Here is a 144,179-nt window from a genome sequence, read left to right on the forward strand (position 1 = left end):
CTTTGAGAAGTTGAAACTGTAGCTTCAGAGAAATGAGCAAGAGGGTAGGAAAAAACTCTATGTGATTCTTCTTGGCCTTCATCCCAAATTGTAATTCACAAGATTCTTTGAAACAAGCTAGAAAAGTCCACCTAGCATCCACCTAGCATGTCTTTCTCCAATAATCAAAGAGCCATGAAGCGTGTTTTTTTTTTTACATCTTCCTTCCAACTCTGCCAAACTGCTGCTTACTCTAAGAAGCTCATCATGTCACCCCTCGTCCTTCTCTTCATTAAACTAGACATACCCAATTCCAGCGTAGTCTATGTGCACCCTGGACCAGGGTGAGTGTGTTTCCTCCCACTTATGGACTGGTGCGTGTGGTTGTTCTGGCCGTGTCCTCTGGCATGTGTAGCAGCCCGCTACCTGTGCTTCTATTTCCTTGTCCAACCCTGGCCACCACAGGTAACTCCTTGCTAAAGCCTTCATTCTTACTATCCCTGGGTGTCCTTCATGTAGTGATTGGAGAACTCTTTCCCTGAGCCTTGTGGGAATTATGACTCTATTTCCCCACAAAAGGCACCCTTTGTGTGTGGACAGTAATATTCTTCAATAATAAAAAGACAATTCTTTGCAGCATAAAATGCTAATCTCTGTGGTTACTAATACTGTATCTCTCCTTCTAAAGGAAGAGGAAAAATGAATAATACATCATTTTTATTTATTTATTTATTTATTTTAATTCCATTTATATCCCGCCCTTCTCCGAAGACTCAGGGCGGCTTACAAGCTTAGCAGTAGCCTTCATTCTATGTATATGCCTGCTTATTAGGGCTTTCACACACACCCCAAGCGGCATTATTACAAAGTCAGCTTAATTGTCCCCAACAATCTGGGTCCTCATTTTACCTACCTCGGAAGGATGGACGGCTGAGTCAACCTTGAGCCTGGTGGGATGCGAACCTGCACTAATTGCAGGCAGCTGGTGTTACTTAAGGAGGCATTAGCCCACTGCTCCACCAATACCACTAGTAATAATTTCTAAGACACATCAGGAATCCATCTGAATTTGAAATGAGGTTAATCTTAAACCCTGTCCCCAATCTAAAGGGTTGCCAAAAATTTGTATGATGAATGTTAAAGTTAGATCTAGCTAATCCATTCATAGACCTTTGTATTCAGGGTATAAAAATCTACATATAAGCCAAAATGCCTAAATACAGTCACTGATTAATAAAATCTGAAGATGTGTATCTTCCTGAAATGCTGAAGGAAGTATGAAAGAACTTAAGTTTTAATTTTATGGACACTAGACTGGCAGTAACTCTGACTGAATTCTATATATTTCAGTATACTGTAACTACAATCTGGATAAACAAAAACAAAATTCTGCTATTAATAAATAAAATCTGTCCATTATTAGAAAGAAAACCCTATTTTATTGTATTGCATTCATTCTGTATGAGAGTAATGTACAAATTTCCAAATAATCTAAGAAAAATCAAATAAGCATATACTTACAAACATTGCCCATTGATCAATCAACTCTTTTAAAATTAACTTTGGTTCAGGGATTTTTCTTAACTTCAGTTCACTCACTGAACTACAACTTTCAGTGGTCCCAGCTAGCATGGCCAATCATGATGTACCCAAGCATTTATACTTTTATAAAATCTGGTAGGCAGCTGTTTCCTGTTAAAACAATTAAAGGAACTTTGGTCCATGTTATTCAAATCTGAATCTAGAATCTAGATTTTCAGAGTTGTTGGGAAGAAAGGTAGAATCAATTCTATTTTTAAATGGTCATCAATCCTTAAAAAGACATTTGAGAGCCTGCAATGCATTGATTTTATTTATTTATTATTTATTTATTATTTGGATTTATATACCGCCCCTCTCCCGAAGGACTCGGGGCGGTGTACAGGGCAATTAAAATTTTAATGGAAAAGTCAGCTAAATAATTAGATACTAGAAGTCAAAATTTTGTGATACCACCATAGTAAGGGGAACACTGGAAGTTTTTAAGAAGAGACTGGCCAGCCATTTGTCTGAAATGGTATAGGGTTTCCTGCCTGAGCAGGGGGTTGGACTAGATGACCTCCAAGGTCCCTTCCAACTTCTTATTATTATTATTATTATTATTATTATTATTATTATTATTATTATTATTATTATTATTATTATTGCCAAGACTTTTTCTAACTCCCTTCTGGTGACATCACAGATATATCCAGGCAGGATTTTTTGCAACAATAAGAAAGCTGCCTCTCATATTCTACCTCTGAGATTATTTAAGTCCCCAGTCTACTTAACATATCTTGCTTTTTCTGCTGGCCTCCTATCCAAATATTAAGCGGATCCATCCTTTTTGATGTTTTTCAAGCTCAGACAAGGACACACAGATGCTGCCACTGCCATAGGATAAAAATAGGAAAAAGAGAAAAGCATCCTTAAAGATTTCACAGGTGATTTTAAAATTAGAAAATTACCAGGAATATTTTTTTGGCATTCTTAAAGATTTGCTTAGTTAAGTGAGGGGGGGGCGGGATCCTTAAGTAAAATTCAGGGGGGAAAAAAGGGAAAATGTGATGTTGTACTGAAATAAATGTTTTATCACTGAGAACACGGGTTTCTTTTAGTCAGTGCTTTTTTTGTAAGAAAAAAGGTGCCAGAACTCACATCTTGTTAATCTTTTATTTAAAAAAATTATATATTCAGTTCTTAGCAGGACTGGTGGTTGAGAAGCAATTAGTAATTTTCTTTTTTATTTTTAAATTTGGGGTCACACTTTTACACTAAAAATTAAAAAAAAGATTTTCAGTTCACCGATTTTTTAAAATAAAGAAATTATTTACCTTTCACACAGTCAATCACTGTACACGCACCCACATGTCAGCTGTGTAACAAATCATAATGGTCGCTGCCCGCAGTAAGCACTCAGCGTGTGACCACACAACCAATCACAAGCCAAGCAGTGCCACAAGCTGAGCAGCGCCATCACAACCAGCACGAAGTACGCATGCATCGGACTTGACACACAAACTGACACACAATGATTTTGCCGCCGACCTGCTATACTTGACAGGGCGATTCAAGTCCATGTGAACCAAACATCAAATTTTCAAAAGTTACTTTTAAAACTTGGAAAAATCTGTTGAAAAAAGGTGCCGGAACTCCGTTCCAGTACGTTCTATGACAAAAAAAAGCACTGCTTTTAGTGCATGAATTTGAAATGCATAAAGGATTTGCTATACCTGGAAACTGGGATATCACTGAACTATCCAACTAAATGTGTTTGTTTTATTTTTTTAATCTGTGTTGCTTAACTTCTGTTACATCTCCATTACTTAGAGGAGTAGCTTTGAAATAACTACAAAAACTTAAAAACAGCATACAAAACCTAAACACTGCTTCAGAAAGTAATTTCCCCCCTCATGGAAGGTAGGATAATGAATTGTATGATTGGGAATCTCACTGTATTCTTTGCATATGATGCCACTGTTTGACAACAGAGCAAGTACTTTTATGAAGACAATTCCAAACTCATTCTTACACCTCACATTTTCTTAGGTGGTAGGTTTAAAGGAATCACTAGTGGTAAGATGTGTGTATAATTTTATTGTGAGTATTATGATAATGATGATTATATTAAAATTCATAGTCACCAAATAATGAGGTTCCTGGGGCAGCTGACAACAATTACCAATAACAAATGCAAAATAATGTTCCAAAATAATATTCCAAAATTAACTACAAAAATCAGAAATCAGAAGGAATTATACACACACACACACACACACACATATTGCATCTTATTCCCCCTCCCCAAAATGCATATTGCCTCATTAAATCAAAATTACCTAAAGATAAATTAAAAGATGGAGCAATATCTACTTTGTTGCTGATCTCGCAAAGAGGATAGATAAAGACGTGGCACATTTCAAGATGAGACAATAGCTTGGGTCGAAGCACCAGAAAACTGTGTTGAATGCCAGAGAAACCAGCAAAGAGAGGTGACAGGAGAAGCCAATGACAGGTACTGCTTCAGTATTAACACATGCAAAACAATGCACAATGGAAGGAATAAATATATTTAAATTCTCAGGTGCTTTAAGCTGTCATCCAAAGAAATTTCAGAAGCTGTATGAAGTCCAGAATGAATCTCATACATTTTGCATAAAAGGCTAAGTTAAAACAGTTTGGCTCTGGTTAAAAGAATCTTACCATATATTTCAAGAACTGTATTGTTCTCTTAGGATAAAGTCTATCTCAACTTACCTTTTGGCTGCATATTACCATTCCCTACTCCACTCTCAACCTCTTCTTCCCACTGTTGGTTGATGCTGGATAGATGGATCATTTGCAGAAACCATAACATAATTATATCAGATTGTGGATTGAATTAAACAATATTCTGCAGAAGAAGGAAAAACCTAATACTTAACAGATTTCAGAAATAATCCCTATTCTTTGTGAAGTTTACTTCCATCTTTCTATCCATTATCAAAATTTAAGAAAGGAAATATAGTATTGCACTGGATTCATAAGTAGTTATGCAAAATTTACACTTCCTTCTAAATATTTATATTGTCCACCATTTAATTCTGGATTGATAAACTCTATTTCTAGTCAATACTCCAAACTACAAAAACCTGAAGAAGGCCATTTTTTTTCACTGAAAAGCCACAGACATCGCGGATTGCCTGTTTCTGGCCTCATTCCAGCATATTCTGGTCTATAAAATTTCATTACCCATCTGCATTTTTAAACACCTCTCCAGATATTACACGTGTATTCAAATAAAGCAAACATTTATTTTTGATATGTTTGAACTGCCAAGAAGCAAGCTGTAACATTTAGAAATGTTCTCATCCATGTATCAGGACAGGAGGCATGTATTCCACTATTTCATACTGGAGGTGATACTACTGTACTGTTCAGAATTATGAAACAGGAAATAGTATCCCTCTGAGTTTTTACCCATTTGCATCTGTTTATGCAATCCACAGCTAATTGGCTGAGAATTGAGATAATGATTGTCACAAACCAAACGGATGGATAATTTGCTGCATGAAAATAATACCAAGCATAACAAAATCCACATGCTACATATCTCTCAAGATGATGCACTTTAGATCCTCATTCTTCCATTCTATATTATTTTCAGTGGAGTGTATGGAGTATCAGGGAGGGATAGCACATCTGGCAAAGGAACACATTGTGTCCTTTCCAGGTAATTTGCCCACCTTTGTCCCCTACCTGGCACTCAGCTCTCACCAATAGCTCCCCAGACAACAGCTTTGACAAGTCAGCTAAAACAGGGTAGCCAATGAGTCTTAAACCAGCAATGTGAAGACAGATTCTGGAAGATTGAGCAGATAAGACCATTGGGAGGCCCATGAAGTCAGCATCTGGAAGCATAATGTAACACAAAAAGCATGACAAGATTTCAGAAGACGTCCTGTTTATCCACTGTACCTAGTCCCATCTCTAATGCCGTACCACTGGACTCCAATGGGAATTGAGAAGAAAGAGTGAAGCTGCTGATGTGTAACTCTCTCTCTCAGTTAAATCCAATTTATATGCCAGTCTCAACACCACCATTATCATCAGTCTTTAAAAAAAAGTCCTGTGGTGATGGACAAGTGACAAAACGGTGGATATAGATATGCTGGGAGCTACAGTCATGGACCTGCATGCAGGCAGCTTAAGTCTAATAGTCATTTTTCACTGGAAGAAGTAGCAGTTGGTCCCTTCCAACTCTGTTATTCTATTCGTCTGTTAAACTTGGTGTCCACTTGGGTGACTTAGCAGCCCTCCTTAGGAATGCTCTGCTCATCTCCGTAGCATGAGGAAAGAGCTAGAAAAGTCCTAAACATTGTCTGCTTCACTACACGCTGGCCAGTTTACCATGGCTAGAGGGGTTCCCATCTTGGCACTTGAACAAACACACACAAAAAAAATGCAGGGAGATACTGTCACCAATGGCACTTGAAATATGCACCCACATATCCTACAACAGAAAAACCAGAGAGGAAAAATAGCTGTAATTGCCAAAAAAAACTTACAAGTTACAATATTGATATTGCAGCCCTGAGTAAGACTTGCCTTACTATTGAAAGTCAGCTGACCGAAATTGAAGTTGGATACATTTTTTGGGGGGAGCAGTCATGACAAGGATGAGAGTCATGATGCTGGAGTTGGATTTGTTGTTAGGAGTCACCCCGTTTGAAAACTTGTTAGTCTCTTCAAGGGTGTGAACAACCAGCTCACGACATTGCAAACTTCTTCTACAAAACAAAAGTAAAGCAACCCTAATCAGCACCTATGCCCCCACAATGACCCACCTTGACAAGATGAAAGACAGGTTTGATGAAGAACTTGGTGCCCTACCATCAGCACTGGGCAGCACTGACAAGTTGATCTTGCTGAGAGACTTTAGTGCAAGAGTAGGGTGCAATTCTGCATCCAACCAGGGAACTGATTGGAGACATGGAGTGGGCAAATGTAATATTAATGGCCTACTCTCACTGAAATGAAATGAAGCACATGACTTCCTTATCACCAATACAACTTTCTGCCTCCCTACCTGTAACCTGGATGCAACTCACCCACCCCACCCACTCTAAGCACTGGCATCTTATAGGCAGATCACATGCTCATTGTCTCCAAAACGAAGCTCCACATCAGATCAAAGAGGTGACCACAAGGAAGCAAGGTCATGAAATAATAATAATAATAATAATAATAATAATAATAATAATAATAATAATAATAATAATGATGATGATGATGATGATGATGATGTGGCCAAACTGAAGAGCCTCAGCACAGCTTCAGCACAGGCTGAAGATTGAGTAACTAGGTTTGCTTGCCTACATCTTGCTGGCAGTGCTGAGGATGACTGGGAATTCATTAGGGATGTTGTCCATTCATCTGCACCTGAAGATGACAGTGCCCACTACTCAGAACCAGCATGGCTGGTTTAATGAGAATGATGAGGAGATGTAGAGATTGAAGATTACTTCTTGAAAAACATTGTCTTCATCATATCCATCCGATATGACACATTCGCCATGTGGGCCAGTGCGGTGTCCTACTTCATGCTGGCTTCTTTTTCACCTCATTAAAGACTGCTGCAATTGAGATCCACATAAAGTTAACAAGCTCCTATCCACACCAAAGTATTCAGATGATGAATTGAAAGTTAAAAAAAATGGCTGAAAACACTTCAGTATAATATTAAGGTGATGTACATTGTGTATTAGCAGAATCTGTAACTTGGAATTTGTTTTTAATTATAAAAGCAAGTTTAATCCTTTATTGAGAATATAAATAGGGATCATTGTGGCAGCTCAGCAAAATGTTAATGCAATGTAAAGCAGTTGTGGAAGAGGCAGATTCTGTGTTCAGGTTCTTTGGGAAAAAGATTGAAAATAAAATTGCCAACGTTTATAATGTCTTTGTTGCATTAGAGCTCTCTTGAGGCATCTCAACAGAAATTTTGTGGAGCTGAGAAAGCAGAAAAGAACAACCTAATGATCAAGAAAGGAACGCGGTGGCTCAGTGGGTTAGGACGCTGAGCTTGTCGAAAAGATGGTCGGCAGTTTGGTAGGTCAAATCCTGAGTGCCGTATAACAGCACCTGTTACTCGTCCCAGCTTCTGCCAACCTAGCAGTTCGAAAGCACGTAAAAATGCAAGTAGAAAAATAGGGACCACTACGGTGGGAAGATAACAGTATTCCATGCGCCTTTGGCATCTAGTCATGCCGGCCACATGACCACGGAGACGTCCGCGGACAAGCGCTGGCTCTTCGGCTTTGAAATGGAGATGAGCACCGGCCCCTAGAGTTGGAAACGACTAGCACACATGTGCGGAGGAACCTTTACCATTACCTTTAATGATCAAGAAAATGGAGCACCTTCCATACAAGTAAAAGCTTCCATGATGTTTATTTTTAGGTTTAAAAGGGAACACAATGAAGGACTGGAGAACAACACGTTAAGGCAGCCCTTGGAGAAAGAATTTTTGGTGAGGAGACCTTTGGTGCTTTCTGAACTTGGTTGTGCTGATGATGTTACCTAATTTGGGTAATGAAATTTCTGCAAGACAACAACCACGTTCAAACAGCATCAAGGAACTTCATTTCAGCCCTGAGCTACAAATATTCTTCTTTATTAGAACTTTTGGTATAATGATTAAGGTACTAGACAACAAACCAGGAGAACTCTTATTAATGATTAATGTTATCAAGAACAGAAAGCAGAAAAGCAAGGTAGAAAGCATTTACTATTTATTATTTGGTGGCCTTCAGGTGCAGCATAAATGATTCTTTTACATCTGCTGAATCCCAAAGAACGGAGGAACACGAATGGGTAAAGATGACTTAGGTTGAGTCTGCTGATTCAGCCAGAAAGCCATCCTACATTTGCACGAGGCCACTGCAACATATCAGGAATATCTTATGACTTGACTTGACAGAGGTTTGACTGAACTCTTCTATTAAAAATATAAATCATTTCTTTTAGTCAGAGTGTACCTGCAGGTTTTAGGCTGATAGTTAAACACATAAAGAAAAAGTAAAGAAATATATCACAAGTTTCTTTCATGTTAAATCTGAAATCTCATTTGTTAGTATGGGAAGATTAGCTTCTATCCACCAAAGTTCATCTAGAGCAGGGGTGTCAAACTCAATTTCATTGAGGGCCGCATCAGCACTGCAGTTGTCCTCAGGGGGCCGGGTGGGTGTGGCCAGGGTGGGCACAGCCTACTGGGTGGGCGTGGCTAGAGTGCGTACGGCCTACTGGGTGGGTGTGGCCAGCTCTACATCGTTCGCATCAAGGGGGCCTATGGGGGCCTGGGCAGGAGTGGGACAGATCTGAGGGTCTCTGGCAGAAGGAGATGGGACCGGGGCAAGTGCCAAGGCAGCGGGGGCCGTTCCCTCACTGTCTCCAGGATGGCTTTGCGGGCCGCATGAAACCACTTCGCGGGCCGGATACGGCCCCCGGGCCTTGTGTTTGACATGTCTGATCTAGAGTCACCCTGCCAGACATTTGTTAGCTGAACCTCTTCCTGCACCCCATTCGTCAATATCCATTTGAATATTTGGTGAATATTTTCTTGTTTAAAACTGTTATTTGGGGGCAGTGACCCAAAAGGAAATTGCACCTTTTACCACAAATGTAACAGCTGGTAGTACAACTGATGGCCTTTCCGATACATATACACGGACAAACTTTAAGGCTATCCTATCATTCAGAAGAATTCAGAAATAGACACATGGAACATTTAACCAATAACATATCTAGCAATGACTCTAAAATGTCTTGTTTTCTGTTTTGTATTAGAAAATCTATTATTTATGTCATGTTCCTTGGTGTCTACACCCACATCATTCTTTAAATTCAGGACTTCTGATTTGTAACAGCAGTTGCTTGATCTAAATTTTAGTACCCCCATCAATTTCAGATTTTGTTTTCTAATTTGGACCATTTGGATAATCTATAAGGTAATAGGTAAATGGACCATATTATTAGTTCTCCTGCGTTAAGCAATAGCTGTTTATGAGTGGTTATACTGGAGATCCTACAGCAGAGAAAGAATGCATTTTTTTCACTATTCCATTGTCTTCCTTAAATAGCAAGCAACTCCAGAGTTAAATTAACTCCTGCTCCTCCTGAGATTCCTGATATAATGTCTAATTACATGTTGCTTGTAACATTAAAAGCCCTGGCTCATGATTCAAAGTATTATACAACAGGGTTTCAACAATTAAAAACTACCTCAGAAGTTGAAGGACTTGCTTCTTTGATAAGAACATAGTGGAGCTCAAACAAATAGTTACTCTGTGGCATGAGAAAATAATAAATCAGCTTCAAACCACAGATAAGCAGCACATTAAGGAAATAATGCTACAAGACTATTTATAGGAATTTAATTTGGTAAATATATGGCAGATCTCTGAAGTCAAAGCCAATATTCTTTTTTTCCCAATAGATTTTTTTCTGACTAGATTCATTTTTAAATTCTCACATTTTAATTGGTCAGGTATATTATTACAATTTATTGTCTGAAATTTCTGATTAGGTCCAGCTAAAACATAATTACTTTAAAGAAGAAGTATTCTATATTTAAAAACGCTATTTTAAAAAACTACTTATTTAAAAATCATGCTTTTTAAAGGAAATGGAACAGAAATTTGATTATTTTTAATATAAAAAGATATTCTGCAAATTTAGGGGTCTGGATTACTGCTTATGCTCCATGGGAAAAAAAGCAATTAGAGTTAGAACATTAAAACTGGGAAAGAAGATTAATATTTTTAACAATTTGCAAGGCAACTTTCACTGAAACTACAATACTATTAAAATGAAACTCAGTCATTTTTATCCCCTCAACACTGAGTATTTTTTAAAAATTATATAAAATTAGATTATTGGAAGTAAGCAAAAAAACTATCACCTTTTGCATTAAAACAACGCCAGCAACAACTATTCCTATAGAACAGAAATATTTTTTTTTCATTTTTACCCTCAGCTTAGGATATACTAATTAAATATTTTAATGGAATAAATCTTCCATAGATTATTCAAGAAGAATTTAGCTGCATCATTATCACCATAAAAAATAAAGAATACTATTAAATTGATGGAATTAAATAAAATGCCTACTCCTGATGGCTCTCCTGTAGATTGCTATATGACATCCTCTGACTTTATATATTAATTGACTTTCCCCATAGTAACCACCCAGCCAACTTGATTCTAGAGGATTGGTGGGCTCCAGGTTCCAAACAATGTCATCTATCAGGACCCCAGATGCATGGCTTCTCTGTGGCAGCACTTGACCTATGGCAGGGGTAGGCAACCTTGGCTCTTTTATGACTTGTGGACTTCAACTCCCAGAATTCCTGAGCCAGCTATGCCAGCTATGATGGCTCAGGAATTCTGGGAATTGAAGTTCACAAGTCATAAAAGAGCCAAGGTTGCCTACCCCTGCCCTATGGGGTGAGGTTTCCCTCAAGATCTGGATGCCAATGAAACAACTGTAATGCACCCACAAATGCCAGGCAATCTGGTGATATAACCCTGACTTCTATCATTTAACTATACCATATTCATCTAGATATGAAGATATTGTTTTTTATTAATACTTTTATTGATTTTCTTAGAATATACCGATTAAATAAAACACAAATAGAAAAACGTATCTTATGAATATCAAACAATTTGAACTAAACTACATATTCTGAAAAAAAATGAATAATACAATTTAACATTAAAATAAAATTTAAAAGAACAAGAAATAACACATAAAACATAAAAAGTACAATGTTTCTATTTTTATAATACAAAAGTACTAGCTAGGTCTTTATGCACAATATTAAAACTACGGTATGTTTTTTAAAAAATAATTGAACCTTAGAACTGTATTTTTCAAATCCCTTATTATTGCTAAGAGCAGACAAATTTCATTAAGCCAAACTTTAAAATCAGATATATAAAGGTCTTTTCAGGAGTACATAATGAGCTTTTTTTGCGAATCCAAAGTTTGAAATATGCAAGTTAACAATATGTTAACTTCTTTACATTTTAACTTCCTTCTACCGTAGTGCTCTTGCCTAATCCAAAAGGAACCACTAAACAGCACATCTAATCATAAGTACTCAAACACCTTCAGTTTTAATGCATCTCCAATAAAAAGATAATAGCCAGCGTTTTGTGAAGTTTCGTTGAGGAAAATAATAAATTGGGGGAAAAATCAAATTGACCCCTATTTTTCAGAACATAAGAAAAATACTTAGCTAACATTTATTAGGTTCCAGACCATTGTTCGAGTAATATAAGATATTCCATTTCCAATGTCTTGTGTAATTGCAATTATTTTGGGTGAAGTTATAAAAATATTAATTTACTGATATGTTGATTTAACTTCTGGAACAATCCTTTTTTTTATCCCATTTATATCCCGCCCTTTTCCGAAGACTCAGGGCGGCTTACAATCTAAGAAGCACAAATCAATGTGCTTAGCAATAGCCTTCATTCTATATATAGGCCTGCTTATTAGGGCTTCCCCCCCCCCAAGCAGCATTATTACAAAGTCAGCTTATTGCCCCCAACAATCTGGGTCCTCATTTTACCTACCTCGGAAGGATGGGAGGCTGAGTCAACCTTGAGCCTGGTGGGACTCGAACCTGCACTAATTGCAGGCAGCTGCTGTTACTTAAGGAGGCATTAGCCCACTGATCCACCAAGGCTCTTCCCAGATACACTCAAAGCTTCCAGGGTTTCAGAGGCCTCCCAAGCATCCAATGTGTTGGTGAAGATCAAGGATGTCCCGTCTACAACTCAACCTGCTGTAAAAAATTGACTCCTTCCACTCTTCTTTGAAAGGTAACAACCCTTGCTGCAGCAAAATTGCTCATCCTTCTCAGCAAAAGAAAAAGGAAATGCCTTGGGCAACAAAGAAGAGTCTTCCTTGCAGCTCTTGTTCTGCTGGAAACTGGAACGATGCCAGCATGGCCACTACTGCAGAGAAAAGAGACCACCTTTCTCCTCCAGGCACAAGACTAACCATATGGCAACAACTCCCACACAGTCACTGTAACAGAAGCCTAGACCTTGAGGAAAACAGAATGAACAGGAAACGAAGGCAGTGGCTTACACATGTAACTGATTCTTGCCAGCTTTGAACAAGGATGGAGGGGAAAGTTGTTGCAACTCACTTGGGATTTGCTTTGCTTTTATGCATTCATACCGCCGAGCAACCTTGCCTCTTAGCACAGCCTTTCCCAACATGCCACCTTCCCAGCTTGCTACCCTATACTTTCTACATGTAACTTTAAAATAGGCTCTTTCTCTCTCATTCTTTCCTCCTTCTCCCTTGGGATACTTTTGTTTTATTGCAGCATATTGTCATTTTTATTATTATTATTTATGTTATAGCTCGAGATCTTAAAAGCTAGATGCTTCTTTGGCCTTTCAGAAACTCTGAGAGAGGCTGAAACATTTGCAGCAGGGATCCTGCAGTGAGAGATGACTTACAAAAAAATAGAATGTGCCCCTCTTGGTGTTGGAGAGCTTCTGTGTTGTCCCCAAAGAATAAGTCAAGGCTTATTCCAGCAGTGGATACCCATCTTCAAGTAAGTAAGAAGACCCCTTCTTTATAGACTAAGCTCTCTATCCAATGCTGCTTTCCAAAGAAGCCAGTCAAAGGCCCCTGAAAACACCCCCCTTAGTGGGGCATGACAGCCCACCCACCCACCCACCATATAAACAAAAGTGTAACTTGCTCCGAGAAGACCAGTTCTAATCCCACCTTAGGCACAAAACCAGCTGGCTGACCTTTGGTCAATCGGTTTCACTCAGTCCTAGGAAGGAGGCAGGGACACGTCACTTCCCCCCACCCCCACCCCCTCCAGAAAAACCTTGCCCAGAAAACTGAAAGGACTGATCCGGGCAATCGCCATGAGTCGACACTGTCTTGAAGGTATTAAAAAAAAACTTAACAAAAACACAAATTAATGTATTTATTTACCTACTTACATGGCTTCCATGCTGCTCCAATCAGCCAGACACTGAGCAGCTTATAACTCCTACATGTAGTAACAAGGTTAAAAGAACAACAAGGGAAGGCGAAGAGATGTACTGAGGTGGTTCAAGAATATATATATATATATATATATATATATATATATATATATATATATATATATATATATATATATATATATATATATATACATACATTGGTGAAATCTGAGAATAGAGCCATCAAATGTAGGTCTCTTCACACCACTTTTATGTTTCCCTGGTTCCTTCCATCATGTATCAATAAAAAAAATTCATCATACTCATTTTTGACTGAAGGGCGGCTTTAATTAGAACTTCTTATGCAGGTTTCAACAGCTTTTTTTATTATCTATAAAAAGGTGCACGCACACACATATTCTTTCCTAGGAAATAAGAGCAACTCTGTCTCTCCAGCTCGAAAAGGGGAAAAATGAAAAGACTGTTAAAAATATAAGTAATTTTAACTGATTCGTTGATCTGAATAATTTTTTTTTTTACTGTAGGTATTTCTATAACACTTTGAAGTTCAGCTCAGTGCTCAGTTACATCCCGCAGGGTTCCTTTACAGCCATTAAGAGCATGTACCTTTTATCCAGTGCCTTCAATTAATTGAATTTCAGAAATATTTCAAGATTCTTTTCTCTTTTTTTTTCCTTAAAAAAAATCATTGCACTCCTGGAGGACATTCCTCTGTGATTTATTGTTACAGTAATTAAAAACACTCAGTATTACAGTGGTCACTGCTGACGCTTTTGTCTGCTCCTGGCTATATTTTGGTTTAACTTAAAAGAATATAGTAACGTGGAATAGTTGCCAAGCCAAGCAAAAACTGTCTTGCCTCTCCACTTCTTGTTCCTCCAAAGTCTGGCACAGTTTTGGGCTGAAGCACCATCATATTTACATGACCTTGATATAACCAAATAATTAGACCAGATATGTATATAAAAAATCTGAATAACAATGTTTTGTTATTGTAAATGGTGTTTCATCCATCTCCTCTCTCCTCAGTGATTTAGATATATATTTCCCCCCCCCCTTCCGTTTGGGGGGAGAACTTACATCCTCTTCTTCTTCAGCAATGATAGTTGTGAAAAGCCTTTTTAAAATGCTAATTAGACTCATTAGAAGACAGTTTTGTTCAAGCAGCTAGTAACAGGAAAATATAAAAGCTGTATTAATTGCAATATTATGCTTTGTTAACTTCCATTTGCTATTAATCCCAGTTATTATTAATTTAAATATGATAAGCATTATTCCTTTCAAAGCAAACATTCTTATGGGGAGTTGACTTTTTAATGCAAGGTTTTAGAGCCACTGGCACATGTTTACAATTGTCACAGCATCCCATGGTCACATAATCACCTGTTCCAACGTTCACAGTCAGCTTCCAATAGGCAAAGTCAATGGGAAAGCTGATAGGAAATCACAGGGTCTGGTCACCTGGCATCATTAAATTGACAACCACAGTTAGAATTGGCATCATAAATCTGTGCAGTACATGATGTTTCATTTCGCAGTCATGTTGCTTAGGAATAGTGTTGCTGGTCCCAATTGCAGTTGGTGAGGACTAGCTATATACTCATCAGGACTAGCTATATACTCATCAGGACCCAGATTGTTGGGGGCAATTAAGCTGACTTTGTAATAATGCCGCTTGGGGGGGTGAAAGCCCTAACAAGCAGGCATATACATAGAATGAAGGCTACTGCTAAGCTTGTAAGCCGCCCTGAGTCTTCGGAGAAGGGCGGGATATAAATGGAATTAAAATAAAAATAAATCAGAGAACTGTGATTGGCTGCAGCTACCTGTTTCTACTCACTCATACAAAGAAAGAAGTTATATAGTCTTGTATGAACATGAGAGGAAATATTCCAAAATCCTTAACAGGATAATACTTCCTCACTTTCCTTGACCATGTCACATATCTGCCCCCGCCTTTTTTTTTTGTCAAGTCCTCATCTCATACCCAGCCATAGTTGAAACAGCTTAAAGTAGGTCTTAACTGCTTCAATTTTAAAGTCAGGGTTGTTGTTTTTTCCTCTTCTACACTGACACAGGTATGATCTGGCAAGTATTGATACCCATGGCCAGAGTTAGGATCTGTCCAACTCCAATTGGCTATTTTCAGTGGTGGGATTCAAACATGTGAACAACCGGTTCTCTGTGTGGATGCCGCTTCTGGAAGTCCATTCTGGGCCCTGGCAACAAAAAAATTAGCTACCGGTTCTGCCGAAGTGGTGCAAACTGGCTGAACCCCACCACCAGCTATTTTATACTGCTTCAGGCACACCCATCCTCTTTGGCATGGTCCTCCCTGCCCATTTTGGTTTGAGCTGTGGAAGACACCAGACCTCTGGCTTCTGCAGAAACATCTGCCCATGTGCCTGAGCTGCCCTCATCAGCTCTCCACATAAGCATGAGTTTAGTGCTACTTTGAAAGAGCTCTAAAGCTGTTTTCTAAACATGGCATTAGCAGACTTTTGAATGGGCCCTAATCCTATGCTGCCCAGAAGGTTGATGTAAACTGGGTCCAGTTTCATCCAGGGCCACTTGCATGCCTGCCACCTATGCATCAAGCAAGTTGAGAAAGGCACCCCTCTCTGTCCATCCAAGAGTGATCCAGCCACACAGTGATTAATCATTGAATCTTTCCCCGATAAATGATACATGGTGTGAGAAGAAGGGAAGCCAAGGAAACCCACCAATTCGTTCTTGACCTCATCACTGTGGTAGAGATTAGAAATGGGGCTAATAATTTAGGGGTGACATACTTTTCTGCCAGCTCAGGTAGACTGCACTTTAACTTGGTCATCTGGAAGAGCCCTTTATTAAAACTAATTAAAAATAGTTTTTTGGACTAGGCAGTCACAATCAGGAGGGAGAGAGGGGGAGAGAAGGAGAGAGATGCTGGCTTTCTTTCAGGAGCTTAGTGAACTTAGCACTTTCTCTTCCAATTTTCCCAACAGGAGGATTGAAAATGAGTAACTAATCCAAAGTCACCAATGGATTTCCATGTGTCTGAGGGTGAACTCCAGCATGAATTTTCCCATCTCTGCCCAATTCATCCACTATCATCGTATGTGGGAAAGACTTGGGAGACTGCGCCAAGAGACACAGAAAAGGCAACAAACAGCAAGATAAGAAATAGCAAAGGCTACTACTGGATAGTGGTGAAGCAAACGGCTCAGAAGAGTCCGTGAATAATTTTTCAGGCTGTAAAGGTGATGGGGAAGTGATGTATATTCAGATTTTCAAGATTGATGCTGACCTCATGAAGTAAAACAGGTAAAAATCATGACTAGATGTACCAGTCTTACTTTATTATAAAGCTACATTAACAGAATCTTGCAAGTCTGAAAATACATTTCTCCCCATGTTAGAGCAATATGGTCCAGATGCTTTAGCGGCTTCAAAGTAACCTAAATATGGGGATTTTTATTTGAAGTAAAGTCACTAATTCAGTTCTATATACTTACCAACCACAATTGGGATTTGCAATTGTCACATGACCATACCTGACTTATGATGTCAGTTCCAGCTGTGGTCATTAAGTGAATGACCACAGCTTCTTAAGCCAACAAGTTTGACCACAGCTTGCAACTTCCAGTAAGCTTTCTTATTAACTTTGCTGTTGGAAACCAGCTATGAAGGTTGCAAGTGGTGATAGAAGGTCTCAAGTGGCTGTGGAACAATGCAACCATCCTAAATATGCGCCAGTTGCTAAGTGCCCAAATTGTAATTACATTGGGGATGTTGCAAAGGCCACAACCTTTAAGGACTGGCTGTGTGTCTGCTTTTTCAGCACCTTCATAACTTCAAATAATCACTGAACAAGTGTGTTCTGTACCAGCCTGCTACCGGCCCTGCAGAAAAGGCAGGGACAACCCCTTTACAAACGGCAAGAGGCTGGAATTACGCCTGCCAAATTTATAGCTACAAAAACAAACAAGACACGAACCAAGAAACAGGAGCTTTAAGAAACACGAACTATCCAAGCGGTTGCCTTCAGCAAACCAGCCCTCCCCACACATTCCCCTTATATAGAGTTCAGGGCGTGGCTTCTCTCTGCCTCCTTCCGAGAAGCCCCATTGCCTTCCTCTGTTTACTCCTAATTGACTGCCTCCTGCGTCGGGCGTCCTTGAACAGGGCCAGCTGTGGGTCATCTTCATCCACGCTGTCAGGCTCACACAGCTGGGTCTCCGTGGTGACCAAGTGGGAGGGGCCTGGCTGAGGGCTCTCATCAGCAAGATCTTCAACCCCCTCAGCAAGGTCTTCAACACCCCCCTCCTCCTCCTCTGAGTCGTCCGACCCAACTGCCGAACCCACAGGCTGACCCTGAATCACAACAAAGTGGTCAATAAACAAGGACTACCTGTAAACGTAAAGGGTACAATGAAGATTACTATTGGGGGAGGGGGGAATCAATGGATCTAAGCTTTAAGATATGTTAAGTATACTTCTTATGACCTAGAGATAAAGTTCATTCATTAGAAAATCTTGTTTTATGTTTACTCCAAAGGATTTTTTTTAAGATATAGATAACTTTTTTTTGTATTGGCATTGTAAGAGCTTTGATAAAAGATTTGTTCACATTTCTTTTTGGCTACTTTTTGGTTTCAAACATTTCATATGTTAATTCAACTTTGAGGGGAAATATCATGTAAATGAAATACTGAATTACACCCCCAAAATACAAAGTTTGACATTTCATGAAGAACTTCAGTTCTATTGACTCTAAACTTTGGCTGAAAGAATCATCCTAAGGTGGAAAGAAAACAACACTCCAGATGTCAAAAGATGTATTCAAGAGATTAGCTCTTTTTAAACATATTGCATCTATATTGTAGAAATAAGAAGATTAAGCATCATGTTTCTATATTGTATAGATCTAATAAAGTGCTAAAGAACTTGGCCAGTTGTATATTAACACTACTTGGATCTTTTTCCTTTTTTAACTTTTAGTTTACTTTAGTTTATTCATTATTATATATACTTTCTTTGTATCATAAATGTATTAAAATTCACTATTTTTTCTAAACACTTCCAAAGTAGTGCAATTTTAACTTTTTAAAACAAATTATTTCTTCAACAGTGGCTCAATTAGTTGACTGTCCAATATATTGACCACTAGATGGAAGCGAAGAGTTAGATATTTGTGCATCTGCTCAAATTCCAGTCTCTCTCATAGCCAAAAGAAAACTAAGGGATGGGACAACAGGAGCCACAAGTTTGTTTATTTGCAACTCGTGATTTCCAAATGCTTCCCCTATGTGCATCAACATGCCTTACATTGTCCACATGTAGCATCTAGAGGCAGGATAAGAAAGAAAACATCACTTCTAGAATAAAGACCTTAAAACCATCGTTGGTTTGCCTCAGCTTCTGGTAGGCAAAAGATGCAGGTGTTTGCAAGTGGACATGTCTTCTGGATGGTTAATAAGCAGAAACCAAGGCAACAAGGTTATGTACATCTGCCCTTAGAATATGTAATATTCTGCTAAGCTTGTAAGCCGTCTTCGGAGAAGGGCGGGATATAAATGGAATTTTAAAAAAATTATTTTGAATTGAAATAGTGAAAATCTTTAGAATCCTTGATAAAGCCAAAGGGGCTCAAGTTGGAAATATGCAAGGTCTCCAACCCCCAAGGAACCATGCATAATAAACATGGCAGCTTAGATCCCTGAGCCTGACAAATTGAACAGGAAGACTAGAGTGCAACATTGCTAGTAAAGACAAATGAATACAGATAAATCTCTTGTCCTAGTAATATTGTCACCGACTCAGGTAAAGGTCTGCAATTCTGCTGAAATGAATGAGTGAACAACTCCCCTGCTGCAGCTGTTGCCATTTAGTTCACCAAACTCACATATATTAGCAGATGGGACCAACCAGCACGGCTCGAATCCATGTAAAGCCATCAGGCAATAAAAAAACACACAAAGAAACTTGCAGTCCAGCATCAACTCACTGAGTGGCTAGTTTGTCTGAAGATCTCAACATATACAACACATAGTGTTTTCTGCTCACTGTATGTTATATGAATTCATTCTCCAATGGCCTGTCCTGCTCTGGCTTCAGAGTTCTCTTACAATATACTTTACAATGTTTAGTAGACTGAAAACATGAGTCCAGTTGCTTCCATACAGTTGCTTCCCTTTCGATACCATGGCACTCTTCATCCTAGTTGATCTAATTTTCCTAAGCAGCAAATATACTTCTAAACAAAATAGTAGACTGCACTCTTGTGTCAACCTTCTTTTCTAAAAATATATAATGTATATAATGTATTGGGACCGGAAGTTAAATTTGCTTTATACGTGTGAGCTCCCTGCACACATACATTTTAAAGATTGTAAGTAATGTTTTAAAAAATAAATTGGTTGGGCAGAAAGCTCGATGACGCCAAAGAAAGTTTCCATACCATATTGATAACCATAAAGATCACACAAGTTAAATATAATAGAACCTTAATTAGCATAAGACAGTTCCATAGAGTCCTATTCTTCTTGATAATAAAATATGAAAATGGTTAAATCAAAGCTTTTGCACTAACATTTTACATCCAAGAGACAACGCATATTGTAATTCCATATCAGCAGAGAATCCAACTTCCTGCAGACTTGTACATATTTCCTCCATCCTCCATTCACCCATAGTTTCTAACCTATAACTGTGTCACACTATGCTTAAAAGTATACTGGTGAAATCAAATAAAATATCTGAACTGTGTTAGCATCTTGATTTTCCCACAGTCAGGGAAAACTGAATAAATAATGCAAAATAGTAAGAAATGCACAATGCAGTCTTCAAAAAGAACCGTACTAACTTATTTCATCTTGTGGAAGCAAAAGTTGCTTAATTTGTTGGCATCAAATAAGAATAAGTTTGAACAGAGATTATCGTGTCATTGTTCTGTACCAAATATCTGAATTTAGAACAGGGGGGCACAGCAAAACATGAATGAGAACACACGTATGATGACATAATCCTGAAAATGCCATAATTGCTTACCTACCTCCAGACTGTCTGATGCAAATAAAAAATTTGCATTTGCATGACTGCCTCATCCTGCAGCACATGTCATCACTTTCCAAAGCCCATGAATCTTGATCCGAAGAGTTCTAATGTTTTCATTCTTAGCATTTTAGGCTTACTGCGGGAATGCATTTTGGGGCACTGAAGAAGAGAGAAAATTATGCTCCTTCATAATCTATTACTTTATTGCATTGTTTTTAGATATGGAAGTAAAAACATAATTTATAGGCTATCAGAATGTATAGTTTTCTAATTAAGATTAACTGTATCTGAAAGGAAACATATGAAATAAATAACACTACAAGACTCAGCTGAGAAAAGGAATTACAAAACTTTGTTACAAATCAGGAGGGGAGATTATATAAACACATATTGGCAGACACCTCCCAAAGGCTCCCTAGGGGAAAAAAATATTATACTAGGCTGCGAGCAATCAGGCTGAATCTTAGTCTGTCCAAAGAATTCTTCCTTCACCTCACTTTTAGGCAGGGGGGGGGGGAAAGCAGGAACTTGGATCTTTGGATTTTTTTTATCCAAAGTTCAGAAATACAGAACTGTTGTAGTACCCATGAAACACAAAAAGCAGTTGTATAACTCTGCAGACCTCCATGAGAAGGAGAGGAAGGAGAGGACTTATTTTATTACACCAATCAACTGAAATGTGTAGATGTGAAAAGGAATGTATGACAGAAAAGGGAATACAGGAAAAAAATGTATTCCATAGTTTGATTTCATGTAAGACTATTTAAATAATAAGAATCAGTTCTCTATTATTGTTCTGTCACTACACACACACACACACACAGAGAGTATATATAATATTATAATATATATATTATACTCTTCAGTTCTTATGCTAATGGGATTGAATAAATGCAGGTCAATACCAGGTAAATCATTAATTTTTAAATATACATTCTGCCATCATAGTTCAAATTAATAATGTTCCTTTCACTCTGAAAGCCCTAAAGGGCTTCCTAATATATTTCAGTCCTTTGAACATCACATCATGGTGTGAAAAGAAAAAAAATGTTCCACTTTGTGGATCCTTGTACACTACAACCAGTAATGCTCTCTGGGCATCTCCCAAACTGAGCAACAGGGCCCCAAGGCAGAAGCAGATTCAAAGCATTACAACAGCTAAGACCAGATCTCTCATCCATTCAGTCTTCCTGAAATATTTACTGTATAAAATAGCTTGCTGGTTTTGCAAAATCCACCCAATTTTAATCTAAATTCAAACAAAATTAGGCAAACTACTAATTTTACACTTAGGATGGCTTTTTTAAGATTCCAGTTTGGTATTTACAATGTGCTATTTCCAGATTTCAGAGTGAACTTCCTGGGTTGTATTCAACGCAGCTTTTGAGATTGGCTTCAGACAAAGCAAAAAGTTCATCATTGTTATTTATACAAGACTCAGTGAAAATTCAATTTTTCAAATGGACATTTGAAAGGGAAAGAAAACCTCATCCCTCATGCCAAATCACAATACAGGAATAATCCTGTCTTTCCTTCCTTGCTTGCAAAGTTGTGACATAGAGGTCATAACTGTGAAGCTCTTTGAACATTTGCTAAATAAATGCATTATAGTTGTTATATTAATAGTGAGTGTTATGGCCCATTCCATCCATAATTTTCATGCTTATGTTTTCATATATTACACCCATGAAAGCATAACATGTATTTCTTATTTAAATGTTCTAGCCTACTTATTAACCTAATATGTAAAATAGACAATATAGGTAATACAAGCTAGCAGTATGTTTTGAAGAAATAAGTTCAGAGGTCCAGAATGTGTTGCTCCCAGGAAGGTATATACAACAGCAATTTGAATATCTGTACATCACTTATCAGATGAACCTTCATCCTTCTTTCTTTTTTAATAAACTTCCATATTTGAAAATACCCATAGCAAGGAAACATCCCAGCCTTTGAACTAAATGATGTTGAAGGACATAGAAGTTAGTTTCAAGGAAACATCTTTAGGACTAGTATGTAATTTCTTTTTAAAGGTCAATGCAACATTACGTACAGTATGTCTAAGCTAAGCTAGCAGGCTTCAAGGATAAGAGACAGGAATGCTCTAATTTCAAATATTAGCTAGCATTCTAAAATGTCTTTCTTCGAAAAACATCCCAATTAGAACAAGGTTCGTCTTCCAGGTAAATATGTGCAAGATTTGGGGGGGGGGCTTTAATTCACTCATGGTCATGTATATGATTTGCATGGTTTTCCACTGAATCCATTCCAATTAAGGATTTTGGTGATCAAAACATAAAGATATGAAACCCTGTTTAAATCAGTGTGTTTTATTTTGTTTTGCTTTGTTTTGCTAATAAAGGCATACAAGCTTCCATGTACGTACTCAGGTGGGTACATGATTAAAAAGTTCTCCGGACTATGCAACATTAGGGTACAAGTACAGAGTAAAGGTTAACAAAATTTACAGTACATAGAAAGCTATCACCTAATGACCTTTTGTATGTGGCATCCCGTTCTGAAATGTGGATGGACAGGGTTGGGTTTTTTTTAATTCTTGCTTTTCAAATCTTTCCTTGGGCAGAAAATTCAAACATGCAGTTTTTCTCTACATGCAGCCTGTTGCCTGTTCATTGCAGTCATAAATCGATAAAATTCTACGTACCCATGAAGTGATCCAGTTCAGGAAAAAAAAAATTAATTTGATCCACTTGAATGTTTCTAGTCTAACAAACATTTCAAATTGAGGCAAGATTTCAGTTATCTGAATAGAGAAAGCAGGGGGAGGGGGAGGGAGAGAGGGGGAGGGGAAAGGGGAGGGAAAGGGAGAGGGAGAGAAAGGCAGAAGGAGGGAGAGATTTAAAGGAAGTTTGAATCCATTTAGCATGAACTGAGATGTTCCAGATCAAGATGTAAATGTTACATCTAAATTGAGTGAGATTCCCTCCTGCCTACTTGGACATGCTTTTAAGCTTGCCTCAAGTCTCTGGGTGCTGGAAAGAAGTTTTTCCTGTACTTGGTGGGCCTTCAGCTGGCTGCTTTTGAAAATGAAGGACTTTTAGTAAAAGTTAGCTCTTTTACTATTTAAACTGCCTCCGGAGACAGGAAAAAGTGTGCTCTACATCCAGCTAGTAAGAGAGTGTGTTGTAACAATAAATTTTAGCCAAGTTGTTAAGTGGGATGGATTGTGTTTATGGATTCCTAAAAGCTTATTCTGAATAGGAGAAGAGGCCAATCAGACCAAGGCCACCATAGGTACTGAAGGCATCTCAGAAATAAGCCTGGCTAAAGATCACAATCTACCTCAGAGGATTCTGTACAAAGCAACGGAAAAAGATTCTATATCCAGGATTCTGTCTAAAGGGTAAAACTCCACAGCCTAGGCAAACAGGCCTAGGCCTGTGCTGCAAGCCCTTGGGCTTTACTTAGGAACAACTTCTACTGAACTGGGAGAAGTGTGTGTGTGTGGGGGGGGTGTTTCTCCTTTCAAAAAAAAAAAAAAAAGTTCAGAAAGCCCCTTGGAGGCTCTTAATGGTGGGCAGGCCTTCTGCTCCGTTTTAGCCTCTTGAGGGGGCACGAGGGAGCGTTGTTAAGCATCTTTCACCACCCAGGCTCCCGTGGCATCCATCCATCACGGGCACGGGGGGGGAGGAGGGAGCACGGAGGGGTGTGTGTGTGACAAATGGCTTTGGACCTCGAAAGGGCCCGCAGCCCTTAGGGCCGAGTCGCTGAGAGTCCCGGGGGCCAAGGCAGGCTCTTTTTTTTCCAGCAGAGAAACTCCTTCGAGTTTTCGGGACGAGCTTGCTGGGGCTAAGAGCCAGCCGGCCAGCAAACCTCGAGAGTTCCTGAGGTGAAGACCTACTGCCCCCACCCCCACCCCATCCCGGAGCAATGGACGCGTTTGTCCCTCCTGAGCACCGTGCGGGGGGGGGGGTCTGGGGAGGGTGGTGTGTGTGTGTGGGGGGGGGTTGCCTCGGCTTTTTTTTAGCCAACGCCCGTTTCGAACCCGCGCTGGCAACAGCCGCCAAGCAAAGTTAGGAGCGGCGGCGGCAGCAAAAGCAGCAGAGCCGCCAGCGAGGGAAAGTGTTAATCAGGCGGTGCGGAGGTGGGGAGAGGCGCGCGGCGAGCGCAGCTCTTCACTCGAACGTCACTCCGGTGCAGGGGTTTAGTGAAGTGAGAGAGGCGCGCCTGGGGACTGGAGGCACTCACGAGCCGGGCTGACTCCAGCCAGGTATACGCCGCATACCCTGAGCGATGTCTCCATTAGCGCGCGGCTGCCCCTGCCGCTCCCTCCTCCGAAGCGAACCGCAGCGGCTGAGGCGGCAAGAGGCGGCCCCCCTTTGCCATGGACAAGAAGCCCTCGCCCGCCGAGCCTAGGCGCAGCCCGGCGTGAATCCGCAACTCCGAGGAAGGCAACCCGGCTCCTTTTGCCCGATTTCTTCCAGTTCGGCCTTTTCGCCCTTTCGACTCCCGACACCACCACCACCACCACACTCCGCCAAACACCCCCACACACCCCCACCCACACACACGTCCTTTATTTAGCCCGTCTTTCGGCAGCAAAAAGCCGCCTGGAATATAAGGAGCCGCGAGCTGGAGGTGAGAGCGACGGCCGGCGATCAATCATTCCAGCGTCGGCACCGCTGTTTACAGTGGGGGGAAAGGGACGCGTGGGGCGGGAGCTGGCGTTGGGGTGGGGGGGATGGGGGTAGCGAAAGAAGCCGACTGGTTCGTAGAGTATAACTTTCGTGGGTATCTGCGGAAAGTGGGGTGGGTTGGTTGGTTGGTTGGTTGGTTGGGGTGGGGGGTGTACGAGACGGCGACCCGCGTTTGCTGATCTTTGTTATGAAAGTTTGACGGATTCGGAGAAGTCCTAGCTTGTGTTCAGTGTGCGCGATTGTGGGAGGGGAGGGAAGTGTTGGTGTAAGGGCTTGTGCGCCGGGGAGAGTTTTCCAACTGCAACCCTTTCCTTGTCTACCGAGGAGTAAGTGGATTCAATACAGGTTACTCCCCGCTGTGTGAATGTAGGGTGGCGAGCCCATTTTGTGCTGTAGTTTTTTTTCTAAAGAACGAGGTACGCCTGGTTGAAATCGAATCCACGACTTTTACTTTTGGTCGGTGGTGGTGGTGGTGCGGCGCTCTGTACATGCTCGGGAGACCCTTTAATTATGTGATTTGCAGCTCTGGGCTAGGTCTGCCTAGAGAGCGGGGCTGAGAGAGGGATGACAGCTGGCCTTCGCTTTAAGGAAGCTCTCTGGGCTGAAGTTATTCAGGGACTGCCCTGCCGAAGAGGAGCGTGGTATGGCTGATGAGTTTGCCGCAATGTAAGCCGCGAAAGAAAGGTAACGGGGATCCCGGTTGTTACCCTCAAGGATAACTAACCTGGTTTTGAGCTAACAGGAATTTTGTTTTGCTGGCAGCTGCTCTCTGACATTGCTGCCCATTACACCGCCCTTATAGAGCGCAGGCAAAAGGCGAACGCCTCGAAACTTCCGCGTGGAGCTGAAGCCGGGGCGGCAAGGGAGGGAGGGAGGGAGGGGGGGGCGAGGGCTCCCAAGAGTCTCCTGGCCGGGCAGATCTTTAAAAGCAATCGGTGCAATGGCGACGGTTTTGTCCGAGACACCACCGGCTACTTTACTTTCAGCATCATCCCAAGCGAAGGGTACCTCTTCGTTTTTGCACGGGGCACTTAGCCGGGCGGGCTTCAGAAGCCCCGTCAGCCCTGAAATAAATAAATAGCGGGGAAAGAAGGCAGCTTCTCCAACGTGGCAGATTTCTTAGTCCTCTTACTCAGCAGGACACCCGAGTGACTTCGCTTGGAGTTATTCACCGCGTCAATAAATGCAGGACCGCAACTCTCCTTCTTCCTTCCCCCCCCCCCCGCGTCATCTGGAGGCCCGAAATGAGAAATGGATAGGAATACCCCCACTTCGTAATTTAATGCCGGAGGACGAATTGCGGAGTGCAATCCGGGCTGAAACCTTTTACATTCGGAACTCGAGGTAGTAATTTCTGGGCATTGAAGACGAATGACGGCTGGAAAACTCTGGTGCACCTGGCCAGCTAAGACAGGCGTTTCTCTTACTATTCTGCATCTGCCAGCCAGATCGCCTCCCTCTGACATCTTGCAGAGCATCTGTCTAAACCTCTGGGCCTGTTCCCGCACTGCCTCCAGGTTTCAACTATTTCTGTGGAGGGGAGGGGAGGGGAAGGGAGGGGAGAGGGAGGGAGACACTTAGAGACATCTGATTTTATTTCTTTAGAGGAGAAAGGCGCAGATAGACACATGCGCGCGCAGCGAGATCCTGCAGACATACCCATGTTTCCCCGCCTGCTCCTAAAGGTAGAGTTGGTTGGATATTGGATTGTTTCCCCTTTCCTTAGTATGACTTATTCCTTTTGGGATTTGATTTTCTTGTTGTCGCACCGCAGATAGGCGAACTCTCGTGCTGGTGTAGGGTGTTCATTGGTTTCTCTAGAACTCTTCTGCCTTACATTACCTGGGATTTGCCATTTAGTGAATGCTATCAGCGAAAGCGCGCCTCCATACTTTCCCCAGGATATCCGGGTGGGTAAGAGATTTTTTTTTCTGGAGCTCTGTCCTGCCTCCTATAAAAGTTGGGGTGAAGGCGGTATGGGCTACGACTCTGGGTAAGAAACCTAATAGCTGGGAAAGTGATCTTTTTTTAAAATGGAAGCCGACTGGAGTGGCGGAGAAAGTAAGGAAGCGCTTCAAATGCATCAAACCACAGTGCCCATAGTCCCCAGCGGCACTGTTGAGTATAATGATGAGGCTCGAAGTCCCCATATCTGAAAGACTAGACTGGAGAAGGTGACAAATTTGGAGGGAAACGCTTCACAGGGATTGGCATTCTTTACCGCACACGGTAGGACTCGTTTCTGAATTCTTAGCGCAGACCACCATTCTTTTTAACTTTCTCTGGATAAGATGAGGCTAACTCCCCAGCGGTAGACATTGGGGATATGTCCCTGCCCCGTCCTCTAGTCTAAAACGTCAAAAATCGGCCTCCAAGTCAACCTGGTTTCAGAAGAAAGTGTTGCGCTGGACGCAGAAGCGGGATCCATTTTGAAGACAACCCCAGCGCCAATGGAACCGCCAGCGTTCAAGCGACAGGGACAGAAGAAAGTCGCCTTCGGCCAAGACTTCGGAGGGGGACTCTCTCCTTCCAAAATCGGCGGCAAAAATTCTCCTGCCAGACTCTGGAGCAGCGCCTAAAAGAAGGAAGCCTTTCTGGTTGGGCAGAGAGTCCTCCCTTTAGTAGGCAAACTGGGATAAGCAGCAAATTCCCAGGACAGGGAGGCGGTGGGACGGGACGAGTACGTAAATCGGGGGTTGAAAATCCTCGCGAAGCTCTCCCCCACCCCCCACCACCCCCTCCAAGGTCTCTTGCCCGCCCTTGCTTCCTTCCTCCCTCCCTCCCTCCTTCCTCCAAGTGCGGCGTCAAAGGTTGGGCTACTTTGGCGATCAGAGAAGCTGAACATCCAAGGTGGCCCCTACGGTTGCAGTCCACCAACCCAGCTAAGTCTGGGCTTGGTTTAAGAATCCTTTCGCGTTCCAGGGGGTTTCTTCCTCGTCGTAACTGGCCTTAGGTTCGTGGATTCGAAGCAGCCTCCACTTCGAGCGACCTCTCCGGAGGCTTAACATTCTTCGGAGTTAAACTGGTTGGAAGGATTGCTTCAGGCGCCTCGCGGGGGCCTCCCCTGCTGTTTTCCAGGGTAGCTTAATTGGCGGTTCCCGCGAACTCCAGTTTCCTTCAATCGTTTTCATAGGGGAGGAGGGAAGAAAAAAAAAACCCGGGACGATCGCGCTTCGCCTTTCGCTTTAAGGAAAGTTGCCATCCGTTTCGTGCGCTCGTGGGTGTTCGGTTGCTTCGGGGAAGCGGGAGCCTTTGAGCACCTGGGAAAAGGGAATAAAGCCCTTCTGTTTTCATCTAGGTGCCCTTACTTACTGAAAAGCAAGCCTCCGGCGATCCTTAACCCCCAAATCAAACAATGCACTGCTCGCTTGAAAGGTGGGATGATCTGATACAACCGACCGGGATTGAGCTGCTGCGCGCCAGGAGCCCAGCCAACCGCTTGAAATGATTCAGGAGTCGCCAATGCCGGCTCCGCGGTGCCTAAAAAAGTGAAAGTTACCCCTAGAGGAAACGGGACTTGCCTCCTTCTCCCAGAGGAATGCCTCTCTGTGTCAGCGCCAGCGCCAACCGATTTAACCCTAGCTCTCTATGGATCAGCCCGTGCTTTGGGTTCCCGCCCCTCCTGCGCCCTCCCCCCCCCCTTCCCTCGAGTTTCTTGTCCGACACAATCTGGAAAGTTGCCCTTGTGCCTTGCAAAGGACGCAGACTCCAGGAGACGGCCTTCCTTTTCCTACAGCAGTGTTTGGAAAGGCCTCCACTTTTGCTACGGCGTAAGATGTGGAAATAAAATACATCAAGGCCGGGAGGAACTAAGACCTTCCAGGGACCGAAACCTTATTCTTAAGGTCCTAAGGTCCCCTCACCCCCGTTACGCATTCTGGAGAAATCCGTTCAGCTTACTCCATGAGATGCATTTATTCTCGTAAAAACAGCCGGGGAAGAAACGGGGAGGGGTAGACAGAAGAAGTGGCTCCAATACAGCTTCGTTTCCCCTCCGTTTGAAACTCACCTCCGGTTGTCCTTTGCCTCCCCTTCCCCGCGAATGAAGTGGGACTTTGGAATAACGCGGAGAACGTGGTGGCTGCTTGGAAGTCGGCCTTTTCAGTGGCTCCCTAAATTACGGAGATTTCAATGAAATCAACTGGCTTACGGACGAAATTAAGAGTGCCGGCTGTTCTCCAGGTAAAAGTTACTGCCGACAAACGGGATCCTGCGAGGATCTCTTTTCCAGAGGCGTGTTTGGGATCGGGGCCGCTATTGCGAAAACTCGACCTTGCTAGAGCCAAGCTTTTTGCCTCGGTAAATTACAGCAATTACGCAGCCGATAGGATTATATGAGGTGTACTGCGGTCTCCAGATAGTCATCCATCACCCTCAATCGAGCTGTCAGAGCGGGCAGATTCGTCCCTGGGAGGCACCAAGTCTTCCATCTGGGGAGAAGAAGGGAACATCGCCATTAATTAGAGTGTGACCCTGGGGCTATTCACGTGTCTGAACCCAGGCAAGCTCTCTGAGCAAGTCTGCACTTCTGCCCTCCCCTCCCTCCACCCCAGCTGCCCTTCCCACTACATATGGAGGCTTGCGAAAGTCCTGAGGAGCTGGTTAGTTGCCCTTTGCAAAGGAGTCCTCCCAGCCCATGACCCCTCTTTTCAAAGAATTATTTCTCCTGCCTCCCTCTCCCAAAGCACACACACCATACCTGGAGGAGAGCTGGGGTGCCCTGATCTTAGCGAGGAGACCTAAGCAAAAGGGAGAACAGTGGACGGGTAAAGGAGATGGAGTAGGCTTTGAATACCTTCCCTCCTTGCAAGAATTTCTCATTCTAACCCCTTAAACTAAAACCAGCTCTACCAGTAGGCAGAATGGAGCAGTTGACCTTGAGCTTCAAGAAAAGGCGATGACAAAATTTACTGGGGTTGGGTTGTTGTTTTTCCCCCATTTCTGTCAAAAAGAAGGAAACATATTTGTGGGATAACTGAAAGTCCCTTTTTTGTAGCAATCACCTAGGTTTGGGATGAGGAAGGTATCTGGTACCAAAGTATCTTAAACTGGGCCTTGCCTAAGTAGGTCCTTTTGGATTTAGAGCCTATGTGCCACTCTTAAATGACTTTAGGCTCAATAAAAGTGGTATTTAACCCTGCTAAGGTCCCTTAGCAGGCTTCCTGAATGGATTGTTTTATGTTCAGCCCTTAAGTTACATTCATCCAAGTGTAAGGAACTGGTGATGATTTAAGGGCATCTTTGTTCATCTGCTCACTTGGAAATAAATGGCCATTTAAATAAAGGATTACTTTAGGATTAATAATAAACAGGATGGGAATAAATGTTGAGGAAGGGGAGGGCAAGCAGTGTCTTGCATTTGTATACATATATACTGCTGCTCACCTCCAACCTAGAAAACGTGTGGGTTTCCCCAGCTTTTCCCAGTTCTTTAGCCAGATTTCACCAAAATATGCTGTTCTACAAAGAGCGTTTGCTCTTTGAATCCCGTTACTGAAATGCCATTTTTTTTTCTCCACTTTTATCTTGAACACTCTTCCCAAACTTCATGGGTTGAACCAATATGAGTCTCAAACTATCTTTTTTTTTATCTGAGATGTAAATCCAGCCAAGCATGAGTTCCTAAGCATGCATGCTCAGTAATACAAACATAATCTCCAAATGTTCATTGTGTAGGGTTCCAGTCTAAGAATCCCCAAATGCTTTAGAGATCTAGGGATGGTCTTTTGAACTCCTGCCCCCTGGATTCTCCTACTGAAGTATTCAGCAGTACAGAAATTCCAGCTCTATTAAAATTAATTTGGCATGTGGCTGTTGACATCACTAAAACATTTCTATAGCAGTGGTGTTAGTGATTTAACCTAATAGGGAAATCCAGAGGGCTTGAGCAATTATTCTCATTAAATGTGAAAATACTGTACAATGATTAAACATGAAAATGTATTTAATATTCAGATTAAAAAAAAGGCCTAGCAAGAGACTTAAGAACAATTGCCAGTGTTGAATTTTGGTAAATATTTAGCATTCAAACCAACTAAACCTGGACACAAATTACACACATTAGACATGTTTTAAGCTTATAGTAGGGTGGCTTTTAACTTTTAGTATTCTGTGTGTGGCTGTAACATCTGGTCTAATGCTTCCACCTTTGCCTGCTTCTCACTTTCCACTTTGGCTATGTTACAGTCTTAGCCAGGTCAGACAGAAGCACAGCAGATGCCTCTCTGCAGCATAAGTTCGATAAAATTGGGTTCAGTTCACCACTGCTATCATGGATTAAATATCTGGTTGGTTCTAATAACAGCATTGACAAATTGCTGATTTGGAAGGCTCCATCCCATCCTAGGGCTCTGTGTTTGAAGAGTTTTTTCATTCTTACCAATATAAAATTTTAAAAACTTAAATCATCAGACTTTGTTTGGAAGGGAAAATAATGCTACTTTGCTTCTTGTTAGCAAATTTTGTTTTTTAGAATGGTCAAGTGGAATTCTGGAACTGTGATGAATGTCATCTAGATTTAGATGGGACAGAACGGAACTCTGCAAAACAGAATCAAAGTTTGCTAGTCACAGAGGGTGAACTTTCATTCTGTCAGAGAGACAGAGAAAAACATCCTTACTCATTTTTTTTAATTGCTTCTCAGCAACATTTCGAGCATCATGTCAAGTATGTGGAAGGTTATAGAGAGAGATGAAGAACAAGAGTAATAAAGCAATTTCCAGCCACCCATCAGATTCCAGCTGATAATTTATACTCGTGATAAATAAATCAAGGGCTTGAAAAGCAATATAAAGAGCAGGCACAATAGCCTAGAAAACTAGGCCTAAAAGACCCACACGCAGGCCTTGGATATACCCTCTTGCAATAAGAAATGAAAACTTACCAGTGGCAGTATTTCATCAGAGCCTTATTTACACATAGACCAGCACTGTGTACAGATACTGGTCAGAACAAGTCAGAGCGAGTAACACTGAAGGGATCAAGGTATCAACTCCCAAATCTCTTTCTCCATCTTGCATCTACCAACAAACATTGCCTTTTTCGCCTACACAAGGTCGGGATGATTACACTCTCCTACTTTGCAGGATCAATGCCTGCATAACAAACGCCAGCAGTATTTCGAGGCGTTTGCTAAAAACTGTGGATCGGTATGTCAGACCTAATCAAAGGTGGCAAACCATTTCGCTCCTCCATAACGGGACACCAGATATGCCTGATGCCTTTAAGATAATTCCACCCACCCACCACCCCGAACCTCCACCTGCAAAAGCGCCTTTTTAAACAACTCCCGGCCTCCCAAAACAGCGAGAAGAGAGAAATGCCTACTCTGAACGGGAGCGAGAGCTGTGGCTAATGGGTTCATAGGATCGGAGGCGAGTGCGGGCCAGGAGAGCAGTGTGTGTGTGTGGGGGGGTGTCTCCTCTCGGTGCGCTTGTCTGTCAACGTCGGAGCTGCTTTCAACTGTTGATTTAAAAGCGTGGCTGGCGCGCGTCCCTTGTCGGCCTCGTTTGTAAGCGGACTGATGACTGCAGGGCGGGGGGGGGGGGAGAGAGAGAGAGAGAGAGAGAAGCGGCAGGCAGCTGCTCATTAATTAATTTCTAATTAAAAGTGCTTACCACCCTTCAGTGATTCCGCGCACGCGCGCCGAGAAACGCGTGGACTGGGGTTGTGGGGAGAGAGAGAGAGAGAGAGAGACAAGAGTCGGAGCGTAACTCGGATGCCTTCTGCTCCGAAGTCTATTTTTTCGGGGCCTCTCCAAGGAGCTTCTTCGCCCTGGCGTGGCTCTCCCGGTCCCGTTTGCGCTACTAATCAGTGGCGTAGTGTGGGGGGTGTAGGGGGGGCCGGCCACACCGGGCGCAACATCTGGGGGGGCGCATTAGATGCATTTTACTTTAATTACATCAGTATTTTCATAACAAACAATACATGTGCTTAGGGGGGTAAGGGTTTCTTTAATCTAGTGGAAGAGACTCGAGTGCTAAAATCCACGGGTTAGGGGGCGCAAATTACTTGCCTTGCCCCGGGTGCTGACAACCCACGCTGCGCCACTGCTACTAATCCACGGGCGAGAGAGTCGCCTCCCGCGAGAAAGCAAACTCGGAGCTCTTTCTGCGCTGCTTTGGGCGCTGCTTCAATCGCAGCCGCTCCAAAGGGAACATACAACCCCCAACAGAAGAGGTGAACCCGGGGCAGGTCCCGTGGGGGTCTTTCCTGGCTGTTCCTGGCCTGGATTGGCGGATGGAGAGACAGGTCATTATTATTATTTTTCCGCTCCCCGCCTTCCGCCGTCTGTGGATGGGGCAAAATATGTTGTAGTGTGGGTGGGTGAGACAGGCGCCACTCGCCCAACTCCTGAGGCAGTTTTTCCTTAAAACTTGTTATTTGCATTTGTGTGCCGGGCCGGAGGGGAGGGAGAAATACATCCACGCTACTTTTTTTTAAAAAAAAAAATGATACTAATATTCAATGTATTTCTTTATTTGTTTTGGTATTTGGAACTCTTAAGGCCCCTGGAAGCCCGAGTTATTCACTCCTCTGGACCAGTAAGGCTGCCTCCCAAGCTCCCAAGCCCAACACTTCTGCTGCTGCATCCTGGACTTTGAGAGCACTCCAGTTGCCATGTCCTACCCCCAGTTTGGATACCCTTATTCATCTGCACCTCAGGTAAGACCAGCCGTAACAGAGATCATGCCAAATATTGCACTGGATTTCCCCTTCCCCCACCAAAAGTCCCCACTAAGGATAAATGTGGAAAAGTGTTTTTTTTTTATCTTTCTAGAGGGCAATACTGATATCATTGGAATCAAAAACACTTAAATCCAGGACTGCAAGACAGAAATGTGGAAGCTGGGAAATCATTTTCACCTGGATAGTTATGCTTTATGAATGGAATGTCTTTGCAGTCAGGGGTTTTTACTTCGCAGTAGGATCGCCAGTCGATCCGAAATAAAGTTCAGTTGGAATCAGTCTATGGGTAGAAAAAGGACTGTGAAAAGCAAGAGAGACGACAATTTTGGGAGGGAAGCTGCAGTGTTAAGGGCCCAATCCCATTTATTTTATTTTATTTATTTTATTTTAATTCCATTTATATCCCGCCCTTCTCCGAAGACTCAGGGCGGCTTACAAGCTTAGCAGTAGCCTTCATTCTATGTATATGCCTGCTTGTTAGGGCTTTCACACACACCCCAAGCGACATTATTACAAAGTCAGCTTAATTGCCCCCAACAATCTGGGTCCTCATTTTACCTACCTCGGAAGGATGGAAGGCTGAGTCAACCTTGAGCCTGGTGGGACGCGAACCTGCACTAATTGCAGGCAGCTGGTGTTACTTAAGGAGGCATTAGCCCACTGCTCCACCAAGGCTCCTACTCAGCCTACTCAGACTAAGTCCCACAGAATCTTCAGTGAACCCTCAACCTAACTAAGCAAATATGTAAGCTGTCTTTGATTCACACCAACAGGAAACCAAATCAGTTGGGCTTCTGGCTGAATTCCATTCAGTTCTGCTCCCAGATGGGCAGAAAAGAAGGCTAGGTCAATTCGTATGACTGAGCGCCTGGGAAAGAAAGGGCCGGGTGGGTTAGTAGACCCACAAAAACCCATCATGCAGGCAATTCCACTTAAGGTCCACCAAAATCAATCTCCGATGGAATGGCTGCATCTTTAGATTAAGTAATCTATTGCTCAAGGCAGGTAGGTGGATTAAATATTCCCCAGGATTGTACATATATATGTGCCCAAATGGAGGGCAGGAAAGGGAGAAGGTTTATTCCAGATGTATTAACTTTGAGAAACTGCAAATAATTTGCCTTGAAATCAGCGGCAAGGTTTGCCCCAGAACAAAGTTCTGTGGTTTGGCATCCAAATGTACCTTACATAATTGATTGCTGGGTTGGCTAACTAGCCTGATTGACTCCCAGGTCTCTCCTCTTTTCACCATCCTGTCCTTTCTTCTTCTAGTTCCTGATGACCACCAACTCCTTGTCAACTTGCTGTGAGACCAGTGGTAGGTCCTTGGCGGACTCAGGAGCGGCACCCTCCACTCAGACCCCTGTCTACTGTCCAGTATATGAGAGCAGGCTGCTGGCCACAGCCAGGCACGAACTCAATTCAGCAGCTGCTCTGGGAGTCTATGGGAATCCCTACACAAACACTCAAGGCTATGGCAATTATGTCACTTATGGGACAGAGGCATCAGCTTTCTATTCCTTGGTAAGTCTCTGCCACTGCTGTGCCCAGAATTTTCTCAAGGAAAGTAAGGAAGCCTACCCACTGTTTCTTAAGAGACTTAGTAAACTACTTCAGAAAACCTGGCTTGGTCACCAATTGGGCTTGCCTAGATCTTAAGATCGGGATGGAAGCTCAGTCTTAGAAAGTAAACATTCAGCTCAAAAATGAACTGAATTAGGATGAAAAATGTAGGAATTTGGGGTAAGAATACCGTTTAGCCCCTCTAGAACCAATGGTTCTTTTTTTCCCCTAGACCTAGAAAACTCTACATGCTTTGGAGAAAATTGGTGTTTACCACACACTTGGAGCATACCTGATGGGGAAGTTTAACAGGTGTTGGGCAATCTTCTCCAACCCAATTACATGCAGGTCTGGATGAAAACCCACATAGTCAGCTGCACACGTTCTAATATAACCAATGGTTGATAACCAAAGATGAATGCATGTAAAAACATACTATCCTCATTACACTACACACTACACACACACATCTTTATACAGCAATTTTTATCCTGCATTCCTGATGCATATTCATCCTAATCTTCTATAAAATATCACATACTGAACTGAGTTGGTAAAAGATCTGGTCTGCTGAAAAATTTAAATATAACATAAACTTTGGTGTAAAATATTTGCTTCAAGCAAGACCACCATTAGTATGGTGAGTGGGTTCCTCACTGGAAGAAGGTGGAGTCTGATCCTCCACAGCTGTGAAATTTCATTTGTTTAACTTCTAGCTTCAACCTGGAATTTAGAATTTCAGGTTCCAAAGGACAGTAAATCTGGGAATTCGTGACTTAGTAGAGAACTAGCGTTTCCTGAAAAAACTGGATTTTTTTGTTAATCTCTTAATCAGCGTGGATAATACTGTGCTCAATAAAGGGTGTGTGTGTGTGTGTGAGAGAGAGAGAGAGGGGAGAGAGAGAGAGAGAGAGAGAGAGAGATTCTTATCCATACCCAAACAAATACACTTAGAAAGATCCCACTTGTTAGGTAGATTTCTAAGGTGGTCTGCCGTGATGTTTTCAATTTTAAGATCATTTGCCTATGCTTAATGACTTACCACATTGATATTAATCTGTTTTGAACCCCTGAATGAAGAATGCATACAATTAAATCTTAGTCAAGTACAAGGGTGTGGCCTTGATTTTGAAAAAAAATACCCATTACGGACCTGTTTTTGAATAAACAGGCATGAGTTTGGGCTAGTAATCAGTCCGGAATTTTCTTGCTAGGGGGAAAATACTTTATCTTTGATTGCGTGGAGTACTTTGCTGTCTTGTTCCCATCTATGTTTCCTTGTGAGGAAGAAGATATTGCTCCCTGCTTTGCTTTGCTTTGCTTTCCCATTACTGGCAAGGAAAGGGGTGAGCTGAAAGAGGCCATCCTTGGTTTTCCTGTTCTAGAATAGCTTTGATTCGAAGGATGGGAGTGGATCTGCGCATGCGGGCATTACCCAGGCGACCGCTTACTATCCCTACGATCACACGCTCAGTCAGTATCAATATGACAGGTAAGAAACAAACAGCTATTAATTGCGAGGCAGGACAAGGGAGGGGCAGGGGGAGGACACTGGCTGTTGGCTTCCCCATTGGGAACCCGATTTAAAGATAACTGCAACTGAATGTGTCTTGGGGGTGGGTGGGTGGATATCAGCACTTATAAAGGCGCAGCAGTTTTGCTGAATGTCTGACTGCTTGCATGTTGACCTGGATGAATAATCCTGAGTAGCAGCAGATGTTAAGCTAAAATACAAATTATTATTCTGTTTTAATCAGTGTGAGGAAAACATCTCATTGACTTCCCTTGAAGTTTTCTCAGGTCTTCTTGTCTTCTAGCTTATAGCTGAGAGATTATTTGTGCAAATGGATTACGCAAATCTTTCTCACCTCCCTTGGATTAGGTGTTACGTATGAATGCATTTCCCACCCTGTGAAAAGCCCATGCTTTCAGCTATGGGAATGTTCGCTCTAGCGGTGATGGAGAGTAATGGCTGAAAAATGAATTAGGGAGTCATTTGATCACATTTCCCCCCCCCACACACACACACACGCACTGTGGAGGCTTAGAAAAACCATTATCTTAACTGCACGGTATCCCCATCTACAACTATAGGAGTCATTATGGACCTTCCTTAAAGGGTTTGATAAGGGTTTGAAATGCTGTAATGAAGTCAGGGGAGCCCTAGTGACAATTGAAAGGGACAGTATCCTATCGCCCAGCATAGGGTATACAAATTATTATCTATGCATTGATGTTCCCAAGGAATGTTTCTTGCATATGTGAACTAGCTTTTAAACTGAACTCATCCTATTTACTTAAAAAGAAAATCTCAGTCCTACATACACCAGATGAAAAGATCTAGAGAGGGTTCAAGTCAGTTTATCCCCATATCACTGGCGATAGGATTATCATCTGCAAAAAGTCCCACTGCATTTATTCACTGTAATTCTTCACACACTTCCCTGGGGACTGAGCTTTATGTCTGAGCATGCATGCATGGATTTTTGCTATAAGCAGTCCAAGAAGGAAGACACAAATCCTTAATTGAACTACTTGTAGAATTCCAGGAGTTTACTCATGCACCTGCCCAGTCTTCATTTCCATACAGACTTTTTTTTATTGTCTCCAGTCACAAACCCATACCTTTCTTCTAATCTTTTTTATCACTTTGGCCTTACAGCTCTATTTTCAAATTCCTATTTGCATTTCTCGGGATGAATACCTAAGTGATCACCCAGAGATCAGTCTCTCACTGATCAAGAGCTAGATCTGCCTTGGGTACTAGGTAATGGCTGTATGGAGTCTATGACCATGGAAGATTTAGGAATCTGCCTAGGTAGGTGCTATGAAATAACAGCTTCTGCAAGGTTTCTCTGAGTCCAGCAGAAACTAACGTTTCAAAAGTTCAAGCCTGAAAGTTTTAGAGCACCTGAGCAATCCATAGATTAGACAGTGAACCTCTAAACATTACAGTCACCCAATGAGAACAGAAGTAAGCTTTGATTTTGGAAGAAAGCCTGAAGTGAAAAGATTGGGGGGGGGTTCCCCTAGTGATTGAATCCTTGTCTAGTTGTTCTCCCCTTCAATATTTTGCACCCTTTTTAACACCTATGAACAAAGGAAGGTTTTAAAGAGATTGTAAGGTCAGTGGCAGCATTAGCTTTAAATCTAGATATTTCCCTCATTTCAGTCAATCAGCATTGATTTAATCATAGCTTTCTCTTCGTTTATGATTCTTTTCTTCCCTTGGCTGCTTCACATATGCATAAATCACATTTTTGCACAGAGCATTTCACACTTCACAACTGGCATACGGATGTGTGAAGTTGCTCTAAGAATCAATGACTAACTCATCCCTATGCGTACTTTTCTTTCAGAGACAGATTTCCAAATATTTCCCATGAATTCAGATAGCTTAAAGTTGACACACACCCCCTTTTAACATCATGTTAAACAAACCTTTTTTTATCTTTGATCTCGTTATTGCTTGTTTTCTAAAAGAACATGCGCCAAGAATCCCCACTTCCACTATTTCAACCTTTTAAGCCCAGTGGGTGCAGGTGACCTTTTCTTAGATGATGTATATTAAATATTCAGGCACAGTTTCAATGTCTCTCTCCGTGTGTGTATATGAGAGTGAGAACGAGAGAGTATTTTGCCGCTAATAAAAGGAAATATTTTTATTACCATCTCATGGAGAGGTTACTCGGAGGTCTTTACTGGAGAGAAGTAGCACCCAAAAAAGGATATTTTTCTGACACATTCCTTTTATATTAACTGTATACTAATTCCTCCCAAAGGCCACATTTCTTTGGCAAACCGTCTGCTGTAATCTGATCCATCCTTCCCTGAGGAATCTCTACTGAATAGAGTGATACTTTCAAATAACCCTGCCCTTCATCCCCAGCAGACTGCAGAGTCCATCCACATACTTCTACATAGTCAGATTGTTTATTGGATAAATGTTGAGTACTTACAGGTCTTATCCCCTAAATGAAAGATTTGTGAGCTAGAAGAATCTCTGTTCCATGGATAGCAGTGAGACATTCTCCTCAGTTAGAATAAAGGTAGGTCTGTTAAGTACCCGTCCTCTTTTTCTCACACTCTTTGTAACCACAGATATAGCACCATGGATGGAGGGACAAGGAGGAAAAACGCCACTCGGGAAACAACCAGCACGCTGAAAGCCTGGCTGCAGGAGCACCGCAAGAACCCTTACCCAACTAAAGGCGAGAAAATCATGCTGGCCATCATCACCAAAATGACCCTGACACAGGTTTCCACCTGGTTTGCCAATGCCCGGAGGAGGCTCAAGAAGGAGAACAAGATGACATGGCCCCCAAGGAATAAGTGTGCTGATGAAAAAAGACCCTACGAGGAAGACGAGGATGGAGAAGGTCAAGGGGAGAATCTAAAGAATGAGAAAGTCGAGGGTATCGCCTAACAGTTCCTTAAAATACTGCAAGCTTATACTTTTTCTCCCTAGATTAGCTTTGCCCACCCAGGGACTTTTAGACCTACTGGACTATAATTGCATGTTGACCTAGGGTGATGGCAACTCTAGTCCAATACATTTGGAGGCATCAGGTTGGGAAAGGCTTCCTTATATCTTCTGCGCATCAGAGCAAATTGGAATATGCAGTCATCATCTATTGGGGAATACTTGGACATGGTATCCTAGTTCTCAGTTTATGGAGAAATTATCTGTGAGGGGACACTCTAGATTATATTTGATAATACAAGGATAAATTTCACTCTTAGCAGGCAATAGCCTTGCAGTGGGCATTGTGCAAACCAATATCCTTAACAACTCAATGCTGCATTCACATGACATGCTTTAACTTGATTTCCAAGTTAATCCATGTTCCCATAGCCCCACGAATTAACCTGATGTGTTGAGGCACAACACCAAACACCTCAAAAAAAAAATCTAACCTAGATTAACACTAAACAAATTGTACATGTTATGGTAATAGAGCCACTAAATCTTTTGTGATTAAAGAAGTGATTAAGGAATAAGCAAATACACTTTCTTAGAGCAGCACAGTACTCTTGAATTTGAAAATTTTATTTTAGAAGGCATGATTTATAGCCAGTTCTGTATATCGGGTTTTTTTGGGGAAACTGGTAATTCTCAGGTGTGCAATGATGGGAATGTATTTATCTGGAGATGAGAAAGTTGCTGCATTCAGCTGTGTGCCAAGCTTAATCTGGCAGGGTGAGAGATGGGTATCAAATGATTGTTCCGACCGTGGTTACTTCTCCAAGGCTCAAACCTAACTTGGAGAAGTAAAATTTACATGCAAGAAGAAAAGAGTGATAGATATAAATATTTAGTTGAGGTAAAAAAAATGTGTCCAACTGGAGCGAATATCTTATTTCAGGCAGCATCTGTATCCATTTGAAAGTTTTTGACAAGTGACTACCAGTTTGTTTCCTAATAACCAGTTCAAAATAGCGGCTGACCATTCCACCAGTTAAGACTTGAGGGAAAGCAAGGCATTATTTCTCCGAAAAAGGAGAAGGGGGATTCTTGTGAATGATTTGTGGCAGACTTGAGGAAGAGAGATTTCATTGGCAAATGCTAGATAAGACGAGAATGAATTAAACAGTGTTTCCCCCTTCTTCTATTCCCAGAATCCTCCGGGAAGGAGGACAAAGAGCTGGGCCTAAGCGACCTGGACGACTACGACCCACTAGAGTCGGAAAGCTCGGAGAGCGAGCTGAAGCCGCCAGCCTTCGGCCACGTGGAGAGCAGCGGCGCGTGCGCCAACGAGCCAAGCAAAGAGCCCGCTCTGGGCGCGGGCGGGGCGGCCTCGCTGGAAAACACCCTGGACAGACCCAAGAGCTGCCTCAAGGAGTCCGCGTCGGGGCCGGAAGGCTGCGAGGCGACGGAGCTGCTGAGGCAAAGAAGCTGCGAGGCCAAGCCGTGTTACCAGCCGCAGCAGCAGCAGCCGCCGCCGCCGCCTTCGCCGCTCCTCGAGGGCAGCGGGAAGCCGAGGATCTGGTCGCTGGCGCACACGGCCACCTCGCTCAACCAGGCGGAGTACCCCTCGTGCATGCTGAAGCGCCAGCAGGGGGCGTCGAGCGGCGGGGCGGCGCAGGCGTCCGGCGTCCTGGAGAGGCCCGCGAAGGATTCCCCCGTTACCAACCTCAGGAACTGGGTGGACGGCGTGTTCCACGACCCCCTCTTCAGACACAGCACGCTGAACCAGGCCTTGAACAGCACCACAGTGTCTTGGGCGGCCACCAAGGGCTCCATCTTGGAGACGGGAGCCTTGGGGCGCTCGCTGGGGGGCGGAGCCGCCGTGCTCAAGGGGCAGCTGGCCGGCCTGGCTGGGCCTCAGGACTCCGGCAAAGACTTCCTGGCTTTTCCCAAAGCGGGCGGCAAAATGTTCTGCTCTTAACGACCGAGCCCCGTCCGCGTCCGCCTTCCCTGGGTCAGGGGAGGGGGAAGGCAAGGCCGGGGGGGCGGTTAAAGACTCGGACCTGGCGAGCCGCTGAGGCCGGGGTGGGCCCTGGTGACTTGGCGGGGAACTCGAAAGACTTGGAGAGTTGAGATTTGGGCGGGAAACGTTTTACAGGAGCGGAACAGAACGGGGAGGGGTTTTAAAAAACGCGGCTGGACATTTCAGGCGGGAGAAAAGAGCCCCATTCTCTGCTTTTGGGAAGTGTGTGTGTGGGGGGGGGAAAGAGTTTTGATCACTTCCAGCAATCGAAGTCTTCATCACGGATCTTGCGCACGCGCCACTCGCGCCGCCTTTGGAATCTCCCGGGGCGAGTTTACAGGGCGCGAGATTCAAATTCAGCTTCTTCGAGGAGGGAAGGGGAGGGGACCGTTTGTCTCGTTCTTTTATTTCCTTTTAATTTGTGGCATGCCGATCTTAGTTACCAAAAAAAAAAGGACTTTCTCGGACTTTCCCCCTCACCCCTCCTCTTTTCATTGTTAGCATCTCATACACACATACACAGGCACACAAAAAAATCGCACTTCTTTTCACCGAGTTAAAACCCCATTGCGCTCCCGTACACGAACACAGAATTTTTGACCTTGACAAATAGGTTATGTCGAAAGGGTATGTTCACCCCAAATAAATGGTCTGTCTCTCAAGAGTTATCCTATGATTTGTGATCTCTTTGCCTTGCTTGTGAAAGAAACTCCCCCCCCAGTGGGTTTTTGGAAAGGGGGACAAAAGTAAGTTTACCGGTACTTTTCGCCAGTTTCAGAAGAATGTCTATTTCGAAGTAGCTCCATGAAAATGAATATCACTTCCAAGTTAAAACAGGTATCGAGCTTTTTGGAAGTCAGATAGTATAAATATGAATATTTTCGTCCAGACTGGAGTCCAATGCTGTACTTTGTAGAGCCACTTGACAAGGCCTTCAACGATAAAGGTCAAAAGACAAGGCAAGCCAAAGGGAGTTGTGGCACAACTTTTAAATCAACAGAGAATCTGTTGCAGCGCGAATTTTTTTTTATTAAACGACTTTTAAGATCTACCAAGGGTTCGGTAGTTCCAGATGAAGCAGCGACGCTGGAGCAGCGGGTAGTAGTGGCTGCTTAAAAGAAGAATATTTCAATTATTTCTTACCGGGGTCCCAAGCAAAATCATTTACACCTTTCTTTCCTTTTCTCTAAAACTCATTATAAAAACTCAAAAGGCGATTTGTGAAAGGGAGTTAATACAACCCATCACTTTGGGAGGAGGGTGCTTATGGAGTTTGGCGATGGGTAGGGTAATCTGGAGAAAGCAAGGGCCAAGTGCTGGTTTTAGAGTGTTTTTAAAAAATAAGAACGTTTATAATTTAAGCTCTTCTGTTGGAATATTTATAATTGCACCCGCGGACAAAGTGGGACACACCTTTTTCTATTTCTCTGTAACAAGTTATAAACGGGCAAAGAAAAATTCGGATATGATCTGAAATTTGGAGGACAGAAAAAGGTTATCTATTAAGAGAAGTCGTATTTTTAAAGGGACCCAGTTCAGCTTCTCAAGCCAATCAGGAGAAGGGCAATATCGTGACCAACTGAGGCTTGCTTCCCTTCCGTCTCCTGACCAAAAGTGCGATCTTAGACAAGTTTGAGTGAAAGGAAGCCTGGAAGAGGAAATTGTTTCTTAGAAAATTTCCACAGAATCGAGTTGCATAAAGAAATTTTAATTCGGTTCCCCAGGTAGAATTGATTATATAGACGCTCGGCATTAAAAGCTCGGTGAGCTGCTCACTTAATTCGGGTTGAGAGGGAAGGATTCCCCCCCCTCCCGCCCCCGAAAAGGAAAAAGGCGAGCAGGGGAAAATTTAGAGAAATGAAATTGTTGGGAATGTAAAGTCGCCAAGGAAGTCCTGATATTGTACTGCAGAAGCTGCCGGCACCTCTCGCCCTCCCTCCCTCCCTCCCCCCCATCCCCGCCCCGTTAATGTGAGCGAAGCAATTGATTCACATGGAAGATTTGATGTTTTAAAGCGCCGTTTTAACTTGAAGCTTCTCCCCTGGTATGGAGAGCGAATCGTTGGATTCTCTATGAATATTTCAGCACTTCAGGATGGATGCTTTACCGTTTTGACATTAAATAGAAGCGCAGCCAAGAGGAAGGAGGAGTGCTCCCCCCCCTCCACCCCACGGCGCGGGACTTTCTCGAGAAACGTCGGGCAATTTGCCACTTAGCCTGCAGAAGACAGCGCCGTCAAGATCCCCTCTCGCGGCCGCCTGGGGATGGAGGCGGGGAGCTGTCTGCGGGTTGCCGGGAAAGCCGGGGTTGCCTTCGGAGTCCGCCCTCAGATTGAAACGCTTTAAAAGACACCCTTTCATCATTTATTGCCCTGTACACCGCCCTGAGTCCTTCGGGAGAAAGGCGGTATAAAAATTTAATAAATAATAATAATTCCGACCGGCAAAATAAATTAATAAAGGAACTTTGTAAATTCCATAGAAGTAATTTTGAAAGGAATATTAAAAGCCATAAAACTAAAAGCTGTCCGGTTAAATTCACGGGTGTGTGTGTGTGTGTGTCAGGGTGGGGATTTAAATCTCTGGGGCGCTTCCTTTAGAGCAGACATGTCAAACACAAGGCCCGGGGGCCAGATCTGGCCCGTGAAGTGGTTTCATGTGGCCCGCGAAGCCATCCTGGAAACAGTGAGGGAACGGCCCCCACTGCCTTGGCCCTGGTCCAGAGACCCTCCTTCTGCCAGAGACCCTCAGATCTGTCCCACTCCTGCCCAGGCCCCCATAGGCACCCTTGATGCGAACGATGTAGAGCTGGCCACGCCCACCCAATAGGCCATACGCACTCTAGCCATGCCCACCCAGTAGACCACGCCCACCCAGTAGACCACGCCCACCCAGCCCCCTGAGGGCAACCACAATGCTGATGTGGCCCTCAATGAAATTGAGTTTGACACCCCTGCTTTAGAGCGAGTGGATTTCCCGGCCAGGGGCTGGTTCTGCTTTCTCCGTGGATGGGGTCACGCAAGAGGCCTCTTCCTGGAAAGGCCCTCTGCCTCCCCCGTCCCTTCCCCCCCCCAGCCCGCCTCCAAAAGCCAGTATCTGTTTGGCCTTGCTGTTATTCTGAACCACCATAGGCTCAGGGTTAAATTGCTAACACAAAAAACATACAGCGCTGTTAAGTTCTGAGAAAAAGCTTGCGTGTGCGGTAGCTGCATTTGTCGTCGGTCAACACGAACTCCTAAAATAGACTTGAGTGCGAGATATTGCCACTGAAAAAACGCCACCCACTGAGTAACGTTCATCCGATTAATTCTGAACGGAATTTGTGACTGTGCGTAAAGTTTGCGCCCCCACACGCCTCTTCAGGGCACCAATTCAACCCGCCAGCCTCTAATCCTCGGCCTGACTCATATATATTTTCTCAAGAACTTTATTTGGTGGACTGCAACGCGGAGCACTGGAAAGCAGAACCGTAGTAACAATCACCTACGGTCCCAAGTCAGAAAGGGAGCGAAGAATTGGATCCGCAACTCCAGCGACTCCCTTTTGTCCAACAGCAACTTTAGACCAGCCAGGCGTCCAATTTCAGTGACCGCCGACGGACTGGAGCTGCTAGGCAGCCGAGAGGCGCTCTGGAGCCCGCGCAGCCTTTCCTCCGCTCTCCTCACAAGAGGCTCTAATTGGACTCCGAACTTCCCTCCCCCTCCCTCCCTCCTCCTCCTCCTCCTCCTCCACCACCACCCTGTCATTATATTGACTTTCGCTCTCTTGGATGATATTATCGGAACCTCTCTGCTGATGGGGGCTGTCAAAAGGCGGAGACGGGAGGCTCCCGGCCTGGGGAAAAGGAGGAGGAGGGGAGGGGTGGAGAAAGAGGAGAAGGGGGGGGGACCCGTTGCATCAGCCAAGATAATTTGAAGTGAAATTTTCATTTTGACAGGAAAAGAGGGAAGGGGGTGGGGAAAGAGAATAACCAACCTCTTCAATTTCTAAAAGGCTCTGCATCCAGAGATCTCGGTGGCAGAGAGCGAGGGGGGAAGCGGAGGGGGGAGGGGGAGGGGGAAGGAAAAGAGTGGAGGGAAGGAAAGGAGGGCAGACCTCGCAGAAAGCCACGTCTTAAGAGCTGAAAAGGGCAAAAGACCTCGAATGAGTTGTAATAGATAAAAAGGGCAAAAATAAAGAGTCAAGGGTACTTGACAGTAAGAGCGAAAAGTGGGAGTCTCCGGGGAGACGGGTTTGCAAGCGAGAGGCTGGACCAAGAAGAATGTTAATGCCGTCTGGACAAGCGGGTGGCTGCCGAGAAAGGCGCTGGCGAAGAGAGAGAGAGACAAAGCAAATCCTTTTGGCAGCTCAAAGAAGGGCGGGAGGCCGCGGGAGAGGGAGGGAGGGCGGGAGGAGGAGTGACTGGACTGGGGGAAGGTCTACCCTCCGGCGAAGGCAACTGGAAATAAGCCCCCAAATTCATGGGGAGGGAGAAAGTGTCTTCCAGGAAAGCTCTCGCTCCGTCCTCTCTCGGTGGACCCTCGTGACTCTGTAAATAAAAACACCCTGGGAGAATCACTTGCTTTTGTCCAAAGATTTGTCTTTCGCGCGTTGCGGTCCCCCTCCCTCCCCCCCCCCACACACACTATTAAGTCTCCACATTTTCCTAAGGCTCCAGGGGTCTTCAAACTTGGCCCTTTTAGGACTTGTGGACTTCAACTCCCAGAATTCCTCAGCCAGGCATGCCTGGCTGAGGAATTCTGGGAGTTGAAGTCCACAAGTCCTAAAAGGGCCAAGTTTGAAGATCCCTGTGACCTAAGCCAATCAAATATTTACTTTGGCACCACCCAGCCAAGAAAAGGAGTTGCCAAACGTCAAAAAGACACAAGGCAGCCCCCCCACCCCACCCCGGAAGCCAACGAATTCCTCAGAAAATGCCAGGCCGCTGTTGCGTCGCTATCTCACACTCCCTCTCCCAGCCCCTCGGATACTGATAATCCAGGGAAGAGAACCCCCTCTTCTTGGCCGGCTTTGGTTCGGTTGGAGCGGAAGGCAAACGCGCGGGAGAAAAATCTCTTAAGATCCCTTTCACTCCAAGCGAGACGGGAAGGCACGAATTAAGGCAAGGGTCTTCAAACTTGGCCCTTTTATGACTTGTGGACTTCAACTCCCAGAATTCCTGGGGTTGCGATGGAGAGAAAGGCTAGGCTTTTCCTCTCTGGGTTATTCTTATAGATCAGGGGCCTTCAAACTTGGCCCTTTTATGACTTGTGGACTTCAACTCCCAGAATTCCTCAGCCAGCAAAGCTGGCTGAGGAATTCTGGGAGTTGAAGTCCACAAGTCATAAAAGGGCCAAGTTTGAAGACCCCTGAATTAAGGTTCTCGCCTGGAAGCAAACACCACTTAAAAGCGCCTTAAGGTACGCCAATTGAGGAACGAGCCTCTTTTGGCAAGCGGAGTTAAACCGCCCTTGGAGTGGCGCCTAAACGTGGGGAAGACCGTGCCCAATATGGGGAAATACCGTAGTTTCTATAGGTTCCTTTAAAAAATAATAATAATTTAAAAAAAAAACGGGATCTGCATGCTGGGATCTAGGCTGAGGATCGCACCGCAGAGTAGCAAAAAGCGGGAAGGTTTCTGGAAATTAGAAAATAATATCAACAGCAGGGGGGGGGGGGAGATAGGCGCAAACCTTGGTGGAGCAGTGGGCTAATGCCTCCTTAAGTAACACCAGCTGCCTGCAATTAGTGCAGGTTCGAGTCCCACCAGGCTCAAGGTTGACTCAGCCTTCCATCCTTCCGAGGTAGGTAAAATGAGGACCCAGATTGTTGGGGGCAATTAAGCTGACTTTGTAATAATGCCGCTTGGGGTGTGTGTGTGTGTGTGTGTGTGTGTGTGTGTGTGAAAGCCCTAATAAGCAGGCATATACATAGAATGAAGGCTACTGCTAAGCTTGTAAGCCGCCCTGAGTCTTCGGAGAAGGGCGGGATATAAATGGAATTAAAATAAAAAATAAAATAAAAAAATAAACCTGGGAATGGCTCTCCAGCAGCGACGCTTCGGAGCGGCGAAACAAGTCGCTCTCCGAAGCCTCAGTTCTCGGGAGATTTCCCCCCCCCAAACAGTTTGTTGTTGTTTTTTTCCCCCTCAAACTAGCGCGGCAGAACTTCATCTGGGCAGATTGGGCGTCTTCTGTGTTCATACCAAGAGGGCCGAGATCTACCGATTCCCAAGAAAAAAAGGCTGAACGGTCGCAGGGAAATGAATCACCAGCATGGCTGGATCGATACTTCCACATCTCACAGGTGCAACCGTAGTTTTTTTTTTTTTTAAAGTTCACCGATCTCGAGGCGGCGTGTTGAAAGTGTGTGTGTGTGTGTGTGTGCTCTCCGGGTGTGTGTGCGTGCGTGTGTGCTCTTGTGCGCGAAAGAAATTATCGAGCATGTAAGGGGCCGCCTCTCTAAGTCATTTGGCCGTGGCAAATTCCAACCCACCGCGGAGGAGACGGGAAATTAACGGCGCCTTTTTACATAGGACCCACATAAAACTGTAATCAGCGGCGCGTTACTTTTCATTAAGAGATGTTGACAGGGCGGCGGCAGCAGCAGCTTCAATCTCGACAAGGGAACAGGAGCAAGGGAAGGGAAGGGGGGGATCTATAAAGAGGGGGAGAGGAGGAGGAGGAGGGGTCTCTCCCGGCCGGAGTCATAAGATAATTCCTTAAACTCCATTAACAACTCTTAGCCGCAGGAAATGGGCTCCCTGAAAACATCTTCAAATCTAAAAGCTTTATCGACCTCGCAAACCTCGGCTGATGGGCCTATTTCTTTATTTTCTTTCCTTTTTTTAAAAAAAAAGTGCTAAAAAAAATAAATTAAAACCCTCGGAAGAAGCCAAGCGGGCAGGCAGTAGGCTTTGACATAATGCTTCTTATGGAGGTGGGAGAAGAGGGAAGACGGGAGAGCAAGACCTTAAATGATATTTAAAAGGCAGCCAATTAAGATTTCAAATGATTTGTCTCCTGAGATTAGGCATACAATTTATGTCACTTGTTTTTTTCCTTCTTCTCCCAAGCCAGCATTGCGCAATTGCAAGCCAGCATTTGGCTTGCCCTTCCATACATCTGTTCAGCAGAGTGGTTCAGAAGCTAACAAAAATACAGGACTTCACCTGGGCAAAAGAAAAGGTTCTTGGGGATCAATTAGTAGTCAAGTTTTTTTTTTTTGAGGGTGTATGTGAAAAGCTTAAAAGGAGCATCAAGGTGTTTTTTGGAAGCAGGATATTGAGATTTTCCTTCTCTGTGTCACCCTCCCCCTTCCCCCATTTGTTTCTCAAAAGTCAGCTGTAGTCTGACTCCCTTAATTAATTGACCCTCCCAATACACCCATGTATAAATAACCTCTCCTCTGTCTAGGCCAGGGGTAGGCAACCTTGGCTCTTTCATGACTCGTGGACTTCATCTCCCAGAATTCCTGAGCCAGCATGGCTCAGCTTGGAAACCTCTCCTTTTCCCCTCAGCATGGCTGACTCAGGAATTCTGGGAGTTGAAGTCCACGAGTCATAAAAGAGCCAAGGTTGCCTACCCCTGGTCTAGGCCACCAGAGAATAGCAGAGTATTAGAAAAATCAGAGACCTTATGCAGGGAAGCTAAATGTTTAATTCAGATTAATATCAGCTCTGAGGAAAGTCTAGGGCAGGGGTAGGCAACCTTGGCTCTTTTATGACTGGTGGACTTCAACTCCCAGAATTCCTGAGCCAACATAGCTGGCTCAGGAATTCTGGGAATTGAAGTCCACGAGTCCTAAAAGAGCCAAGGTTGCCTAACCCTGGCCTAGGGTCTAATGTGAAACGATTTGTGAAGAAGCTCAACATATTTCAATGGGCTATGCATGAAGCAGGACTGAGGCTGATCAGTGAGGCCTGGACTAGATACCAGAGATACAACTTTTGTGGCTTGACTAATTTTAAGTTCGGTTTTTAGAACAAAGAACTTCCAGAAAGCTGAACCATACAATTTCGCTTGGTTATAACTTGTTGCCGGAAAGAATTGTTTTGCTGCATCCCAGCAAAAAGCTTGTTTCATTTTCATCTAAGCAGCCACACAAGGGCAAGCCACTGAATGTTCACAAGGAGAAAACGGTCCTTTCTCTCCAGCTGAGTCGGGACTCAGGCTCCTATATAGTGGGAGATCAGTTCATCCTCCAAGAATTCATAACTCTTATTTTCCAGATTTCTGCCATGGCCAGTTTAAAAAAAAAGTTGGTGACCGGCACACGATTTTATGATAACAAGCGCCATAAGTTACCCGAGTGATGATCTACTTCCTTTAGCTTGACTGAGCCTAGTTGCAAAGCAGCTTCTATTTGGTGTCCTTCCACCCCTTCACAGCTGAGGTCTTAGGAGAGAAACATTTTTTGTGCCCTATCCTCCTCCTGAATATTTAAAATATCTTCAATATTCCTTTTCCCCCACTTAATTCTTACACCGGCATTGTTTTTATTAGGGGCTGGTTTGCCATTCTTACAGAGGCAGGCATTTTTTTCCCCTAAGGAAAGGCGTCTTGAAGCCCCAGCTCCTGAAAGCACAATCCATCGCTAATAATGGAAAGGCATATACTTAATGAGATGTATACGACAATGCATGAGTGTGTACATGTAAGTTATAGCAAAATATGCAAAGCATCATTTCCAAGTTTTGAGCAGTCTTTGGGAAGAGGGTTTGGCTTTTCCCTCAACATTAAAGGAATTTCCACAAAGGGATTTCTCCCTGCCCTGTTTTCATATGGTAGGCAGGGTGTGCATATCTGTGCATGTGTGATTGCTCTTGTGATTTTAGATGATGGAGGTGATCTAGTGCAGCCGTTGAAAGCACCTGCCGCTCAGCACAGTAGCATGTAAATACCATTCAAAGAAATCTGCCTATACATTTGTACGTATGTGTGGAGAAACAAATCCCACGTGCACAACCTATTATTTGTACATCATCTAGGTCTGATATACATGGGGCAAGGGGCTGGAAAAGAGCTCTCTTTTGTGCACTCTGTGTGTGTATGTTTGTGTGTGTGTTGCTTGAGATATTTTAACAGATTTGGGCTAGGTCAGCGGCACAAGATCAGATCTAGCCACCTTCTGGCTTTCTGAAGTCCCCAAGGAGAGCTCCCTCCCATCCTACAATGTCCCGCATCCCCCAGAAGTGGTAGCTTCTGAAGATGCTGCTCTTTTTCTGTTCTCCATGCGGTCTCCACCTCACTTCCCTCCCACTTAAGTGCAAAGGTAGATCAGAGTGAAGTGATTGGGTGCCTGAATGGAGTGGACAGTATACATGCAAGACCAAATTAGCAGCTGGATTAAACCTTGTCTTAAATCCCTTCAGCTGCTTCAAGCTTGGAAATAAAGCCCCAAGGGAATGTTTTGGAACTGGACCTTGCAGTGTAAAACCCCTGTCTGTCTTAGATTTGCAATAAAAGGAACCCTAGACCGCTTCTCACTGGTATCACTAAAAACAACACAACACTACGTTGGATTTCATTTCTTATCTTTCACAACCAATCCAATTGCTTTGCTAGAGAGGAAAGTTGTAGTCCAACACTATGGGTTCCAAGCCAGTAAAGGCTACCTATACAATTCCACTGTGTGTGTGTGTGTGTGTGTGTGTGTACATGCATGCGTGTGTGCACACACAATAATAAGTTAGCTTTGGGCTATCTCATATAGCAAAGGTTCCAGTAAAAAGATATCTGCACTGTGTTATATTGTATGATTTCAAACTCAAAGAAGCTATAGAGAATCAGGTGGAGTCATTGTTTTCATACTGGATGCAGGGTAAGACAGGAGTAACAGGAAAAGAAGCAGATGGAATTGAAGCCATTTCTTCCTTTTATTCAGATTCCTTTGTACTTTCAACAGGGCAGCCATTGTCCACAACTTTCCACTAAATTATATGTTTTTTAATGTGGCTGAAGGGAGGAAATACTTCAAGTACAGCCAACAAGTTCAGCAAATACAATTTACATGTGATGCAACAGAAATTTAAGTTAAATAAAAACAAATCCAATTTTATTGTAATCACAAAATATTGCTTGTCCAGTGCATCCCCTTCAGGGGCCAGGCAATATTTAAACTATCCTATGCAGGATAAAAACTAGAGTTAGCACCACACCTGCTTGTGTGAGTCCTGCTTTATAGTATATATTATTTAAAGAAGATTTTATGTTGTCCTGGTGCCTCAAGCAATCTTTTATTCACAGGGAGAGTTGCACTGATTCTGTTGCATAATTTGATACTTTAAAACATTCCTCCATCCTAATTCCTGGGATGTTGGAATCTCCCCCCCCCCCGTCCTCCATGATACCGCTTTATTTAATTTCCTTAAACTGCAAAATAATTATTGATTTCACTTCAGGGGTCAATAGGTCTCCAGCTGAAATCAATTGGTGTTTTGCCAATTAATTTCTCTGAGGCAAAACCACGGAGTGTGTCCTTACCGTTTGTTTTCTCTTTGAAACATCGATGTGAGCTTTGCAGACTTCAAAGATAAAACCATGCTACTGTTGTAAAATCCCTAGGTATATATCAAATGGGGTTTCATGTTTGAATAAATAAAAATTGTGTAAAATTACATTTTCCATAAGTATTTGGTGCAAAGCGCTTATCTATAATAAGTCCGCGATTACACTACTTTATGTAGAAAATATGAGCTTCTTTTAGAATTATGTTTGGAGGCAGATTAGCAAAAAAGATTGTTAGGCAGAATAATATAGATGAACAATTGCAAGTTAATAAAGTTGCTATTGCTAAGTAAAGTTGCAATGCTTTAAACGCATTTTATGAAAATGAAAGCAAATATTTGATAAGAATTATTGATAATATGTGCATCATTACCTTCCACCTCAGATTTCAGGTGATTTTTCCCCTTGTTCTTGGCAAGCTTGTAACATGTGCCAGCTCTAAGAGGCAATCTAAGTAGCTGAATGTAATCTGAAATTTGAAACTGGATTTGAAAGTAAATTCTGAAATATTTCTATTATACAGATCTATTATTTATTTCTTTTCAGGATTTAACCCCATAGAAGATTTAATGAAAAAAATACTAAGCTGAAAAAACATGTTAGGGGTGTACTGATCCAGAAGAGATATGGTTATATTTTCTGAAATTGTCCCGAAGTAAGATTATTTCAGAAACAAGGAAACTGAAATGTGACTATCTATTATCAATGGTCCTAGAACATGTTTAACTGTGTTAAAATGTAAAAATATAGAGTATTGTCTAATGATGTCTATGTCTAATGATGTGTGTTGCTGGTTTAATGAAGAGAAGGATGAGGGGGGACATGATAGCAGTGTTCTAACATCTCAGGGGCTGCCACAAAGAAGAGGGAGTCAAGCTATTCTCCAAAGCACTTAAAGTCAGGACGAGAAGCAACGGATGGAAACTAGTCAAGGAGAGAAGCAACCTAGAATTAAGGAGAAATTTCCTGATAGTGAGGACCTTGGTGAGAGCCTTGGTGGAGCAGTGGGCTAATGCCTCCTTAAGTAACACCAGCTGCCTGCAATGAGTGCAGGTTCGCATCCCACCAGGCTCAAGGTTGACTCAGCCTTCCATCCTTCCGAGGTAGGTAAAATGAGGACCCAGATTGTTGGGGGCAATTAAGCTGACTTTGTAATAATGCCGCTTAGGGGTGTGTGTGTGAAAGCCCTAATAAGCAGGCATATACATAGAATGAAGGCTACTGCTAAGCTTGTAAGCCGCCCTGAGTCTTCGGAGAAGAGCGGGATATAAATGGAATTAAAATAAAAAATAAAAAAAATTAACCAGTGGCATGTCTTGCCTTTAAAAGTTATAGGTGATCCCTCAGTGGAGGTTTTTAAGAGGAGATTGGACAGTAATTTGTCTGAAATGGTATGGGATTTCCTGCCTAAGCAGGAGGTTGGACTAGAAGACCTCCAAGGTCCCTTCCAACTCTGTTATTCTGATATGCAGGAAAAGAATCCTAGTGATTTAATGGGACAGTTTAATCCCTAGTTCTCTAGGCACTATCCAAATTTACTGGGTACCCAACTCTTTTCACCTACAGCAGCCCCAAACATTATTTAACAGAAAATGAAGGTAACAATGAGCATAGTGAATTTATTGATCCATGGGTGTTTCTGATAATCAGCGGGTATTGACAGCTTTCACACAGTGCTAAGCTGAATTTTGAAACATGGTTATTTGATAAATACATAATGATCAGGATACCACCTTACAATATATTAAAACAATAGAAAAGAATATATGTAGCTCAGGGGTCAACTGGAGTCCTTGCTCAGAGAGGGCTCTCTGGACTTGGTGGCTTACTTGCAGACATTTCATTACCCAGCTAGGTGACGTCATCAGTTCTGGTGAGAGTGAGACTTGCTGCTTTATACAGCAGCTTGCCCTGACGGTATTGGTGGGGGTGTGGTTTTCTGCTTGGTGGTTCTTTCATTAGGGCATTACGATTGATTGTTTGCCTGGGGGTCGATTGCTGGAGAGGATGTGTTCTGATCTTTTAATTTCCTTCTTAGCTTTTTATTGTTTCCTTTGAATAGTGTGCAAAAGTGGTTTATCTCTATGTGTCTATTGATGGTGATCAGCATCACAGTGCACATCTTACTTTATTATCTTTGAACAAAGGGAAATGGTGTTCAAGACAGCTAACCATAAATAAAGAAAAATTAGTGTTCCTTCTCATATTGGTTTTTAGAAGAGAAAGGAAACATTTTTTCAACTCCTTTAATTCTCGACTTTCTAGCCATCAGCTTGTGGGAAGTCAGCTCCCCAGAGAAGGAAATATTAAAATGGCAGAAAAATATATTTCCTAAAAAAACATTGAAGAACCAGGAAAGCATGCCCAGTTTTTTTAATAGTCCCAGGTCTCCTTCCCTCAGCAGAAAACCAGTTCTATAGACATGCAAATGTAAACCATCAGGAAGGTTGGAGCTAGAACATTAAGAAGACAAAGACCTGAAATCTACATACCCCAGCCCCAGGAAATCAGGATATGACCTTTGAACATAATAGGATTGACCCACAACCATCAAGAATACCAGAAAGGCACACCCAGACTCAGGTCAGAATACGTGACACAGGAAATACAAAGGCTGAAACAGGAAATAACTCCAAACAAAAGACTCCAGGGGGTATAAAAACCCACTCCCTACATGTGCTCAGTCCTTTTCTCTACCAGACCTCTTCCTGTCTGGTTCTCCTCTCCAATAAACTACAACCTTCTTCCCAAAGCAGTTGCCATGTTTATTCCCAGCTTGGATGAACCATGATGAAGACCTTTCTTCCAACAAGCTGTTGGAAGAAAATAAGTCCATCATTTCATAAAATCCCCTTTGTACATTTATATATTGCAGATGATAATTGCCTTGTTGAAAGAGGCCTATTATATATATATATATATATATATATATATATATATATATATATATATATATATATATATATATATATATATATATATATATATATATGTTTCAAATGTTAACTATTTAGATTACCTTGCTAGGCCCCAAACATGGGGCAAATCTTTATTTCCTGTTTTCAGCCTATCTTGAAGGCTATCGAACAGGCAGTAGTCACACAGGCAGTAGTCACAGTTTCCCTTTAATTCTTTGTTAGTAATTTACACACACACACACACACACACACACACACACACACACACATATATATATATATATATATATATATATATATATATATATATGCATACATACATATACATATACATATACATATACATATACATATACATATACATATACATATACATATACATATACATATATATATATATATATATATATATATATATATATATATAATTTTAATTCCATTTATATCCCGCCCTTCTCCGAAGACTCAGGGCGGCTTACAAGCTTAGCAGTAGCCTTCATTCTATGTATATGCCTGCTTGTTAGGGTTTTCACACACACACCAAGCGGCATTATTACAAAGTCAGCTTACTGCCCCCAACAATCTGGGTCCTCATTTTACCTACCTCGGAAGGATGGAAGGCTGAGTCAACCTTGAGCCTGGTGGGATGCGAACCTGCACTAATTGCAGGCAGCTGGTGTTACTTAAGGAGGCATTAGCCCACTGCTCCACCAAGGCTCTATATATATATGTTTTCTGAGGTTTTCGCGGGTGTTTGTATGTGGATCTTTGGTTATTCGGGTAGAACTAAAGGTGTAGGCGCAACGTTTCGACGGAATCCCAACCGTCATCATCATGTATGTATGTATGTATAAATGTTATCTACAGGAGTATTGATGAAACTGTATGTTTGTTACCTGAGAGGAATAGAAAAACTAATTTCTGATGATTTCCAGTGATTTTAATGTATTTCAAAATCAGAAGTTTTAAATCAGTCTTCTCTGACTTCTCAGCCTTGTCTGACTGAGCAAAGGCTCAGAATGAACAAAGACTTGCAACAAAAGTCAAAGTTAATTTTAAAAAAGTTTATTTCAACATATAAATAATAAGAAAAAAGTCAAGGAAACAGTTGGTCCACTAAAGAGAGAAGACGGCAAGGAAGTAACAGGCAGTAGAGAGAAAGCAAAGCTGCTTAACTCATTCTTTGCATCAGTCTTCACACAAAAAGAAAATATCGCCCAACCTACCAAAAACATAACTGCACAAGACAGACTCAAACATTAAAATAAGCAAGAAAATGGTAAGAGAACACCTGTCTGACCATGATGAATATAAATATAAATCACTGGGACCTCTTGATGGATTACAGCCCAGAGTTCTGAAGGAACTGTTAGATGTTATCCCAGAACCATTCTAGCATATCTAAAAAATCTTGGAGCACTGGAGAACTACCAGTGGATTGGAAAAGAGCTAATGTGGTTCCCATCTTCAAAAAAAAAGGCGGGGAGGGGGGGAAACAGACCCAGGAAACTACAGATTAATGAGCCTAACATCAATACCTGGGAAGATACTGTGAACAGATTTGTGAACATCTAGAAACAAATAAGCTTATAACTAGAAGCCAGCATGGGTTTGTTAAAAACAGATCATGCCAAAGCAATCTTATTTCATTCTTTAACAAAGTGACCAAATTAGTAAACCAGTGAAATGCTGTGGAAATAGTATATTTAGACTTCAGCAAGTTGACAAATTACGTAGATCACAACCTACTTCTTGGTAAGCTAGAAAAATGTGGGATACACAGCATCACCACCAAATGGATTTGTAATTGGCTGACAAACCATGATCAATGAGTAGTCATAAATGACTTAGATGAGGGAATAGGGGAACTCATCAAATTTGCAGATAACACTAACCTGGCAGGAATAGCCAATACCCCCAGAAGACAAGCTCAGGATCCAAAAAGATCTTGACAGACTTGAACAACGGGCCCTAGCCAACAAAATGAAACTTAATGTGGAGAAAAGCAAGGTTTTATACCTGGGCAGGAAAAACCAAAGGTACAAGTACAGATTAGGCAAAACCTGGCTCAAAAACAGTAACTGTGAGAGGGACCTTGGAGTACTAGTGGATGATCATTTAAACATGAATCAGCAGTGTGTGGCAACAGCCAAAAAAGCTAATACAATCCTTTGTTGTATAAACAGAGGCATAGAATCAAAATTTTGCAAAGTATTAGTACCACTTTATAAAGCCTTAGTAAGACCACGTCTGGAATATTGTGTCCAGTTTTGGTCACCACATTACAGAAAAGTTGTTGAGACTTTGGAAAAAGTACAAAGAGGAGCAACTAAGATGATTAAAGGCCTGGAGACTAAAACATATGAAAAACGGTTGCAGGATTTGGGTTTGGTTAGTCTAAAGAAAAGAAGGGCTAGGAGGGACACGATAGCAGTATTCCAGTATTTGAGAGGCTGTAACAAAGAGGAGGGGGTCAATTTATTTTCCAAAGCACCGGAGAGCAGGACAAGAAACAATGGATAGAAACTAATCAAGGAGAGAATCAACCTGGAATTAAGGAGGAACTTCCTAACAGCTAGGAGAATTAACCAGTGGAACAGCTTGCCTTTAGACGTTGTGGGTGCTTCGTCACTGGAGGTTTTTAAGAAGAGACTGGATAGCCACTTATCTGAAATGGTATAGGATCTCCAGCTTGAACAGGGGGCTGGACTAGAAGACCTCCAAGGTCCCTTCCAACTCTATATTAATCCTGATTCTGACTTCTGGATGTCCCAGCTATCATGGCTGTAGCTGTGGCAGAGAGAAATGATGAGGATTGTAACTCAATACATCTGAAAGTTTCCAGGCTGGACAAGCTTGTTTTAGATATATGTAGAAGTTTTAACAACTAGCATTCAATTCAAAATGGTGCCCTGTGACTATTAGGCAATTATCCACATCCCTTCTTGTCCTAGTGACTGATCTTCTGCAATTCCTGACTTTAGACCTCATCCACCTCCTCATAAGTCTGCTGTTTAGCAGCTTGTTTCATCTTACATAACTGCTTCAATGAAAGATGAAACCCCCTAAACCCAAAGAAGCTTGTCTACCATTGCTTTTATTTTCATCCAAAATGTTCATAGGAAGCTGCAACAGAGCTTGTAAACTGTTGCTCCAATGGAATCTGTCAAAAGTTGGAATGTGCTGGACACTTCACTTACTAAGATTGATACTTTATGTCTGCCGCTGTAGAAGCATCCATAATACAGGCTGGTCATTCCCACCCTAAAGTCATTGATTTTAGATACTTTGGCACTTTGTCTCTTATTCTTGGCCAATTAATATAAATTAATGTCATTGCTGAAGCAACACAAAAATTACATTGTAATCCAACAACAACAAAAACAGCCAGTAGCTACCATCAATCAAAGCTGACACCAGCCAGAGCATAGAAAAACTCAAAAAAGTAGTGCCAGATTAGAAGATGTGGAGAGATGACCAAATGGATACCACCCACCACCACCACCACCACCATGATCATCATCATCATCATCATCATCATCATCATCATCATCATCATCATCATCATCTACCATAATAATGAATACAGGGATGACATGTCCACCGAGTTTTAAATAGTTGTAGTTCTATATAAACACCCCCCACCCCCCTAAAGGTATTCTTTTTTTTTCTAGCAGAACAACTGCTATGAATGAGATTTAAAAGTCTATTTGAAAGTAAAATAGAAATCATCATTGCTATTTTCAGCTTATGATACATATTTGAAGAAACAGTCATGGGCAAGATATACTAAAAACTCTCTTTCAATGAATGGAATCTGTCCCTGAAAAGGGAATGCTCTGTGTTTCAAACTACGCAAAAGAGCTTCTTGCTGATTAAGCCCCAAGATAACAAAGTTTCCTGTAGAATTCTTTCTATCAACACTATTGCTGCCAAATTATCATCACTGAAATAAATATGGTACATTTGTAACCCAACTGTAATAATATTCCCAAATGTTTATTTTTAATAAGAGGACTTTGTGGTATAGAATCCAACAATTTACATAGGCAATATGTTTTACTGGAGTTGTTTTTAGTCAAGTAACAAAATCAAACCCGTTTGACAAAATTCCACCTATAAAACAATGCATAGTGCAATTAAAGTTTCTGTATTTAAATATGATTGACTGAAATTTGTATTAGATTTTCCTTTGTTGGGTATGGAGATGGGATAAGGATCCAATTTAAATGGCATATAATTATCAGCACTGTTCAATTTTTTTCCAGTTGCATTGGCATAATATTAGCTCTCCCCCCCCCACACACACACACTGCCACCCCCATCTCAGGCCTCTTTAGTACGTTGTGATATCTTCAGATTCATTTCAATGTGTTCCTTAATCACTTCACAAAGGAACAGTTTAGAAAGGGCAGGATATAGCTAAATGTCAAATTATATTTCAGGAGCAATTTTATTTTCTCAGTGAGCTGAATTAAAGATAACTAACATAGTGGGGTTTTTTTGTTTTGTTTTTTCCTGAGCCTTATGAAATGCTTAATTTGGGCTTATTCTGTCCCTTTCTGATGTACTTGCATTCTTGATTTTAGTTGGCGGGGGTTTGATTCTCTACAGTAAGTTTGTACAGAAAATTAATAATATAATTGATAGCTTTGCAAATATGACATAGGGAAAAGATTGAGTCTGGGTGCTCTAACTCAATTTAAATCTCTAGAGCAGTGCTGTCTGGGGAATTCTGGGAGTTAACGTTGACACATCTTAAAGTTGCCAATGTTTTAAAAAATACTATTCTAAAGACTTAATTTAGAGACAGTAGTTTTAGTAAAATAGTAAGAATATGGATCTGATTCCATGCCATGCTCAACTTTTCTGGCTAGTTACCAAGCTGTACCACAGGCTTCTGGTGGCTGGCAACTCTTACTTGTAACTACCATGTCTTAAGACAGCCTTCCTCAATCTAATGCTTCTCAAATATGTTAAACTACAACATCTGCAATATCCAGGGATCTGAGAGTGCTGGATGAGAAGGATGGATTTTGTAATCCAGTACATCTTGGTATGTTCCAGACTGGATAAAAGTACTTCCATGTTTTTCCAAGTATTATACATAAACTTCTATTTATAATGCCTAGTATGTAATTAGAACAATGACTCATGTCCAACTGGTGTTAAAAAAAACTCCTGGTCTTAAAAACCTTTGCCTTTAGCACAAATTACAGACAATGAAATTGCATCTTATCTGCCCTGCCAGCTCTGTTCTGCACCTAAGCCATTACAAAGGCACTTGTATTTCTTTCGGAGAAGTATATCCCTGTCTCTTTCTTGCCACAAACCAAACTGAAGAGATAAGCAGAAGCAAAAAAAAAGTAGATGTTTAAAATCGAGGCTTTTCCCACTTGCATCCATTCATGACACAAGCCTTCCATCCTTCCGAGGTAGGTAAAATGAGGACCCAGATTGTTGGGGGCAATTAAGCTGGCTTTGTAATAATGCCGCTTGGGGTGTGTTGTGAAAGCCCTAATAAGCAGGCATATACATAGAATGAAGGCTACTGCTAAGCTTGTAAGCCGCCCTGAGTCTTCGGAGAAGGGCGGGATATAAATGGAATTAAAATAAATAAATAAAAATTGTCAAACCTTTTCCTGCCTTGATCCCATGATGTTGCCTTGCTTTCTCCCAGTCCTTTTGTCCAAGGATGTGTAAAATCCGTTAGGCCCTGTCACCAATTGCTTGCATCAGGTGACTGGCACTAACTAGGACAGGGGTCAGCAACCTGAAACAGTGAAAGAGCCACTCGGAACCGGTTCCCTCACAAAAGGAAAAACTGGGAGCCGCAAAAAATGCGTGCGCATGCGTGTACATGCGCGCATGCGCAGAACAGGGTTTGACTGAAGAGTGGAGCCAAGGCGAGATATGCACCTACCCTGCATATTTGAATTGATTGGTTGAACTTTTTTAGTCCCACTTTTTTGTTTTTTGGACTGCACATGGCAGAGGACTGGGAGCCGCAGGAGACAGCTGAAAGAGCTGCATGCGGCTCCGGAGCCGCGGGTTGCAGACCTGTGAACTAGGAAGAGAGTCAATAGAAGCCATAAAGGGGTCATCACTCAGGATATCAAATTTGATGCGGGCAGTGCTTTTTTTGTCAAAGAAAAAGGTGCCAGAACTCACATATGTCATACAAACCACCTTGCCTACCCTACAAGGTTCCATTCAAAAAAGGTGCCGGAACTCCGTTCTCAGTGTTCTATGACAAAAAAAGCTCTGGATGCGGGTATAGTTTTCTGCCCATTTGCAGATGGATAGAAGACATTCAGACTAAGCAAAGGGGAAGGTTCTAGAATAGTCCAAAGCACATATTCCAGTAGAGAGAGGTTCCCTGAGGACGGGCTCCAGCACAAGTCTTAAAGCTCAGAAGAGTAAGTCTCTGGTCCCAGTGACCCACCCAGACTGGATCCTGCAATATCATCTTCTGGGGCAGCAATCTCATAAAAATGCCTTGCCCGCGGTGTCCTTCCCCACAATGGGGAACGCATTCCTATGGGTTTTGCCATCCAATCACATAACTCTCCCTGGGAAGAACGGCAAACTTTAAGGAGAGCTTAACTTAAGCACGAGGGTGTATATTTTTATTACTCTCTGGGATGCTATAATAGAGCCTTAGATTTACTTATCATGAACCATCCAGCCCTTTTCCCTAAGCAAAAGGACATGAAAGACATAAATATGTGGCAGGTCAGCCACCCGTCTTCTTATAAGCATGAAAGCATCTTCTAAAATTCTGACTGGCGGTACATTTTTAGCACGGACCACACCTTTGTTTCTATTGGTGTCAAGAGGGCCAGCAACCCTTGGATTGTTCCCCTGGAAGCAAGGCCCCTTTCAGCCTTTCAGCTGCAGAGTGAAAGGCAAAGGGGGCTTTGTCAGAGCACTTCCCAACCCATTCATCTGGAAGCCAGCAGCTATCTTTTTGTGTTTGTGTGTGTGTGGAAGGGGTTAATCATCCATTGCTCAGTTCTATCAGTGGTGCTCAGAAATATCTGACTTTGCCAGATCTTGCCTTCCTGTATTTTATTTTATTTTGTCTCCTTCCAACGTTTTTATGTGCGTGTATTTCAGGGCTAGAAGGAAAAAGCAGCTGATAATGAAGTATCTGGGAGACTCACCGAGTTATCTGCTCTGACCTTTGGAGAGCAAAAAGGGAAGTGTTGTCACTTTGAGGAGATGTAGAGGTCATGCTAAGCATGGGGCCAGCCAGGAACTTTTTTTAGAGTGTGTCAGAACCAGGGCAAAGTGAAGACAGACTAGCCTTAATCCTTTAACCTAACCTGTCAAGAAAGCATCAAGCTAGCCTGCCAACTGTGCAACCACCTCATAACTCAGAAAGGTATGCATGAGTGCATTTATGCATTTACGATTGGTAAAGGTATTTTACGATTTGATATTCAAGGCATCACAAACCCTCTGAGCACATCTCAGGGTCTCAACAAACAAAGGAAAATTGGGACGCCTCGATAACAACCAGTTATCAGCAACACAGATATATCAGCAGCCCAAAGGAGATATATTAATTTTACACGTATGTAATATTTTAGTCAATAAAACAAATAGGAATTTATTTTATGCTATTAAAAAAAAATCAAAACATGCACATTTAGCATTATTAATTTTCCATGCACAATGATGATCAACTAAAATTGTAAATATTTACTCAACAGACACATAGAAAGATTAGAAATAATGCAGCTAATGGTAATATGTATTTATTTCAATGAGTAAGAAGTATGTACATGTATATTTCAACTGCATACTAATTTAGTCATCTAAATAATTTTTTCATACATATTGGTTGGACCCTGTTTTAGCTTACAAACCACCTTTACAGCTGATCCCACAATAACAATATCTTGCTTATTCTGTTGAATGAATCATTGCCAATAATTGGCTTGAAGATTTGAGTCTTTCCATTTGCATCAAGTTAGACATTCTGTTAGACATATCTGGATTACAAATAATAATAAGCATGCAGCTTGAATAAAGGAGGTGGAGAAGAAAAAAAGAAATTGAAAAAACTTGGAATAAAAGCAGAAATGGTAGAGAAAAGAGCATGGATGATCAAGAACTGGTTGGTGCCATGTGAAGATGAGTTGCATGGTTTTTGGTTGAAACATCTGACTGGTCTGTACCCACTCATCTCCAAGCAGTTTAACAACATATTGCAAGAAGGTGAAATTCAAGATTGGTTGGTTAACATCTGGCAGAATCTACCTGATAATGAAAGATCCAACAAAAGTGGCAGCACCAGGCAAATACAGGCTAGTTACCTGCTTAACAATAATGTTCAGATTACTACCTGTTGTGGTCGCTGATGCAGTCCAACAACATCTAGTTGAAAACAAGCTCTTTCCACCGGAGCAGAAAGGAAACTGCCCAAAACAAAAGAGGAACAAAAAATAATTGACAACTAGAAATGACTTTAATCCACCTCAGGTAAGGATTGAGGAACATCATGAAGACATGACCTTCCCATCTGCGAAAGTGGAGTCATAGGAATATCCTGAAGGGCTGCAGGAGATGGTAAGAAACAATTCACCCTCTGGTAAATGTACGTCATGATAAGCAATATCTGCTGTGAGCCATTTTGTGAAGGTATCCATAATTTTTTCTCAAAACTTCCAGATATGTCCACTAACCTCCAAAGTGTTGGGTACCCCCTGATACAATTAATGTTTCTTTTGATCTTTAGTATTCAAGCCATTTTTCTGAGACATGTGATTGGTAATATTTACTCCATGTGTCTTTCTACTTATATTCAATTAAAGAATGGCTTAATCAATGAAATGCATCCTTATTAATTACTCAAATGCATTCGTTCAACCAAGAAGCCTTTTTTCCTTTTGACCCGCAGCAACACAGAAGGAAAAATCCTCACATCTCCTTTTGTCTGCCTCTTGTTTCCTTTATTAATGGCCCAGTGAAAGAAACAAAGAAAATGTATGAATAAAGAAATGGAAAGAGGTTAGTACTAGATGGGGCAGCTGAACTACAAACTACAAAGCTACACAGCTAGATTTAATAAATACTCAAATTTCAGGGAACACCTATCTATCATTAAGATTTTTAATACTGCTTTTCAAGAACAAATGTCTTTTATAAACTGTTTATAGCTTAGAAGAAGGCACAATAATTCTCTAAGTAGCACCACCAAATTACAGCATTTTTTTTTTCAAAGACAAAAGTAATTATCAGTCATTTTTTCCATAATTCCAACTGTAACTGTCTCGCCTAGGGAGATTGTGGAAACTTTTTGTTTTTGTTTTTTAATCAATTTTTAAAAGTCCACCTATTTCCAGAGTCTTTTCCAGTTCTGTGACTTGGGGCAATTTCACACAGCCACTGCTGTCATGCCTCATAAATTCCCCAAGTTCTGTAAGCCAGTTCCACCGAGGGCTGCAATTATCCTCGCTACAACCACAGAGAACTCCAGATAGGATAATCAATGTTCCTTCCCGCTGTCCGATGAGCACTGCAAAAACTTGAATCAAACAAGCTATCATCCTATGTCCCTTCCTTTTCCTTGCTGCATTTGTTTTCAAGGAGGGTGGGGGAGCCACTTTGGGAGAGGTGCAAAATTGTCCCTCTTCTCTATTCAAGAAACTGTGGCACAAAAACTGCAGGGAAAAAGGGACTCAAGGAGACTGAAGTTAAGAGTTTCCATCGGCAGGAAAATAAGATGGCCCCAGCTCAGTGGGTCTCTAGCATTTCCAGTTTAAAAACTTAACATCTTGCCATTGCTCCTGATCTACCGCTTCTTAATCTACAGGAAGAAAATAGTTTAGGTTCGTTATATTAGTAGCAACAATGGAGTAAAACACAGATACAGTGACAAACTCTGGTGCCAAAGTCTCATGTAGAAGTGGCCCTAAGCTTCCAGTTCGTGATGGAATGTATAAATGAAATATTGATATGCTTGGGAGGGGGAGATGCAAGACCAGGTTCAGAGCAAAATTCTTTCCCCGTCATCTTGCCTTCAGACACTGTGGGTGCTCCATCACTGGAGGTTTTTACGAAGAGACTGGACAGCCACTTGTCTGAAATGGTATAGGGCAGGGGTAGGCAACCTCGGCTCTTTTATGACTCATGGACTTCAACTCCCAGAATTCCTGAGTCAGCTGACTCAGGAATTCTGGGAGTTGGAGTCCATGAGTCATAAAAGAGCCGAGGTTGCCTACCCCTGGTATAGGGTCTCTTCCAGCTCTATTCTGATGGATTCTGATTGACAGACCACTTTGGGACCACTTGAAAGAGTTTTATGAAATAACCTAGGGATTGAGTTGAGAATATGAAATTAGCAGCTACTCCTCAGTAGATGTTTTCTTGTGCTTGAGGATTGTGCAGAAGTTCTTAACAAGCCACTGAAGTTCTCTTTGTAAGATTTCATAAAAGTATAGTCCAGAGTATATGATCCAGCTTTATGTCCTAATTTATGAATTTAAATGCTAAGGGAAGACAATTTCTGCTGGAAATATCTTACGGGACAGAGATCTAAGAAAAGATTACTAAAGGGAGCACCTGCTGCCAGCGTCAATTTCCCATCGTCCTGTGCGCTCCCACAGGGAGGGCCTCCTCAGGGTACCGCCAGTCAAGGATTGCCAACGGGCGATCCCCAGGGGGAGGGCGTTCTCTGTGGGCGCGCCTGCCCTATGGAATCAACTGCCAACGGAACTCCGGACTGCCCCCGACCTTCGTTCATTTCGCCGGGACCTAAAACCTGGCTCTTTGAGCTATCTGGTCTGGACTGAGGGGTTTAATGTTTTTAAATTGTGATTTAATTTTTGTGGCTAGACTTAATTTAATTTATTTTAATTTATTTTAATTTTATATTGGATTGTTTTTAAATTTTGCCTTGTAAACCGCCCTGAGTCCTTTGGGAATAGGGCGGTATATAAACCGAATAAATAAATAAATAAATAAATAAAGTAGATTACACTTAGCAATGCTATAGTGATCATAGGCTCAACGTTAATGTTTAAATATAATGAACTTAAATTGTGGTTTACTATTATAGGAATAAAGGTGCACAAATCTCAGCTTGTACTTATATTGCCTCTAGTGGGACAAGGCAAAAATTCCAGAATTAAGGTTCAGTTTAACTATATTTCAATTATATGGACTTTTTTTTACCTGTCTCTTATTTAGATGATTTGGTCTATTGTCTAGATCAGGGGTCCCCAAACCCTGGTCCATGGACTGGCACCAGGCCGCGGCATAAGAGCAACTGGGCCGCACAAACAAGTGAAGCCCCATCCGCTTTGGTGGTCTGGGGAAATATCAGCAGATAATGAACCCCGTTCATGCTCTTCTGAATTTTTCCATTATTATCCCCATTTACCTGACAAATGCATAGGAGGAATAATCATCCTTTTCTTTGCCCTCTTTGCCCACTGAGTAGTCCATCTCCTGCCTGTGAAGGAGTCTCACAAGGACTTGGAACGTACCTAGTTAGTCTTAAAATGAATTTAATCCAATTTGGGATCATTTTAGAAAGACATCATTCAGAGTTTATTGTGGGAGCAAAGAATATTCAACATAAGCAAATAGGAATTTAGAGATATTCAGAATTGGAAGGGTGCAACAGATGAAAAAGTGTGTGTGTGTGTGTGTGTGTGACCTATTGAGTTAATTTATATATTGAAACTTATGCAGTATTGTGAATTGTTTTGTAATCCCTGAAGCTAAAAATCTGTTCATAACTATTATGATTTGGAACACATAGCACAGATGGACAACAGTTCAACAAGGAAATAAAAGCTGATTTCTTGTTTTAACATTAGAGCTGGTATAGAAGATCGTGTGTTAATTAAATAAAAGACTAAATGGGACAAACCTTTGAAACAACAGACATAACATTTAAGAATAAAACCAACACGACAGGGTAAAGGTCAGAGAAGATCAAGTTAAAAGCTAATAGTTGTGCTTTTCCCATTTTATTATTGATCAATATATTTTTTTTTCTTTCCAGTGTAAATGCAACAGCAGAGTTATTGCTGACCTTTTCCTCACCCTTCCATTGTGTATAAAATCACAGCAAAAACAACAACTTTATAAACCATACAGTTTTTCTAACAGAAAGAAGGAGCGTGTCCAAAAAATAATGTAAGATGTTTATATCTTTGGAAAATAGGTCTTTTTGACAAACCCGCTTCCCTTTTAATTATAGATGTGAAAGCACCTTTGGTTCAAAGAGGCTTCCACTTAGAATCACAAATTGTGATTCATGGAAAATGCAGCTATCTCTGCCTTTGGCATTTAAATGAGTAATTTGACAGCTCAATCCTGAACTAGAAAATGAATACAAAATGAAATATCCCCTTCATAATGGGAATAGATTTCTTTATAGGCATGAAGACATTCTGTTTATGGTAAGGCAGCTCCCGTACTTTTCAGTTGGTCTTGATCAGCTTGATTTGTCAGTTTTACTCAAAAGTTTAATGGAAGAAAATGGTGCATTTCAGAATGAACTCTACAAGCTTATATATTTTTTTCCAGTCAACACTGTATTAGCAATAGCAACACTGACTAGTGCAGGGGTCTTCAAACTTGGCCCTTTTATGACTTGTGGACTTCAACTCCCAGAATTCTTCAGCCAGGCACGCCGGCTAAGGAATTCTGGGAGCTGAAGTCCACAAGTCATAAAAGGGCCAAGTTTGAAGACCCCTGGAGTAGAGATTATGGAAGTTGCAGTTTAGGTTATCTAAGGGCTATTACAGTGGGGGAGAAACATTTGGCTTCTTCAATCCCTTCTGTAATCAAAGTAATAAAATCTTAACATGATACACGACAAACATGAACATAAGAGCCAGTTTGGTTTAAAATTAAGGCACCAGGCTAGAAACCAGGAGACTGTGAGTTCTAGCCCCACTTTAGATACAATGCCAACTAAGCGACCTATTGCCACTCAGATCTCTTAGTCTTAGAGACAATCACAAACCGCTTCCAAAATCTTTCTAAGAAAACTGCAGGGACGTATTCCAGGTGGTCAGCAAAAATCAAAAACTGATTTGAAGGTGTGTGCATGGACACAGAGACAAAAGCCACGAACACCATCTGTCACTTGGACTTCTACTCTGTAAGAAGGCTTATGATAGTGTCCATTTAAGGTTTAAAAGCGCTGAGACCTGCAGAGGTTTTTGAACATTACAACTAAATGGCATAGGTGAGTTAGTGGCAGTCTTTCAAAGCAATACATTCTTAGTCATAGAGATGCTGCCACTCTCTTGCTGATAATACAAGTAACTACACTAGAAGAACTACCAAGACAGGAGATGAAGGGGAGGGGAAAAATGTGGTTTAGTTGGTAGTCAAGGAGGAGCGGGGGGAAAAAGTGCTTTTTGAAGCTAGAACATACATTTCCATCTTCCCAGACCTGGCCAACATAATTAGCACAGTTGCAGTACTACGGCATGCAGGATGCATCTTAAATGAGTATGCCAAATCTGTGTGATTTTTTTCCCCCTCCAGCAGGTACCAGGGGCAATGTAGAGAAGCAACATGGCTGGTTTTAGCACTTAGTGCTTCCTCCTAACCCCAGGGAAAAGGGAAGGCTCTTGTTAGATTTCTGTTCCTATTTTCCAGAGAGGCCCAGTGCTGAGGAACAGAAAGTGTAGGAAGTTAGACATCAATGCCCTTCCCTTTCGTTATATACTATTACGGTATATTGATTTGATGTAACTTGCATATCTTTTACTTTGCGTCACCATCTGAAGCACCGTAATGAATTTTTGACACAGATCTTAGACCACAAAAACTGTACTAATTTTTCAAAGGGATAGCTGGCTTTGCATGTAAAGAAAAATGGAAGTGCAAGCTACACACCATCATCACAAAGTGAAACCCCCTGCCTAATTTCTCATCAAAAGTGCACTTTCAAAAACCTGTTCTGTTATTGAAGCAAGACACTGCAATGAAAGGAGGTTCTGAAAAACCTTTCTCGGCAAGAGGGCTATCAACAAGAAACATTGTGCCTCTGCCTGTTTATATCGGGAAATATAATATTGAAACATATCCCCAAGGTTACCTTTTGTAGAAGCCAGAAACTAAGTCTTACAAACAGCCAAAGACCAGTTTTCTTCAGTCTTCAGCTGTATTGGGCTCCTATATTTACTAGCCACAACTCACAAAATTGAAGCAACTTGGAAAAGTCTTTGGAGATCATCTTGTCTATTTTCTTGGCTAGTGCAGGGATGGAATACCGTACAGGTAGTCCTTGTTTAGTAGTTGCCTCATACAGTGACTGTTTGCAGTTATAAGGGTGATAAAAAGTAATTTTGCAACCAATCCTCATATTTACAACCTTTGCATGTCTGTGAAACAAAGGAAAGCTAAAGTAAGATTGACTATCTGTGCTGCAGAATCTTCAAGAGATGGCTGTTCAGCCTCTATTTAAACATCTTCAGCAAACTAGAGGGAAGCATCTCCTGTGCCACCTGACGAACAGCTGTTACTGTTAGGATTTTTCTTTCTGACAGCCAATCAAAACTACTTTTATTATATTTTAATCCCATTGTTTCTCGTCCTTTCTTCTGGAATGATTCTGAACAATTCTGTTTCCTACACAAGAAGCCCTTCAGCTCCTTGAAGACAGGTATCATATCTTAAGAGTTGCTGTTGCAAACTGGGTAGCCATGTAATGTAGATCAGACAGATAGATAGATAGATAGATAGATAGATAGATAGATAGATAGATAGATAGATAGATAGATAGATAGATATAGATTAGATAGAGATAGATAGATAGATAGATAGATAGATAGATAGATAGATAGATAGATAGATAGATAGATAGATTAGATAGATAGATAGATAGATAGATAGATTAGATAGACAGACAGACCTGCCCTTATTTTTTTCTCTCTCCAGATGTGCCTCCACTCTTCATAAGGCAGGTGTTCCATTACTTCACTGAAAAGCTACTCAATACCTGGAACGTCTGGATCTGCCTGAAATTTTCTAGAACATGGAGTCTTCTACTATTTTCCTTTGTGTTTTCAGTGCTCATCATGATAGCATGCCAACCATTCCTCCCTTTGGTTCCTCCATCCAAGCATGCCAGCACATCAGATAAGGCTACCAGAAGTTGGATGGTGGGACAAGCCTGTCCCCTCCACTGGAAGGCCAGAACACAGCTTCAGACCCAAGGAAAGAACAACTGCCCATTGTGAAGCAGCAATCACTCCAAGCAACGGGTGTACTGTTCAGCAAGGTACATGTAGTCCTCAACTTACGACCCCCATTGAATCCCAAATTTCTGTGGTTAAGTGAGACTGTTGTTAAGCAAGTTTTGTCCCATTTTGTGACTTTTCATGCCACAGTCCTTACATGAATCACTGCAGTTGTTAAGTTAGTAACAGGGTTGTTAAGTGAATCTGTCTGCCTCATTGACTGTGCTTGTCAGAAGGTCACAAAGGGTGATTGTTATTTCTTCAGTTCTTTAGGCATGGAACGAGACAGGAGCGTTGAAACAGCAAATCTATTAACTCAGAACAGAAGCAGCCCTAATGGCTGCTGCACAGCTATTTATACAGTTAGCCTCTAGGCAGCAACCAATCGGTTTAAAGTAACAGTTTCCCACCCAAACCTAATTGTCAGCTTGTAGACAGCCAGTCTGGCTTTCAGTAACAGCAACCGTTAAGCAATACACCAATCTTGGTCAGACATTAAGCAAGTGATTAAAACAGTTGTGGCCAATACATTACAGTGATCACATGACCCCGGGACACTGCAACCATCATAAATATGAGCCAATTGCCAAGCAGCCAAATTTTGATCCAGTGACCCTGGGGATGCTGCAATGGTTGTGTGAAAAATAGTCATAAGTCACTTTTTTCAGGATCACTGTAAATTTGAACAATCGCTAAATGAATGGTTGTAAGCCAAGGACTATATCACAATTGCAGGCCCCTAAATAATGTTTGATCACCAGGGGGGTTATTTTGTGTCAAAACCAGGAGTGGACTTTTGTCTTTCAAATAACAGATAACTGGAGTAACTCCTTAATTCTTTAGGATAGCAATAGCATGATTACAGATTGTAAACTTGAAGATAGGTTCAGGCTTGCCCTTGAGGACCACTCGGAGACTTCAGCTGGTGCAGAATGCAGCTGCGCGAGTTGTTATGGGAGTTTCCCGATACTCCCGTGTAACACCTCTTGTCCGTGAGCTGCATTGGCTTCCAGTTGCCCTCCGGGTGAGATTCAAGGTGCTAGTAATGACCTATAAAGTTCTAAATGGCTTGGGTCTGGATTATCTAAGGGAACACCTGCTGCCGGCATCAACTTCCCATCGTCCTGTGTGCTCCCACAGGGAGGGCCTTCTTAGGGTACCGCCAGTTAAGGAATGCCGGCGGGTTACTCCCAGGGGAAGGGCATTCTCTGTGGGCGCGCCGGCCCTTTGGAAGCAGCTTCCCACGGAGCTTAGGACCGCCCCCGACCTTCGCTCATTTCATAGGGACTTGAAAACTTGGTTTTTTGAGCTGTCTGGCCCAGACTGAGGGGTTTTAATTATTTAATTAATGGGGTTTTAGTTAAGTTCAGGGATTAATTTAATCTTAGTTTTAATCGTTTTTAATTGTATGTGATGTATTTTAACTTTTAATTTTCCCTGTAAACCGCCCTGAGTCCTACGGGAATAGGGCGGTATATAAATTTAAATAAATAAATAAATAAATAAATAAATAAATAGTAGTACATGTAGTGTAACACCTAGTGGAATGATAAAATAATAATATGCAGTTGACAGTGGAACTAAAAGAAACAGGACCTTGGAAAAAATCTCTTGGTAGAGATTCCTAGACCAATAACTCAAATGATAGCTTCCACATTAGAGCATCCATGGTAATCAACATATGTGAATGTGGAGATATCAGCTAGGAGACAAAGAGAGAAACTTTTTCAGTAATTGTTTCTTCAAGCAAGTAAATTGAGGCAAAATAGACACCAAAGTCTGCAGTGAACACATGTCAACTCTCCCCACCCTCATAATGGTTTCCTGTCAACCTGTAGTCAGTCACAGTGAATGAGCAATGCTTTGTGTAGGATAAGAGGAAAAAATATACATTCTAGGAGAGGCAGAGAAACAGGAAAGTTATTTCTGTTTTCCCCCCCCAAAAAATTCTTCCTGTTGCAGCCCTTTTTCTCATTGAGGTCATTTAAGCCGTGATATTGCAGGAATTGGCATTAGGTGAAAAGGAAAAGGTTTCACTACTAAGGCATCTCCCATCTGATGTTCTACATAGCACATTACTGAGGAAATGAATTGGACCTTCCTGACTTCAGGGGGTTAGTGGGGAAGAAAGCTTTTCTACGATGGCAGTATGAAGAAGTACAGGTCCCAAAAAGGCTTCACTATTTGAGTTCTGGTGCTTATGTAAACAATCGCTTAAAACGTATAGCTTCATCTTAAGCTTTCCTACAGCCCTGCATGGGTGCTCTAGGCCATTCTAATAGCTACACCATCAAACAACACGATGTTCCAGACACATTGCAAGCATGTATGTCAGTGTAAATTTTTAGGAATAAGGTGTAGAACCTTGATTCACCGACGTAAGATGAAAACATGAAGACCCAATATTCTATGTGTGGATAATTGTTTATAAGGAAGAAAACGAGTCTGGAAACAATGTACCTATCCATCAGTGTCTGTGGTAAACCGATTTGTTAAAGTTAATAGAGCAATCTATAATGTAAGACAAATTAGTGTTATTACTCTAGTTTTTATGGTCCAGTGCAAGTAATAATATGCAGTAAAGCAATAGGAATAATTAGATATTATGATAAGATGTATTTTTAATATGAAAAAAATATATACGTTCAGTTTATTTGTTCCTGATTTTCTAATATCCTTATTTCCCTCTGTAGCTGCCTCAGGGCAAATAATAACATCCTACAAAGGTAAGATGAAAAACTAAAAAAAAAAAAAGACTTTGTAATAAACACACCCATACCATTTCTCCCTCCTCCCTGATGTAAAGTATAAAGCAGAAGCATTTTAAAGTGAAATTAAAATCAATTTTATGTCATAAAGCAAGCAAAGCAATTCGCATTAGTCTAGATTTTAAGTAATTCCACCCAGTTAAGTGAGGGTTTGATGCATTACCTATATACGTAAGACATGTAAAGAGGGCATATCAGCAGAGAGAAACTGCAGGTGGTTCATCATGCAACATCTTCATTCTAATCTAGCGTATACATTTTAGTGTTCTAAAAATGTTCCTTGTAAGAGTTTGTGTTTTTAGGGTACAACTTCTCAAATTATTTCCCATATGTGGAAACTCCTTTAAAAGTTGGATATGTGTTGGCACGTGGCCTTTCTGGACTTGCAACTACCCATCCCTGAGTTGGCACAGAAAAACTCTACTTACAATTTGCTGCCAATTGCCCACCCCTCGCCTCCTTCTGCTGCCTCCCTTCTGAGTCACTGCTGATGGATGTCCTGATTGGTGAGTGTGCCGCTCATTCTAGACAAGGTGATTCATTTCCCCCTCCCCTTTGCCATTTACTCTTTTCTATCCCCCCCCTCCCCATTCAGCAGGCAGGAAAAAATATCCATCAATCAGAGCCCTACAGCCGGGAAGGTCTGATATTAGGGCATTGGATTTCTCTGGGCTGATTTATTTACACCTCTTTTCCCATGCCGCAATTTGGATATGTCCCAGATTAAAATAATGTGAAATTTTAAAAGACACCAACACAGGCATAGCCACAGAGAGGAGGGAGGCGGGGCCTGACCTGTTATGATTGTAAAACTCACCGGGTCCCCGTAGAATGAAAGAACTAAAACTAACCCGCTTACTGAATTGGCCACCTCCCTTACTTCTAGGAGGGGCAGAGAAAAACAGATACCGACAAATATAGGGATAAGTGCCCAAATCCCTATTCGTCGTCCCTCGTTCTCGTCAGGATGCTGGAATGCTGTCCTGTCTTCTCCAGATAGAAGAGTGGAGGTCTGTCCCTTTTGAAATATTGTCACAACAGAAGTAACATGCCCTTTCTTCTTCCACAGATAAAACACGGTAGCTCTGCTTCTCCCCCCCCCCACCTTGTTGGGAGCTCAGAGAGGAGTTGGTGTTAAATATAGGGCAGGGGGAAGGTGGCAGGTATGAAAAGGATGCAGGAGACGAAGTGCTAATGGAGAGAACAAACCCTTAGAGAGGAAAGCTGCTGGTTATCAGGAGGAAAGGGACATGGCTATACCTCTCAGCATTCTCAAAATATACCTCTAGTCAACAGAAATGGCTTATGCAGAAGTCAAAAAAAAGGGCATATGAATAAAACACGGCATCTGACCCCACCAAAGTAATAGAAACAGTACAAAAGATCGACAGGCAAAATTCCCGCATTGGAAAACCTCTAATGCACTCCTTGGTGACAGCCCAGTTGTCCTTGGCAGATTCTCTTCCAGTATAAACCAGTCCTGCAATCCAAGCCATGAAGTCCATCGTGAGCGGTCCCAGGCCTCACAATGCCCTGCCCCCCCCCAACAGCCCAAAGTGGCCAATAGGAGTTTTGTCCCTGATTATATCATCAACCACGTTATCAATGACACCTGCTAAATTGTGACCGTGGCAAACTCGCTTCTGCAGAAGAGGGATAACTGCATTAAAACTGGAACAGCTAACGGTGGCTTTAAGCAGCCTCATCTGTGGACTGGGGACAAGATGAATATAATGTTTATATTGATTATGGCACATCACAATTGTAACCAGAGCATGTTCATGCCACAGTTGGTGTGTGTGTGTGTGTGTGTGTGTGTGTCTGTGTGTGTAATTCAGAGTGAATTTCATTAGCAGAACACTTAGCAAATAAGTCACAGCAGTATGATGGAAGATCCTGTCTCTTCTTTAACAGGATGTGGACCATTTTAAGCATGACATTTTTCCCATGCAATCATGGGAGAGAAGTATTGACGTCTCACTTCCGTGATTGCCACTGTAAAGCTATACCTGAGCATATATCTAGATGGCACTTCTGCTACTTCAGTCAATACAGAGAAGATGAGTAAGGGCAGTTATACCAAGCCCTCTCATCATATCTGAATTTCAGAGATCAATCAGATGCAACAGTAGATCTTTCCTCTGAAGCACTGTTAAAATTGCCAGGCATTTGCAGGAAACCCTACCAGATTCATGAAATCGCTGAGGCAGTTGAGCCTAATTAATCCCTCACCCTTGCAGAGATCAGTTGTGCTAGAGATGCCGAAAGAGCCATTGGGGTTGCTAAAACACCCAAATTTTATTTTTAAATATACTGCAGTTTTCACTGATTTATTGTATTTGATCAGGACTAGGGAAACCCATGGAAACGGGCTAAATTTAGCTAATCAGGTTCTCAGCCCAACCAATCTTTTACAATCTTTTACCATTTTAATATAAAAGGAAGAGAGAGCTCTGTATAAGCTGCACTGGACTTTTAGAGAAAAACCAGGATTAAACCTAACAAATAATGAATAAATAAGTGTCAAAGTTGGGTGAAAAGAAGAGATAAAAATTAGGGCTACAACATTCAAGCTGCAACCATCAGGGTGACCACTAGAGGGCAGCAAAGATTTAGATCTTGCTCTATTTTTTTTGCCGTAATGGTCATCTTGATTTCTGCAGGTTCAGATCTACAGGTTCACTTTTGTTAATTATGCAATAGTTACATATTAAAATTAATCATCATAATCAGTCCAACAGAAAATTATCTTGCGCACATCCCATTGAAATAAACAGAAGCTATCAAATGGTGCTTGCACAAAACTTTTTATGGTATTTTATTCAGTGAATCACCTGGTATTTTGTCAATATTTGTCCTCTTCTTTTGAAAGCCATAAAAAAAATAAAGAATCCCTGCCATTAATTCCTTTGCTACCCTAAAAACCTTACATAGAACCCTCTATGTCAGAAACAATTTGATTTTTTTTAAAAAGTATCCCTTAATTAATTGGATTCAAATGTTTTGTGCTTTGTGCTTCTTTCTTATACATAAACTGATACTTATTTCAGTGGGCATCTTACTACCAGTGAAAACCAAAAGGAAAGCTACCATATAGTGTTCTCTTTGAAATTAGCATTTTACAGTATTGCAAATATATCATTCCTTTACTTCTGAAAGCCGTGGTGGAATTTCATGTTAATTACCTGAACTACAAGGTTTCAAGCACATCAGATTTCCTTTCAAGGTATTAGCCTATTCCTTAACCAATTACCCACATTCTCCTTTACTTATTGCAAATGTGACCTTTCGTTTGAATTTGATTGCAAGTTTCCTGCTGAGAGCGTATAACTATCTCTGTGTCTAAGTATGGCTATTGTCTTCACATGTGATGACTGCGGTTAATTTTAATACACTTTGATGGCTGGAGAACAAATAAGTGTCGGTGACAAAGTGCAGAGACATTTGAAGGAGGATAAGCTACCACTTTAATGAGTGGGGATCAGCAACCTGAGAGGCCCGCTAGTGACAACCAAAAAAACTGGCAACCCAGACAAAGAGGAATGTTTGATTATCTGCAGGTAACAAGGAACTCGTTACTGTGGCTTACCTCGAAGAAGCAAACAAACAAAAAAAAAAGAATACAGGGGCAGCCAAAAATAGCCATAATTATTCTGAACAAGTCTCGCTTCCCCAGCTTTGCCATAAGATAAACGAGTTGACATAGACCTAGAAATATTAAGCATCTTTGTGGGAACTGAGAGTTGGATATGAATCGCCGTATTTCACCTAACTAGAAGCCTGAGGGAGATGGGCATAGTACCTTGTCTTCATGAGAGCCAAAACTAGGCCAGTGATTAGTTAACATCTGCTCTGTTATATGACTGGAGGATCACTCTAATCGGTTGTCTAAGCATAGCGTATGATCCAGTGGTGGTATTCAAATATGTGAACAAACGGTTCTTTGTGTGGATGCTGCTTCTGGAAGTCCATTCTGGGCCTGGGCAACAAAAAATTAGCTACCAGTTCTCCCGAACTGGTGCAAACTGGCTGAATCCCACCACTGGTATGATCACATGATCTCATATACCTATAATACACTTCTCTGCGGTGGGGTTGCTAACTTTTACCTCCTGAAAAGTGGTTCTGAAGTGCAGTGGGGGTTTTTTCCCCTCCATATTTTGTTGTGGTGAGAAAACCCTGCTAGCTTATGCAAAGGAAATTGACTGTTTTCAGGTCTAAATTCTGAGCTGGAGGCAAGATACAGCTATGAGGTCAAGATGGAACATCAGCTCTGCAATGGAAGAAAAAGTCTCTACAGGGACAGGAGTTAACCATCCATGGATTCAGAACTTGATCTTGAGAACTGAGAATGGACTTTTAAAAAGAACCCATACTTTTTTTATCAGGCTTAGCAGAAATAGGAGTGAAGGAGCAATATGTGACATATATATTGCTCCTTTATGCTATTTTTCTCTACACCAACCTTCTGACAGAATGGGGAGGGTTCCTCTGAAAAACTAATTTTACAAACAACCAAATATAATCATTAATTTTGCAGAGTCAGAGATATAAAAAAGATGAGCCACGTTGGAATTGGTGATTTTGATAGCAATAATGTAAAAGAAGGATGTATGTTCTGACATGGGAATGGTGATTTAGGCAAAACCCGGGAGAAATAAACCCACTAAAATTACTATCACCATCCAAGACCTTTTAACAACAATCAGTGGAGGTGAGGCTACAATCTGGATTTGATCTTCACCAGCAATTATATTAAAATATTACCCCCATTAAACAAGATAGCCTTAGGCCCAGGTGCGAATTCACAGAATTGGTGTTAATGACATTGTTTCTGCAAAAGCCGGTGAAAATGTTGAACTTAAACTAGTAAAGCCCAGGTTTAGGGAATAAGATAAAGAGGGAAGTTTATTTGTCAGCTTCTGTGCTGCTTCAGTTGCACAGTGACTTTAGGCCTTTTATACAATAACAATATAATTGTATTAATTTGAATTTATTTATACAAGAGAATATCACCCAGTGCATATAATTCAGGGAATTATAGTGCTAAGATTAAAAAAATATTTATTTCCTGCCATTATTTTTATAAACAAGTCAAAGCAGAAAATATATCCAACATACTTTCCTCCCCACAACAACTACCCTATGAGGTAAGTTGAGCTGAGAGAGTGACTGGCCCAAGGTCATCCAGCTGCCTTTCACAGCTAAGGCAGAATTAGAACTCAGTGTCTTGATTTCTAGCCTGGTGCCTTAACCACTAGACCAAACTGATTCTCATATTTCTAAAATCAAATCATTTCAAACCAAAACTTGGCAATAAATGTAAGTAATGGGACAATTTACATGGCAATTATTCCACAGTAAATGAACCAAAATCATAAAAGTAATTCACTGAACACTTTTCAGCAAATTACTTTTACATAATATTATCTTCACTGCCTTACAAAATACTGGCAGAAAACGTACAAAATAAAATTCCAGAGAAAGGATTTTCTAAGCATGAGAAAGATCTATCTCTGGCCCCACATTCCCCCCTTATCAAAGAAAAGTAGGATATAGATCTAATGAGCAACAAACCATTATCAATCATCATTTGTTCATTTATTATACTTATATGCTAAACACCCAGCCACTCTGGGCAGTTTCTAAATCTAAATGAATTTTATTATTTATTCGATTTCTGTAGTTGCCCATCTCCAATAATGACTCTTGAATCATAATGATCCAATTATTCCTACCTGATCAAAGTGGATTTTCATCTGAAAAGACACGTATGGGCCAAATTATAGAGCTTCAATCGATACAGTGAAAATAGAGAGAGAAATGCCAGATCACATGTATAGTGCTTCATTTCCCTGCTGCATAGCTGTTAACCACCTTATGTTATATAAAATATATAATATGGCACAGAATATCACACTAATAAGAATGGTGCAGACTCTTATTGAATATTGCTGCTTACATATTCATCTTGGAACCAAATAAAGTTAAGAGTGTATTCTCACAGCAACATAAGCACTGAGTATCAAGCCTTGGTGGAGCAGTGGGCTAATGCCTCCTTAAGTTACACCAGCTGCCTGCAATTAGTGCAGGTTGGCATCCCACCAGGCTCAAGGTTGACTCAGCCTTCCATCCTTCCGAGGTAGGTAAAATGAGGACTCAGATTGTTGGGGGCAATTAAGCTGACTTTGTAATAATGCCGCTTGGGGTGTGTGTGTGAAAGCCCTAATAAGCAGGCATATACATAGAATGAAGGCTACTGCTAAGCTTGTAAGCCGCCCTGAGTCTTCGGAGAAGGGCGGGATATAAATGGAATTAAAATAAAATAAAATAAATAAAATGATTTCTGCTACAGAGGAACCAGTGGGATTCAAAGATGTGAACAACCGGTTCTCTGTGTGGATGCTGCTTCCGGAAGTCCATTCTGGGCCTGGGCAAGAAAAAATTAGCTACCAGTTCTGCCGAAGTGGTGCGAACCAGCTGAATCCCACCACTGAGAGGAACTATCAGAGACACATCTATGCAGAGGATGACACTGGCGTTAAGGGGGGTGGGGAAGCAGCTCATTTTTAGAGCAGGAAAAGGACAAATCTTTTGGAATTCCACCTAGATCAGTGGACTGAGTGTTTAACATGTCAAATGGGGCCATTCCAGCAAAGGGCCAGATATCTGTGCCTATAGCAGGAATCTTCAAACTTGGCCCTTTTATGAGTTGTGGACTTCAACCCCCAGAATTCCTCAGGCAGTGCCTGGCTGAGGAATTCTGGGAGTTGAAGTCCACAACTCATAAAAGGGCCAGGTTTGAAGAGCCCTGGCCTATAGGGAGAAATAGCCCATACAACAGCTCCTATCTTGCTTTTGCTGGGGCAGTCTGTAGCCTTCACTGTGACCAACTCACAAGGTTGAATTGTACACAGTGGTGGAAGGACACATCATTTCATGAATAAATGAGAAGAAGGAGCAGTAGGTATGTTGTTTCTTCAGCCTAGAATTACTAAGAAGAAGGCTAAGCTCTGCCAAACATAGCCAATGCTAATAGGATACTTGGGGGGAAAAAGGATTGTAATGAGAACCTACATATCCATTTTATTTGATCACTGGATTTGTATTCTGCCTTACTGCCAAAAATAGCAAATGATAATACAGTCGTATTAATATTAATAACAACAGCAACAGAAGGAAATCAGCTAACAATACAATCAAGCACATGAATAAAAGACACAACTACCGTCATGTAAATTAAAGTTCTCTCCTGCAGGTAGAAGGAATATTAATGCCAACATTCAGTTGAAATCTGTTTTTTAATCTATCCAGTCTCAGGGAAAAATCCATTTTGTTCATGTCTATATTTAAAATATTTTGAACAGGTTTTATTCAAATGCCTTTGTTGTCTGTAGAGAATGTAATCATGACTGAAGGGCTGAAAATAAGCTTTTGTGCAGTTTTTCAGTCTAGGAAGCTAAATTTCTCAAAGAGGAAAATGCATGATTAATAAAACAGCCATACATGAAAACAAAAAGTGACTAAATTTCCTGGTGAATGAGTTTGGCTGTCCCTGTTCTGGTGCCAGGAGATGGGAAAGAGACTACACAATCTGTCATATGGCATGACAATTTTAGATTCTCATCAACTCCATAAAAATTACATTGTTGAAAAAGTGCCACTGACTGCCTTTATAATTTTTACAGGGGTTGGGAGCGGGGAGAAAAGAAGGAAGGAGAATGCCAAAGGAACACAATTTAGTTTAAACCTCACCTTCTTTTTTATACTGGCACAAAAAATGAAAGTGTAAATCAAATCATGTCTAATAAATTAGTACTACTGTACAAGACTTGAGATTAGCCTCTCAGAAATCAAACTCAGTTTAGCATGATTAAAGTGGCCCTATCTAATACATACCCAGTAGCTATCTGTCATCACCTGAATCCATCATCTGTGAAATGTTGTTTGTCACATTAATATTCTGAACGTAACCGCTCAGCGTACGTCCATTGCACTTATAGTCATGGACATCTAAGTGCTCCAGATGACACTTATTAAGCTATCATCCAATGGCTTGTATGGGCAAAAGGCACATCCTCAAAGAAGAAATCTTTACTCAGGTGGTTCTCAATGTAAAGCTTCAGAGATGTTCAATCGCTTGCATTCCAGGGACTTCCCTGAACTAGCCGTAGCTTTCTTGATGGAAGTAAATTCTTCTGATATCAAATCTCACCTATCTATTCCAATATCCTAAACTGGGCAATGTTCTTGCTGATTTTTTACTACACATTACTAACGCGGTGGGTCAGTGGGTTAGGACGCTGAGCTTGTCGATCAGAAGGTCAGCAGTTTGGCAGGTCGAATCCCGAGTGCCACGTAGCAGAGTGAGCGCCTGTTACTTGTCCCAGCTTCTGCCAACCTAGCAGTTCGAAAGCATGTAAAAATGCAAGTAGAAAAATAGGGACCACTACGGTGGGAAGGTAACAGCGTTCCGTGTGCCTTTGGCGTCTAGTCATGCCAGCCACATGACCACGGAAACGTCCTCGGACGAGCACTGGCTCTTCGGCTTTGAAACAGAGATGAGCACCGGCCCCTAGAGTTGGAAACGACTAGCACGCATGTGTGGGGGACCCTTTACCTTTACCTTTTTTACTAGTCAATATCTTCTGAAGAAAGTACTATTCAATCCTTCCTTTTATCCACCTTCTTCAGACATAGGTTTTTTGGCAGATGGGTAAAATACCAGTACCCACTAGGTGCCACTGCCCAAAATAAGGAATGTGGCTATCAGTAAGAAAGCTGTTAGAGAAGACATAAGGCCTAGTTTTTTATATGTGCTTCCTTATATAGAGCTTAGCAACTCCCTTGTATTATTCTATTATTTATTTCCTTTCTTGCCTATAAATAAGCCCTCTCAGCATCTTCATCTTTTCAGTAGAGTTTAATTTACATTGTCAGATGTGTTGGGCTTCCCATACTCCACAATCAACATGACCATTGCTGCTGCTGATTTTTCTTCGCAGAATGTCTGGGAAAAACCAAAGCATAGAGGAACAGAACCCCCAACCCCCTTTTTCATCTGTAGTGAACTCGGATCTCATTCAGCTCCTCTCACAAAACTGCTTGCACCCCTAGATAATTTTATCTAGGATCCTCAAGTGAGCACTGTATACATACTCTTATATAAATCAATTTGTTTGCACTTCTTCTCAGCAGGCACTTAGTAGATACAGTATAAATGTGGGCATAAGAAAAGTTCTTTCTCTCTTGTCAATACATTTTCAACTGCAAAATGCTTCATAATGATACTTTAAAAAGCAATTGTAAGGCTTGTTGAAATTTTGCATGCTCTTTTGTGGATTTTGAGTTAATCATCATAAAGGTAGCCGTCAACTCTCGATTTTGTGTTCACGTCATGAAAGAAATGCTAAGGAGGTAGAGCAAGACTGTGGACGCAAAGAAGTCTATCATCAATGCCATCAGGCAACTCTGAAGCACCTCTAGTTTAAAAGGGTCCTTAGTCAACACTCTCCATTCTTTGAAACTGGAGGAAAGAACAACCATCTTCATACTCATACTGATGATTACCGTTGGTTTTTTTTAAGGCAGCAGTCTCAAGTGGTACAGCCCCTAACTGTCTCTTGCTGATCTTGAAAAAGCTAAGCAGAGCTAACTGGATAGGGAGCTTGGTTGGGAGATCACCAGAAATCCCACAGCTATAACCTAAACATGGTATTTTAAAAATCCCGGAAGTAGTAGTAGTTTTCACCACTCTGTACAATTCAACTTTGTGAGTTGGTCACAGTGAAGGCTACAGACTGCCCCAGCACAAACAAGATAGGAGCTGTTGTATAGGCTATTTCTCCCTATAGGCCAGGGATCTTCAAACTTGGCCCTTTTATGACTTGTGGACTTCAACTCCCAAATAACTGGGGGGGGGGGAAATAACATGGAGACATCCACAAAAACACTCCCCTGCAAACTCTACACCCAAAACCTAAGCCACGGAGTTTATGTTCCTCAGCATCACTTGTTGAGCAGCCCCATCCTTAGCCTCCCTGAGGCTGGTTATATTATCAGGCAAACAGATTAGAAGTCCTTGGCCCTTTAGCTTGCAGCAGCAGCTCCTAAAGAGTCCTTCCGTTGATTAGAAATAACTCCGTCCTGAAGCTACTATTTTAGAACTAGTTCTCTGATCCCTCCCCCTTTGGAACACTTATCGTGGACCACCCCCGCCTTAATACTTTTTGGGAGAGAGAATAGCACAAGCAGCAAAGAAATGAACAAATAATTTGGTCTAATAAAGGAATTATGTTTGTAGATTTTAGATTTATGTTTTTTTCTGATAACATACATTTTAACACTGATGTTATTCCTGCAGGCTAGGTGATAGATGATTGCATCAGTACGAAATTTCTAAACACTAAAGTACTATGTTTACATATAGTGCCGAGCCATAACATGGTTTCATTTTGGCTTAGTACTGAATGAAGCCAACCAAATTTTATTTAAAAAATCAGTGTTTGTATATGTGTGAGTGTGTGTGTGTGTAAATTATTCAAATTACACAAATAATGAGGTGTCATAAGTTGTGACTATATCCTGTGGATAGCCTTGAGTTAGGCCAAAACAGGAAAGAGTTAATTAGCAAAGCATATTCAAATGACTTGGCAAATATTTAACATATATATATATATGCTAATTCAAGTTAAGAATTTTAAGCTGACAACTTTGTATGAAATATATAAAACAGCTTGTGGCACCTGTAATTGGTACAGCACAATCATATCATATTAATTTTGAGACTGGCAGGTAACTTGGCAAGTTTCTCTGATAAGACCAATTATCTGTTAATTTAAGAGCTTTCGGGACCCCAGGCATTCCACCAGCTTTAAAAAAAAAAGTACAGTGGGAAAGCAGAACTACAGGGTCAAATGAACTAAGATCATAAAGATTTTAGCTATATGTTGCTGAGTACAGAGAGCTCTGAAAAAGATTGATTGTGCCTTTGCTGAATAAAGCTCCATTTCGCTGGAAGTGGATAGCTAGATGGCTGTTTTCAGAGCTATGATGCCCTCTAGGAGAGAAATAGTTATAGAGTGACTATGGTAGAACTAACCATTTTGTACTTGTTCACTTGAGCTATATAAATCTTGCTGAAGGAAAAAAAAATCCAGGAGAGAAGAGTAGCCAGAGGCAAGTTTCTTCTTAAGAAATTGCCCAGTGGCCAGAGCTATTTAAAAAATGTTGGTGTCTAAAGGCTGTACAATTCTGACAATAAAACCAATTCAGATTGCAACCAGCACCAAATTAACTGAGGGGCAGACAACCTTTCTCTTATGACCCTTAGGAAAAAAAATACCCTAATGGGTCACAATTTAGAATGGGTAAAGTAAAAAAATGGCCAGTTTGTAATTATATGGACTATATCTCTTTCTGCCACCCTGTAGGTGATCCTCTTGAAAACTCAAATACAAACCCTAATAAACAATCCCTAGAAGGGTTTTTGCTATGCTAAGCAAATGTGGATGGGCCACTTTCTGAATCTAAAAAGCAAAATGTAGGCCGAATTTCATGAGGCCCATTGTAAAATATATTTCTGCTGCAGGTTGCCCACCCTGACAATAACTGCATTGTAAAGTTACTCCAGAAATTATGTTCCTAGTCATCTCAGGCCAACATAGAAATAAATGAAGTACAGACAATCGTTCATGGCCGGTGTTTACTGTGTTACTTGCTCCATCGACAGTGGTGGACTACAAACCATAATGATTTTGTTCACACAACACCTTAAGATACGTATTTCTTGCAGCTTTGCCCCTATGATACAGGTAGTTCTTGCTTAATGACATTGGTTTAGTGACAGTTCAAAGTTACAACGGCATTGAAAAAAGAGATTAGCAATCAGACCTCACACTTACAACCATCAAACATCACTACGTTCACAGGATCATGATTTGGGCACCTAGCAACTACCCTGCGTCTACGATGACACTATCCTGCAGACATGTGATCACCATTTGCAAACTTCCCAGCCAGCTTCTGACAAAGTCAATGGGGAAGCTGGCAGGAGATCACAAGTCACGATCATGTGATGTCCTACTTAATGACCACGGGTAATTCACTAAATGACTGCAACCAGAGCTATGGGAAATGCTGGTTGGAACTAAATGGAGTGATCAATGTTTTGCTTAATGAATGTTTTGCTTAGTGACAGAGTTGCTGGTCCCAGTTAGGGTTGTTAAGTTGTTAAGAACTACCTGCATTGGATAAGAATGGATAACCTGCAGCCCCACAAATCCAGAGGTTCGCACTCCGCCTTAGTGAAGTGCTTTAGGCTACAAAAGCAATCCAATTTGCCATGACAAAGAATAGCAATGACCCCGAGTTGCTTCCAAGGTTCCTCCAATATGATGAGGAGCCAAAGGTATTTCCAGGCATAATCTGAAGCTTTGTCCAAGTTCAATGCTTTCTTCCAATGTTTGGCACCTTGATGAATAAAAATAGAATTTTAGGAGGCAATTTCAGTGTGGAAGACCAAACACCGTTAAATACATCTTAAAAGAAGATGTATTTGTATGGTCTGAATATGTCTGTATCACTGGAGCTTATACAAGGTAAATGTTGATTTAACATTTTTGGCTGTTTTTATGTGTTTTTGTGGAGTTGGGTGGCCAATAAATTGAAATGGATGGATGGATGGATGGATGGATGGATGGATGGATGGATGGATGGAATGATCATTCAACGCTTGAATTATATTCACATTCGGCAACCTGTGCCCATTGAGTCATTGTTTCAGAGATATTTCCTTACCTAAACAAAGAAACAGAATGATCAGTGGCAAGTCAAAAAAGTTGTTGGGAGCAGGAGCAATTTCCAATTTCCTGCCAGCTTCCCCATTGAGTTTCCTTGTGGAAAGCTGGTAGAAACCATTTGAAATTTCTTTGTTTCCCTCCCTCCTTCTCTTTCCTACCAGCTTTCCCATTTACTTTGCTTGCTGAAAACTTGTAGAGAGTTGTGCATGTCAGCTATTTCAAAGAATACTTCTATTTGAACTGAACTACCTTTGCCAGATGAACATCCATTTACCAATATAGTGTCTTTTTAAGGCTCTTCACAATTCCACATCCTCCTTTTTAGCACCCCAGTGATTCCATTATAAGATTACAATGTTCCTACACTAAAGAAGAAAATATTCAAAATGCAATACCTGAACTGAAGCTCTCACAATGCCTTACAGATACAGGGCAAATAGGAGTTACATAAGTACACTAAAATCTTATTTATTCAAGACTGAATTTCTGAATTTCATTTTGTTAAATAGGGCCCAGTGTTCAAGTGTGTCAAGATCCATCTGGATCTTCAGCCTATCTTCTGGAGTGTTGGCTATTCCTGACAGCTTGGTGTCAGCTGCAAATTTGTTGGATTCCCCTTTTATCCCTTTTTTTGATTTGTTGTTTAGTTTTTCCAGAATCTTCCCAGGTACTGATGTCAGCCTGACAGCTCTATCAGGATCCATTTTTCCCCCTTTTTTCAAGATACATCAGCCCTTTTCTAGTCATCTGGTAGTTCCCCAGTGCTCAAGGATCTTTGAAATATATGGTTCAGTGGTTCTGAGATCACATCTGCTAATTCCTTCAGAACCTTGGGTGTAATCCATGTGGCCCTGGTGATTTTTTACCTCATTTAGAACAGATAGGTGTTCTCTTATGATTTTCTTGCTTATTTTGACTTGCATTCCTAATCTGTATTTCATCTGTATTTCATTTGTTGTTGTTTTTGATAGGTTGGACTGGTTTTTTTCCTTTTGTATAAAGATAAGAGGCAAAAAAACAAGTTAAGCAGTTCTGTTTTCTCCCTGTTGCTTGTCACCTTGCCATTTTCTCCTATTAATGAACCAATCATTTCCTTGACTTTGTTTTTTATATGTTGAGAGAACCTTTTTTATGTTGTTATTTTTGCTTTTTGTTGCAAACCTTAGTTCATTTTGAGTCTTAGCTTTCCTGGCTTCATTTTTGCAGATTCGGACTATATGCTGATATTATGCCTTGGTTATGTACCCCTCTTTCTACTTTTTATACTTGTCCTTTTGTTTTTCAGTTTATCAGAGTTTCTTTAGAGACCTCTAAGGTCCCTTCCAACTTTATTATTATTATCTTATTTTTCTTCTTCACTGGAACTGTGCTAAATAACAATTTCTTATTTTTAAAAAATCTGCATAAAGCCACTGGAGAAGGTAATCCCTAATATTATCGGATACTCAATTGTGTATCTTTGCCCCGGACATCTAAATGAATGATTAAGGTTGTTTATTGCCTGGAGACTACATGAATCTGGATGGGGAAGAATTGGCTTCAACCCAGCCACACCAAGTCTGAACAGCTATGGGTTTTGGGCCTCACAGGTCCTGAAACTTGGAAGATTTCACCTTTGAAATCTGGGCAGATTTGCACTCTCCCATTAAATACAATTCTTAGACTGCAGATAATGCAAATTAGCAGCTGGTTCCTTTAGGACCTCCTTGTAATATTTGGATAAAATTCTTATTTCTGTTGTATTATCAGAAACAGTAATCAAAAACTGATAAAGGTGTGAAATTATGAGCCACCAACATTGAGCAATTAAAATAACATGTTCTAACATTTCTCTACTATGCCTAACAGTAATCAAAAACTGATAAAGGTGTGAAATTATTATGAGCCACCAACATTGAGCAATTAAAATAACATGTTCTAACATTTCTCTACTATGCCTACTACTACAAAGATTTGTAAACTATATTCTGAGCAACTGTACCTCAGTGGAAGATCAGTAATGACAAACTCACTTTTATGAGAAATGGCTGCATAGCTTAGAAATATAATCCTGAATGCACACCCTAGAAGGCTCTCCTATTTCTATTACAGATAAACAAAACGTTCCTGGAACAAAAATCAAATTAGAAAGTGTTCAATTAACAGAAGTAATTTGAACATTAATCCAACACCTATTTAGCAGATCAAGTCAAATCTTATTTCTCTAAATAAAGCAAGCAATTCCGGAAGGCATAGAAATTTGAAATACATTGACTTAATAGCCTTTTTCAATGCAACATTAAACCAGAATTTAACTTATATGAACAAGCTTTAAGATTCATAAGATCCTATGGTACTTTCTTGGGGGGATTTCCAACAAGATTGTAAAATTTCACTATTTCAAACAATCACCTTTGCTTACATACACATTTTTGTTGTTCAGTCATTTCTGACTTTTCATGACCTTATAGATATTATTTTGCCAGGATTGTTTGGTGAGTAACTATTCAATTTCTTGCAAGCCTGCTTGCTTTCTGATTTATTTACTTATTTAATATTTCTAATCTCCCTCAGAGAGGGGCTCTGGGCAGTACAATACAATCAATATATGAACGTATAAAATTAACATTACAATATTAAATACTTTCAGATAAGAGTTTCAATTATAAGATTATGACATAAAATTTCAAAAAAAAATCCAAGATAGCCATTTATCATTAGTTAATTGGGGGGGGGCTCTCATGGGGTCAGCCAGCCCTGGTTGCATCATCCTGTGTGCCCCCTACATGAGGCTGCAGAGCCAAGATTTGATCCCTTTTTCGAAGGCCGAGAGAGCAGGGGCTCGTGTCATCTCTGGTGCTCCATAATGCAGGAGCAGCGAGATTCTCTTCATAAACCCCACCAGTTGAAATTCTTTGACTAAGGGGGTCTGCAGCACTCTTTCCTACTTGACCAAGTGGAACAAGCAGTTGTGATGGGGCAAAGCCGGCCGGTTCCATAAATCACCTGACCTGCATGTAGGATTTATGGGTGATAACCAACACTTTGAATTGGACCTGAAAGCAAACTGGCATGTTATGTGCCCTTCTTTGGGTGCCCAGTATGGATCGCATGGCTACATTCTGCGAAGCTTGAGGGTATTTTGCAAGATTAGCCCCATGTAGAGTGCATTGCAATAGTCCAGTTGGAAGAGGAACAGAGCATGAATGACCAAAAGGAAGGGGCATAAATTTTGAGGAAGGGCCATAACTGGCTCACAATGCAGAGCTGGGCAAAGGCCCTCCTGGCCACAGTTGCTACCTGCTCTTTGAGCAGGAGCCAGAAGTCCAAGAGGACTCCCAAGTTACACATTGGTCTGTTTAGGTTAGTGCAACCCCATTCAAGATCAAAGATGGTAAGCTTCTGGATAGAGGGGCCCACCCACAGCCACTCTGTCTTATGAGGGTTCAGTTGAAGTCTGATCCTTCAACGCTTGTGCTATAAGAGCATTTAGATACTTGTTTTCTCCAACCTCAATTTCAACTGCATTTGATTTTTCCACCTATGAGCGTCCCTTCTAATAATCCTCACTTATGGATTATGTGACACGAATAGTTTGAGTTTTAGCTTAATTGTTCTTATCTCCATCTAGTACTTTTCTTCATCTAGTACTGAATGACTTCTTACGGTATCTTCTTAAGGGACTCTCGACACTTTTCTTGAGCAGTATAATTCAAAAGTATCCATTTTTCTTTATTCAGCCTTTTTGATGATCCAGTTTTCACAGCAAAATATTTCAACAAGGAAAACTATATAACCTTGACCGTAAGTACCCCATGTCGTCAGTATGAGGTAGTTAACCTAAGCTATTATTTGTTGAAATAAGGAAACTTAATACATTCAGTATGAGATTATCTGTGGCATACCTAAATAAACCAACACTTACTTAACCACAGAAGATTCAGTCATAATACTGAATTGAAATTACTTCAAAATTCATCACAAAGCTTTTGAATTCTCAGCTGGGAGAAGTGAAGAAAAAGCATAATGCTCAAGATCACTATATAACTATAGCTTAGTTATAAATCTGAACTAAGTCACTGGATACAGGGACGTGATCTATAGACTCTTTTTAATGGACAATTCTAATTTTTATATCAGTATCTTTCAACAGTTAAGAATGAAATAAATAATTCTACCTCTGTTATGTTCTCTTTCAGGGTAAAAAATAGACTTAAGAAAGGTGTCCACAATGGTTTTTAAATATGTATTTTATTCTATAACAAAAAAGAAGTTCATAGTCAGAAAGATACATGTCAATGATGATGCTTCTGCTTAAACTGAAGTCCACAGTAACCACAAGTTCCTGTTTTTGTATCTTTGTCCTGCAAATATAAATGGTAAAAATTAAATACAATTTTATCATTTCTGTAAATTTATATGTTCATATAAATTCCCTGTCAATGAAAAATTATTTCTAAACTCTTAAACCTTTCATTCTTTAATTGATCTGAAGTACAATCTCGACTTAAAACCATTCATTTAGTGATCCTCGGAAGTTACAAAGGCACTGAAAAAAGTGACCTATAATCATTTATGACCACTGTAGCATCCCCACGATCATGTGATCAAAATTTGAATGCTTGGCAACTGGCATGTATTTGTGACAGTTGCACTGTGCCCAGGGTCATATAATCACCATTTCCCAACTGGCTTCTGGCAAGCAAAATCTATGGAGGAAACCAGGTCCACTTAATAACCACAGTGACTCTCTTAATAACTGTGGCCAAAAAGGTTGTAAAATGCAGAAAAACTCACTTAACATCTGCCTTGCTTAGCAGCAGAAAATTTGGGCTCAATTATGGCCGTAAGTCGAGGATTACCTGTGTACACTTTGTTATATTAACTAACAATTATTTTCATGTCTTTAATGAAGGCTTTAGCTCTCCCAAGTAATATCCTAATATTACTTGAACTCTGCCTGCTCCACCAACTACCCATTTTTCATCTTCCAACTACTCTTGCCTTCTAATTAACTATTTAAATATATTTAACTATTTGATTTCTTCTTCCATTAAAAAGATTGCAAACTGTTGAACGGCAGTTCTCAAACATTTTGATGTCAGGCCCCTTTATATGATTGAGAATCCCAAACAGCTTTGGTTTATGTACGTTATATCTACTGATATACGGATATTACAACTGAGAAATTTAAAAATATTGTCTGATTTCGCAGATCCCCTGAATGGGTCATGGGAACCCCTAGAGTTTGAGAACCAGTGCAGTCCAAAAGACATTCCATAAAAAAAACTCAACGTACAAATTTCTGCAAATAGGAAAATAATGAGAATAAAAACAGATGTAAATACGGGTTAATACAAAATGGATAAGGAAAAATGGATTACACTTAAAAACAATCATTGGAAATACACATAATTCTAGTCTAGTGACCCACAAAACTAAATACAACTATAACTGTGGATTATTAAATGCTTGACAATAATTTTTTTCACTTCCATGATAAATAGAAAAATAGCTGAAAAATAGCGTGTTCCATACTTATTTTTCTAAACAGGATAATATGACTGATCACATACAGACAACTGAATTACATTACCAAATTTATATACACTTTTGGATGGCCCAAAGCTCCTCCACCACCATCACACCATACAACTCTAGTTTCAACTTCACTCACAGGTTGTTCAGCAATTAAATCAATTGCAAAGTTTTCATTGACCTACAACAGCAAAATAGAAAGATGTTTCACTATGTAACAATTCAAGCAATACACTTTGTTTAGCAGTAGTGATACAAGCCGTCATCACAACATTCTAATAGAAAGTAGTAATTGATTGGCTGCCTTCAGTAATAAATATGTTTCACTGATTATTATTTTGGGGGGATATTTGAAACTTGCTTTCTCTTTTCCCCACATTCTGTAACCCTGAATGCTGTGCATCATTTTTAACCTAGAGAAGAAAATGTTGCCCTACTACTGCAACAGGATTTATGGAATAAAGATCTAACTGCATTTTAATATTATGAATGAGCCAAAAGGATAAAAGTATATTTAAATAAGAGGGTGGCAAAGTCAGAAGAGACATGAGTACTGCCACTACATTTTTAAGAAACAAGTCTTTAAAAGTTAATTAATTTATTTAGTTCAATGGAAAGTGTCCCTGCTTGACTTTAAACACTCCTGCTGCAACTACCTACCCCAGATCCCAGGCATTTCTTTTGGGCTTCCTGGGCAGGAAAGAGGATAAGGAATTCCCATCAAGTATATTATTTGAATATATATTTAAAATAGTACCAACTGAACAATGATTTAGAAGGTGTAAGAAAAAACATAGCTGCAATATCCCATGGGACAGCTGAACATTAAAATAGGGTCCCCAGCTAATATGTGGGGTACATCACATTAGATCCAAATTTAATTTTCACTATGGATCTCTACAGAGCCAGTTTGCTGTAGTGGTTTAAGGCACCAGGATAGAAGCTAGATCATGAGTTCCAGTCCTGTTTTAAGCATGAAGCCAACTTTCTGTCTAAATTGGTTGATTTCTCTCAGCCCAAGGAAGAAGTCAATGGTAAACAAAAAAATCTTGCTAAGAAAGCTACAGAATTCTAGGAAGTTGCCAGGAGCAATCATCAATGAGAAGGAGATTCTTAGCATGTATAACGTCACAAGGAAAGAACTCAATTAGTCTAAATAAAATGCCAATTAACTTTGCTAGATTATTTTAGATATGTCTAAATTGTATCTGTGTTGAAATAATCAGTACAAAATATGTGAATAGCACCAGGATGTTTTTCATCTATGACAAAGTTTTTTTTACAATGGGTTTACCAACTCCCATAAGTTGTAAGTCCTTTCAACTGTATCACATGCAAGCTTACTGTCATTTGAGGAAATGAAATGAGCTAACTAATAGGTTTATTGATTAAGACATCAACTGTTTGCTCACAAGACAATGACATTTTACACTGAGCATTTCATCAATACCTGGAGAAACTACAGATTCACAGTAAATATTTCTGACACAGATTTTACCTCTTTTTGTCGCCCAACAAATCGAACCCTCCTGTAGTCTTTTTCTTCATAAACCTATAATTAAAGAAGGAATATATTGAAAAGAACATCAATTCTGATTTCAGGAATGTGGAATGGGACAAAAAATACCGTTAGTAGTATAATGACTAGCATTTTCAGATATTCTGATGCTACAGAGCAAGAGAACAAATATTGTATGGAAAACAATATATTCAGTATTAAATAGAAAAGATCTTTACAAATGAATGCTGCTAGATATGGAAAAATATTTAGCTCTATTTCATGTACATTTTTCATATAAAATTCAATATTATTGTTACCATAATACCAAATATAATAGATGAAGCCAAATATACAAATATATTGTGTTTGTTCTACTTTGAATAAGCTTACTATGCTTTTTCAACCTATCAATTGATTCAAACTGGTTGGAGATTGGAACACCTGAATCAGCTGCATGTTAATTTCTGCCAGATGTCTTAAATTATTTTAAAGGGCTAGTAATTTAGAATTATTAACTTACTCACCTTAAAACAATAAATCCTTGTATTAAAAGTTATTAGGAAAAGATGGTTATTTTTTCACCTGAATATTTTTTAAAACATGTCATGCTGCCAGTGTGCCAGAATAAGATACACAGAGGTAATTTCATATGCAGAAACAACTATGAATAACTGGATGCAAGAAACAAACTATAGGTAGCCTTTGCTTAATAATCAGCTACCAGTTGAAATTACAACAGATCTTCCCAGAGCCCAATTGCTCAATTTTGAAGTTCCAGTGGTCTACACACATACAATCATGTGATTCCATTTCAGAACTGGCTTGCATTTATGGCCATTTGCAGCTTATTGGAATCAATGACTACAATTTTTGGCATCTTTTGCCAGTTTCCAGAATTTACTTCTGGTTTCTGGCTGAAAATGTTCATTGGGGAAAATGCGTTCACTTAGTGACCTGCAATGTTAGTTTAATGGCTGCAGCAAACAGATGGTAAAATTGGGCATGATCCTACGATGACCCACTTAATCACAACTTATGATTGTAATTCTGGACTCAACTATGGTTGTAATTTGAGGACTACCTGTAAATGTGAAAAAGATTGCAGTAGTTGTACTTCAGGATTTATAGGCATGTGGCTGCAATCTCTCCATTAAGAATTCAGTTTGTTGCCAGGTTTCCTTCTGAATTGGTCATTGACCTTGGACAATCCATAACTTTTATTGTAAGGAAGACCCTAAATATAAAATGCAGCAGTGTATGCGACGAGCCCTTGAAAATTCCACATAACTCTTTCGTCGAAACAGGATCTTTGGCTCATCTTTTAAGCCCAATCCATGTTGTCATTAGAGTGTTTAAAATCTTAAGAGGCTCAGCCCCAAATTGTTACCCATAGAAGCAGCATTCAACTAATTAATCAATATACACTTATCACAGATGCATTTGACAGTAACCTTACTTTTTCTATGGCAGGCACTATGTTATGGAGCAAACCAACAACAGAGTTAAAGCTAGCCCCTTCCCTATAACAAGTTAGGATGAGTCAATAATCATATTCTTCTTAATGTTCAGTGCCTTAATATTTGTATTGATTAGTTTTATAAGAGCCATGGTGGTGCAGTGATTAGAATGCAATATTGCAGGCTATTTCTGCTGACTGCCGGCTGCCAGCAGTTCTGCAGTTCCATCCTCACCAGCTCAAGGTTGACTCAGCCTTCCATCCTTCCAAGGTCAGTAAAATGAGGATCCAGATTATTGGGGACAATAAGCTGACTCTGTAAACGGCTTAGAGAGGGGCTGTAAAGCACTGTCAAGCAGTATGTAAGTCTAAATGCTTCATTTTTTTTTCTTTTTTAGTAGTATTCTTAATGACTGTTTTAGCTGTATTTTGTAAACAGCATATGGTAGCAGCAAATAAAGTTTCTAAATCAATAGCCAATTAACTGTACATGTATTATTTTTCAGATCAAATGTTCCACTTTCAATTAAGATTAAAGAAAGCCTTCTCCTTTTAAAGCTTGTTAGTCTAACAACAAAACAAGCATTGCCACACTAGTGGCCTTATGGACTTATGTGTGATGTAGCAAAGTAACTACAAAAGACCAGGGTTTGCACTGTGATTATAATGACACGTTTTGTTATTTTCACAGTTCATGTCAGGTATCCACAATGGACAGGGAAAAACATTCAGTGACTGACTTATAAAACCTTTGCCTACTAACCAATTTGGGAGGGGGGGGGAAGAGAGATAACACGCTTTGTAAGTTCTTCAATTTTACCTTTGAGTCCTTTTATAACTTTAGAATGGATATAATATGGATATGATGATTTGTCACGAAGTACTCAAGTCATCTATTATTACTACGGTTTGATAAAAACAACTCTGGGCCTCTGTCTTGGAAAGACAGAAATACAGACAACTGACAGCAGAAAAAGACCTAGTGGTCCATCGACTCTGCCCTTTTTGAGTTTTTTATTTTCACATTTTTGCACCCTCAGCAAAGGTGGGCATAAAGAACCCACCTTCTGCCCTTTCTTTTATTTTCCTTTTGAAGTTTTTAATCTCCCGCTGGTGGAATATCCAGTTTATTCCCCTAACACCCCGTTTCCTAAAAAATCAAGCAAGTGCTGACCGAAAACTTCCTCATGACTCTAGCTGCGGCTCCTTAAGTTCTTCTTGGTGGAGCAGTGGGCTAATGCCTCCTTAAGTAACACCAGCTGCCTGCAATTAGTGCAGGTTCGCATCCCACCAGGCTCAAGGTTGACTCAGCCTTCCATCCTTCCGAGGTAGGTAAAATGAGGACCCAGATTGTTGGAGGCAATAAGCTGACTTTGTAATAATGCCGCTTGGGGGTGTGTGTGTGAAAGCCCTAATAAGCAGGCATATACATAGAATGAAGGCTACTGCTAAGCACATTTGATTTGTGCTTAGATTGTAAGCCGCCCTGAGTCTTCGGAGAAGGGCGGGGATATAAAATGGCCTTAAAATAAAATAAAAAATAAATAAATTCTTGTGCTAAAGGTATTATTTTTCAGGCGTTTCCAAAGTTCCCGTGTCACAAGACGCTCCACAAAACGAGACACAACGAAAGCAAGCATCGCCAGGTTCCGCACACGAAGCGCTATTTTTAATCTATGACGTAATCAAGTGACTGACTAGAGACAGAGCAGTTGTTTTCCAAAATAGCTTTTCTGGACTTCTCTTTAGGAAATTTTTGAAAAGCCTTATACGGAAGCGCCCCCAAGAACTCCTGCTAGTAACTGGAACCGGAGTGAGTGCTGCTGTTGCACCAGGACTCCCAGCCTTGTGTTCGTGGCGGAGTTGCATTGAAGCGGTCCTTGAAGCAGCTGACCAGCTAGAAGTTTTGCATCCTGGAGACGTGGCTGATTTCCGCCAAAAAGTGTCCAAAGACCGAGATTTGCTTGTGGTTGCACATGATTTAATCCGAAAGATGTCACCGGTGAGCATTTCTCAGATAAGGATCTGAAGTGAATGTTATTCCTGTTTTGAAAGTGAAGATGCAAGTGGCATTTGGGCCACTTACATACTTCCTTTTCAGGACGCCTATTAATTTTCAGCAATTGAAACCTGAAAGCCAACGCAGCAGCAGCCGCCAACATGCAAGCAGAATTTTCCTGGGTCCAAAAGATTCCGACTACAAACCGACCTGGAGCCACGAACAGCTAAGAAGCCCGATGCCACTTAAAGCGGAGCAAGAAGACGAAATTAAGGGGTGGGGTGGGAGGTGGTAGGTCGAGCTTTTTTACTTACCTGACCCGTGTGCGTCACCTTCTCGCCCGTCGGACTTGTCACGACTCCGTAATTCCTCCGCAATGTACTTCGCACAGAAGCCGGAGACCATTTACCCCTCAGCGGGATGAATCCCGCCCGCAACGCCCCTCGCAAGGGCAAGGCGGCCGCCGCCATTTCAGTAACTCCCTCTAGCCTTTTTTTTTTTTTTTCCCCGACTCCGCCCACAAACAAAGCTACTGCGCGGGCGCGAGCCGCCGAGGCAGCCGGTTGGCCGAGCGAAACTAAAACCCCTCCCACCGACTTCTGACGCTATACGCAAAAACGTAAAAAGGAAAAAAGGGGGGGGAAACCACCCCACGTTGCTGAAGCACTGGCCTGTTTACTAGGCCGCTGCTGACCCTGAAGCTCGGCGTTGCGTTGGGGCCTGTAAGTTTGGTGCTGCTGCGGTTTAACGGTGTAGCTTTTAATTCCGCGGGCCAAAGGGCTGATTTGGCGGTAGGATTCGGAAGCCGGGGAAGAACAGAACCGCGGTTTTCGTTTTGCGGTTCCCCTGCAAACTAAGAGGCCGAACCTGCGCATGCGCGTTTGGATCTCTCAAGGTAGTTTACGGCGCAAGAACATCCAATTCAGACTTCTTCCGAGCGGTGCGCGCGTTGCGTGTTCAAGATACCAATATCCGTTTAGTTCAGGGGTAGGCAACCTTGGCTCTTTTATGACTCGTGGACTTCAACTCCCAGAATTCCTGAGCCAGCTATGCTGGCTCAGGAATTCTGGGAGTTGAAGTCCACGAGTCATAAAAGAGCCAAGGTTGCCTACCCCTGGTTTAGTTTCTTTGGATATGGTGGCCCATAATTGTACGCCGCTTTTTAAAGTGGCGTACAAAATGGTGGCGCAAGTCTACAGTTTTGTCCTCTGCGTTATCAGATAGCCACGAAAAAGACTGTAGGAACAGAGTTGGGTAGTTACTCTTAATATGGTCTTTATATTTTCCTTTTTAGGTGCCTTACAGCAGTTTCAAGCATGTCGTCTCTGCTCTTGCGAAGTTTGTTGGCCGCAACAGCCAAAACAACCTGGTCCCTGAACTGCAGCTCGGCCGGCCGCTCATTTTCTTCCTGCTTCCTGAGATGTCCAAATACTGTCACTCCCTTGCTTGGCCCACCTGCTACCAAGTCACTTAAGGCACATCTTTTGCCTTTTCTCTCCTGTTGCCCACATTACAATTTGCAGCCTGTTGCCGGTATGAAGTGCAAGATGGTCATCAAGAAGCGCTGCAAAGATTGCTACTTCGTTCGCAAAAAAGGCCATTTGTATATATATTGTAAAACTTTCCCACGACATAAGCAGAGGAAGTTGTAAAACTCCTAACTGCACATTGAGGAGACACAAGACTATTCAAACATTACTCATTGCAGAAAATAATTCTGGAGGTAAAGGTTGCACAAGATGTTGATTTTGTATGTATGAAACGTATCAGCAAAATGGAAATAATTATTGTTGGCTTTTTAAATATAGCTTAAAGGAAAAAATTGTATGTTGTATCATAACAGTTGCAGTAAGTAACTATATGCTGCCATCCTGGACACTATGTAAAATTCTGTCAAGATTTAAAATACAAATTCAAAATAATATGTTCAAGATCAGAGTGTCAATAGTTAAATATGTGGATTTGAATTGAAGACATTAAAAATTATTACATCTGTTGCCTCAGAATGTACTACATTGATGTTTATTTTGCTTTTTGTTCCTAGTAGAGTGACTAGGAAAAGATGGAGGTCAGTTAGTTGATGTGGCCAGTTATCTACTGTGCTGTCTACAATATGTGCATTAAATTCAGATAATAAAGCTTGGGAGGAAGCAGGCACAAAAGAAACATATTGGCAGATGTCATAAGTATACAAGGTTAAAAATGGCTCTAAATTCTTCCTTTTCTCTATTCATGTTGACAAAGGCTTAAAACAGACATGTCAAACACAAGGCCCGGGGGCCAGATCCGGCCCGCGAAGTGGTTTCATGTGGCCCGTGAAGCCATCCTGGAAACAGTGAGGGAACGGCCCCCACTGCCTTAGCCCTGGCCCAGAGATCCTCCTTCTGCCAGAGACCCTCAGATCTGTCCCACTCCTGCCCAGGCCTCCATAGGCACCCTTGATGCAAATGATGTAGAGCTGGCCACGCCCACCCAGTAGGCCACGCCCACCCTGGCCATACCCACCCAGCCCCTTGAGGGCAACCACAATGCTGATGCAGCCCTCAATGAAATTGACTTTGACACCCCTGGCTTAAAAAGAAAAACATCCTTTACAGTAAAGGCTTACAAACAGCTCTTGTCTTGTAACTTCTAGCTCTTAAGTGTGTTCGCAGACATTTTGCAAGATATGTTGTACTGACACAATAATTGGGATCTGTTCTATTACAATTTTGTGGACAGATAAAATGAAAAAAGTTAGTAAAAATGTTGAGTTATGACTGGGATATATTGATTTTTGTATTAGTGACTTTAATTGCTTAGCTTTGGTCATAAGTGTTACATCAATTGAAAAGCATATAAACTGATAGTTAATTTCATTGGGATATAAATTATCATTTTTTTTAATTTTGGAGTTTTTAATAAATATGCCATTGAAAAAGGTGTTTTAGCGATTCTACAGTACTGTTTGATATTTGTTAATTTTGGTTTATGTGACAGGAAGAAGAGAATACGGCCCAAATGGGAAAGATTTGTAAATTAGTTGTATCTTTGTGTGTGCGCATTCATGCTCCTTTGAGTCAGTGTTGATTCTTGACAACCGCTTGGACAATTCCTCACAGTTTTCTTGGCAAGATTTCTGAAGTGCTTTGCCATTGCCTCCTTCCTAGGGCTGAGAATAAGTAATTGGCCCAAGATTACTTGGACCCGTGCTCAAGGCAGGAAAAAAAATATTCTTCTGAGTTCTGGTTGGTGCCTTAGCCATTACATCAAACTGACTCTCAAATTATAATGTTGACTTAAACACAATTCCCAACAGGCAATGAAAAACATAATACAGACCTTTCTAGGACTTGTAGAAAATGCTACTTTCCTAAAATATAGTTTTTAGAATGACATTAGGCACCCTAAAAATCTTACTAGATGAGAGAATAGGCTGAGAGTTAAAATGTTTCATAGATATTGGGATTTTAAAGCAATTGGAAGAAACATTTTGAGTCCAGTATGCTAATGATTATTTTATCAGGAACCCAGTTTTTTAAAAGTAAAAAAAAATATTTGTCAAATTTATTTGCCGCCTATCTCACTGTAAAGCTACTCTAGGTGGCTTTCAATAATAAAAAGGCAGAAAAAGTGTAAGTAGACCAGAACTAAAATAATGAAAAGAACACAAGAATAATACATTAATATGATAACCAAAAAATGGAGAGCAGAGGAAGCGGGAGAGGTCTACTATTTATCCAGTAGCCACCTTGAGCCTCTTCTTAAACGGCCTTAACACCTCCAGCATTGAAATACACCCCTCCCCTTTTTTTTGGTCCCCAGGCCAACCGGTAGACCCAGGTCTTCAGGCTTTGGAAGGATAGGAGGGTAGGGGCAGATCTTAAGATGTAAGATGTAACTACAGCAGAGCAGTGCCCACCCTTTGGAACATCTGGATCCCATTAGTTGGAGTTCTTTGACAGGATCTGAAATAGGCCTTTGCCGGCAGAAGTAGGACAAGACAGTTCATCAGATAGTCTGGACTCATTAAGCCTTTAAAGGTCGCCACTGACAACTTGAACTGCACTCAGAAGCAGACTGGTAGCCAGTAAAGTTTGTGGAGCAAAGGGATAATTGGGGCTATTCTAGTACCCCAAAGACTGCTCTTGCTGCTGCACTTTGCACCAGCTGAAGCTTCTGAATCAATGTCAAGCGTAGCCCCATGGAGAGTGCAATGCAGTAGTCCAGGTGAGAAATGAGCAGGGTTTGGGTAAATGAGAGCAGGAAGTTATGATACTGGAAAGATTGCAACTGGTGCACAAATCAGAGCTGTGTGAAAGCTCTCCTGGTCACCCTTGCCACCTGCTCTTCAAATGGAAGACATGAAGTTATAGTATGTTACAGGACGATGATGGTGATTTGGTAGAAAAAACCTCCACTTCCTGGAATCAGTTCCACATTAAAACCAGCCAGATTTGTTTTTGAGTTTTGTGGCAAAAGTGATTCAACACAAAGCAACTTTCTACAAAACAATGAACCAAAATGAATATTTCTTGGTTTATACTGACCCAGAAAAAGACATTATATGCTATTTAAAGAAAAAAAAATCCATGTAACAAGTGGTTATGTAACTAGGTCAACTGAAAGAATCTTGCAGGTTAATACATATTAATGACTTTAAAACTTAGATTGCAGCTGAGTGAATAACAAAACCTTTCTCTAGTTGAAGAAAGGACAATGACTCTTTAACAATGACAGGTGAGGAGAAAATTACTCTGAACAGTTATTGCATGGGGAGTTTTATATAAACTGGATCATAGGAATATGCTGAAATTAGATAAGTCATGGATGATTATTTTTTTCTATGCACCTAGTGTGTTATATCAATGCACTGCAAAAGAGGCATTTTTGGTTCCTTGTTTTCTTTATATTTTAAAATTAATCAGTTTTAAATTTTAAAAGGAAAAATATGTACACGAAATGTGGTTGATTTTTAAGTGTCTATTGAAATGATCCCAAAGCTGGATCCTTTCGTGTCAATTACACACATGGATGTGCAATCCAAAGTTCCTGCTGAACTGATGTATTCACAACAGTCTAAAGCTTTGTAATATTAAACTACTGCTGAAAGAATCTTGCCAACTGAAATGCACTATTTAGCAAAAACTGAACAAAACATCTAGGACAATAGCAAAACATTTATCAAAATCTTGCCCTATGCATGCCTAACATTTGACTTCTCCAGAAAATCCAGGTAATAAGGTAATCTTTCTTGAGATTTATTTTGAGTCAGAGTTGAGACCATAGACTGTGGCAGAGAAATGTGTCTATAATCTAGACCTCTATTGTCTAGTTTAGATTATTTAAATAGGGAAATAAAATATAAGCCACTGTACAATACAACACATTATTATGCAAGTCACTTGAAGGATTTCTATTAGCAGGCAGGTTACAAATTCTCTAAATAAATAAATTGCATCTTTTCATTTAAACATTCTTTATGTCTTCTCAAAAATGCATACATATTTGCAAATAACATAGGATTTATTTTAGGGGAATGGTATATATCACAGGGTACAAGGATACACAGCACACTCAGTGCTCAAGGAGAGCCATATGTATACTATTATCCTTAGCTAAATATTAAATAACACAGTACCATAATCCACTCATGAATTTAATCCCAGTCCCATACCTACAACTAGAATGATGGCAAGAAAAGACCTCTTCCTGTGACATTGGACAGCCAATTGCAGACTGAATACCATGGACAAATAATCTCATTTAACAGAAATTAGTTGGAGTAACAGACTATTCCCAACTTCTTTTTCAAACATTTGTCCCTTGAGGATGTCATTAGAACATAAGCAAAGATGTAAAAAGAGGAAAGTGAAGGAGACAAGATTTGTCACAAGCAATAATTTGTGTGTGGCCAAGTTTTGCCCCAGTTCTGCTGTTGCCTTGAACAAACTGAAACAGGGATCTGATTGGTGAGTTCTCCGATTGTTCCAAATTAACTGTGAGAAAAGTGTGCTCTAATTTATGTAAGTTTCCTTGTGGGCACATTGTTGGCTAAAACTTTATAATCTAGTCCCAAATTATAGCAACCATAAGACCATGCAAACTTGAAAGGTTTTACTCTGTGGCACCATCTGAAAGAATATATATGAAATATATGAAAAATGCAGCTTGGGTTATTTTTTCTTTTTTTCTTCTGTGTGTTTCCGAGTATGGAGGTTTGGAGGCATGGTTTGAGAAAACTCGACAATCTTTTTTTTATATATTAAACCAGCATAAAGTTGAATATATTTACATAATGCAATGATCCATGAAGGTTACCATAACATCAAGGGACTATATTAACCGGCTGAATGGAATTCATTAGAAATTAACTACCACTTAAATTAATTTTCCCACATTCACAAGGCAATAATGGCAGAAAAAGGAACCGTCCATCAGCGTGTAGTGACAGGAGGGCTGTCATTGCTTTTATTTATAGGTTAATGTATTAACCCACCAAGCTGCTTTTCAGGAGAAAAAGCTGCACCACAGCACTCATAAATTGCTAGTTTCAAAACCTTCTCTATTAATAAATAAACCAAGTTTGATTAAGCCGGAACTCATCCCTTAATGCTGCATAAGCTACTGGCCAAATTTAGCTTTTCTACATTTTTTATTTCACAAGTATGCATATATTTTTGAGTATTGGTCATTGCATAATGAAATTCCAAATCATAATTTTTGCATTTTTTAAAAAAGCTGATCTAAAACCTCTCATTCTCTTCTACAAACTTTATGTGTGAGAAAAAAAGTGCCTTTCTGTTTGGGCTGTTTTTCAGCATTCATCTGTTAATTCTGTTTAAATTGCCTTTGCTCTCCTATGCCCTCATTTGCTTCAAAGATGTCAACATGCAGCAAACTTAATTAATTTTGTTGACTCGCTGACATCCAGGCATGTCATCCCATCCATCCTATTATTATGATGTAATCCACTTTATGCATTGATTATGTCATATGTAAAAAGAAACCCCAGACCATATAGCATAACCCCACTCTGTTCACCTTGGTGGAATAAGCGTTTTGAATGAGGGAACAAATACATAGCAGCCACTGCCAGTGTCAACATTTATAGGAGCTGGAAGCAGAGGCATAGCATCTTTTTTTTTTTTGCATGGGGTTAATGAAAACAAGGTGGGAAGAATCATGCTGGAGACCAAATGGCATTTTATTGATATACGTATGATTTATTTCTCAAGAATATATATACATCCTACTAAACACAATTAAAAATAAATTCTGCACAATTCTAGTCAATGTTACAATTCTGTAGATCTAACCAATATTTATTACTGTGAATTTGAAATATTTAGCATTGGCATTTGGTGAATTGCCAGTCTGCAATTATCCTGGGCAATTTGGCAGTACTTGGCTCAGAATTAATTACAAAAGACAGTGGCTGGGTTTGTATGATACACTTGACCTGGATCAGTTACAAACCTAATAGCTGCATTCACATAAAATGCCAAGTTGGATTAGCTTTTCCTTTAGTTAATTTTACTTATGTTTTAATATAGTGTGTGAATCCAAGTATTGGTTAGTTCTCAGTTTGGAATATTATGCAAAAACAGAAATTGAGTTAATATTGTCAAAAGGTTATGAGTGTTGTGTGAATGCAAGCATTTGAGAATAGTTCAGAGGTTGGGTATAGCCAAAAAAGATCTCTTAGGCAAAAAATAATTAAAACCCCTCCTAAATGTAGCATCACTTGTACAAGGGGAAGAGCTGCTTTTCATTTTTACCTGGAGAAAATAGCAAAAAGAATAACAATGACAGTTGATTCTCTACTGAGAAGGCAGTGAAATACTGCATTGTAAGCAGGCTTTTGTGCTTAAACCGATGACAGCTACAAATTTACCCAAGATTTCCCCAAATGCCTGAATTAAAAATAATTAGGCTTTTATAGCAAAGCAGACAACAGAAAATAAATCCTTGAAGGATTGACTAGCCTACTCTGAAGCCATTGTTCCAGTCACTAAATCCCAAGAGTGACTCTTGTTTAGCAGATACACCTTTTCAAGATTTAAATATCCTTTGGAAATTCATTTCCAACTTCCAATAAAGTTTCTTTTTGTAAAAAAAATAAAAAATAAAAAGGGATTTTATTCTTTAGCCAGTAACTTTTTAAGTATTTATTTTTATTTTCAGAAATAACAAAAATTACTCTACTCAAGACTCAGAGCATCAACGATTGACTGAGAGGCTTGTATCCAAGATGCAGGTCCGAATTAGCCTTTCAGCTGCATCCTTTCCAAAGTTTTTCTCAATTCAATTCAATTTTATTTTGCAGTTCCATGCACACTCCATTCTCCTGCTGGCAGCGTTGTTATTTCTGCATGGTATGATTAACCAGCACAGTGTGTTCCTCTTAATGTGAAACTGTTTTCTTATCCCTGGGAAAGAAAAGCTTACACCCAGAGGCCACACAGAATAATACTAGTGTCAAGCTTTATTAAAACATATTTGTTTCATGTCCTCCAAGGACAAATGATAGACATGTAAAATGTTTTCTCTGATTCTGTTTCAGGAAATACTTAGTTTAGAATTAGCTTCTGTCAATGAAAACAATTTTCAAAACTTACTCAATATGATTGCGTCACCATTTCAGCTGCACATAAAGAACAGGTAGGGGTGAAAGGGTATGTGTCTGATAGTGATTACAAATCGACAGAACTTTCTACTTTCTCTAGTCAGGATGGTTCCCCTTTAAGGAAAGCTTGTCATGAACAGGAGGGACAAAAATGCACCTAATTAGCAACCTGCCACATATCAGTCATTTAATTTGATTGGGTGTGTTTTAGAATATTAACTGTCTTGTGCTTTAGAATATTAACTGCCTCTTTCTTTTCAACATCTATCGCCCTAATTATGTATTTTTCCTCAAACCCTTCAGAGACGGTACTCCAAGAATGTCACTTACTGAAGTATTTCCTTTAATAGGCCAAGGAATTGCAGATGCTTGAAATCTACCATGAGATTCTACCTCATTAGCGCCTCTTATTTGATGACTTTACATTATCACTGACTCTAGTCTTTTTTAGACAGTCTTGGATGCTGTTTTCAAAAAAGAGAAAACTGTGGCTGACCGCATGCTGTACGCTTACATAGCTAATGGTGGTATATACTGTAGTGGTTGATGTGTTGGACTAAGAGAAGAGAGATCAAGGTACAATGCCAGTCACAACAATGAAAGCTCCCTTAGTTGTCATTGTCTGGGAGCTGCCCATGGTTGGTTATAAGATGGGTGACTATATAAATGTTTTAAGTAAATAAATAATTTCTTGTCCTAATCTAATTTATAGGATTTTTTATTGTTGTGAAAGGCAGCTAGGGTCATAACTTTGGAAGAAAGGCAGGAGATCTCTCTCTCTCTCTCTCTCTCTCTCTCTCTCTCTCTCTCTCTCTCTCTCTCTCTCTCTCTCCCTCCCTCCCTCCCTCCCTCTTTCCCTCTCTCCCCTAGCAATGGGAATGGATTTCAGTTGCCAATTTCAGTCAAAGTAGACTGCACTGAGTTAGATAGATCAATATCTTATAGGTGCTTGTTATGACTGCATTTCTGGATGTTAATCTTGGAAATGTGTAACCAAAGCTGTTACATCATACAACATAAATATCACCAAATGGATAAGCTCAGAATCAAACAGATTTATACGGCATAATAGAAAGCAGAAAATAAGAAGCATAATCTACTCAATGAATATACTTCCAAATATAGACTGAAAAACAGAAATGTCAAACATACAGATTAAATTCAGAAAACTGAAGAGATAGAATTTGTGCCAGCAAGTTATAACCTGGAGAATACATATGGCCTTTTCCCATTACTTTGTTAGCTATTGATTACATGTCATCAGGTCTGTCAAACTTTAACAACCACATGCAAGGGATGATTTGGAGCCTCAGGTCTACCAATTGTGTAAATATCACTACTGTAATCAAGTCCATCCACCTTCCTGCTGATCATCCACTTCTTTTTTCCCCCCTCTACCTTTCTCAGCATTACTGACTTTTCAAGGTAATTGGGTCTTCACATAATATGATAATTTAAGCCTGACCACTAAGAACTTTGAGTTGAATTGTTCAATGGTCCACTTGTTTGTTTTCTTGGGTTATTAATGATATTATGCAGAGTCTTCTCCACTTCCAAATTGAGGTTTTCCATCTTCCTTCTTCAAATTCAACTTTCACTTCCATAACATAAACATTACTACATAATTCTTATCTTTGCAGGTATAGTAAGGTCATGAAATCTGAATAACTTTTTCAAGGTCTTCATTGCTATCCCATCAAGTGCTAGTATATAGCATATATTTGGCTATAGGATACTGTAGTGCAGTGGTGGGATTCAGCCGGTTCGCACCACTTCAGCAGAGCCGGTAGCTAATTTTTTGTTGCCCAGGCCCAGAATAGACTTCCAGAAGTGGAATCCACACAGAGAACTGGCTGTTCACATATTTGAATCCCACCAGTGCTGTAGTGTCATCAGCATGGTGCATGTTGTTATGTTTCTTATTCCAGTTTTGAAACCACATTGATCTTTTCCCATTCCAGTCTCCCTTTGTACATATTAAGCATAGGATATATACATGAGGATACAACTTTGACTTACTCCTTTGCCAGCATTTTTAATTTGGACCGTCGTGTATAGATTTTGCATGAGAACAATGGGATATTCTAGTATTACCATTTTAAGGACATAATACATAATACAATCAAAGCCCTTTCTATGGTCAATAAACAATATATTGATTTAATTTTGGTATTGTTTGGCTTTCTTAATTATCCAACAATCCTCAGCGATAATGTCTTTGTTTCTCAGCCTTTTCTAAAAGCAGTCTGAACATCTGGCATTTCCCTTATGAATAGCAAGTGCTGTTCATGCAACGCTGTGAAGCACAGCTTCTTTCAATTGTTGAATGTTCAACTTTGAATCAGATTTATTTTAATAGTAACATTTAATACAAAGTAAGGTTAAAGAAAAGAGAATAGAGAGAAGGAAAAAAAGTAAAAGGAGAAAGAGAAAAAGAAAGAAAGAGAGAGAGCGAGAAATATAATAAAGAGAAAAGAATAATGTGAAGTGACTTCCAACCTTCATCATGACAAATATCGAAAAAAATAGTAACTCTTCACCCTCTCTATAATTACATGTATCTCTTTTGTTGTTAGCTGCGAAGTCATGTCCGACCCATCATGACCCTATGGACAACATTCCTCCAGGCCTTCCTGTCCTCTACCATCTTCTGGAGTCCATTTAAGCTCACGCCTACTGCTTCAGTGACTCCATCCAGCCACCTCATTCTCTGTCGTCCCCTTCTTCTATTGCCCTCAATCTTTCCCAGCATTAGGCTCTTCTCCAGTGAGTCCTTCCTTCTCATTAGGTGGCCAAAGTATTTGAGTTTTAGCTTCAGGATCTGGCCTTCTAGAGAGCAGTCAGGGTTGATCTCCTCTAGGACTGACCGGTTTGATCGCCTTGCAGTCCAAGGGACTCGCAGGAGTCTTCTCCAGCACCAGAGTTCAAAGGCCTCAATTCTTTGGTGCTCAGCCTTTTTATGGTCCAGCTTTCACTGCCATACATTGCAACTGGGAAGACCATAGCCTTGACTATATGCAGTTTTGTTGACAGGGTGATGTCTCTGTTTTTTAGTGTGCTGTCCAGATTTGCCATTGCTTTCCTCCCAAGGAGCAAGCATCTTTTAATTTCTTGACTACAGTCCCCATCTGCAGTGATCTTGGAGCCCAGGAAAATAAAATCTGTCACTACCTCCATTTCTTCCCCATCTATTTGCCAGGAATTGAGAGGGCCAGATGCCATGATCTTGGTTTTCTTAATATTTAGTTTCAACCCAAGTTTTGCACTCTCCTTCTTCACCCGCAACAAGAGGCTCTTTAGTTCTTCTTCACTTTCTGCCATTAGAGTGGTGTCATCTGCATATCTTAGGTTGTTGATATTTCTTTCGGCTATCTTAATTCCAACTTTTGATTCATCTAGCCCTGCCTTTCTCATGATGTGCTCTGCATATAAGTTAAATAGGCAGGGTGACAGTATACAGCCTTGCCGGACTCCTTTCCCAATTTTGAACCAATCAGTGGTTCCGTGTCCAGTTCTCACTGTTGCTTCTTGGCCCACATATAGGTTTCTCAAGAGACAAATAAAATGGTCTGGTACACCCATCTCTTTAAGAACTTGCCACAGTTTGTTATGATCCACACAATCAAAGGCTTTAGCATAGTCAATGAAGCAGAAGTAGATGTTTTTCTGGAACTCTCTAGCTTTCTCCATGATCCAGTGTATGTTGGCAATTTGATCTCTAGTTCCTCTGTCTCTTCGAAATCCTGCCTGTACTTCTGGTAGTTCTTGATCCACATACTGCTGGAGTCTACCTTGTAGGATTTTAAGCATAACTTTACTAGCATGAGAAATGAGTGCAATGGTGCAATAGTTTGAACATTCTTTCGCACTGCCTTTCTTTGGAATTGGAATGTAAACTGATCTTTTCCAATCCTGTGGCCACTGTTGAGTTTTCCAAATTTGCTGTAGTGCCGTCTCTTGGGTTGTTGGAAAAGAGTGTTTGCTATGACCATCGTATTCTCTTGACAAAATTCTATCAGCCTGTGCCCTGCTTCATTTTGTACTCCAAGGCCAAACTTGCCTGTTATTCTGGTTATCTTTTGGCTTCCTACTTTAGCATTCAAATCCCCCATGATGATAAGCACATCATTTTTTGGTGTTAGTTCTATAAGGTGCTGTAGGGCTTCATAGAACCAGTCAATTTCTCTTCAGCAGTGGTGGTTGGGGCATAGACTTGGATATTGAATGGTTTGCCTTGGATTCGAATTGAGATCATTCTGTCATTTTGAGGATTGTATCCCAGTATTGCTTTTCTTACTCTTTTATTGACTATGAAGGCTACTCCATTTCTTCTGAGGGATTCTTGCCCGCAGTAGTATACCTGATGGTCATCTGAATTAAATTCACCCATTCCTGTCCATTTTAGTTCGCTGATACCTAAGATGTCGATGTTCAGTCTTGTCATCTCTTGTTTGACCACGTCCAGCTTTCCTTGATTCTTGGATCTTACATTCCAGGTTCCTATGGAGAAAAAATCTTTACAGCATCGGACTTTCCTTTCACCACCAGACACATCCACAGCTGAGCATCCTTTCGGCTTTGACCCAGTCGCTTCATTCTTTCTGGCGCTAATAGTACTAGCCCTCTGCTCTTCCCCAGTAGTATATTGGACACCTTCCGACCTGAGGGGCTCATCTTCCAGCGTCATATCGTATTGCCTTTTGTACTGTCCATAGGGTTTTCATGGCAAAGATACTGGAGTGGGTTGCCATTTCCTTCTCCAGTGGATCACGTTTTGTCAGAACTCTCTGCTATGACCTGTCCATCTTGGGTGGCCCTGCACGGCATAGCTCATAGCTTCATTGAATTACGCAAGCCCCTTCGCCACGACAAGGCAGTAATCCATGAAGGGGTGTATCTCTTTATCTCATATCTAATCTCTTGTCTGTAAACAAATTTTTAAAGCATCATCTTCTCAGTCCTGGTGTCAGCAGAAACTCCATAAAGAGTAGCCATATATATCTAAATTAACTCGCTTGGGCTGTCATTTGTCTATCCCTTTTAAATTTTAAAACCTTGTGTAATTTCTTTTGTAGATCATGTGAAACATCCTTTTCTAAATCATTCTCTTGATCTGTCAGTTGCAAACTGACTTTTAATAGTGTCTCTATCTTGATCAAATAAAATTTGTTCTATATCTGATGTTTCTTCAGTAATATTTTTTGACAGGATCTGTCCACAGAAGCAGACATCACTGCTGACATTGTTGATATTATGGCTACTATTCTGATTCTATTCTTCAAAACTCTCCTTCAATGTTTTTATTGTTAGAACATTTTGCACCATCTTACAGGCCTGTACATCTTTACCTAAGCCTTTAGTCCAGCCTAACAATCAGTTTTTGAAAGCATGAAATTTTTTTTATCTATCTTATGTCTTGTAAAAACCAAATTAGGATCTACTTCCCACAAGAAGCTTTTTGTACTTCATAATTCATTTCAAAATCTCATTGTGAAAGTTTCAATATTACATTTCATCTGGCCCCTTGGTCTGTTTGTAACTTTCTGGAATCAAAGTCTTATTTAGCTTTTTTGCTGTTCATTTTAGATTCTTTAAAATTCTTAAGCTTGCAATTACAATTTTCTTTTGTTCAGGATTGAAGGCAGACTCACCTGACATGTTCAGACGTCTTTCTGAATGCCTGTATTAGCTCAGAAATATTTAATGAGCAATTTCTGAAAGTGATTAGAAAGTGAGCTTTGTTCCAGTTGTTTCAAGCATTTGTGGAGAGTTCTCCTACCCTCCCTTTATCCAGAGAGGTTCCAAGGAAGCAGTCTCGCCATTGATTCCTTGGTCTTTGCCACAATCATCAGCTCCGCTTTCCCAGAGCTGTCTCCAATTCACCATGTCTCTCCTGGAAAGTCCTTTGTAGTGCTTCCTGATGTTCTACTTGAAAATGATGGATGAAAATTTCAGGATGAAATTTGTTAACTCTATTTCCAACCCCAGTCATGCTTCTACTGCATTTATTTATTTATTTTTACTCACTGATAAATGGAACTGCTCTGATTTGGCATGTGCAACACAATGATTCGTTCTTTTTTATTTCTGCTTATCACCAGCTGGTGGGAAAATATAGCATTGCAGCAACAATAGTGCAGCTTGAGCTGTGGAACCTTTGGTCATGTATGGGTTGCTTCCTATGTTTTCCTACAACCTGTTATATTGTAACCTTAGCTGAACAAATGTTCAAAAATGTGTATCAAGAAGGTTGTACAGTGTTTGAACACAGAGTTTCAAAACAAGCAAGAAAGAACAATGGAAGATATCATGATCATGAATGTCGACAAATAGAGGAATATAACAAAATGATAGATCATTTTAAGAAACTCAGAGAAATCTGGAAAAAAATCTGAAGCAAGATGAGAATACTTATGCACAGTAACAAAAGAGATATGATGGAAGCAAATGAGGTTAAAAACAACAGAAAAGTTTTACTGAAATTATTTATAAGCAGAACAGAAACACTTGCAGAGACAGAATATGGATAGAAACAGCTTTACTGGGAAACGAGGCATAACCAGCTGTCAAATAGGAAGGCACCAAATGAAAACTACATTTCCAGAGTTCTGTTTAAAGCTGCAGCTAACAGCCCTTTTTGGTGAATAAGAAAGATTTCTCCCTAGAATAATAAGAATAAGAATAATAGAATTGGAAGGGATCTTCGAGGTCTTCTAGTCCAATCCCCTGCTCAGGCAGGAAACCCTATCCCATTTCAGACAAATGGTTGTCCAATCCCTTCTTTAAAACTTCCAGTGTTGGAGCTTTCACAGCTTCTGGAGGCAGGTTGTTCCACTTATTAATTGTTCTAACTGTCAGGAAATTTATCCTTAGCTCTAGGTTGCTTCTTTCCTTGAGTAGTTTCCATCCATTGCTTCTTGTCCTACCTTCAGGTGCTTTGGAGAATAGCTTGACTCCCTCTTCTTTGTGACAAGCCCTGAGATATTGGAACACTGCTATCATGTCACCCCTTGTCCTTCTCTTCATTAGACTAGACATATCCAATTCCACAAACTGTTCTTTATATGTTTTAGCCTCCAGTCCCCTGATTAATTTTGTTGCTCTTCTTTGCACTCTTTCTAGAGTCTCAACATCTTTTTTACATCTTTTTACAACTGAACGCAGTATTCCAAGTGTGGCCTTACTAAGGCATTATAAAGTGGTATTCACATGATCTTGATTCTATCCCTCTCTTAATGCAGCCTAGAACTGTTTTGGCTTTTTTGGCAGCTGCATCACACTGCTGGCTCAAATTTAAATGATTGTCCACTAGGACTCCAAGATCATATCACTGTTACTACTATTGAGTGAGGTACCACCTATACTGTACCTGTGCATTTGGTTTTCCTTGCCTAAATGTACTTTTTTCAACACAATTTCATTTTATTAGATAGCATCCAACGTTCAAGTCTGTCAAGATCTTAAGTATCTTAAGTCTACCTTCTGGAATGTTGGCTATTCCTACCAGCTTGGTGTCATCTGCTAATTTGATGAGTTCCCCATCTATCCGCTCATCCAAATCACTGATGAAGATGTTGAAGAGTACTGGGCCTAAAACAAAGCCTTGGAGTTCCCCACTGCATACTTCCCTCCATTTATATGTAGTTGATGATCAAGGCTTTGAAAAATCTGGATTTTTCCCCTAACCTGCAGATACATCAGTTTTAACTACTATCTAGAATCCTACATAGTTTGTACCAAGGTTTCTGGGAATTCACATACATTTGGAGGACATAGAGGTAGGAGAACCTGTTTTATATACACAAGCATTTTGAGGTCTTACAACTAAGTTCTGATCAATTTTTTTTAAGAAGTCCATGCTTCCAGACCAACAAGGCAAAGGGTGGAACATCTTTTAATTTCACACAATTGACAGAATGAAGTGACTTTGTTATTGTGGCAAGGGAGATACTTCTGTTGCCAAAAACAATGGGACAAGTTATGATCTTTATCTACCTTGTAGCTAGTTCATACGTCAGCCAACATCAACAAGGATTAACTAAAGAAATCATTATAGAAAGCTGAGGCCAGAGCTCCCTCAAGCATCCAAGACTAGAAAATAACAACAACGTATCTGTTTTTCTGAAGTTCCTAGAAAGACCATATCTGATGGAATTTGTTGAAGAAAGGGGGAAAAAAGGTGCAAAGCAAAGCACACCTTATAGAATTTCTTCACAAATTTGTTTAATTTTTTTTTTCAAAGAAAATCAGACAAAAAATGTCAAACGAAGAGAATGATTTCAGCAAAGCCAGAGGGAGTTGCGATCAGAAAGCTAATGTAAGATTGGTAATGAAGAGAGCAAGGGAGAACAACTTTCCCTTTTCTTCACTTGACTATGTTTGATGGGATAAATCACTCTTAATGAAACGGAGGGTATAAATAGGGGATATAAATTATCCTTCCCTTTCCACTTAATTATTTACCAGTAAGATGTTATTTTTCCCCCCACCCTAGTTAATTTTGAGAACTGATGCTGAACTGAGATAATATAGTTTAAAAATCCCCATTGTTTCATAATCACGATTGTGTGGTTCTCTTCATATAACATAACCCACCATTTAGTGTGTGGAGCAAATAGCAAATAGGAACAAACTGTTGTGGAAAAGTCTTCATTCCAAAAGCTGCAGACAGAAACTGATTCAACCTTAAATAGATGTGATGGGAGGGTAAGGGGATGGGGAATACTAAAGTGTTGCATATAAAAAGGAGCAGGATCTCCAATCCTGCAGTTGCAGCTACTATTTTGAAGTTTTTGAATCTCCTGTGAATGCCCCTGCTTAGAAGAACTTACCATTTTTTAATGGAAAATTTCTGACTGGTTTATTAAAAAATATATAAAGGATCCAGCACTGCCAAAAACAAGCCAATAAGCCTCGGGATAATTTGGCTTTAAGATGTTACTTTAAACTCTGTCTAGTCCTCATCACTGCACTTTCCCTGAGCTTCCCTCTCTTCTTTAAGACAGCGTTTCCCAACCTTAGGAACTTGAAGATGCGTGGACTTCAACTCCCAGAATTCCCCAGCCAGCATAGCTGGCTGGGGAATTCTAGGAGTTGAAGTCCACGCATCTTCAAGTTCCTAAGGTTGGGAAACGCTGCTTTAAGAAACTGTGGTTCTCAAGGTGACCAGCATGCATTTCTATTGTGTGCAGTCTTTGACAAACCAGATGATTCTGACCTTGGTTTAGTGCCGTTCCCATTCCTCTTTCTTGCTGATAGGTTCCTTCTTTCACAGTGATGCTCAAATAGCCACTCCCCAATATCATTGTTTCAACTAAGCAGTGCAGTCCATCCTTGGACTTTAAAATCTTGGACAAAAACCAATTCATGTAGGTGGGGACATGATAGGAGTATTCCAGAAAAGGGGTCACAAAGAGGTAAGGGGTCAACTTATTTTCCAAAGCACCAGAGGGCAGGACAAGAAACAATGGACGGAAACTAATCCAGGAGAGAACCAACCTGCAATTAAGGAGAAACTTCCCAACAGTGAGGACAATGAACCATTGGAACAGCTTGCCACAAGAAGTTGTGGGTGCTTCATCACTGGAGGTTTTAAAGAAGAGAGTGGACAGTCACTTGTCTGAATGGTATAGGGTTTCCTGCTTGAGCAGGAGTTTTGGACTAGAAGACCTCCGACATCTCTTCTAGCTCTAATTCTAATTGATTTGAAGGTGGAGTGCCCTGTAATTATAAAGCAAAAGTTGGCCTCTTGCTCTGGAGCTGTTGAAAGAAAAAAACATTTTGGAGAAAAGAGAAAGAAATTGCTGGAGTTATTGAAATTCCAAGTTGGGGATTGGGGGACTTGCCCTATCATTCATCAGGCTTCTGCTTACTAACAAGGGGTGTGGAAGGCAAGCTTTGGCTGGCTAAAATTATCCAAGCAAATAGGCATAAAGTGACACCCAAGCCAAGCATTTGAACAAAAAACTGTTTTACAGTGAATTCCTGAGAATTCTCAGGAAGGTAGAATGGCGACTTTGCAATCAGAAACTGTAGCCAGCTCAGCCACACATATCATTTTGTCACACTCTTTATTTTGCCTGATGGAATTAATTACCTTATAATCAGCAGTAACTTTAGACAAGCATAGGGGGTGGGTGGGAGTGGGGTGGAATTAGATGAAGAAATTAGCAGAACTGTCAGAGCCCCTCAAATGTATTTGCCTTTAATCCTTTCCTTTCTTTCTTCCTTTCTCTTGCCTATGTATTTTGGGGGCTTTCCATACTGTTGGGGGAGGGTGCCTGCATGGGGATTATTATTTGCTTTGCTCTTCCTCTGGGTGAGAGGAATGCGACCTGAAAACATCTGTCTTATCTCCAGACAATGGAGCCTGGGACCGTTGGAAATGAAACTGATAGAGACCTTGAGATGGGTACTAAATCTCCAGCTTCCCATAACACTGTGGCACCTGTGGATTGGCTGGATTTCAACTGGACACTTGGACACTGGGGGGAGGAGTTGTGAATTGCCTTTTTGATGAAATCCTTTACGCGCCAAATCTCAGACCTTGCTTTGCTCTCTTGCCATCACTAACTCTCAATAAAAGTTTCCTTTTGGAACAATGTTGGTTTCAAGAGTTCTGCTTTCTCGGGAGATCTAGTTGAGGCAGGTCGTTACAAGAACATATTCAGTAAGGCTGCTTTATTACATTTTGAGACGAATGAAAAAAATAATTTCCCTCAGTTAAATGCACTTTCCTATACATAAAGGTCACATAGGAACATTATGTTTAGAAATTAAAATTACCTTACTGTGTCCCATACTGTAAGTAAAATAAATGTTCTTTTAAAACATTCATTGGTCTGGTTCCCTGTTTGATCCAGAACATTTCTCACAATCAATAACTCCCAGTCTGACTTGCCTGAAAATCTACAAAAACTCAAGTTAAATTCTGCCTATTTCATAGTACACCTCGCTCCTTGAGCACTTATTTTTTCTTTAAGTAAATATGACCCTGGAAAAAGCAAGCAATCATCGCAATAGGTTTTGAGACCATAATGTAATAAATTGTGAAGAGGCAACTTCTATCTAAAGCAGAGAGAATTAAGTAATCTCTCATCTCTGTCACAAGAGAAAATTATTCTCAGCTGAAAGCTTCTAACTGTCAGCATGGTCCGTGGCAGCTATTCCTTTATTTAATCCTAAAATGACAAAATATTACTTAATTTACAACTTAATGTGCAGTGTTAAAATCTTTTTTTCCTTCTGTCTGTGATGCATGCTGGATATGAGAATGAATATAGTCGATATCAGTGAGTTCTGGATAATTTTCAAACAGTTGCTGTTTCATTCATTCATTAACATTACTAATAGGTAATGTCAGTAATCTATCTCCTTAGCATTCTTATTTACAGGAATAGAGAAGAGCTCAAGCAAATGGGCAGTTAAACCAAACAGTCCCGTGTATTCCTTTTCTTTTCAAACCTGTTTACCTTCATAATTGTTTCTATTCTTGTTGATTAAGCAGCCTTTTGTTCTTTACATTTGTCACCTCTTGAGATGAGGAGTTAAAACCCCAGATGAAAATGGTCCTGATGTCTAAGCTGCAGAGGCATATCTTCTTGATTATATTTCCCATAAATGGAATACTTGAGTTTGACTTATACTGTGCATGGTTGTCCCAAAAAGAACTTGTCAGTTCCTCCTTTAGGAGGAAAGAACACATCCCATGCTCAGAGGCACCGATCATTTCCCTTAACTGTGGGACCAATTCCATCCTGATTAATTTAATTTGCAAGGAGGGGCAAGATTCCAAGTAGAGAGTAATCATGTCTCTAGTGATCTACATGAAGAGAATCTCCCAAAAAACAGGACACGCGGTTATTGTCTTTACTTTTTTATGATTTCCCCAACACTGGTTTCCAAGCTGAGGCAGATTGATCAACTTTAGCCACAAAGAACAATAAAAACCATTCCCTGTTAGGACCAACTGTTCCAACTCTCTTTCCCCTGGCCCACTTCTGCATTTTAGTGAAGGAAATGCCTCACAATATAGGAGAGCAATCGGTCCAAGGAATCAGTGACGATAGAGAAATGGGTGTTCTTCATTACCTTCATTATATGGAGAACTTAATGGGCCTTCAGCTAGGTCTCATTTTCTGCTCAATCTAATCCATCTCGAGAGCTCCTCCACTTATGCTACAGTTAATGTTCCATCTACTTCATCACCACAGCCACTTACATGAACAATTCAATAGGCTTATGTGCTCTACAAGTTTGCCAAAGGCATAGCTGTCTCTGCTTAAAAGAACAGCCCATACATGGCATCTGCCCTGCCCCAGTTAAGTTTTCCCAAGTTTTTAGAAAACTTTGATTGTTCTGAATAAGAAAAAAAAATCTATCCTATCCTAATGACATTCTTATATTTATTACAGTGTTTGTTTCTTCTGGACAGAAACAATCGCCAAAGTTTTTGAATCCTCTTATGTTTTTGTAAATTAAGTGTAAAAGAGCTAATCTTTGGATTTTGCTGACTCTTGCACCACCCTGCTGCTGATCTTTTTTTTTTCCATTGCCATATGCAAACTGGAAAGTTGCTGTTTCAAACATCTACCCAGATTGGCTTAATTTAAATTTAATTGGCACACAGATATCTGTAACGCTAAATTTTATAACACGTAGTATACAAGCTGGGAAGGATGTGGAAATCTCCTTAGTTGACAGTGATTTAACCCAGTTGCCTTGTTCTTGTTCTACCTTGTTTTAAGAGGAAATACAGACAACCATTTTATGTTGCTAACCCTACCATGGCCATTTCATCAAACCAAAACTGTAATTCTGAACATGGCCTGGTGTGTTTTACAGACAAAAGTAATAGAAGAAAGGCTGCATGTTTCAAACATGGGTGCTGGAAATGGCTTATTGTTTTCATTACCAATGATTTGTTTATTCACAGAACAGTCTCCTGTAAAATATTAAATACAGCCAAAGCAACTAATGCACTTTTTCCGTTTAAATACTGCTCAGTTAAAAATTAATGCGGCACATAATTTTGATTTCTGCCTGTAATTGTAAAAACTTATGCATGCAGATTAATTACTTATAAAGTAAAACACACATTTCCTTTTCAAACAGCCATTAAATTTGCATCTGGAGTGGGATGATGGATTTCACTTTAGAGGACTATACTCAATACAAAAATTTTTGAGAAGTATGAGGAAATTTCTTGGATTTGTTGTTGTTGTTTTAACAGTGCTCACTGGAAATGGGCATTCTCGCAAAGTTGCTTTCATCTGATATAAATTATTGCTCAGAAAATCCACTAGAAAAAAGTAAAATATAATTTTCCCCAATTCTTCAGAACACAGTGAAAAGCTGTATATATTTTATTGAAACTAAAACGAAAAACTGAAAGTACCTGATGTTATTTGAAAATAGCACCAATTTAATTTCATTTTTTTTCTCAATGAAGAAAAAATGCCACTCGGAGGCTTCAGCTGGTGCAGAATGCGGCCGCGTGAGTTGTGATGGGGGTTTCCCGATACTCCCATGTAACACCTCTACTCCGCGAGCTGCATTGGCTTCCGGTTGCCCTCCGGGTGAGATTCAAGGTGCTGGTGATGACCTATAAAGCCCTAAATGGCTTGGGTCCGGGATATCTGAGGGAACACCTGCTGCTGGCATCGAGTTCCCTTCGTCCAGTGCGCTCCCACAGGGAGGGTCTTCTCAGGGTGCCACCGGTAAGAGATTGCCGGCGGGTAACACCCAGGGACAGGGCCTTCTCAGTGGGGGCGCCTACCCTTTGGAACCAGCTGCCAGTGGAGCTGAGGACTGCCCTCAACCTCCGTTCATTCCGCCAGGGCCTGAAGACCTGGCTCTTCGAGCTCTCTGCCCCAGGCTGAGGATTAATCTTATTTTAACTGGGGTTTTATTTATGCAGGGACAAATATAATTTTTTAAATTTGTTTTTAACTTTTGTATCTTGGTTTTTTAATCACCCTGTAAACCGCCCTGAGTCCTTCGGGAAAGGGCGGTATATAAATGTAATTAAATAAATAAATAATAATCAGTCTGCAGAACAGACATTGGATAAACATGAACAAATATATCTTAAACTACTGTTTGGGATAAATGGTGCTTGGGCACCACAGGAATACAGGTAATCCCCTACTTACAAATGCCTGTTTAGCAACCTTCAAAGTTACAACAGCCCTGAAAAAAACCTATGACCAGTCCTTGCTCTTGTAATAGTTGTAGCATCCTCATGACCACTTGATCCAAATTTTGGATGCTTGGCAACTAGTATGTATTTTCGATGGTTGTAGCAACCCATGGTCACACTCCTCAGTCTTTGTGACCTTGCCGGCTAGTTTCCAATAAGCCATGGGGGAAGCTGGATTCACTTAACGACCACATGATTTGCTTAACAACCATGGGAAGAAAGGTTAAAAATCATGCACAACTCACTTAACAACTTCTTCTTAGCAACAGAAGTTCTAGTCCCAACTGCAGTCATGAATCGAGGACTACCTTTACGTAGAATTCAATATGCAGACATCTGCCCAAGGCTCCCATTTAAACTGTGGTTACAGATTCCTCAGACATACGGCTCTTTTATCTCATTCAGATCCAGTAGGTGAAAATAAGGCTTAAAAGGAGTTTTGTCAGGAAATAGTCTTTCAAAAGATAGTTTGGATAATGTCCAGCAAATGTTTCCCATGGAGATATGGGGAATACCTAATTTCCGAAAAGAGTGTTACTACGATTTAAGGATGAAGCTGATTGGCGGTTTCTATTCTTCAGTTGTAAGGGGGAAAAACAAATAAGAGGCACGCTGCTTTTATTTCTTCTTCATTATGGAACATTATTTAGAAGACTTGCTTATTTCCAGAAGGGAATGCAGTGAAAGTGGTCAGAAAGGAAGCTGATATGAAAGGAATTCAGGAGAACAGCAACCCATGTTGAGGGGTGTGAACTTACATTTGGCTGCTGCCAGAGATTAATGTTTAATGTAGAAGGCTTAAGTCCAAACCTAGATGTTGCTAGCCTTAAATGTTCCAATTCCTATTCAAATGACCTCAGATTCTACGCTCTGAAGAGCTTCAGAATGGCAGAAGTCAAGATGGATAATGCCTTGAGGAAGGATCATTTTATGCCTACATCTCATCTTGACACCACATCACACCTTGTGGGTTCCTTTGCACCTAGAAGCTAAAAATGAAAAAAGTTCTTTGTAAAGCCTTTAAACAACCCCATTCATTGTGAGAGCAGCTAAGCACATTGAAGATGGCAATTGTGATTCTCCCAAATGGGGACAATATCTTTTCTTGATATATTGCAGATACTGCACCTAATGTCATATGCCTGCAGCTTTGATTTTCACGGTCAGTCTAGATTTATAGGAAATCCATTTCATGCCACGAGGGCTGAACTGCTACATTAATGGGTACATCCCAGATCCACTGAGCCACAAATGCTGTGGTAAAGAGTGACTCAGGTAAGCACAGCAATAGCAAAGACTTCTCTCCATCTCTTTCATCAATTTAAACTTAATCACAGATGTAAATCACTTTATTAAACTTCTGATCATAGAGTCACAGCTGGTGGAAGGCAAGATGAAACAGCACGACCTTGTTTCTACAAGGAAAAACCAGTTCGACTGGCAGCAGAATCTGGTGTCAGAGGCAGTGATGGGACAACATTCTAGAGGCTAATTTATGGCACAGCTAAGAGGGGATTGCACACCAACTCAGTCCTTGGATACATCTCACCACCACTCTGCTATCTGAAGGGGCAGCTTCATTTGGTTTAATGGTACAGTTGGTGCTAAACTGAACAATATCAAGGGAGACCTGGTAGCCACTGTCTATAACCTTCTGAACAAGTAAGGAATCTAAAGGAGCAGAAATCTCTGTGTGGTTTCTTTTTAAGGAACTGTAGCCCTAAAGTTTGCTTTTAAAAAGATACAGGAAACTGTAGTTTTGGGGAATCTTCCTATATGCGAGAGGGAGGGAACGCTCCTGTCCTAAATATTGCTCTCTTGTGCAATTCTGCTAACCAATTTCTCCATCACCACCAAAAAAAGAATTGCTTATTGCCTGAGGAGGCCTGAGGAGTTATATTTCCAGTCTGAAAATAAATGATTACAGTATTAACCTACAGAAACAGTGGATGAGTGAGACCATTCATACATTATGTGCAACCTCTAATATGAACACATACTATTTATACACTCTACATTCACGAGAAATGCAGCATCAAAGAATGATGCTCACAGGTGTATAATTAAAGAAGGAACATAGCACATCAAGTAGCAGGGGGTGGATAGTGTACCATTATTGGCATGATTCCAAGAAAAGAGAATATATGCAGGTCAGAGTTGAACTAAGGTGCTCTTGTCTTGGTTGTTTGTTTGCAGACCTTTCATTACCAGACTAGGTAACATTTTCAGGGATAGAAGGGAGTAGGATTTACTCTGTATTTATATACAGTCACTTGCTCTGGTGGGCTGTTGGTGGGCTGTTATTTTGCTTGAAACAAATAGAAAGTTGCAAAAATTCCCCTTCCGCTGCTTGCTGAGTCTTTACTGCAAATTGTTGCACCTGGAAACTGCTCTGCATCCCATTGATAGATACAGATTACAATGATCCCCAGCTGTAACTAAAGAATGGGAAGAAACTTGCTGGAGATTAGGGAATATCCATAATGCTGATGATACTAATTTCTTGTTAACTTATATGTTATTGACAATGTTTAAGAAATAGTATCAATTGCCCACATTCTGAGTTACGCTAAAAGGGGAAGAAAGCAAGCAGAAAAAATACAGACTCCAGAGCAGGGGTCTTCAAACTTGGCCCTTTTATTACTTGTGGACTTCAACTCCCAGAATTCCTCAGCCAGGCAGCCAGGCATTGCCTGGCTGAAAAATTCTGGGAGTGGAAGTCCACAAGTCATAAAAGGGCCAAGTTTGAAGACCCCTGCTCCAGAGTTACCAAAAAGATACAGGAGCAGCTTCTCCAGGTGGCTGCGGTCACAGGTTTGATTTAAACAGATACAGACATGAGTACACAGAAGTTTCATTTCAGGCTTCCAGTTCCTGTTTTTCCACCCCTGAAGGGGTGGAATGAAGGAAGGAAATCCCAGGAACTTAGGCGAGATGGCGGTCTCTCCAAACGGTCCAGGAGAAGCCTCCCAGAAACCAACAGAAGAAAAGGCTGGCTAACTCCATGTCCAGCCATAGCTGAAAACAATGGAAGTCATAAGTTTCTAAACTAAGCAGATCTTAAACAGCATGCTTGAATCTGGGTAAGAATATTGATTTTTTTTCTATCCTACCTATTTTCCTGAAGAAGAAAGTCCCAAAAATAAGAGATCTCCGGAAAAAAAAGGAGGGAGGGAACTTACCCTTTAGAGAGAGAGAGAAAGACTAGAAAGACCTGAAAAATGAGCAAATGCTGACACCTACTGGTGGGTGAGGATTTCTTTTTCTCTGACCCTCAGAATTCTTAAAAAATGCAGCTGTGTAAACAAAGTGAGAGTAACAAATCTGAAGCAATGAATACTTTACAAAAGGAAACATATGATAAGCAGCAACAATTGCAAAGGACAGTGATTTTAAACCACAAAGAAATACAGAACAACCTTGAGAGTATGAATCAACTTATCTCCAACTTAATTTCACTCCAACAAATTTCCCAGGAAAATACAGTAGAGATGACTGAACATAATTCTGAGGATAGAGACTTAAAGATGGAACTGTTTAAAATAAAAAAAATCATGATTTAATTCAAATAGGAAATATTTCAACATGTCCAAGCAACTTTGAAGATAAGGAAAAGAATGAGAAAAAATACTTTACAGGGAAACAAATGATGCAGCAAAACATACTGATTAAGAAAGGCAATGGCCACAGAAAAAATATTAAAATGGAAATCAAGAAAATAGATGATGGGACTTATCAGAGAGAATACTTAAAAAGAAACATTTGTTTGAATATGGCTAAAAATGGAAAAACTTTGGAATATATTACTCTTAGAGAGATGAATTTTATTTTTGTTAACTAATACAATAAGAAACATTTGTTTGAATATGGCTAAAGAAATGGAAAACTTTGGAATATATTACTCTTAGAGGGATGATTTTTTTTAATTAATACAGTATTTTTTTTCTTTTTCCTTTCTGTAAAAAAAGTTGAAATGATTTAAACAAAGTAAATATTTTAGTTATTTAAATGTGACAATAAGAAAAGCATAAAAATGTGTCTTGAATGAGAGTTAAAGGTTTAGATGATTAGAGCTACTGAATGGAATGCTTAAAGTTTAAATAGATTAAATACATTCTCAGCTATGGTCAAAAAGAATAAGAAATTGAGGGAATAAATATATATTAAATTAGGAGGGATACATATTTTAAGTTGTATGTTATTTTTTGTATCTCAGTGCTTTTTTTCTTTCTTTTTTCTTTCTTCTTTTTTCCTCTTTTTTGTCTCTCTCCTCTTTTCTTTTCTCTTTCTACTTTTTTACTTATTGATTAAGAAATATAAAAGTATGAGAAGGCTTATATGGAAAAAATAGAATTAAATCCACCAATGTAAATATAGTTAATTGTTAAAAAAATTGTCACTAGTATTTAGAATTTGGGGGGAGAAATAAGCTGAAATAAGCACGGTAACAGGATTTACGATAAGGCAACTAAAATGACAAATAGGATTACTGGAAAAACTATATACTTAATTGTTGTTTATCAAAATAATGAGAATTGTCTTAATCTAATGTTTTGCAAAGAAAGATACTTTGGGGAAAGGGGAAATCAAATGAAATTAACATATGGAATATAGATTATAGAAATCAATTGTTAAAGATTGTCTTATAAATGTTACCCAGACAACATACTGTTTACAGATTACTGAATGATTTATGTTATGTTAAAAAATACCAATAAAATATATACCAAAAAAAGTTTCATTTCAAAAAAGACTCCATTTATTGCTTCACAGATACACAAGTTTTGCTTGTGTTTTGTTAACATAAAGTCTTAAGCTTATTTCTGTAACCCAGATTTTTTTTCTTCTATTTAATGTCTGATTCTTGAAGATTGCCAGGGCAAGTCCCTGCACTTTTCTTGCCATTGCATCCTTCTGAGAGTAAGTGATTGGCCCTAAGTCATCCAGCTGGCTTCATGCCAAAGGAAAACTAGAACTCACCATCTCCCTGTTTCTAGCCTGATGCCTTAACAACTGCATCAAACTGGCTCATAACCCACAAATCAAACCTATTTACTTTATTTCAGACTCTCTTAACTTTGGGAACTGACTCCAGCTCAGTCAGAAATGAAGCCTCTGTTTTTATTTCTGATTCTGCTCCTTTAACTGCTTTAGAGATTTCCCCACCACCACCCTTTTCTAAATGCTTTCACTTTCATAGTATTTTGTTAGTCTACTGACTCACATTGTACGACAGGCAGTGCTTTTTTTGTAAAAGAAAAAGGTGCCGGAACTCACACATGTCATACAACCCACCTTGCCTACCCTACAAGGTTCCATCCGAAAAAGGTGCCGGAACTCCGTTCTGAGCGTTCTATGAGGAAAAAAGCCCTGAGGACAGGGATCTTCAAAAGTGGCCCTTTTATGACTTGTGGACTTCAACTCCCAGAATTCCTCAACCAGGAATGTTCCCGGTTGTAGGAGATTCATTTCTCTTTCTTGGAGATTCCAAATAGGTGAGTCACTTGGAAGTAAACATCACCTTTGATTTCAGACTGTTTCTCCTTTGCTTACTGTCAGCTGACTTGCTTCTTTCTGTCACTCCAAGCTCTCTCCCTGGTCACCCCACGTTATCCTCTTTCTCTGCTGACCATTGGGAACTTGATATACTCTAGGTTTAGAGATTTATTTATTATTTATTTATTAATTAAATTTTTATACCGCCCTTCTCCCGAAGGACTCAGGGCGGCGTACAGGGCAATAAACATCAAAATACAAATACAAAAGTTAAAAAAAAGTTAAAAAGGATTAAATAATTATGCCCAATATAATACAATAATAAAACTGTGTTAAAACTAAATCCAACCCCAAACCCATCAGACCAGGCCAGATTGTTCAAATAGATAGGTTTTTAAATCGCGCCGCAAGGAGCGAAGGTCGGGGGCCATCCGGAGCTCAACCGGCAAACGGTTCCATAGTCTGGCGCGCCCACAGAGAAGGCCCTCCCCCTGGGGGCCACCAATCAACATTCTCTGATCGGAGGCACCCTGAGGAGGCCCACTCTGTGGGAGCGCACTGGACGGAGGGAGGTTGATGCTGCCGTAGGTAATCCGGACCCATGCCATGTAGGGCTTTATAGGTCATTACCAGCACCTTGAATCCAGTGGCGTAGCGTGGGTTGTCAGCACCCGGGGCAAGGCAAGTAATTTGCGCCCCCTAACCCGTGGATTTTAGCACTCGAGTCTCTTCCACTAGATTAGTTAAAGAAACCCTTACCCCCTAAGCACATGTATTGTTTGTTATGAAAATACTGATGTAATTAAAGTAAAATGCATCTAATGCGCCCCCCCAGATGCTGTGCCCGGTGCGGCCGGCCCCCCCTGCACCCCGCACGCTACGCCACTGCTTGAATCTCACCCGGAGGGCAACTGGCAGCCAATGCAGCTCGCAGAGCAGAGGTGTAACATGGGAGTATCGGGAGACCCCCAACACAACTCGCGCGGCTGCATTCTGCACCAGATGCCAGCTCCTTCTCCAACATACAGCAGTCTCCAGCACCAACAACTGCTCCATAATCCTGCTATCTGCAGACTTGCTTTCCAGTCCTGGTCTCTGTCTTAGTTCTGTTTATCAATTAGCAGATGACACATAGATCATAAATGTGGGTTTCTTTTAGAATAGTTATGAATTTACTATACAAAGAAGAACTTGGCTTCTCTTCACAACATAAGAAGGGTTAAAAACAGAACTTTTCCAAATAATTACAACTGTTTTTTGTGGAGGGAGCTTCGAGGGAAATTCTTGAAGGAAGCAAAATATGGAGAAAGTAGCAGGAAATAACTAGGTGACTTAGAAAAAGTACCCAGAAGTAAATGCTGGCTGAGCTGCTGAATTGGCATGGCCACCATGCCATGCAGTAATGTGAAGCTGGTGAGAACCAGTTCTTATTTGTTTTCAGAGTAAAAATGTTTATATGCTGTAATCTTGTTAGGCTACTTCTTATTACAGAAAATGAAATGAAAATGTTTGTGTGTGTGTGTGTGTATACATACACACATACACACACGTCTATACATATACACATATACATATACCTGTACACACACACACAAACACACACACACACACTGAAAACACACATATTCCATTCTTGTTTCTACCCAACTGCCCTTTTCCATTTTGCAGAAGTACCCACTGATCTTTGATCTTTTATGTCATAAAGAGGCACTTGTTAACTCTTACCAGATTCCTTGGAGGTTTATCAAGGTGTCTTCACTGAGAAGGCCCTGGTCTGGAAGCTGCCTCAGTTGTATTGTAGCCATCACTCACAGTTCAGAAGTCCAAATCTTTTTCAGTCAATGCTGTGCGGATTACCATGAAGGTTTCTGCTTCTATCTGTTTACAAAACAACATTTCTGGGCATAAGAATTATCTCATTTTCCTCCTCTCTGATCTTAAAGCAGCAGCTCAGCGGTCCCATTACTACAACCCAGAAGAGATAACATGAAAAGGGTTCTAAATATCAAAATTCAGCATCAGTCAGAATAATTATCTGGACACTTATCCCAATCTGATAACAAGATGATATTATTGGAAATCCAAATAGCAAGAAGCAAAATGACTTGAGTTGTGTTAATTTTATTTTATTTAGCAATTGCACACTGGAAAGCAAGGGGTAAAGCTAATGCAGGACTGATTTTCCCCCCACTATAAATCAGCATACATGGGCAACTACCTATCCCCATCCCTAGCAGAGGTTCTGACTCTGGATGACCCCACACCAGTGTGCTTTATCATTGGATATTCCTAGACTTGTTTTGCTATTCACTGCAGCTGTACAAACCTTGAACATGGTTCAAAACAAATGCTTTGCACAACCACAGGATCTCTGTCATTTATCAAAGCCACATTTATTTTCATGCTCACACAAAAGCAAAAGAAGACATGGCTGTTTTAATGAATACTTGAGAGATGTGCTTACGTGAAGCACTTTCTAAACATTTGTGAAATGGGCACAATCTCTTTTGTCCCACCACAGTGAGCTTCCAAGCTCCAATCAAATCAGCTTCATCGAGCTCTACTAGGTATGACCAACCCCTCTTCTTATTCCAGAATAAGATTCTCTCTCTATGAAAACTGTTTCCGTGCAATGTTTCCTGAGAACTTACCACAGCACCAGAACCTGAGCACTTTCTTTCATGGTGTTTTATTGGAACATCTCGGAATTCCATCAGGATAGGCTTTGACAGACTCGTTTTTTCAGTGCTTCCCAAGAAAGCAACCTAAATTTCCCAGTATTTAACCACAAAGTGTAAATAACTGGTAAGGAGCCCTGGGATATGTGTTTTATTATTTATACATATCTTGTTAGGAACACAACATAAATGCTGCAGGAAAAAAACACCTCAATTTCTAATTTGTTGCCCTTTGTGTTAGAGTCTGCTGGGACAGTATCTTTACTGTAAGATGAAGAAAACTGCAACGGTTACTGAAGGGACCTCATTCATGCACAAAGAAAAAAAATATTTAATCTGACATAGCTATTCCAATAATCACACATGCTATCATTTACTGATCGCAAAATTGTCATGGCTATCAAAGTTTTCTACAATGCTAAGTGCAAATTACTGATACAAGAGTAACAACATTTATTTAGTCCAAAAATTTTTAGAGATACAAGTTTGGCAACAGCCATTATAAGGGTCATGAATTCACTTGTGGTGGGTTTCTATTTATTATTTATTTGTTGAATTTGTTAAGGCTGCCCACTTATTAATGCACACATGCATATATATTTTTTTGGTCTAAAACTTAAGAATTTGCAGCAGTGACTTGAATCTTACGGCTAACCACACATAATATTCTAATATCACAATAATAAGTATGAAACTCCCATGAATGAAAGATATCATGACTATAACTCCCAGAATTCCCTCTTGGGGAAAAATTGTGGGGTGGGGAGGGAGAGAGGAAGGGATTGTTTGGGACTAATTATGATTAACTATGGCTCATATTCCATTATTAAAATACTGTGTGTCTGAGGGAGTGTGCATTTCATAAAAAAATGAACCCCAGTTATTAATTTAAGAAGTAACAGAAATAAGGAAAGCTCTTATGGGGTCATAAATGAAAAGGCCCCTGCCTTGACCCATGGCAAAACTGAATTACCAGGAGTTTTCAATAATAAAAAAATGGGAATCCTGTGATTTGTGCTTTTGTGTTTCCAATATAAAGTTTCCTGTCAAGGAAAAGTGCATTTCAGGCAGTTTGCTTAATAATTTCATAGCAACATTGCTGAAGGAGATTGTGACTTTCAGGACCACAGCAATGTTCCTCTTAATGGCTAGCTCACTTTTCCGCCCAAGTCAGCTTTGGAGTTCAGAAGAGTCTGTCATCAGTTCCTTCTACACCTTCTTTGAATCTGAAAACCTTTCCTTCTTCATACCCGCCCCGCTACCTCAGTTCTTGAGGACCTGTAAGAGTACAAGTTGACCCAAAGCATCAGGCTTCTGTGGTCCGAGCACAGGAAATTCCTCCTATCTCTACACTTGGAGATTATACTGAGTGGTTTGGTCAGGGTTACAGTTCAAGTACAAGAAGTGCTGGGCTGAGTGATAATGATACTTATCCTAAGTGATAAGTAAAGAATGAACCCCATGTATACCGAATCCAGAATGTTTGACAAAACACACCCAGGATGGCTAATCTTACACTTAAAATGCATAATGACAAGGGCTCGAATTAATGTGTCCCCACCCTTTTTTGATACATCTCCTAGAAGATGCATGTTCTGCTAATAGATCAAAGGAAGTTGAAGAAGATGTTTCAAGCAGAGGTTAATACATCTTGTAGAGAAATGGGAAATCCTGGTCTCCTAGCAGCCTGTTGACTTACATAAGTCTTTTTAACAGAAGCAAAATAATTCTCTTGGACTGAAAGTTGCTATAGAGTTGCTGCTTTCATGTTGAATAACTGTTTTAATTCTGGAAGTAGATCGTGCTGTAGCCTATGCTAGTCTGTTGCTTTTTTGGGGGGGAGGGGTGTTAATGTTTTAGACAGCATTCTTGTAAGATCAGCATTCCCTTCATCCTCTGTACCACTGCAGAGACTGTTGTGCCTTGCCATCAATAAACCTTTCACTAAGGAAGAGGTCAAGTACCACTGAATTTTCCAGGAACCAGTTGCTTAAGAATGCATGAAAATATTGAAAACAGCATTGCTCTTGTCTTTGAGATAATTGTAGTACTGTGCAGAAAAGTGGCAAATGTCCCATGGGATAGAAAAAAAGGCGGAAACAGAACACCTGGGAAAGCAAACGAAAATAAAAATAAATCAGGATTTGAGTTTCCTTTCCACTTGGGTTACAGTTAGCGTTCATCTTTATGGCCACGGTAATATTCAAGTTCTGATTGTTTAATAGCTATTTCTTTAATTAACATAGTTTCCCCCATGAGAAGCATAATATTGGGGAAGGCCAGGGTGCTACATGTTTCTTAATAATACGTTGAACAGGTTTTGTTACCCCTACTTGGGGAGGGGGGAAAGAATGAAGAGGAATTCTTTTCACTTTTTAAAAAAAGTTATTTGGTTTGTTGTTTTTTAAAGCGTGCTTAGTGCTGAATCTATCATATAGCTAAGTGTCAGATATTTGGATCTCAAGCATTTTAGTGAATGGTGAACCCATCAAAGTAAAAATAGAATGAATTAAATTATTGACAACTTAGAAACTAAGCATCTAATGCTAAGTTGCAGTATATTTGTTCATGGTACTAGTGATGTAATTGAGTGCTTTCTAAATTGGTGCCTCGTCCATACCACATTCTACACAGAGGACAAGGCTGCTCTTTGCTGTCTAAGGGGAAATTTTTAATTAACATTAGTTTTAGTTTTCTTCCTGCAACAAGCTCCATACTTCAGGAACCACATGATTGGCTTCTAGAAATATGGCAACCTGTACTTTATTTTTTTAAAAAAAAAAGAACCCCAATGTTCCTTTTATGTTCCCCTTCAACCAGATAATCAAAATTTAGTTGAAATGAGGCAATTCTTTATGGTAGCTACCAAGAAGCTGTTTCTGTAGAATTAATTATCTCAGGAACCCAGCACAGTAATTGTTTTATTAGGCAAGGATTAATAGTTGCGTTTTCCTCCTCTTCCTCTTGATAAATTAACTCCCTACCAGATATAAAAACTTAATAATTGTTTTCTCCTCGTCTTCCTCTTGATAAATTAACACCCAACTAGATATCAATTCATGTTGCAGCTTTCCTTGGTTATTTATTTATTTAAAATATTCTTAGTCTTCTTATTGTCCAGAGAAGAAAATAACCAAGGTAGAGTACTAAAACAGGATTAAAGGAAATGATAATTTAAAACATACAATAATAATAACAATTATCACAATAATATTGACAGGCATTCAGCCTGGATTAACCATTAATCAAAATAAGAACCAATAGCAATAGTACTTAGACTTATACAGCGCTTCACAGTGCTTTACAGCCCCTCTCTAAGTGGTTTGCAGAGTCAGCATATTGCCCCCAACAGTCTGGGTCCTCATTTTACCAACCTCAGAAGGATGGAAGGCTGAGTCAACCTTGAGCCGGTGAGAATCGAACTGCGGAACTGCTGGCAATGCTGCGTTCTAACCACTATGCCACCATGGCAGTACATGCTTATGGTACCAAAGGAAGATCTTCTTACTCTACCTAGCATATCCTTAATTCTTTCAGTGCCACACTTGATTTTTCAACACTTATTGAGTCTTAATATCTTGTTAATTAAGCATTGGAAAAAACGAGGAGTGCCTCTGTTGGACTGAGCTTGGGGCATCAGTTGGCGATAATCCAGCCCTGAAAACAATAGATAGAAAGGCGTAAGTCTTGATTGCAAGACTTGACTGCAGGTCTTGACTACAAGAATCAAAAAGCACGCAAATATATTAGCAACCCCTGACTTGCAAGGGAAAAACTCTTTTTTTGGCTTATATTATTGTTGTGAGCTGCTCAGATATCTGTTTCATAAAATGAAAGGCTATATAACTCTTTTAAATTCCAAAGCTGTGAGGACTCAGCAAAGAAGGACCTCTCTGTGTCCCTAAATTAATAGTCTTTCTTAGTCATGGGCTTTCAAAATGGCCTCCCTTGCAGATCATAAAGCTCAATGAAGTGCCAAATGTTTCTAAGTAACTTTGGGATCTTCCTGGTTTCTAGCCATATCTGTCTCTACTGCTTATCTAATTAACTGGCTCTCCCTCCCAACTGTGTCTTTCTGCTACCTCCCTCGTGTTCTATAGATAGAGTCAGTTTTGTGGGGGTTAATTCCTATGTTGTTGTTGTTGTTGTTAGCTGCGAAGTCGTGTCCGACCCATCGTGACCCTATGGACAACATTCCTCCAGGCCTTCCTGTCCTCTACCATCTTCTGGAGTCCATTTAAGCTCACGCCTACTGCTTCAGTGACTCCATCCAGCCACCTCATTCTCTGTCGTCCCCTTCTTCTATTGCCCTCGATCTTCCCCAGCATTAGGCTCTTCTCCAGGGAGTCCTTCCTTCTCATTAGGTGGCCAAAGTACTTGAGTTTTAGCTTCAGGATCTGGCCTTCTAAAGAGCAGTCAGGATTGATCTCCTCTAGGACTGACCGGTTTGATCGCCTTGCAGTCCAAGGGACTCGCAGGAGTCTTCTCCAGCACCACAGTTCAAAGGCCTCAATTCTTTGGCGCTCAGCCTTTCTTATGGTCCAACTTTCACTACCATACATTGCAACTGGAAAGACCATAGCCTTGACTATACGCACTTTTGTTGACAGGGTGATGTCTCTGCTTTTTAGTGTGCTGTCTAGATTTGCCATGGCTTTCCTCCCCAGGAGCAAGCGTCTTTTAATTTCTTGGCTACATTCCCCATCTGCAGTGATCTTGGAGCCCAGGAAAATAAAATCTGTCACTACCTCCATTTCTTCCCCATCTATTTGCCAGGAATTGAGAGGGCCAGATGCCATGATCTTGGTTTTCTTAATGTTAAGTTTCAACCCAAGTTTTGCACTCTCCTTCTTCACCTGCAACAAGAGGCTCTTTAGTTCTTCTTCACTTTCTGCCATTAGAGTGGTATCATCTGCGTATCTTAGGTTGTTAATATTTCTTCCGGCAATCTTAATTCCAACTTTTGATTCATCTAGCCCTGCCTTTCTCATGATGTGCTCTGCATATAAGTTAAATAGGCAGGGCGACAGTATACAGCCTTGCCGGACTCCTTTCCCAATTTTGAACCAATCAGTGGTTCCGTGTCCAGTTCTCACTGTTGCTTCTTGACCCGCATATAGGTTTCTCAAGAGACCAATAAGATGGTTTGGTACTCCCATCTCTTTAAGAACTTGCCACAGTTTGTTATGATCCACACAATCAAAGGCTTTAGCATAGTCAATGAAGCAGAAGTAGATGTTTTTCTGGAACTCCCTAGCTTTCTCCATGATCCAGCGTATGTTGGCAATTTGATCTCTAGTTCCTCTGCCTCTTCGAAATCCTGCCTGCACTTCTGGTAGTTCTCGATCCACATACTGCTGAAGTCTAGCTTGTAGGATTTTAAGCATGACTTTACTAGCATGAGAAATGAGTGCAATGGTGCGATAGTTTGAACATTCTTTGGCACTGCCTTTCTTAGGAATTGGAATGTAAACTGATCTTTTCCAATCCTGTGGCCACTGTTGAGTTTTCCAAATTTGCTGGCAAATTGAGTGTAGCACTTTTACTGCATTGTCTTTTAAGATTTTGAATAGCTCAGCTGGAATACTGTCACCTCCACTAGCTTTGTTGTTGCTCAGCTTTTCTAAGGCCCACTTCACTTCACATTCTAGGATGTCTGGCTCGAGGTCAGTGACCACCTCATTGTGATTATCAGGGACGTTAAGCTCATTCTTGTATAGTTCTTCTGTGTAATTTTGCCACCTCTTCTTAATCTCTTCTGCCTCTGTTAGGTCCCTGCCATTTTGGTCCTTTATCATGCCCATTTTTGCATTAAACGTTCCCTTCATTTCTCCAATTTTCTTGAAAAGATCTCTGGTCCTCCCTATTCTATTGTTTTCTTCTATTTCTTTGCACTGTTCATTTAAGAAGGCATTCTTATCTCTTCTAGCTATTCTCTGGAATTCTGCATTCAATTGGGTGTATCTTTCTTTTTCTCCCTTGCCTTTCGCTTCCCTCCTTTCCTCAGCTATTTGCAAAGCTTCCTCAGACAGCCATTTTGCTTTCTTGCATTTCTTTTTCTTTGGGATGGTTTTGGTTGCTACCTGTTGTACAATGTCACGAACCTCTTTCCATAGTTCTTCAGGCACTCTGTCTATCAGATCTAATTCCTTAAATCTATTTGTCACCTCTACTGTATATTCAACAGGGATATGATTTAATTCATACCTGAGTGGCCTAGTGCTTTTCCCTACTTTCTTCAGTTTAAGCCTAAACTTTGCAAGGAGAAGCTCATGGTCTGAGCCACAGTCAGCTCCTGGTCTTGTTTTTACTGACTGTATAGAGCTTCTCCATCTTTGGCTGCAGAGCATATAGTCAATCTGATTTCTGTGTTGACCATCTGGTGATGTCCATGTGTAGAGCCGTCTCTTGGGTTGTTGGAAAAGAGTGTTTGCTATGACCATCGTATTCTCTTGACAGAATTCTATCAGCCTGTGCCCTGCTTCATTTTGCACTCCAAGGCCAAACTTGCCTGTTATTCCAGTTATCTTTTGGCTTCCTACTTTAGCATTCCAATCCCCCATGATGATAAGAACATCATTTTTTGGTGTTAGTTCTATAAGGTGCTGTAGTGCTTCATAGAACTGGTCAATTTCATCCTCTTCAGCACTGGTGGTTGGGGCATAGACTTGGACTACTGTGATATTGAATGGTTTGCCTTGGATTCGAACTGAGATCATTCTGTCATTTTGAGGATTGTATCCCAGTATTGCTTTTCCTACTCTTTTATTGACTATGAAGGCTACTCCATTTCTTCTGAAGGATTCTTGCCCACAGTAGTATACCTGATGGTCATCTGAATTAAATTCACCCATTCCTGTCCATTTTAGTTCGCTGATACCTAAGATGTCAATGTTCAGTCTTGTCATCTCTTGTTTGACCACGTCCAGTTTTCCTTGATTCATGGATCTTACATTCCAGGTTCCTATGGAGAAAAAATCTTTACAGCATCGGACTTTCCTTTCACCACCAGACACATCCACAGCTGAGCGTCCTTTCGGCTTTGGCCCAGTCGCTTCATTCTTTCTGGCGCTACTAGTAATAGCCCTCTGCTCTTCCCCAGTAGCATATTGGACGCCTTCCGACCTGAGGGGCTCATCTTCCAGCGTCATATCGTTTTGCCTTTTGGTACTGTCCATAGGGTTTTCATGGCAAAGATACTGGAGTGGGTTGCCATTTCCTTCTCCAGTGGATCACGTTTTGTCAGAACTCTCTGCTATGACCTGTCCGTCTTGGGTGGCCCTGCACGGCATAGCTCATAGCTTCATTGAATTACGCAAGCCCCTTCGCCACGACAAGGCAGTAATCCATGAAGGGGGTTAATTCCTAACCAACTAACAATTTACAATGTTTTTCTTCTACATTAGGGAATAACGCAAGATATTTTGTAAATGAGAGATAATGTTCTTTTGGATGGCAGTTATAGACAACCCTGTCAAATCCATACAGTGTAACACTCTGGATTATTTCTTTGTGCCAATAAGGGATAACATGTTTGCAGGGTGGGTTTTGGGGCACTCGGACTCTAAAAGGTTTGCCATCACTGACCTGGGTGATGTTTGTTTAAGGGCACAAATCTAGATAAATGCACAAAGATCAGTCAACAGTGAGGAGCTAGTAGAAGAAGAGATGGAAGAAATAAAGGCTTTGTTCATTGCAATGGCAAGAGGATTGGGGTGCTCAGGGAGCCCACCAACCTAACAGCAGCATTGCTCACAAACATGGGGTTGTAAGTCAAGTTGTTTCGTATTGTCATTCACAAAAAGCAGCATCCTTATCTGCTGTGGGGCAGTGTTTTGTTTTTTTGGTTTTGTTTTTTTTAGAATATAAAATCTTAACCCCATGGTTTTAAACAAACAAATGGAACTGAAAAAGAAGCCATTTTTCACTGAACAATCTGTGGGCTCCCTAGGATGTAATTCTTCAAAAACAGCAACCAGGAAAGGAGAAAGTAGATTTGAACAGGAAGGCCCAGATTGTCAAGGTGGACAAAAAGTATTTGGTGTATCTATCAAAATAAAACTCCCGTTCCTTGCATTAACCGGTAGGAAGCTCCTTGCTTAAGCACTGTTTGAAGTGTTCTGTGTTTATCATCCATGCTTCGAAGCCTTCATTATGTATCCAGGGCCAGGCCTTCCAAGCTTAGAGAGTGTTCTTCATTCTTGCTGCATGCCATTTATAATCCCACTTCACTGAAATATCCATGCTGCTAGCATCTGTCTTCTACCACAGGAAAAAGAGCCGAGATTCCCATAGATAAAATGCACACGAGGGCAACAAAAGAAAGGAAAACCTATGACATAGTCAAATTTTATTAATGGATCAACCATATGCATCCGGGGAATAATTAACTATTCACAGGTGAAATTAACTGATAGGAGTGTCTGTCGTGAGCAAATCGAATGAGCTCTGATTATATCAATAGTTTTCAACCAGTGTCCTATGGTTATCAATGTATCAAATAAATTTGTCCACTCTCCTCTTTGGAGTGTAAAAAAAAAACTTTAATTATCTAGCGACGGAGTATGGCAGGTCATTAATAAAAACTACTTATCTGGTTGATGTTTTTTTAGAGTTTTCCTATTATCAATCTTTGATCTAAATAAATGTTTGGGAAATGGCCTTAAAATTAGTTGGGCTACTTTGACCTGATGGGTAACCGTTATTTGAAAATAATAATAGTAAAACTAAAAACTTTGCTAGATTTTACAGTACAATATTGAGGGCGTCACCTCGAAGCTTCCTCCTCCATCCACCACAAGAATTGAATTATGGAGTTTGCTTGCACGTACATTGATGAATCTAACCAACCTGCAAATGCAGATAAGAATGAAACAGCTTGATGGCTCTGTTCTTCCTAATGTATATTTACTCAGCTCTTCAGTTATGCAGGCGTTTTGTTTATTTTATTACTTCCATGCCATGCAGATAGATGACAAACGTTAATAGTAATAATACAAAGTAGCAACAATTGTGCATTGGAATATCTTTAAGAAATATACCATTTCCTTGTAAGCAAGAACTGGTAAGGCTCCAAAATAAGCAAAGTAAATAGAAAATGAAGAAGCTAATGTATCTGGGGCTTTAAAATTCGAACAGACAAGCACCTGCCACATAATATTCAGACTTAACAATTATCAATAAAAAGAGAGCGAAGCCTGGATGGTGGATGTTGCAGGTCCTGGAGACAGCAGAAGAGAAGAGAAAGCACTGGAGAAAATCAAAAAATGCAAAGATCCGCAGATAGAAATAGGAAGACTCTGGCAAAAGAAAGCAAAGGTAGCATCTATAAGATTGCATCCCTCTGATGCAATCCCCAAACAAGCAGAGCGCCATTCGAACACCGTCGGTATTGACAAAATCACCACCAGTCAATTGCGGAAGGCAGCTTTACTTGGAACAACATACACCCTGCAATTAACAGATGCTGTTAAACAACATCCGCCTATTCCAGACCTTGGGAAGGACTCTAAAAGTGGTTAAAAATGCCAAATCCAGTCTAAACATCTGGCTGACTGTGCAGCCAACCATAATAAAGCAATTGCACAAAAGAATGCTCCCTGCCAATATCAAGAGAGCATTTCCAAAGGCAGAATTTTTTCATTTGAATAAAGAGCATATGCTAATATCTAAAGACTCTTTCAGGATCAAACGCTTCAATTACTCAGGGAAAATAGAAAAACATTTCTCTCCAAATTCATTGCAACAATAACGGACATGATCAGCCATTGATTTCAAGGGAAAAGAATATAACCCCATGTTCGGTCAAGAGCAGATAATTCAAGTCTTCATAGGGATGGTGGGTAAAATCGTAAGATTTAAGGGTTAAGCCCAAAGTGGGCAACCTTTTTCAGATCAAGGGTCACCTTTGGCTTTCTCAGGCTGGGTGAAAGGTGTTGCTCTAAGGAGGAAAATAAGGCCAGAAAAAAGAAGGGGGGGGGATGAAATTGAATTGAAATGAAATTTAATTTATTTTACATTTTCAGAATAACAAAATAATTTTCTAACTTTGTTATATTAAAATTCAAGAATTACTTTTGGTGGAGTTCCCACAGTTTCCAAGTTCTAAAAGTCTTCTTTCAGCCTCATGGTCGCAAATTATATTCCGTTGAGTCAAATCTTTCTACACTACTCTTTGGTATGTATGCCACATCAAATCAACCTCCATGTGGTTTTTTGTTGTTGTTTTTTTTTGTTTTTTTGAGAAGGAAAAAACTTGATAATTCCAGATACACATTTTAAGTCACATTTTGATCCAAAGGCAAGTCATTCTTTCAACTTCACCCTTATATCTCCTTGTGTAAAAATAATCCATCAGTAACTGCAGTGACCCGTTTAATTTGCACATTAAGGTTTCATCACTTTCCCAATGACTAAACCTTAAGTCACTTTCATATCTTCACAATCCCTCAAAAGCAGGTAGTGTTCTCCTAACTTGCAGAACTAAACAAAGAACAATCTATTGTCCAATCTGCAGATATGGGGAGGGGGAGGAAATCCCTTATTTGTTTGTTTCTTTGCTTAAAGCTTTTGTATAGTTGGGCATATATTTAATCCCTTTTAACTTTTGTATCTCTGTATTTTTTATGCTTGCCCTGTTCACCGCCCTGAGTTCTCCGGGAGAAGGGCGGTATATAAATAAAATTATTATTATTATTATTATTATTATTATTATTATTATTATTATTATTATTATTATTATTATTATTATTAAAAGGTAAAGGTAAAGGTTCCCCCGCACATGCATGCTAGTCGTTTCCGACTCTAGGGGCCAGTGCTCATCTCCGTTTCAAAGCCAAAGAGCCAGCGCTTGTCCGAGGACATCTCCGTGGTCATGTGGCCAGCATGACTAGACACCAAAGGTGCACGGAACGCTGTTACCTTCCCACCGTAGTGGTCCCTATTTTTCTACTTGCATTTTTACGTGCTTTCGAACTGCTAGGTTGGCAGAAGCTGGGACGAGTAACAGGCGCTCACTCTGCTACGCGGCACTCGGGATTCGACCCGCCAAACTGCCGACCTTCTGATCGACAAGCTCAGCGTCCTAACCCACTGAGCCACCGCGTCCCTATTATTATTATTATTATTATTATTATTATTACCAACTTTGGGCTGCTCCCAATCAATGCACACATCAAAGGGAAATATAATAAATTGCTTGCACATCCGTATCCAAACCTCATCCTTATCTTACTTTGTATGCATCTGGTTGGTGGTATGTAAAGCATAAAAATACTGAACAATTTCTCTGAAGGAGAACTGTAAAATTATCCAAAATTAAAGACCTCAACCACATAAACCTATAGCCTGGAAGCACACTGAGGCCAGAACTCCTGAAAATGGAAAATAGATGCCCATAAATCCCATAGAATCACAGCGTTTCAGGGAAAATACTAATCTATTGTAGTTTTAAATATACTGCAGACAAACTTTAAAAAGGCTCTCAAGTCTCAGACAAGTAGACCTTGTTGTGTTTAACCACCCGCAGTGATTCATTAACAGTTGTAGGCAGAACTGACATTATAACTTACCATGATCATGTGACATCACACTTTCTGTCTGTACTGCTTAGTAACCGAGTTTCCAGTTGCAATTGTATTTGATAAGGACTATCTGTACTAGCTTTACCCAACATCTGTTCCAGCTAATTGTATTTGGAGGGACTTGTTTAAATAGAAATCTATGTAAACCAGGTATCTAGGGGCCTTACATTCTACTGCATGGAAATTTAAAGAAAGATTTTTGTGGAATTAGAGCCAGTAACCTGCTTCCTAGATCTACTGGGTACTAGCAAGATGTGAGGTACAATACGTACGGTACTGGTGTTGGCTATAGGATTATGTTTCTAGAACAGGAGCTGTGAGTTAAGATATTCTTGAGCAACTACATTCCTGAAACAGATATACGGTAACTGCTATTTCAGCAGTACCAGGAAACAATAAAATTGCAGAACCAAACCCAAACAGAGGCAATGGATAAAGCAATTTGGTGAAAACGCCAAAGAATTGTACAAAGAGGCTTTCCACATGTGGTTGATGAAAGTCCTGTGGCCTGACACAAGGAGGCAAAGGTTATGCTTAGTTAGATGCTGCCCTCATCTGCAGAGGAGCCAATATGGGATAGCTGAAGAGTCCCAAGAGATGGATGGGCTGCTGGTGAATTTGGACAATAAACAATGCAGTCAACAGCAAAGTAACTAGAAGCCCTATCTCTCTTGGAATGAGTCAGTAGAGATGAGGATGAGAACCTCATAGAGAAGCCCATTTTAGTAAACATGAATGCCATAAAGGAACATACAGTAGCACACAGCATAATAAAGATGGGATAAAAATCTGTTAAATAAGAAAATAAATAGGCTACTTTCTCTATTATGCCTACTGCACTATTATGGACTGATTCATAAGGCTGCAAAAATCTTCGCTGTTAGTAAAGATGTGCAATTTTCATCACTAGTGAAGTATTATATATATATATATATATATACATGTGCGGGGGAACCTTTACCTTTACCTTTTATATATATATATATATATATATATATATATATATATATATATATATATATATATATATATATATAGGGACGCGGTGGCTCAGTGGGTTAGGATGCTGAGCTTGTCGATCGGAAGGTCGGCAGTTTGGCGGTTCGAATCCTGAGTGCCGCGTAACAGAGTGAGCGCCTGTTACTCGTCCCAGCTTCTGCCAACCTAGCAGTTCGAAAGCACGTAAAAATGCAAGTAGAAAAATAGGGACCACTACGGTGGGAAGGTAACAGCGTTCCGTGCGCCTTTGGCGTCTAGTCATGCTGGCCACATGACCACGGGGACGTCCTCGGACAAGCGCTGGCTCTTTGGCTTTGAAACGGAGATGAGCACTGGCCCCTAGAGTCGGAAACGACTAGCATGCATGTGCGGGGGAACCTTTACCTTTACCATATATATATTTGGTCTATATTTTGGAGCCCCTTTCTGATACCCCTACCCCTACCCCTACTGGGAGGGAACCAAAAGGAAACCCTGCTAATAGGTCTCAGAAAGGGACAACTAACCACTGCCAATTCACCATGGCCAACTTGCCACGGCCAGCTCGCCGTGGCCAACTCGCCGCAGGACAATTTGCAGTGGCCAGTTCGCCACAGAAAAACTTGCACCCAGACAAATCAAGAATTTTATTTAATTATTTAAAATAATCCTAAAAGTATTTTAATTTTTGTTATTCACATTTCATTTTGTTCCTCCTTTTGCATCCTTTCTTTAATGATTCTATTTCACCATTTCTTCAATATTATGGAATTTTTGTGCCGCGGCAAGTTATCCCTGTTGGCCGTGTGAATTGTCCAAGGGTGAGTTGGCTGTGGCAAGCTGGGCGGGATGAGTTAACTTGGGAATAAAATGCATTTTAAAAATTACTTTTTTCTGTTTATTCTCTTTGGGTAGCCAACAAATTAATGGGCAGTAGGAGACTTCTATTTGTCAGTGTGTCAATGGCAGATCGTTTAAAAAAGAAAGGAAATAAGTTTGTTATTGAGGAAAACCAACTATTTTGTTATGTGTGGAAGATATATTTGAAAAAGCAGCCCTGGATGACTGCAGGGTATGATTTTTTTTTTTTAAAAAAATCAAGATAATGGCCACTGCGGTGCTCTGTCTGTTTTTTAAGTACAGCAATGAACCTTTTAAGTACCTTGGAGACACTCCCTGAGAAGAACTCTGCAAAAGTCAGATATATTTCACAGCTTTTCAAAGCACAATGCAAACCAGGAGAATACTGAGGACTATATATGATTTGTTGCCAGCACATCACTTGTATAAATTGCCTTGTGAAATGCTTATATCAGTGTAATGTATGCCTATACCAAAAAATACTAATACATTAGCTGTTTCTGAAATGTTCATTTTTTGCATACATATATCTGGGTAATATGTGGTATGTTGGAGAATCTTTAGAAATATATATATTTAAACTTTTTATGAGAAGATGCATTCAGCTGGAGGAAGATATTTCCACTTTGATCCGCCTTGAGCAGAAATGAAGGAACCCTAATGTTTCATCTATCGCCCTTTGCCCACTGCGTATAGGTAGTCCTCGACTTAAGACCACAATTTAGCCCAAAATTTATGTCGCTCGGTGAGAAATTTGTTAAGAGTTTTGCCCCATTTTATGACTTTTCTTGCCATATTTGTTAAGTGAATCAGTGCAGTTGTTAAATTAGTAACATGGTTGTTAAGTGAATCCAGCTTCCCCATTGAGTTTGCTTGTCAGAAGGTCGCAAAAGAGGGTCACACAATCCTTGGGGACACTGCAACCATCATAAATATGAACCATTTGTCAAGCATCCAAATGTGAATCACATGACCATGGGGACGCTGCAATGGTCATAAGTGTGAAAAATGGTCATAAGTCACTTTTTTTCAGTGCCGCTGTAACTTCAGATGTTGTTAGTCAAGGACTACCTATACTTTAACTTATTACACAGTCCATTTTCCACTAAGAATTTTTGGAAATGTATATTTACCTTTACCATTACCCCTGACATCTTTTACCTGCAGGGCCCAGCATTGGGCTTTTGTGGCTAATTTGCTTGTGGCTTATTTGCCTATATCTGTAGGCTTTAACCACTTCTTACAATGTAATGTAAAAAAAAGTTTTTTTGGTACAACGTCTTCCTTTCTGTCCCTCCACTCTATAGAATTTGGCTAATTACGGGGTCTCCCCTCTGCACTATTTGTGCCCTAGTACCTTCCCATATGTCTTTTTTCACATCACAACTGGGTTGATGCCAAAATGAAGTGTGGAAGAAGGTTCAGACAAGCCAGCCTGGAGAAATCCAGAGTTCTGAGGTCGGATTCACCCTGTTCCTCCTGCAAGGTTCTGATGGGCAAAGACTTTCACTGTTGCCTGGCGGTTTGCTGTAAAAGGATGGCAGCAAAAAGAAATTACCTTGCCTATAGAGAAACTTTCAGGTATCTGCCTTTCAGCTGTACTTTTTCTGTCTCTAAAAGGGAGAGCGCTATTTGTTCTCATAAAGCAGACCTACAGGTAGTCCTTGATTTATAATCATTTGTCTACCCAATGTTCAAAGTTACAAAAGTGCTGAAAAAAGTCCAGTTTTTACATTAATAACTGGATCCCACACTTATAACCTTGCAGCATCCCCATGGTCCCATGATCAAAATTAGGGGCTTGGTATCTGGCGTGTGTTTACGACAGTTGCGGTGTCCTGGGAGGAGGGTGTCATGTGTGATTGCCTTTTTAACCTTCACAGCCAGCTTCCAACAAGCAAAGACAATGGGGAATACCAAATTTGTTAAATGACTGCCCGATTCACTTAACAATCATAGTAATTCGCCTACTAAACACATCAGAAAAGGCCATAAAATCAGGGGCAACTCATTAAATAACTGCCTTGCTTAGTGATGTAAGTTCTGGTTCAAATTGTGTTTGTAAGTTGACTTACCATACAAGAACAGGCTAGCGGAGGAAGGAGGTCAAGAGAATAGTTGCCCTCTCTCTCTCTGTCCTTTAAGACTTCTGTAAATTGAGATACTAGCTCTCAAAAGGGAGTAGGGTATTTTCAGTAGAAAATAGGAGGGCAAAAGGCCTACTACTCTCTCCTCAGAGACATACACATGCACAGACACACAAACCATTCTGAGGAGCAGGATAAAAGTAAAGGCAACGTGCAGTGGAAAGTCTGTGTTGATGCTGGAATAAAAGACAATCCAACACTGCTTTGTGCAGGAAATCTTCAGTGATAATTAAAGTAACCTTTATTGATTAGTTGATCAAATTCCCTGCTTTACCATCATTAAAAACAATCCCAAAGCAGTTCATGTTGCGAGGCTTTATGTTCAGCTTGTACATATTTGCAGATATACAAACCACCGAACATCTCTGAAATGGCTACTGATCTCCTTCTAAGAACATTGAAAATGAAAGAGTGCTGGTCCCTGCATTTCTTCCATTTGGAAGTGGATTGCAGACAGTGGCTGAAGGAATGGATATTTAAAGAGAGGGTTTGGGCACTTGTGCCATTCTATGAATGTAAGAAACTGAGTCCTATACGCTTTCCTCAATTTAAACTCATTCTCAAGTTTTAAAAATTAAGCTAAAGAAAAATTGCAAAATTTAATTCGTTAACCATACTTAAAACTAAACTTACATTCAGCTTGAGCCAATATCTCTACTCTACATTCTGTTTAGAAGCTAATTTTTCTTCCAGCTAGGAATGCCTATAACGTTTTTCAGATTAGACATATAGATTCGTTTAACCCTTTACCCCAATATTGGGTTTCCTGATGAAACGTTTTGGATTCAGACAGGTTTTCCTGATAGAACAGAACTGAAACTTTACTTTCCAGAATATCCTTCTTAGAATTTAGATCCTGTCCTTTAGATTTCTACTGGATTTCCCAGAAAGGGCTTTTGTCCCCATACAAGGCTGTTAAGTCGCTCAAAAATGACTGACCTGCTCTTCTTCCTGAAAAGACGCATCTTCACAGTCTTCGTATTCTTTCTACAACTTTGCAACTGGTTTTTTTTTTTTTGCTGAAGGAGGAGTGGATTCCCTCTAACTGCATCTAT

At 40.6% G+C, this 144,179-nt stretch overlaps 2 protein-coding genes and 2 long non-coding RNA genes across 4 annotated transcripts; 1 reads left to right on the forward strand and 3 right to left on the reverse strand.

Annotated features, from left to right (window-relative positions):
* Positions 1-29,633: 29,633 nt before the first annotated feature.
* Positions 29,634-74,289, reverse strand: LOC310637501. The gene is made up of 3 exons (XR_014491935.1): positions 74,153-74,289; positions 72,130-72,235; positions 29,634-29,656 (listed from the first exon to the last, which is right to left on the reverse strand). It is a non-coding gene; the product is annotated as an uncharacterized lncRNA (long non-coding RNA).
* On the forward strand, positions 33,846-41,866 carry IRX4 (iroquois homeobox 4; the record flags this gene model as incomplete). The annotated part of the gene is made up of 5 exons (XM_083357952.1): positions 33,846-33,890; positions 35,187-35,438; positions 36,863-36,969; positions 39,579-39,892; positions 41,097-41,866. The coding sequence occupies 5 exons, from the start codon at positions 33,846-33,848 to the stop codon at positions 41,864-41,866; spliced, it is 1,488 nt and encodes a 495-aa protein (XP_083214078.1).
* A 10,717-nt stretch (positions 74,290-85,006) lies between the features above and the next one.
* On the reverse strand, positions 85,007-88,270 carry LOC310637109. Its single transcript, XR_014491867.1, has 3 exons — positions 88,114-88,270; positions 86,968-87,090; positions 85,007-85,772 (listed from the first exon to the last, which is right to left on the reverse strand). It is a non-coding gene; the product is annotated as an uncharacterized lncRNA (long non-coding RNA).
* Positions 88,271-90,287: 2,017 nt separating this feature from the next.
* On the reverse strand, positions 90,288-97,085 carry NDUFS6 (NADH:ubiquinone oxidoreductase subunit S6). The gene is made up of 4 exons (XM_083357380.1): positions 96,889-97,085; positions 93,117-93,170; positions 91,677-91,799; positions 90,288-90,444 (listed from the first exon to the last, which is right to left on the reverse strand). The coding sequence occupies exons 1-4, from the start codon at positions 97,042-97,044 to the stop codon at positions 90,376-90,378; spliced, it is 402 nt and encodes a 133-aa protein (XP_083213506.1). The 5' UTR covers positions 97,045-97,085; the 3' UTR covers positions 90,288-90,375.
* Between the last annotated feature and the right edge of the window lie 47,094 nt (positions 97,086-144,179).

This window comes from Vipera ursinii (genome assembly GCF_947247035.1).
Source record: "Vipera ursinii genome assembly, chromosome: 3".
Classification (NCBI taxonomy): Eukaryota; Metazoa; Chordata; class Lepidosauria; order Squamata; family Viperidae; genus Vipera; species Vipera ursinii.

Coding starts and splice junctions, on each gene's coding strand:
- NDUFS6 (XM_083357380.1), bottom strand. CDS start 97,044: ATGGCGGCGGCCGCCTTGCCCTTGCGAGGGGCGTTGCGGGCGGGATTC. Junction 91,800..93,116: donor TTGTTGGGCGACAAAAAGAG/GTAAAATCTGTG, acceptor TTGCTGTTGTAG/GTCAATGAAAACTTTGCAAT. Junction 90,445..91,676: donor CAAAAGTGTATATAAATTTG/GTAATGTAATTC, acceptor TTATATTTGCAG/GACAAAGATACAAAAACAGG.